The following is a 144,179-nucleotide window of genomic DNA, read 5'->3' as shown; positions in this document are numbered from 1 at the left end:
CAGAGCTCTCATGGTTTTCGGAGCTTTTTTAGCCATATTTTAGTGGTCTTCATTTCCCAGAAGTGATAGTATACTTGTTTGGATAGCCTCATTTTGTTCATCTGCACAGTTTCCCAAGGAATACCATCTTCCTTTTCGTTACAGTCTCCGAGATCCTTTCCACATTCTAGTATAGTTCTTCACTGCTCCGCAGTTTCCATTCGGGCTCTTTTGTATGACTCACTTCATTTTTGATAGAATTCTCCTTTCCAGGATACTTCTAGCTTGGATTTCTTCAAGATGCATTCCCTGACTACAGGAATTCTCATTTGACCACAGTATTTATTCTCACTTTTCGTAGTAAAAGTTTTAGTCAGCCCATATGCTACTTCCAGTTTTGAGATCTGGTCTATTGGAGCTATGTCTAGTCCTTTGTGTGTCGTGAAGTGGCAGTATGGACTGGTAGCCATTAAAACATCATGAAGGTGTGAGGTATGACCCAGGGTTCGATATGCTACTGATTAGCTTTTCAGTGTAGCAGCACAAAACAGCTAGAAGCAACGCCATCTGTTTTCAGCATACGAGGGAAGACTATGAAGCGGATTTCTCGTTCAATAACTGCATTTGAATGTAAGATTGTTTGTGAGAAGGTAGTTTTATGACTCGTGTAAGACGGAGAAATGTCTGCCAGCACTTGTCGGAATTCGGCATCCGTGGATTCGTCGTCTATCGAGACTTCAGCTCATCATCCTGCAGTACTGCTTCCGAATATGAAACCGACGGGCTAAGGAGAGCCATATTCATCGCCGCCCGGGATACTAACAGCATCACGAGACTAACATCCGAGAAGGTAGACATACTTGTTAGCGACTCACTGAACTCATATGACGCTACAAGACTGTTCTGAATCGAGAACTGCTTGCCAGTGAAACATTTTCTTAGTGAATGTATATTTATTAAAATTAGGATGTTTACCTTTTACAGCAGCTTGGATATTTGTTAAACATACATTAAATTCCCTCCCCCATGAACCATGGACCTTGACGTTGGTGGGGAGGCTTGCGTGCCTCAGCGATACAGATAGCCGTACCGTAGGTGCAACCACAACGGAGGGGTATCTGTTGAGAAGCCAGACAAATGTGCAGTTTCTGAAGAGGGGCAGCAGCCTTTTCAGTAGTTACAGGTGCAACAGTGTGGATGATTGACTCACATGGCCTTGTAACATTAACCAAAACGGCCATGCTATGTTGGTACTGCGAACGGCTGAAACCAAAGGGAAACTACAGCCGTAATTTTTCCCGAGGGCATGCAGCTTTACTGTATGGTTAATTGATGATTGCGTCCTCTTGGGTAAAATATCCCGGAGGTAGAATAGTCCCCCATTCGGTTCTTCGGGCGGTGACTACTCAAGAGGACGTCATTATCAGGAGAAAGGAAACTGGCGTTCTACGGACCGAAGCGTGGAATATCAGATCCCTTAATCGGGCAGGTAGGTTAGAAAATTTAAAAACGGAAATGAATAGGTTAAAGTTAGATATAGTGGGAATTAGTGAAGTTCGGTGGCATGATGATCAAGACTTTTGCTCAGGTGAATACAGAGTTATAAATGCTCAAATGTGTGTGAAACCTTATGGGACTTAACTACTAAGGGCATCAGTCCCTAAGCTTACACACTACTTAACCTAAATTATCCTAACGACAAACACACACACCCATGCCCGAGGGAGGACTCGAACCTACCCAACGACGAGTCGCCCAGTCCATGACTGCAGCGTCTTAGATCGCTCGGCTAATCCCGTGCGGAGGTTATAAATACAAAATCAAGTAGGGATAGTGCAGGAGTAGGTTTAATAATGAATAAAAATAGGAGTGCGGATAGGCTATTACAAACAGCCTAGTGAAAGCATTATTGTGGCCAAGATAGACACGAAGCCCACTCCTACTACAGTAGTACACAATTATATGCCAACTACTTGTAGCTTTGCAGATGACGAAGTAATTGATGAAATGTATGACGAGATAAAAGAAATTATTCAGGTAGTGAAGGGAGACGAAAATTTAATAGTCATGGGTGACTGGAATCGAGTGTAGGAAAAGGGAGAGAAGGAAACGTATTAGGTGAATATGGATTGGGGGTAAGGAATGAAAGAGGAAGCCGCCTGGTAGAATTTTGCACAGAGCATAACTTAATCATAGCTAACACTTGGTTCAAGAATCATGACAGAAGGTTGTATATATGGAAGAAGCATGCAGATACTAAAAGGTATCAGATAGATTATATAATGGTAAGACAGAGATTTAGGAACCAGGTTTTAAATTGTAGGACATTTCCAGGGGCATATGTGGACTCTGAACACAATCTATCGGTTATGAACTGTAGATTAAAACTGAAGAAACTGCAAAAACATGGGAATTTAAGAAAATGGGATCTGGATAAACTGACTAAACGAGACGTTGTACAGAGTTTCAGGGAGAGCATAAGGCAACAATTGACAAGTATTTGGGAAAAAAATTCAGTAGAAGAAGAATGGGCAGCTTTGAGAGATGAAATAGTGAAGGCAGCAAGGATCAAGTAGGTAAAAAGACGAGGGCCAGTAGAAATCCTTGGGTAACAGAAGAAATATTGAATTTAGTTGATGAAAGGAGAAAATGCAAAAAAGCAGTAGATGAAGCAGCCAAAAAGGAATACAAACGTATCAAAACTGAGATCGACGGGAAGTGCAAAATGGCTGAGCAGGGAGGGCTACAGGACATATGTAAGCATGTAAAGGCTTATCTCCTTAGGGGTAAATTAGATACTGCCTACAGGAAAATTAAAGAGACCTTTGGAGAAAGGAGAACCATTTGTATGAATATCAAGAGCTCAGACAGAAACCCAGTTCTAAGCAACGAAGGAAAAGCAGAAAGGTGGAAGGAGTATATAGAGGGACTATACAAGGGCGATGTATTTGAGGTCAGTTTTATGGAAATGGAAGAGGACGTAGATGAAGGTGAAGTGGGAGACATGATACTGCGTGAAGAGTTTGACAGAGCACTTAAATACCTAAGTCGAAACAAGGTCTCGGAAGTAGACAACATTCCATTAGAGGTACTGACAGGCTTGGGAGAGCCAGTCCTGAAAAAACTGTACCATGTGCTGAGCAAGATATATGAGACAGGCGAAATACTCTCAGACTTCAAGAAGAATACAATAATTCCAATCCCAAAGAAAGCAGGTGTTGACAGATGTGAAAATTACCGAACTATCAGCTTAATAAGTCACGGCTGCAAGATACTAACGCGAATTCTTTAGAGACGAATGGAATAACTGGTAGAAGCCGAACTCGGGGAACATCAGTTTGGGACACGTGAAGCAATACTGACCCTACGACTTGTCTTAGAAGATAGATTAAGGAAAGGCAAACCTAAGTTTGTAGCATATGTAGACTTAGAGAAAGCTTTTGACAATGTTGACTGGCTTTCAAATTCTGAAGGTGGCAGGGGTTAAATACAGGGAGCTGAAGGCTATTTACAATTTGTACAGGAACCAGATGGCAGTTATAAGAGTCGCGGGACATGAAAGGGAAGCAGTGGTCGGGAAGGGAGTGAGACAGGGTTGTAGCCTATCCCCTATGTTATTCAATCTGTATATTGAGCAAAATGAACCAATAACACCAGAGGACATGAAGCAACGCATTATTGATGCTTGTACAGCCATCAAAGAGGAAACAGTAGCACGAAGTAGGGCATCCTTCATCCGCAGAGTGACCCTATGTATGCAAGCCAATGGGCATCACTTTAAGCATGAGATGTGAACGCTATGTTTAGTATTGTAGTGCTGGTATCACAGTGGAAGTTTCTACAAAGGGCCATTTTACTCAGTGATGTTAAGAAACATTTGTTTGCAACAATTTGTCATTTAACGCGTTAGATAAACATAACATTGATAATTATGTGATAATAAAACTAATTGGTTAAACATGTTTATATTCATCTTCTATGTCCTACCTGAACTTCCCAAATCAAAACACTTTTACCTAAACAACGGTAAAACTTTTAGTCCACTTGCTCGTTTCACTAAAACCATCAACATGAATTTTACTATTACGAGTGAATGATTAAATGTCACTTGCGCTACATCTACAGTAAAGTAAAGTTTTAACTTTGAACGGCATTACCTTTTTAGTAACGTATTAACGATAAGAGAAGTTGACTTTGTGACTAACGTTGCGGTACACAGATATGTTACAGAACCGCATCACCCCTAGCCTATGGGATAATTACCTGTTGGAATGTACGACGTTAATGCAGGGTGGCAGCAGACCGTATCATTCGTTTCGGACCTCTTGATAAGTATGGAGGTGTGATTACACATGTCAATCACATCGCGATTACGGGCAGCATGGGGTTCACGCCTGAGCCTCAGGACGTGCGCTAGCAGCGCATGTCGGGTGTTTCAAGCGTCAATTTCGAGTTTCAATATCTCGGGATGTAATGGGAGTATTGCGATGCAATCAACGCCATTGTGTATGTGCTTTGTCATACTACGGATTGCTGAAGAAAAAATATAGGACGTCCATTTAAAAGAACGTAAGTTTGTGTTAAAAAACACATATGCTTTCGTTTTAGAATGTTTCCAAATATGTACATTCATGGGCCCCAGCCCTACATTGATACCGGTGAAAGTCGTTTTCCAATAGCTGTTATTGTTCCAGAGATATTTTGGGTGGATAAGATAGCTGGGACACCCTGTATAATTGTTAATGACATTTGATATATATAGTATGTCAAATTATTTCGGTCTTGCTTTTTTTAGAATATAGAACCAAAATTAATAAATTCTAAATTAGTTAAATGTGTTAACTATATACTCCCCACCATCACTCTTCCTTATTTTCTCAGTGGTTATTGTTAGCGTGTTCAAAAATATTCGTCTTCTTCCAGTGCGGCGCCAGTAAACTGAAAGGATGGCGACACCTGTTCCAGGACCTGTTGGATAACCACAAAGATTATAGAATTTATTGACATATGAGATCACTTGCATGATAACAGTACAAGAAAAATGGGAAAAATAAAGTCACTGTATTATGACGAAGCTGAAAACAAACTACAGTTGTAAGATGGTTATACGATTCAATAATTGTTCTTTTATCCAGCCTCGGAATAAAATTGCACGATTTGCAGGAAGTTAAATCACCCACTCTCGTAAAACAGGACGCTAAAAGGAGTCTTTTATTCCAGACCTTTTGCTGAAGACATTCCACCAGTTGAAATATGATCTACCCGGTGCCTCCTACACGTGTCCTGTCCAGCACTACAGGTCTACAGAAATAGTGAACCAGCCTGCTCCCCAGCACGAGACGAATCTTCCGCACCATTAGTCGTGTGGCAGGAGGGAACGCCCACAGCACTAAACAATCCTCGGCAGCGTAGACAGCTCGGGAATTTCTAGACCGGTCTCCCGACGAACAGCGTCGCACGAAAACGGGGCTCTCCAAGCGGAAGTATTTTATGATGCTCCTGATATGATGTGGAGAGGAAGGTAATGTTATCGACAAGGAAGCGACGCATTGAGATACGAAGCAGTACGTTCTGGACCACCCTTATTCTTTCGTGTCCGGTACAACTGCAAACACATTTGCGATATTCTTCCGCCTCTCTTGATATTGTTGAGACGAAATATTACGTGCTCTAGTGAACAACATACGCCCATGTAACCTCCACTCATTCGATTGTTTGACGTCGCACAGGTAGTGCAAATGCTTACAGTGAGAAGAGGACCGTAGTCTTAAGAGAAACAGCTCATACGTTTCACTGGAATAATTTATTGTGTTTTCCCATTCTAGTAGTAAGTAACAACACAAGATTATGTTATTTTGTTTAGAACAAACTTAAAACCAATGCTTAGTTCTTCCTACTCTTACCGTTCTTAGCTATCATCATATTCATTAACTTCCACATTACAATTTTTATCTAGGGTACCATAAAGGAGATCCTTATAGAAGACATTGTTTTCTTCTAGGAACCGCATCAAATAAGAAAGCTCTCTGGTCTAGATGCCTAATTACCTGAACTGTTGTCGTAGAATTGATGTAGATCGAGAGTAGCATACGGTGAAGCAGGAGTTCTATTATTACCTAATACCAGTTCAATGTGCAAAAGTAGCTGCTTAGCAGACACTAGATCTGACTTCAACATCACTGCGAATCATCCGTACCTGTTGCATTCTGCGTCGAGGTTAAGGCGTTTTCAAACAGAATGGGTCAGTATCACGTTTTAAGTCTATTACATCAACACATTTCATTATTTTCAGCTTGACTGGATAAGGTTATGTACTGAATTCAACAATTTCCCTAACCCAAATTTCAGGAATTTCTCCAGTCTCTGTCTTCCGATTCTTATGCCCTGTCAGCCAAAACTGTCACCGTCTTGGTAAATTACAGAGTCCTCGCAGTGGAAACAAATATGTGTGATCACTTTGTGGGCCTGCAAAATATGCACTTGGTTGCACAAGAACTGAACCACAACTTTTGGAATTTATTTCGGCTTACCGACGTTCTTTATTTTTGTTCTGCTCAGGACCCATATCTCCTGGATTTTCTAATGGAATGTTGTTTATGTAGTTTAAAATAATGGACGTCACTTCATCTGGAAGACGCACCGTGGTTTAATAGTTGTGATGGCAAAACGATCTGTAAATAAAGGGAGCTTCATCTCAGAGAACTAAAAACCTAGGTAACAAACAAAAGCTGAACGAAGCGAAAATGGCCATAAGGACAGCAATGAGAGAAGTGCTCAATGACTTTGAAAGTAAAACTTTGTCACCCGATCAAAGTAAAAGCCAAGAAGTTTTGCTATTAAATAAAATCAGTAACAATTCGAAATCACCACTTCATTTACTCAGTGAACATACCCGCACCGAAATGGAAGATACGAGTAACAGAGAGAAGGCCGAAATACTGAATTTCGTCTTTCGAGAATGTTTCACCACGGAAGATCGTAACACATTCCCTCCTTACAGTCATAATACGAGCGTCGAAATGGTAGATATTGAGATAATGGATCACGGAATAAAAAAGAAACTTATATGGATCGGATGAGATACTTTAAGATTCGACAAAGATTGTGCGGCAAAACTTGCTCCCGTTGTAGCACTAGTTTATCTAGCTCGCACCCGTCGTTGCCCAGTTGTGTATTTATTCCAGTTTTCTACCAATAAAACGCCTCGGCCCCCCTCTCCCTTTTCACCTCCTCCACCCCCACTCTCTGTCCACCTCGTTCTCCACTCTCTCTGTCGCTCTCCTCGTACCCCTTCTCTCTGTCAACCTCCTGCTCCTTCAGCCTCGATCTGGATCCCTATGCTAACAGCTGAGTCAGATTTAAATTTCATATTACAATAACAGTACCAAAGAAGTACAACTTTCATTCTTATAGCTTGTGTGTACTTTAGTAAGCAAATGGCTACAACTATTCAAACTGTACTAAATCCAGGTATCGCAGGTCCCATTTGAACTAAATAGTATAAGCATGTGAATTCTCCTTAGGACACAATTAATAATCAGTACAAATGATAAAATTACTTGAAAATTATTTCTGTGTTAGTCATTTCCAATAATTAAGCTGAAATAGAATCCCTTGCCCAAGTTAGTAGTGCTCCATCACTTGTAATCGTTTACCTATAACTATCATTAGCTCCCTGCTGTAATATACAGATAGTGAGTGTTATTGGCAGCCACTAGTTGCCAAAACGTATTAACAATCTTATTGTGTAGCTCATGTGAAACGATTGGTGCTTCATTTGCTAAATTGCGCTACTGCCTCGTATCTTATCAGCAAAACAGAAATTCAACATCAAGTAAAGTCCATTTAATATCTTTATTGTTTTCTGTTTTCCGTCATTCCTTTGTTGCTTCAAAATTCGTGGAGGTATGTAGCGTCTATGCAACTAATTGAAGACAGTTCGTTAATTGCCATACGCGTTTCATTTCTTTTATTTTTGAAGCATCTTCAGTGCCCTGTACTACGAATTTCTTTTTATACACATAATAAATGTATCCCCCCCCCCCCATGAACCATGGACCTTGCCGTTGTTGGGGAGGCTTGCGTGCCTCAGCGATACAGATAGCCGTACCGTAGGTGCAACCACAACGGAGGGGTATCTGTTGAGAGGCCTGACAAACGTGTGGTTCCTGAAGAGGGGCAGCAGCCTTTTCAGTAGTTGCAAGGGCAACAGTCTGGATGATTGACTGATCTGGCCTTGTACCAATAACCAAAACGGCCTTGCTGTGCTGGTACTGCGAACGGCTGAAAGCAAGGGGAAACTGCAGCCGTAATTTTTCCCGAGGGCATGAAGCTTTACAGTATGATTAAATGATGATGGCGTCCTCTTGGGTAAAATATTCCGGAGGTAAAATAGTCCCCCATTCGGATCTCCGGGAGGGGACTACCCAAGAGAATGTCGTTATCAGGAGAAAGAAAACTGGTGTTCTACGGATCGGAGCGTGGAATGTCAGATCCCTTAATCGGGCAGGTAGGTTAGAAAATTTAAAAAGGGAAATGGATAGGTTAAAGGTAGATATAGTGGGAATTAGTGAAGTTCGGTGGCAGGAGGAACAAGACTTCTGGTCGGGTGACTACAGGGTTACAAACACAAATTCAAATAGGGGTAAAGCAGGAGTAGGTTTAATAATGAATAGCAAAATAGGTATGCGGGTAAGCTACTACAACAGCTACTGAACGCATTATTGTGGCCAAGATAGATACGAAGCCCACACCTACTACATTAGTACAAGTTTATATGCCAACTAGCTCTGCAGATGACGAAGAAATTGAAGAAATGTATGATGAAATAAAAGAAATTATTCAGATAGTGAAGGGAGACGAAAATGTAATAGTCATGGGTGACTGGAATCGAGTGTAGGAAAAGAGAGAGAAGGAAACGTAGTAGGTGAATATGGATTGGGGCTAAGAAATGAAAGAGGAAGCCGCCTGGTAGAATTTTGCACAGAGCACAACATAATCATAGCTAACAGTTGGTTTAAGAATCGTGAAAGAAGGTTGTATACATGGAAAAACCCTGGAGATAGTAAAAGGTATCAGATAGATTATATACTGGTAAGACAGAGATTTAGGAACCATGTTTTAAATTGTAAGATATTTCTAGGGGCAGATGTGGACTCTGACCACAATCTATTGGTTATGACCTGTAGATTAAAACTGAAGAAACTGCAAAAAGGTGGGAATTTAAGGAGATCTGACCTGGATAAACTGAAAGAACCAGAGATTGTACAGAGTTTCAGGGAGAACATAAGGGAACAATTGACAAGAACGGGGAAAAGAAATACAGTAGAAGAAGAATGGGTAGCTTTGAGGGATGAAGTAGTGAAGGCAGCAGAGGATCAAGTAGGTAAAAAGACGAGAGCTAGTAGAAATCCTTGGGTAACAGAAGAAATATTGAGTTTAATTGATGAAAGGAGAAAATATAAAAATGCGGTAAATGAAGCAGGCAAATAGGAATACAAACGTCTCAAAAATGAGATCGACAGGAAGTGCAAAATGGCTAAGCAGGGATGGCTAGAGGACAAATGTAAGGGTGTAGAGGCTTATCTCCCTAGGCGTAAGATAGATGCTGCCTACACGAAAATTAAAGAGACCTTTGGAGATAAGAGAACGACTTGTATGAATATCAGGAGCTCAGATGGAAACCCAGTTCTAAGCAAAGAAGGGAAAGCAGAAAGGTGGAAGGAGTATATAGAGGGTCTATACAAGGGCGATGTACTTGAGGACAATATTATGGAAATGGAAGAGGATGTAGATGAAGATGAAATGGGAGATACGATACTGCGTGAAGAGTTTGACAGAGCACTGAAAGACCTGAGTCGAAACAATGCCCCCGGAGTAGACAACATTCCATTGGAACTACTGACGCCCCTGGGAGAGCCAGTCCTGACAAAACTCTACCATCTGGCGAGCAAGATGTATGAAACAGGCGAAATACCCTCAGACTTCAAGAAGAATATAATAATTCCAATCCAAAAGAAAGCAGGTGTTGACAGATGTGAAAATTACCGAACTATCAGTTTAATAAGCCACAGCTGCAAAATACTAGCACGATTTCCTTACAGACGAATGGAAAAACTAGTAGAAGCCAACGTCGGGGAAGATCAGTTTGGATTCCTTAGAAACTCTGGAACACGTGAGGCAATAATGACCTTACGACTTATCTTAGAAGAAAGATTAAGGAAAGGCAAACCTACGTTTCTAGCATTTGTAGACTTAGAGAAAGCTTTTGACAATGTTGACTGGAATACTCACTTTCAAATTCTAAAGGTGGCAGGGGTAAAATACAGGGAGCGAATGGCTATTTACAATTTGTACAGAAACCAGATGGCAGTTATAAGAGTCGAGGGGTATGAAAGGGAAGCAGTGGTTGGGAAGGGGGTGAGACAAGGTTGTAGCCTCTCCCCGATGTTGTTCAATCTGTATATTGAGCAAGCAGTAAAGGAAACAAAAGAAAAATTCGGAGTAGGTATTAAAATCCATGGAGAAGAAATAAAAACTTTGAGGTTCGCCGATGACATTGTAATTCTGTCAGAGACAGCAAGGGACTAGGAAGAGCAGTTGAATGGAATGGACAGTGTCTTGAACGGAGGATATAAGATTAATATCAACAAAAGCAAAACGAGGATAATGGAATGTAGTCGAATTAAGTCGGGTGATGCTGAGGGAATTAGATTAGGAAATGAGCCACTTAAAGTAGTAAAGGAGTTTTGCTATTTGGGGAGCAAAATAACTGATTATGGTCGAGGTAGGGAGGATATAAAATGTAGACTGGCAATGGCAAGGAAAGCGTTTCTGAAGAAGAGAAATTTGTTAACATCGAGTATAGATTTAAGTGTCAGGAAGTTATTTCTGAAAGTATTTGTATGGTGCGTAGCCATGTATGGAAGTGAAACATGGACGATAAATAGTTTGGACAAGAAGAGAATAGAAGCTTTCAAAATGTGGTGCTACAGAAGAATGCTAAAGATTAGATGGGTAGATCACATAACTAATGAGGAAGTATTGAATAGGATTGGGGAGAAGAGAAGTTTGTGGCACAACTTGACCAGAAGAAGGGATCGGTTGGCAGGACATGTTCTGAGGCATCAAGGGATCACCAATTTAGTATTGGAGGGCAACGTGGAGGGAAAAATCTTAGAGGGAGACCAAGAGATGAATACACCAAGCAGATTCAGAAGGATGTAGGTTGCAGTAGGTACTGGGAGATGAAGAAACTTGCACAGGATAGAGTAGCATGGAGAGCTACATCAAACCAGTCTCAAGACGGAAGACCACAACAACACAACAATAAATGTATAATGTGGTAGTCACAATATGTTCCTAAATTATGTTTTGTCCTGTTTTTTCGTGTTTTTCAGGTTGGAATCAACTTTTGTAACAGAAATTTCGTGATATGAAATTATCGTTCGGTGTTACTTACGATTTCCAGCGCTGTTAGCTCATGCGTATGGTCCTAGAGATGTGTTCGTTAGCCTTCATGCTCCAGCTGGCCGATTTCCGACGTTCTTCCAACCACAATTGTTTCAGCACATCAAATACATCACTTGCACTATAAATTTTTTGTTCAACATGTGCGTGTTTATGGTGTGTTGTGTTGCCAACTGTCGCTCTGTGTTTATCTTCCGTCTTTTGTTTGGGTTGTGTGTATGGTTGATATTTTTCATTTGTTTTGTGTGTGTGTGTGTGTGTGTGTGTGTGTGTGTGTGTCTGTGTGTGAGAGAGAGAGAGAGGGAGAGAGACACAGAGAGAGAGAGGCGGGGATGAGGAAGACCCGTTAACCATTCATTATAGTTATAGTTCAGATATCTGTTTGTTATTGTTTTAGTGGCTATTCAGTCCGGAACCGCGCGACTGCTACGTCGCAGGTTCGAATCCTGCCTCGGGTATGGATGTGTGTGATGTCCTTAGATTAGTTAGGTTTAAGTAATTTTAAGTTCTAGGGGACTGATGACCTCAGGTGTTAAGTCCCATAGTGCTCAGAACCATTTGAACCAATTTTTTAGTGGCTAACATGATTAGAGTGGTATTACTACGTATGTGAAAGTTTTCCTGCAATGTCAGGTAGTTTTTATTGTGATTATTCACTCTAATAACTGTCATGTCTTGTTCCATGCTGGATGGTTCAAATCCATGTTTTATCAGGTGTTCGGCGAAGATAGAATGGTGATTTTCTCATATGTCCTTTACATCTAGTTTTGGTACTCCTATCTATCATCCCTGGACATACTGATTCACATTATTGGTACTCTAACTGGTATATTCCCGATCCATGGTATTTATCAGGTTTTTTCTTTCGTTTGTATATGTGACTGCAGTGTGTTTCTTGTTCCGTATGCAAGGTGTAATCCCCGCTTCCTTAACATATATTTGCTATCTTGTGCGTTGCTTTGTGATTGTATGTTAAAGTGTGCCGTTTTTTTTTATTAGTTATGTCATGAGTGTAAGTGTTTTGTGTTTCCTTGTGTGCTGTAATGTATGTGGAGTTCTTTATTGTTTGTGTTCTCTGCTTCTTTTTTAGTTGTGTTTTAATTTTTTGATTTACTTTTTGTTCTATATGAGTGTTGTAACCATTATTTGTGGTTGTATTTTCTGTAATTCTTTTTCATAGTTTTGTTTGTTGAGTCTGATATTATTTAGTTTGTGTTGCATATTAATTCTTTGTTTTGCAGGTGGTTGGATGAAGCATATATTATTGTGCTGAGGACGTTGCTCTCTGAAGATGACAAATGTGTGTTTATTGTCGTCTCTCGTTATTGTTATATCCTAGAAATGTATTTGCCTTTGTATTTCATTTTCCATGGTGAATTAAATATTCTTATCATATTGTTTACGTCTGTATGAAGGTCTGTTTTCTCCGTTGGTTTATCTACCATACAGATTATGTCGTCCATAAATGTGTACCAGTAAAAAATTTTGTAGCCTTTCTTAGTGGTGACTATATGAAAGAATGGGTTTTCTATGTGGCTGATGAATATTTTGCTAATGTCCCTGATATTGGGGATGATACTTGTAAATAAAATTCCTTTCTAAGTTGGAAATAATTATCGGATATGATTGCTTAGAGGGTTTTAGTTGTTTAATTGATATGATCAACAAGTTGTTTTCTGTATGTCAGTAACTGTCCTTGGAATTGTTTTATTATGTCAGCTGCGAGTATAGAGGTGTAAATGTTCATTTTGTCGAAAGAGATGAGCGATGAGGGATGTTTAAATCTTTTATTTGTGTTGAAAGTCCATTTGTGTTTTTCACTGTTGCACTGTCTTGCATTTGACGATGTTGCGTTATGATCTTGTTCACGCATATTGCAACATGGTATAATGGTGTGTTCATGAAATTAATAATATGGCTCAATGGAATAAGGAGTTCGTGGACCCTGTGTTTTCTTCTGAATGTTGGTACTTTTGGGTTCTTCTGCGTGATGTTTTTGTTTACCTGTGAGAATGTCTTCTGTCTTGGAGATTGTTCTTTTGTACGTCTCGAAACGTGCTGTTGGCTCACATTTCAGATCAAAAATTAGTGCCCTATGACACATGATACACAGACTAAATAAGATCACATTCAGGAAAGAAAACAATGAAAAAGAATTACAAACAATAGAAAGCATAGCCACAAGCAATGATTACAGCACCCATACAGTACAAAAAGTCAACCAAAAAACTAAAAGACAACTAAACAGGAATTAAAACATGAAGAGAACTTAAACACCAAATAACCCTATTCACACTACAATACACATGGAAACACAAAACTCTAGGACTGTAGGACTCTAAGACTCAAGACATGACTAACAGGAAAAATTGCATGCTTTAACGTACAAACAGTAAACAAAACGCAAGATAGCAAACATGCAGAGATAAACAATTGCTTACAGGACAAGAAACACAGTCTAGTCACATTTAAAAACAACAGACAAACCAGATGAATACCGAGGGTCAGGTATATAAGAGTTAGAGTACCAAGAATGTGAATCTGTATGCCTACAGATGACAGACAGGAACTTCAAAACTGGAGATAAAGAGGATATAAGAAATTTGAAATATTAAAATAGATATTCTACCTTCATCGAACATGTGACAAGAAGCAGGCATGAACAATCCAACATGTAACACACCGCGATAGCTATTAGATTAAAAAAAAAAAAAACTCTCGATATTGCAAGAAAAGTTCCACATACGAAGAGCCCTTGCAATGATAAAAGAAGGTACTTGATGACCAAATCAATATGAGGAAGACCTCTCTAATTATGTTAGCCAGAGACAGACATCTCAAACAGAGATCTCAAACATAGCAATAATAAATAAATAGTGGGTCTTCCTCTACCCCTCTTCTCTCTCTCTCTCTGTCTCTGTCTCTTTCTCTCACTCTCTCTCTCTCTCTCTCTCACACACACATACACACACACACACACACACACACACACACACACACACACACATACAAATATCCATAAAAATAAAAAGTCACGCTCTCATAATGAGCGGCACATTTACACAGAGGGAAATACGCAAACACACACGCACCAATACACACACACATGCACACACACACACACAAAACAAATGAAAAATATCAAACCGCAGACACAACACAAATAGAATATGAAAGGTGAACACACAGCGACAGATGGCAACACTACAAACCATAAACACACACATGTTGAACACAGACTGTAACTGATATATGTACCTTATTTGAGTGAAATGGTTCCACCTGTAAGCCCAGAGAATATCGCCCAGCAGTTTCATTTGTAGGCAGCTCACTATTTATGATGACGTATCTTCTGAACTATGTGCTGTACAGTTACATAATTTTGCAGATACATACACTGGTAATGTGTCTACTGTCTGCGTAATGTGTTCTGAATAAAATTAGCAATAAACTAACCAAAAATTAAAACGTCCTGTATGATGCTGCAGTTTCTAACGTATGTCAGTGTTTATGACGTTATATATTCTGAAATATATATGTCGTAGAATGACATATTTTTTCAGGTACATTCAACGTCGTATGGCAACACTCATCGCGTAATATGTTGCTAATTGAGTCAGCTGCCTCAGAGAAACAAATTTTAACATCGTGCATGATGCCGTAGTTTTTCACGCATCTAAATGTTTATGTCGCCATACTTCCTAAACTTAGTGTCGTACAATTATGTAGTTTTTCTGGTACATTTGGTGTTACATAGGAACACTGTCCGCAAATTGTGTCACGGATACAGTTACTAGTAAGAAAGTAAGAAATTAAAACGTCATTCTTCGTCATGCATTTTTACATCATGAACAGCCTGTCATCAATTTGTGGGGGTCATCGGCAAGAAGAAGTTCCTTAAAGGTTGGAAATTAAGTGTAAAACTTTTGTAAGTCTGTAAGTGCTCTCGTTGTCAAATACTAGATGACTAGATTATGGTATTCTCGCGTTGTAGACTACACTGATTTTACTCCCTCCAGCTCTTTGATGGATGGGTGGTTTTTACCCCTACAGCGATTCTTTGCAGAGAGTAAATGATATACGTCCTACGATTGGTAGAAATTGGTCCAGTGGCTTAGGAGGAGACGTGGAACATACATGTATACATACATATGTACACCGATTTTTAGAGTTTGTTTGGATATCGATGACACCGATTGTGGAAGATGTTTTATGCTCAAGAATTATGACGTTTTTGGAGAACAAAAACGTCGTCTATAAAAATCAACATTGTTTCCGCAAACAGTAAACGTCAGTTAATGAAGAGACGTGACGAATGCAGGTCACTGGAATATGTTGGCTCTTAAATATTCCATACTCGGTGTTAGTGGGTTCTAGCTGGGCAGAATGCCAGCCATATTATGTTTCTTCGGTAGGTACCACATCGTGTAACATGACAACTGGGCAGCGCGGATTCGTCGCGCAGTTTGAGGTGCCATGTCACGCCTCCCGCGGGAGGTTCGAGCCCTCCATGGGTGTGTGTTTTTCTTAGTCTATGTTTAAGTAGTGTGTAAGTCTAGGAACCTATGACATCAGCAGTTTGGTCCCTCAGGAATTCACACACAGTTTAAACAACTGTTCTATAAGGACAGAAATATGTCTTTCCAACAACGAAATGTCACAGACAGGTCAGATATATTTTAGAATTTCGACATGTATTAGGAAATACCTGTAATGCTGAAATCATGATTCTGTAGCGTTAATAACACTTTCATGGTCATTATTAATTTATTATTTTCCCTTTGCATATCACTATAATAGCAGGGCCTGCGTAACGCTGCCTCGGAGAGTGAATGATTCTTAAATGCAAATACGCACACCTTTCAAGTTTTCTTGTTGAAAGTCACTCTGTCAGTTCACTGGGATAGATAAATTGCAGCAGATCTGTTATCAGCCGCTGTTAGTTGGGTAGGACTGGTCCCAGGGCCGGCGAATAGGAGAAGACACCCGGTATCGGAGGGAAACATCAGCGAACATTTGTCTCTAACAGATTTGTCACCTCATCTGACGTAATTACTTGGAAACACCCTGCGTATTCTAGTGTTTGTTTTAACTTCAACCAACTAAACATGTCGATAAGGCATTGTACGAAAACAATGTTCTAGGTGAAATGTTGATATTAATAAAGCGGACATTTTTCAGTGTTATAACTGGCCACCTCCGAACCACCCCTCCTGCACAGGAGCGGTCTACGTTACATTTTAAAACGGCAATTCCCCATTTCATTTCAGATTCGGATATTATCCAAAAATATATAGGGGTTAATCAAAGCATTATTTTCTGTTAATGTAGATGGAATTGTAATCAGCAAATATCAACTGAGTCTGTTTTTGCAATTAAGAGCCGAAGCATTTGATTCTCCATTTAATTTACTATGCCAATGTGAACCTTTGTGTTCTAACGGTTGATACTGATGTTCAAACGTTACTTAGTGTTGCAAATGTGATTTTACAGTACAAACTGTTATATCCTAGCCAGTAATGCCACCCGAGCCCGCTGCCAAAAAGGTTGGCAGCATCAAAGTCCGGACGCCGTCCGCATAAGCAGCGCCAGCGAGACAGGAAATCGCCGCAAGTCTGCGCGCGCCACCGCTGGCTTCTGGTTTCTTAAGCGCTGGAGTCGCGAGCGCTAGGACAGTTCTGTATTCGCCGCTCAGTTGTATACTCGCCACCGAATTGTGTACTTGCTAGTCAGTTGTGTGTTCATCGCAGCAGGGTTGTTGTTTGCCGTCAGCCGACGCTGACCTAGCCGCTCCGACTCGAACTAGACAGATTTCTGTAGACACGGAGTTCACTACTGTGTTTCTGTATTTTCGTTAATAAAGATAAGTACCGACTTTTATTTAATCAGAGTGTTTGGGTTTTCATCTTTCTGTTCACTGTTCCAGCGGACCGGTCGGCCCGCTATTAAAAGTGTGGCGGTGTCTTCGTAAGCCGTTTCTACAGCGAATTGCTTGTCGCTACGAACGCCGCCACAAAACAAACTATTGTAGTTGGCAGGAGAACCAACACTGTGTTACTAGAGGAGGCCGAAAGGCACGCGTTTCAGCTCACACAGGCTGGCGTGAGGTCAGGAACAGGACAAAGAAATTACAATTTAGAAAAACGGACGTAGCTGGTGGAATACTTAACTTTAATCCATTAATGATGAACGTCGCTCTTGACGGTACATAATTCACAATATCTATAGTAACTGAATATGGGGCCTTGCTAGGTAGTAGCAAATGACATAGCTGAAGGCTATGCTAACTATCGTCTCGGCAAATGAGAGCGTAATTTGAATCTTCCTGGCAGATTAAAACTGTTTGCACGACCGAGACTCGAACTCGAGTTCGAGTTTCGGTCGGGCACACAGTTTTAATCTGCCAGGAAGTTTCATATCAGCGCACACTCCGCTGCAGAGTGAAAATCTCATTCTGGAGAGCGTAATTAGTCAGTGAACCATCGCTGGCAAAGTCGGTTGTACAACTGGGGCGAGTGCTAGACCTGCCGTGTAGCAGCGCTCGGTCTGCAATCACTGATAGTGGCGACACGTGGGTCCGACGTTTACAAACGGACCGCTGCCGATTTAAAGGCTACCACCTAGCAAGTGTGGTGTCTGGCGGTGACACCACATTCCTCCCCCGCAAATCGGCGTACGGTGGTGGCATAAGGCTTCCGCCCGTCGTCGGGAGGACACCATGTTGACGTATGCGAGGAGGTGGGGAGCCTAACAACAGGCGAGGCTGTGCCACCCGCACCCTGCCATTCGGACCGCGGGGAGCTGGGAAACGCCTGAAAACCTGCTCCAGGGTGCACGCCAACATGCGGTGTATGCGACCGTAGAGAGACAGGAGGGGCAGAAGGGTCGACCTCCATCGGGCCGGGGCACGCGACGGCCGAAGACGACATATGGTCTGGAGCGGGCAAGAGTTTCATGTCGGAGGACAACTGGTCTCGGGAAGTGATCGGGGGCGCGTGACCCAGGGAGGCGCCCGGCGGTTGCAGCGACGCGTCCACTGCGGGGGTCGCCGGCGGGAGAACAGGCGGCGGCGGCGGTGGGGGTGGCGCGTCGCCATGGGGCAAAATGGAAGGCAGCGTCGGTAACACCTGGGGCCGAGGCGAGCCAGTAGATGAGTCCCCAGGGCGCTGACCGGACGGCACGGCGAGCGGCAGATCCCGTGCGACGACAGAGGAGCAGCTGATTGAGATACCGAAGCACCTCACCAGAGGCCCCCAAAACCAGTTACATAGCGCGGCCGAGGCAGCGAAGAATGCGCCCTTCGAGCCAACGCCGTGAACCTCGGTAGTGACGTTAGTAGACAACGTCGCCTGGAGCAAAAGCAGGTGTCCGGCGCTGCACAGGAACCTGATGTGGCGGATGTAGCAAAGACATCAAGGTTCGATGAGGGCGACCTTGGAGCACCTCAGCCAGCGAGCGACCATCTCGGGGCTGAGAACGATACGAGGACAAAAAGAGCAATAACGCGTCCTACCGAGAATGCGACTCTTTCAACTTCAACATCTGTGACTTGAAAGTCCTGACCAAACGTTCAGCGGCACCGTTTGACTGTGGCGAAAACGGCGCGGACGTCAGATGTTGAATTCCATTGGCCTTGCAGAATGATTGAAATTCTGCGGACATGAATTGTGGGCCATTGTCGGAAACAATAGTGTGTGTAAGACCTTCAATGCAAAAGATAGCAGATAACGCTTGGATGGTGGTAGATGACGTCGTGGAAGACATCCAGACAACAAAAGGAATGAATCTACCACAACCAACCATCGAGCATTCCAGAATGGACCAGCAAAATCGATGTGTAAGCTGTTGTGGACTGGCAAGAAAGCCAATCCACTATGACAGGAAGCCGAAAGGCATGCATTTAAGCTCACGCAGGCTGGCTTGAGGTCTGGAACAGGACAACGAATTGAGACTAGCAAAAAAGGTACGTAGCTTCTGGAATAATTAACTTTAATCCATAATGGGTGAACATCGGTCTGACAGTACATGCATCACAAGATAAATAGCAAATGATAATGGCGCCTTGCTAGGTCGTAGCAAATGACGTAGCTGAGGGCTATGCTAACGATCGTCTCGGCAAATGAGAGCGTAATTTGTCAGTGAACCATCGCTAGCAAAGTCGGCTGTACAACTGGGGCGAGTGCTAGCAAGTCTCTCTAGACCTGCCGTGGGGCGGCGCTCGGTCTGCAATCACTGATAGTGGCGACACGCGGGTCCGACGTATACTAACGGACCGCGGCCGATTTAAAGGCTACCACCTAGCAAGTGTGGTGTCTGGCGGTGACACCACATTAGCGTTGCCAAGTGGAAGTGGCTTTTGGCCATGCAAAGAATTTCCGAGGTGGTGCTGATTGTTGTTCGGCACACATCATGTAAGAAGAGAACATATTCGTCATCGCGGCATCGATTCCGAACCAAGTACAGTGCTGACGAGCAAGTTGTTTCGTTCTCACTATACCCCAATGTCCTTGGTGGGGAAGCAGTAAGACAGAGGACTGTAACGAACGTGGGACCACGACCCTGGACTGTTCATTATCAGAACGCAACAGCAAAACACCACGTCGAACAAAAAGTCTCTCGCTGTGAGCAAAAAATCGGTGAACCAACAGATCCCCGATCCGTGACTTTGACAAGGGCTATTGCGTAGCAACGAAACGCAGAACGGTAGCAAGGACAGGGTCGGCAGCTGTTGCTGTAGCTACACGACGAAAATCAATCGGAAACCATTCGACCACGTCATCGGTTTCCGCATCAACGAACATGCAAGCAAGATCGGAGGAATCGAATGCTCTATCCTCAGCAACAGGCAAGCGGGACAACGCATCAGCGTTTCCGTGCTAAGCAGTGGACCGATACAAGATATCGTAGCGGTACTGCGAGAGGAAAATAGACCAGCGAATGAATTTCTGTGCTGTACGTGGAGGTACAGGCTTGGTCGGATGAAAAAGCTATGTCACAGGTTTGTGGTCTGTGATGATGGTAAAGTGACGGCCATACAAGAAATCATGAAACTTTGTAACACCAAATACGAGAGCCAATGCATCTTTCTCGATCTATGAATAATTTCTTTGTGCTGACGAGAGCAATTTGGACGCAAAGGCAATGGGGCGATCGTGCGAATCGTCTTTGTGCGCCAGCACAGCACAGATCCCGAAATCCGATGCATCCACCATCAACAAAAGGGGCTTCTGGGGATCGAATGGCGTAAGCAAGTATCGGAAAGCAAAGCCCATTTCAACTGGCGAAAGGCAAGTTCGCATTCCGTCGTCCAGACGAACGGAACACCTTTACGGCATAAACGATGAAGCGGAGCTGAAATGGAAGATGCTTGTGGCACATATCTCTTATAGTAATTTATTTTTCCGAGCACACTCTGTAGCTGCTTCAAATTCTGCAGCGAAGGCAAGTCTTGTATAGCACGAAGGTGCGTGGGACTGGGATGTATGCCTTGGGCATTGAATACGTGTCCCAGGTATGGCAAATCACGAGCAAAAAACACATATTTGTCCTTCCGCAAGCGAGGACCATTTTGTCGCAAGACCTGAAATAATGTTCTGAGATTGGCTAAATATTCTTCTTTCGTCTTTCCGGAGATCACAATATCGCCCAGATAGTTTGCTGTAGTAGGGACCGACGCACAAACAGTTTGTAGATATTTCTGAAACAATGCAGGGGCGGATGCACACCCGAATGGCAGTCGTTTGAATCGATATAAACCAAGATGCGTGTTAACCACCAAAACGCGCTGGGATTCTTCATCCAGCGGTATTTGCAAGTACGCATCTGCTAGGTCCAACATCGAAAAATATTTACCCGGCCACAGTTTGTCAAAAAGATCATCCGGGCGGGGTAAAGGAAAAGTTGCAATCACTAGTTGTATATTCACTGTTGCCTTCAAGCCCGCACAAAGTATCAATTTACCCGAAGGTTTTGGCAAAATTACTAAGGGTGATGCCCAGAGAGAAGCCTGCACATGTTCAATTACACTTTGTGATTCCAATTGGTGTAATGTTTTTGCGACCTCATCACGCAATGCGTGGGGAACATTGCGCGCTCTGAAAAATTTCGGTTGCGCATTTACTTTCAGTTTCAAAAGTGCTTTATAGTTCTTAGCACAAACGAGGCCCAGTGCAAAAATGTCTGCAAATTCTTCACATAGACGAGAAACACTGTCTGAAGGCACAGTCTGGTTCACTGATAGGACCTGATTTACTATAGACAACTGAAACAACTGAAATAAATCGAAACCTACAAGTTCACTGTAGAAGAAGAACGAAGGACGTAAAATGACACAAGTTTTGATTGTCCATTGTATGTTGCAAGGAGGCTGCACTGTCCTAACACAGGGATCTCTTGACCTGAATAGCTAGTTAACTTAACATTTGCGGCATGCAACGGAGGTGTGCCCAGCAGTTTGTACGTGTCGTGATTGATCAGTGAAACTGCCGCTCCGGTATTGAGCTGGAATGGTATCACGTTGCCAGTAATGTCCAAGTCTACAAAAAGTTTATTGTCCTGCTGACGACAAGAGGGACTGTCTCTTGCAGCGTGACTGATACTGGTACAAAATCACTTGCGAGTTGACGGGAGTTCCGGCGATGTCGACGCACACTATTTGTTGGACGAACACAGTCACTGTTAGAGAGAGTGGCACTGAGTGGAGTGGAATGAACTACATGAATTTCCATGGGCAAAGTTTCACGAGCCTGAGCATCCTTGGTTCGAATCCAGCGCGAAGAAAAGGGCCTGGTATGGTTGTGAGTTTCCGATCTGAGCTTTTTCTGGCAAACACTCTGAACATGTCCTTTTTTACTACAGAAAAAGCAAATAGCTTGGCGTGACGGGCAATTCTCACGCGAATGTCTAGTAGTGCACTGCGGGCATGATTTTAGCACTACATTTGCTCGCCGGCGTGGCACACGTGGCTGAGAGCCTGGCGGCAGCGGCGCGGCCGGGCGCGACGACTGTTTACTGTTCCGTGCAGCTCGCCCGGTGGGCCAGTTAACCTGACACACGGGTGGCGAAGTTTCAAATGATTCCTGAGCAAAGTGAAGTGTGTCCTGCTGATCCAATATGTCCATCACATGTTGAAGGGAGGGATTGACTAGTTTCAAAATCTGTTCCCTTATACGAACATCAGAAACGTTCTGTGCAATTGCATCACATACCATAGTATCTGAATAAGGGAGTCCACATTGACACTCAAAAGCGCAATCCCTAGTAAGGCCTTGCAAGGTTGCAACCCACTCCCGATTAGTCTGACCTGCCGTACGTTTTGTACGAAAGAAAAAAATGGTTCAAATGGCTCTGAGCACTATGGGACTTAACAGCTATGGTCATCAGTCCCCTAGAACTTAGAACTACTTAAACCTAACTAACCTATGGACAACACACAACACCCAGCCATCACGAGGCAGAGAAAATCCCTGACCCCGCCGGGAATCGAACCCGGGAACCCGGGCGTGGGAAGCGAGAACGCTACCGCACGACCACGAGGTGCGGGCGTACGAAAGAAGGTATACCTTTTCGCAACTACATTGACTGATTCTTTGAGATATGCATCTAATGCAGTCAAAATTTCTTCGCAGGACAGAGTTGCTACGTCGCGTCGGGGAAATAATTTGACTATCACACGGTACGTTTGTATGCCGACCGATGATAAGAGATAATGCTGCCGCTTGTTACCTTGAATTCTGTAGGCGGTGAGATGGAATCCAAATTGGCGTGGCCACTACGTCCAGCTTTCCAGTGCAGCATTAAAAGGTCGAAAAGTTGGTTCAACTGCGTCTTGTGGCTACGTTAGCGGTGGAGCGGCTGCTGCCGCATCGTTATGCATCGCTCGTTGACCCTGGTCGAGCTGTCCAAGAGCATCCAGTAAGGCCTGCGTCTGCTGATTCTGTAAGCGATAAAATTCGGACAGTACATCTGGAGATTGTGGCGAAGCCATTACACAAGTAAATCAGGGCAGTATCGTTAAGAACGCGGTTTTGCCTGGTCGTCAATGTTGTGGTTGGCAGGAGAGCCAACACCGTGTTACTAGAGGAGGGCGAAAGGCACGCGTTTTAGCTCACGCAGGCTGACGTGAGGTCTGGAACAGGACAAGGAAAGTAGAATTTTGAAAAAACGGACGTAGCTGGTGGAATACATAACTTTAGTCCCTTAATGGTGAACGTCGCTCTTGATGGTACATAATTCACAGTATCAATAGTAACTGGTAATGGCGCCTTGCTAGGTCGTAGCAAATGACGTAGCTGAAGGCTATGCTAACTATCGTCTCGGCAAATGAGAGCGTATTTTGACAGTGAACCATCGCTAGCAAAGGCGGTTGTACAACTGGGGCGAGTGCTAGGAAGTCTCTCTCTAGACCTGCCGTGTGACGGCGCTCGGTCTGCAATCGCTGATAGTGGCGACACGCGGGTCCGACGTATGCTAACGGACGGCGGCCGATTTAAAGGCTACCACCTAGCAAGTGTGGTGTCTGGCGGTGACACCACACAAACAATACAGGTAGAGTGCATGCTCTCGCGGAAATATCCATTAATAAAATCCATGCTGCCAGCACCGAAAATGACCACAGCTGAACGCGACGATCCTGTCACCGTCGTCCTGCTTCCAGCTGACAAGGGCGACGGCGCCGTCCTGGTGGAACGAGCCGACTAAGGCGCGAAAATCAGATGGATGCTGGAGGAAGATACAAACCAAAGACTGTCCTGGGACACAACATCATGAACGGTGGTCGATGGAAAAGAGTTTTGTTAAAAACCTCCACCCTCAGACACCTACGCCAATCACTTTCTACAGCCTGCCAAAGGTGCACAATAAGGATGTACCTTTAACACCTATAGCGACCAACATCGGACCACCGACCTGTAGACTTGCGAAGTATTTGGCCAGTCCCCTTTCGACACACATTGAACATTGTGCGCACCACATAAAGAATACGGCGGACGTCTCTGTCGAATTAGGCGTCTACGACTTGGTGAAGGGGATATTATGGTTAGTTTTGATGTGGTTTCCATGTTCACGTGTACGCCCATCACAGACTGCACCGGCTTGCAGTCCCGACAATTTGAAGACACTATCGTGGATTTATTTAAACGTATCCTAACGTCATCGTATTATTTACGTGGTGGAAAATATTTCAACCAGATGTACAGCGTCGAGATGTGGAGCTCCAGTTGTAGCCAACCTTCTACGGAGCATTCTGAGATCATCGCCTTAGATACGGCTGCTTCAAGCCTAGTTGTTTTTATCACTACATCTACGATGCCTTCGTCACACAACCAGGTCAAGAAAAGCTGGAATATTTCCTGGAACACATCAGCAATATGTACGACCACATGAAGTTCACGAATGAAGTAGAGGAGGACGGTTCGTTGCCGCTCCTGGCCGTCCATTTCCGCCGTAGACCCAAGGGGTGTCTCCGTCACAACGTTTACCGGAAGCCCACCCACACGGATCGCTATTTGCACGCCAAAAGCTACCACCACCCAGTACAGAGACGTCGGTTCTGAGGAGGTTGGAACAGAGAGCTGAAACCTGCCCAGACGCCTTAAAATATGCCGAAGAAACTGAGCCGCTTACGCAAAGTTTCCAAAGAAAACGGTTACAGTAACAGACAAATTTCGCACGCTGTTTCATTGAAGCCGCGAAAACAAAAGGCCTCCGAGGAAGACTGCGTTGATAGCGTTTTGATGTTCATTAACAGGCTAGGTTTCGTCGGCTCCTGAGGGAACATAAAATCGACAAAGTCTTCAGGCCCCCCAGAAAAGATCCGGCAGCTAATGAAGCCCGTGAAAGACGATGTAGGGCTCAGAACAGCTGGAACATGCAAAATACCGTGTGGGTGTTTACAGTTTTATATGGGTCAGACTGTCGGCAGTGTTGAATAGCGCCACACAGAACAAGACAGGTGTTTCCGCCTACGCTATCCAGAAAAATCAGCTGCAGCAGAGCATGCATTGCGAAACGGACACCGAATTGCTTTCGATGGTACTTTTATTATCAAATGGACCACCGCTTCTGTGATAGCGTAGTAAATGAAGCAATAGAGATCAAAATATCGGACAACACCCTCAATAAAGACAGTGAATTGCAGCTGAGTACGGCTTGAGATCCTGTGATTGGGCAGATGAATCGAGCACGGTGACCACGCCACCAAAACATGGCCGTCAATGATGCTACACTGGGCACCAGTGACGTCACTGGCGGCAGCGTGGTTACATACGCACGGCAGCGGCATTCACACGACGGTCAGTCGCTTGACACTGGCAGAGGAGATGTCTGCCGAAAGCTCGTGGTCAGTTAACGGCTTGACGCGACTGGATACCAGAGAATACTTTATTAAATAGGCCTACATTTTGACATTTCTGGCAAATAAGGTGCTTGTATGGCAACCTAGTCTTCTGCTTCCTACGGCGTTCATTGAGGTGGGTCCTAAACAATCGGAATGATTGATTTCGGTCGTCGTCCTCGGTCCACATTACCAGGGTGCCTGATTTCGGTGTGTGCTTCCATCTAACCGCCGTTGCTCTCGCTCTGGCCGCTATGCGACTGCCAGTGTAATATGAGCCGCAACCATTATAATAAGAATAGTGACTACATCCACGTCAGATCTGTCGGTTCGTAATTGCGAAAACAGACGCATTTGATATTTGTTTGTTGCAGCGCCGTCTACCACTAATGGAAAACAACTGTTTGAGTAAGTTTGCATACTTTTTCCCATTTTGAATCACACAATTGAATCGTCCACGTAGGAAGCGTAGATAGGAAGTGCCCATCTGTAGCGCAGACAGACTAATATTTTCATCGAGAAATTTTTTTTTGTATAATGCGTCGTTTTCGAGATACCTGGTTGTATCAAGTTAAAAGAAATACTCTATATTCCGCTGTTATTATTATTATTATTATTATTAGGTGGAATTGGACCTTACCGTCTCACCCAAGCTATTATGTTTGAGTCTTCTAAGTTTCCAAGCAGCTTTCTTCTCAGTGGAGTATTTTTTTTTCTTCGGCCCATTTGGTCGCTGGTGTGGTGTTGGTTTCATGCCCGGCGGCACTTCCCATTTTCAAACTTTTTGTTTGTATAGGTTTCTGTTGAAAAAGTGTGATGGACTTATATCAGACTTTTGTGAATCCTTTTCCATTTGCTGCTTCGAGGGTGTGGTTTTCGTTCTTCTAGATACGTCCCAATTTAAGAGTCAGTCTTGTTGTTGCGAGTCTGTAAATAACCGCACAAAATTTCACTCTACTTCTTATGGTGCCGCCGCAAGATTTGATGGTCCTTCGTTTCTTTTTCGGGATTGTAGTCTGTATCCATCTTCTGCCCTTTTGGAGTCGAGTATCATTCGTAGAAATTTTGCGTTCTACATTTGTAATGCCTTCCTGATAACGCTGCCTGCTGAGTGCAAGCTTTTCACTAGCGTTCAACACATCAGGCTTGACAACTGAGCTATATTATCTGATTCTTGCATATACGGATATAGACTTGTTGTAGGTATTCTAAATTTTTTAGTAACCCCACCGACGAGTCTATAAGAATTTTCTGTCCCATTTTCTCTCCCCTTGTCGGTTCAGGTATTTCGCCTAAATACTCGAAGTATGAAACTCCCATGATTTGTCAATGTCTTGTGATCAGTTTTTGACTAGAATGTTTTAAACAGATGAACTTGGTATTTTGGAAGGATTTTTGCAGACCAACTCTTTCGGCGCACTCCTGTTTTCGTCTCGTCATCTGCTCGTAGCTAATTGCCAGATCACCTACGAAAGATAGCCAATAAATTTCGATGTCATTTTTATGACTTCCGCGTTGTAAGGGCTTTCCATAGCTCTATTTTAACTCCTTTTTCCCATTCTCTGTTGACTTTGTTCAATCCAAATTAACAGAAATACACGCTCTAAGACGAAAAAAAGGCGCACCACGGGAGAGATTACCTGAGTGCGATGGAAACCGGTAGATGTTGTGTACAACGTACAGACAAACAAATGCTTACAATTTCAGAAAAAAATGGATGGTTCATTCAATAGAAAGCCCTTCGTAAATTGAACAAATCAATTACTGTTAGGTCCAAATCCAGTCCCTATGTCAGCAGTTATTCCGTTTTACATTGATTTATATAGTTGCCGGACATTCTCCTGCGTTTTGCCGTGACAAATTCTGTCCAACTGCCACATTAGGGCGTCGAAATAGCAAGCCCATTACCTTCCACACGTTCGCAGTTGGGGAGAGAGCCCGCGACCTTGCTGGCCAAAGTAAGAATTGACAATCATGAAGACAAGCAGTAGAAACCCTCGTCGTGTGCGGTCTGGCATTATCTTGCTGACATATAAGCCCAATACGGCCTGCAATGAAGGGCAACAAAAAGGGGCGGAGAATATCATCGACGTACCCCGTGCTGCAAGGGCGCCTCGGATGACAAACAATGGTGCCCTGCAATGAAATCAAATGTCTCCTGGTCCATCACTCCTGGTTGTCGGGCCGTTTGGAGTGTGACAGTCAGTTTGGTATCTGTCCTTAGTCAGGGACGTCTACAGACATGTCTTCGCTAGTCATCACGGGTCACTTCGAAACGGGACTCACCACAGAAGACAACTCTATACCACTAAATGAGACCTCAGCCGATTTGTTTGGCTGTACATGTACATCACCTCTACCGATTTCCTTGCCATTCGTAGCGCGTGGTTCATTTTTTATATTTCATTTATTTATTTATCCGTTTATTTTTGAATGCGTAGGGCTTGGGAATTTGGGCGTAGGAGTTAGTCTGCAGTGAAGCTGATCTACGGAAGGACTTAGAGTATTTTACGCCTGCCAGCGAAATGCTATGTACGTGCGTTCATAATTTTACACAGACTTTCTAACTCTCTTTCTGGATAGTTGCACCGACTGGAGACTTGAACTGGTATCGGATTAGTAAAATGATTGACAGCTAGTTGATTACAAGAGACATCATAGCACCAACCAATCAAAGAATGACGTTCGTGAAGCCTGTTGTTTTGTTGCTGTTGTCACATCGCTCTGTGGACAACTATGGCTCCTAACGTTACCATTGTGATTCGTTTTAATCGTAATTTGTTTCTTTGTGCACATTCATTTATAAGACACAAAATAATGTTCGCAGCTAAAAGAGAAAGTGCTCAGAAAAGTTCTAAGGCCATTATGAACCCACATCGCGAAATCAGTAGTACAGCATAACGGGAAACATACGAAGGATTTCAGTACTAAAGTGCATGGCTATTGTTGCAGCTGTGTTGGGCATGAAGTTAGAAACGAACTGACAATATCGACCCTTTCCCTGTCTGTCAGTCACTTAATAATCTGATTAGGGTTGCTAGACGTACAATTTTAGCTGGAACAATACAGATTTTTTCAGTTTTGTTCTGGCTACGATGCCAACTTTTGACTGTACATCAAATGTTCCGCTTTTGAACATAAGTCATAATGACTTACATATTTTTTTTAAATTTTCCACTTCCAAATTTTACTATGCAGATTATGGTTTGGACACTTTATCGCAAGCATCGTGTGTTTTGCAGTTTAGAGCTGATTTCTTGGTGTAAGTAATGTGTTCAAATGCCACTATAATTAAATTACATACACAAACCAGCACGCACCGGAACAGAAGACTGCAAGCGCATCGTTCAGTTGGGGGAAAACGATTTCCAGAATAGTGCCACTTCACGGAAAGGCATGTAGAGCAAGGTGTATTTTGAGTTGGAAAAGCTGGAGAGGCGTTTTAAGTTTCTCTGGCGAGGTAACCGCTGTTAGGGATCATTTTAACCGCAAGCTCAGGGGATTAACATCGATACAAATCGCACTGATAAAAAGACTCTACAAGGTTGATTCTGTTGAAGAAGACGGTGTACATAGCAGATCCATGCTGACTTCAACATCTATAATTTTAAAAGAAATTATTAGAAGGTGCTGTAAATAGTGCTTCCTATCGTTTCAGAAAACTGCCTCTGAGATTGCGTTCGCGTTTTGCACAGTTAAAGATTATCACAGCTATGCCAACACCAACTGCAATGTGTAACCATCTTCCCAGTTACTTCCGTACTCGACAACTGCAAATAAAATCACTTGTAATAAAACAAAATGTCTGTCTGGAACAAGATAGCGTCATTTATTTAACTCTAATGTGAAACGATAACGAATTTTTATGTAAGATTTGACGCTTCCGACATAAGTAGTAAAATGTGTTATCTTCTTTGTATAAGGAAGCTTGACATGCGGGCAGGCAGGCGCGTCCCACAGAATTGTAGATTTCTGTGAGGACTCTTGTGAATCTGCATCTGAAATCTCTGAACGGATCTTAAAAAGGATCGCAAAACACGAGTTGAATTTGTCTCAGGCTTCGTGTTTTACTGCTGACTATAGACATGCAAAATCTGGGAATAAAAACTCTGTTTATGTTCATTTAGGAAAGGAAATTCTTGGTATAGTGAAATCTAGCTGCTGTGCCCATATAGTCTATAATTTCAATAAATTCAGCCAAAAGTGTACCTGAGTTGCAATATTTCTTACAATTTGTTCATACAGATTGTGATACTTTGTTGAGATACGTACCTACAAGGTGGTCGAGCCTAAAGTCTGCAATAAAAACACTGCTGAAAAATCTTCCTGCAGTTATTTCAACTTTTTTTAATGTAGATGATTGTCCCTGTTTCACAAATAGAACCTGATAGGTGTGTCTGCTTCAGAAAAACAAATTATTTTAGTGGAATTATAGCTTCACTTTTCACTACATTTAACTGACATTTCTTCGAATGGTGTACTCAACTAGGAAAAAAATGACCTGAAAAGTTCTGAAGTGTACCACGTGATGGAGAAAATTAAATACTGGACATAGAATATAGGATAAGTGATATGTTTTTTGGTCATAAACTGTAACAGTTACTAGATAATTAGAGGACATTATCCAAATTGAAAAGCAAAAAATGTGCACAACTGGAAGAAGTGAGTCTGAAATCTTTAAATAAATAGTTTAATTTTGACAATAGCAACTTTCTGTCCTTAATAGATAGAATATCACTTGAAAAAATCCTGAGTTTCAAAATGTTTTGAAATTAGCCAAATCACTTTGTATTGTTAATTTCCTTGGTGTAGGTAATCTGTGTTCGGAGGTCACTATGGCTTCTGATTTGTTTTGACGGAAGGGAAGTGAACGTCTGAAAACAAAGTTAGCTACTATAACAACACCACAGAGCTGAGTCTACATTATACAACTCAATGGCGCATCAAAACTGTAATGTTAGTTAAATATGTTTTGATTTCACGAAGAGAGTTATCTCCATTATGAACATTAAATGGAAGGATAAGCGAATCGGATGTTCAGTTGATCTAACAACAATGAATTGTACACTTACTTCAGTTACGATGAAATTCGCAGTGATTTTCATAAGACTGTACTGCCTAATAAAAAAAAAAAGGTCGAGAACTGCACACTGAACTGAGAAGCACTTCTCTTAATTCGGTTGAGTTTATTTTAAAGAAAATGTACAGGAAATATAATTTAAAAAAAAGACAGTATGGATATATGTGTTCCTATTTTTTTCTCATCTTAATCTGTGAAAACCAGGCCTGATCCAGGTGCAGAGTAATTCTGTGGTGTGAGCTCTTCCGGCACTACTAGTGTACTGAATTCTGATTTTAAACAGTTATATTTTATAAGATAAGTTTCTGTTCGTGCCGCATCCATATCTGATAATGAACAGTTACATTATGATTACACGTGTTGAAGTTTGACGCATTGGAAATTTTCATACGCATTCCGTTCTGTGCTGTAGAAACCGAGTGTCAGTACAAACGTATTTCTGACATCTCTGAGCTTTGGTGTTGTAAGGCAATGACCACCGGCGGCGGCAATCGGCAATACTTGTGCACGTTCAGTGTTCTGTCTGTGAAAAATGGACCTATGAGCTGATTATTTACTGCCCCATATCGCATGTTTACACTCCGTGGTCTCTGACGTTCCACCTGACGATCCCAACGGGGATTGCCAGCAGACCAGTAGTGCGTGGTTCACCTGGCCACGGCTGGCAAACGTGGCCTCATCACTAAACACGAGGTATCTGGAGTGTCCTGTCTTAATGCCCATCTACAGAAGTAAACACAATTCTCATAATCGTTTCCATGCACGTCTTAATGGAGACAGATATGAGAGGGATAGAACCTATATCGACGGAGAATGTATTGACAAAAATGGTTCAAATGGCTCTGAGCACTATGCGACTTAACTTCTGAGGTCATCAGTCGCCTAGAACTTAGAACTAATTAAACCTAACTAACCTAAGGACATCACACACATCCATACCCGAGGCAGGATTCGAACCTGCGACCGTAGCGGTCTCTCGGCTCCAGACTGCAGCGCCTAGAACCGCACGGCCACTGCGGCCGGCAATGTATTGACACTTGCCGACTCAAACCACTTCCTCGTTCTATTGCTCGGAGGGTAACGTGCGGACAATTGCAATAGCAACCAGAGCATTAATTTCATCTCCTATGTTGTCTCTTATTTCTTTCTGTTACGTTGTCTAGATGCTACAATGCCACTTTCACGTAACTTGTTGAAGATACTGATAAATAACTGCCGAAATGGTTGACGTCTATTGTGATATCTTGCCACACTTTCTATACACCGTTAGCATGTCGTCTTTTCCTACATTGGAAAATTCCATGGTGCACTCACGACCTACAGCTTGGACACTTGCACAGTAACTGACTAGCAAATAGCAGTGCACTCAAGGAAGACATTAGCACACTGTAAATAAACGTAACAACATCGTACCTAGCAATGGTTCAGGTTGAATGGCACAACCAAGTGTCGGTGTGGAACTTTTCTAAACACAATATCTGGTAAACCACTCGTACTAGAATCCTGTAACAAACAACACTAACATTGTAATTTACCCTGCTTTCAGCCTGTAGATGTCAAAAAGGGATCGTTCAATTTAAAAATGTATGTTCGCACCAAAAATACACTTTCTAAGTATTATTACAATATTTTGGCTGGTTAATAGTGGGAGGCCCTGATTACCAATCCATTCTGTGGAAAGCGCACACCAACAGCACTTTCCATTTCCACAATATTTGCTGTGCAACTTGGGGTAACTCAGCCAGTGTACATAAATGAGAAATACCTGTGTAAATAACTGTACGGGGTATCACTCAATTCTCCATACAGACGTTGAGGACTTTTAGTGGGGACCGAGACGGCTAAGTTTAGCACAGAAACATACCGTTTTCCCAGTACATGGAACATGCCAGAAAACACGTTGCTGTCTGACTCCTGCTCCTTGTCCTCTGGGTCCACTTGCAAGTAGGGCTCGTTCTGATGACCACGGGGATCAATACAGATACGCCACTTCCATACCATATTCTGGATCGCAACTTCCTTTGGTGGTTCAGCGAGGAGGAAGTTCTCAGTTCCCACAAGAGTGATGTCTGGGCTGATGTATACCTGCACGTGTTTCAGCAACGATACAGTCTGAACATTAGGGCGGGGTTCCTGGATGGACGTATGACTGGGCCACACCTTCTTCCTCCACATTTCACAGGTGCTGCATATGTACGGATCGTCGACGGATTACTACAATGGCACGTGGAAAATACTCTACTGCAAGTGTTTTGTGTAGTTCTAGATCATCTGGACCAACTAGTTGGACAACAGTGGATATGTCATGGTCACCCGATTGTTTGGCCTGAATAGTCTCCTGACTTGAACCCATTAGAAAACTACCTGTGCTTTCGCATGAAGTACTTGACATAGTAGACGCCTGTGGCATCCGAGGAAGGTCTAGTGACGTGGGTTACGGCTGTGGTGGGTGTTGGAGGAGGAGGCACTGGTGATCGTGTTTATTGGAACATGGTATAGCGGCACCGTGTCTGTGCTGGCGTCGGTGGTCGTCAGATCGAGCCCTGCTTGTAAATGGACCCAGACGACAAACACGAGAAGTCAGAGAGCAAAGAGTGTTATGGTATATTACGGGTAGTAAGAAAACGATATATTTGCAGACATGAGTGCCTATGATGAACGTAATCTTCTTGGTTCTCACAGAAGTACTCCACGTCTGTAAATAAAATTTAGTTACATCCTGTAGCTATAACAACAGTCTGCTATTAACGGTAGCTACTTGATAAATAGCCCTCCTACGCTTCACAACGCTGACGTTTTCAGATATTTACAGATCTGTAGGTATGTTGCGCGTGTGCAGAATTTGAAATTTAGTACAAAGAGCTGCCGCTTGTGGCACCATGGCTCTAACCCAGCTAGGAACCGGGTCGGACACAGGTAGGTTGACAGATACAGGTATGTCAGACGACGCTGCTCCAACTCTGTGCCTGACTACAGCACCCACAACAGTAGGCAAGTGATGTCTTCTGAGTCTCTCGGCAGCTCGTGACCAGTTGCTTACAGCGGGCGAGAGGTCTGCAGGACGTCCTGACCAGGGCAACATCCGAGCACCATTCTCATCGAGGTAGGTCAGGACAGCGGTAGCTATATGCGATCATGTGTTATCCCATTTAAAGGCAACGTCACGGAGTCACTGAAGATAGAACTCACGGCAGAAGTGTGATGGCAGGTGTTCATATTATCGGCTATATCAACCACAGGTGATCGTGTTGTGTACCGAATGGTATTCTACTCCTCAGGTACAGCTCTGGGCCGTTATGTCGATGAAGAATGCAGTCACTCAACTTCGATGCCCCCTTGAGCCTCCACACGTACTTACGTCTATCGAGACAGTACACGCTGCACGAGGACTATCCTGAAGAGGTGACGAGTCGCCACTACTGTGTCACGTGTTGTCACTGGGCGTACCAGTGTCGGTGCACTACTGTCTGCTACTGCATAAAGGCAAGCTGCAGCAGTTGTTGCTTTGCTGAAGTCCAGAAGTCGTCGAACTTTAGTAATGGATACCGTTGCAGCTGAGAAGCCCAATTCTTCACCCAAGATGCGTGGCGTAGCCTTGCGATCCTACATGAACAGGCGAAAGTCCAGCATGAGGTGCTGTACGGTGTTGAGTACGGCCACCCTGAACGCGTAGATTTCATAGCTCGTAGAATACCAACCAACTTATGTTCAGAATGTATATGGCATTACCCATAAGTTGCGCTAAAATGCTATTGATTTGCATTGCCAACCATGGAATACACTTTATGCCAATTTGTCGTTTCATTCATGTCATCATGTAGCAAATTGTATGTTTATTAGAGTAGATTATCCGTACGATTTCTTCTCATTTTATGGGATCCAGGCTTAGACGACTTTGGTCAATTCAAGATCCACTGTGCTGAAAAGTGCAGCAATGCATAGATATCCCCAACGTCATAAAAATCTGAGAGTTGCAGGTTTTGGAATATTGCCTGAGTAGACTATGCCTTCGACATCTCCATAATTTGTAGCTATAGTAAACTCATAGACTCCTAATTCTAAACGATTTTTTATGCTTTGTAGTTGAGGCATTCGCAAGATAGTTCATGTGCATATTCAAGTAGATGCCAGTTCAGGGTTTCTCAGCAGTTAAATGAGGCTTTTTCATGGGTCATACTAATCTACATTCATTCGTGCTGATCGTCTTCATACACGTTCTTTAGCCCTCATTGATCCAGTCCTCTTTGGCGCTGGTCCCACGCGCTTGAGAAATATTCCAGTTTGTATGAGACGACTGTTATGCAAGTAATCTCAATTGTAGACTTTACTGCATTTTTCCGGTATCCTACCAACGAACCCAATTCTGTCATCCGCTGGAAGTACGACTGAGTTTATCCAGTCAACCCATTTCACGTCGCCACAAATTGTAACATACAGACAATGCATGCTTCGATTAATTCAAAATGGTACTCCTTTTTGTTAAGTGCACAATTTCACATTTCTGAACATCTAAAGCAAGTTGCCAACCTTTCCACGACTTTGAAATTTTTATCAAGATCCAATTGGAGGGCTGTGTAGCTTTTTTTCTCAGACAATATTTCGATATAAATAGCTGCACCTTCTCCAAACATTCTGAGGTTGCTGTTGAAATTGTCCAGCCAATTGCTGGCTAGGACGTTTTATTACCATCAATCTCTGCTTGGTATTTAATTTCTGTCCTCGTACTGTGAGAAGGGAGTTGGCTAGACATTGACAGCTAGGAAGAGAAATTGTAGGGTTTCAATAAGTAATACTTCGTGTATCGCAGTTTCCTAGTTTAGATGCATCTTACGTACACTCTGGATAGGACAAGGATCTTGCAGGTGATTTTAGCCTTACCTCTTCCAGCCACCGCTGTGACAGGTCGAAGTGAAGGGAGAGTGCTTACGTCAAATTGAATTGCTCCCTACTACAAGAAAGGAACCAGATAAACTCCTCAATGAACAGAAAGCCTCTAGGGGTAGCCGCGCGGTCTGGAGCGCCTTATCACGGTTCGCGCGGCTCGCCCGTCGGAAGTTCGAGTCCTCTCTCTGGCATGGGTGTGTGTTGTCCATAACGTAAGTTAAGTTAGGGACCGATGACCTCAACAGTTTGGTCCCATAGGAACTTACCACAAATTTCCAAAAAATGAACAAAATGACGTTGCAACAAATGCATATCTTAGTATTTGCGACAATTAATTTAGCTGAATTAGTCGCTGCTTCTTGCATGGACCTCCTCGTAATGTATGATGGGATGCGTCTGCACTCTGCTAACCAGCTCAAGAGTGCCCTCACCCGGAGGCAAGAGGGGCCCGCCCCACCCCCCTAGCTCTCTGAAGAAGGAAAATAATATAGCGTAGCCAAGTGTTTTTCTTTAAAAAAATCTGATCTACAGGTCGGAGTTAAGCTGGTTTTTAACAGCACTGGAAATGGCACTTTATTATGTCTACTTACAAGTCGCCTTTTATCTTCCAAAATATTAAAAATACTTCTTATGCCCCTGTCTGGCACCCCCGTACAAACTATCGCATGTGTGCTCCTCACCTACCTAACGTACGGGTAAACAACTCGCAACCCGAAGAAGAGAGACAGTCAGCTGTAACAAGGAACTGCCCTGGTCGTCCATTCTGCGTACTCTCTCCCGAGCTTACGTGCAGTACTGCAAACATAAAGCAGCATCAGGTGCAGCGCCACAGGACATCGAAAACTATACCACGAGGATTCCTGCTCTGTCTCTTTTACTGTAAATGCTTCACATATTTCTAAATAAATATTAAAAATTTAATGATCTGTGTTTACTTTTACATTTTATGAATAACTGATTGAAATAATATTGTAATAGTTGCAATATTTTATGGTTTTTATGATTCAGAGTTGGAAGCGTGCTTCTAGCCCAAAAAGTGGTGATTGAAAAATACACTTGGCTCTCCGTAAACAATTCTCTGGTTTCTTATTTTATCTTTAGTTGACAACGAATGAATAATTGTTTATTAAACGCCGCCCTTAGGTCTGCACCATATGCATACTCATAGCACTTTACTAAGCTTACAAGCAAACATAGTGAAAGTCTTTCGACTTCGTTCATATCTTAATTTAAGATTTTCTGTTCTTTATTCTAGTATCTGAAGATAACCTTTGAAAGCAGAAACAGGTTATGATTGCATCATAAAAAGTGATTGTCAGAAATAAACAGATAATGCCTGACCCTACTTTCTCGTATCGCATTGGTGAGGCCCGAGAGACAGTGACGAAGCCGTTTCCGGTCTAGTAATGGGATCGTCACGGGCATTCCGACCGGGTGGCGCGGAGATAGGCGAAGTTGAGAAAATATGTCTTCTCAGTAGACGGTCTAGCACCGCTCGAGATAAAGCGGGGAAGGAGAAAAGTTTCTTTGTGGGTTCCCACGCAAGCCAAACAACAAAGAGTTCGTCGCGTAAACACGTACCATCTCGCTTGCACTGTACCTTGTTCTGCCTCCAGTCTTACGCGGCACTTTTCCGCTCCAGTTCGCAGGCAGGGGAGGTCAGTTATTCGGCTTCTCTCCGTCCCATTACCTATCTTCCAAAAAATTAACGTAAACGGGGAATGAATTGCAAACATTTCTCGTGCAGTTGGGAAAGAATTGATCTTGGTACAACATTGAACAGAAAGAAGACATACGCATTTTCTTATGCAGAGAGCAGGAGTTGAACTCAAGGAGGATGTGAGAAGTTTCTTCGTCGCCCCAGTTCTGGTGTTGGTCGCGGGGGGATGCAACGTTGATGTATTCTAGTATTCGATTCAGAAGAAGGCACACACAGACCTGCGATATGGCATCGATACTTTAGAAGGCTTCGCGAAGTGAAATGACAGGCTCAGTTAGGTAATACTCATTGTGAGACAACAATTTCGAGACGTGCGTTTCCTTCAGTTTAATTCTAGCTTATTTCAGTTAGATCGTGAATGAACCATAACTTAGTTGATTACGCTCATATGCTTACTTTGAAGGAACTGGTCACGTAATGACGGCAAGACTCACCGGAGGAGAAACACCCCTCTGAAGATGTCCAGCGCAGCTCTGGACGAAACGTTAGGAGCTGAAGAGTTTCATGGACCACGACCTTACATCCCGGAAGGTTTACCAGAAGATAAGTCATGCGGGCGTGAAAGCCTTCATACTATGACCCACTTAATAGCCAGTATGTTCACCTTTCGCACGGATAACAGCGGCGACGCGTCGTTGCCAGGAAGCAATGACGCCTTGGTAGCCAGCTGGAGGGAGTTGGCTCCACATCTGCGCGCACACACACACACACACACAACTCAACAAATTCCCCTAAATTTCGAGGTGGAGAGTGTAACGTCACAGGTTTTTCTAGTTGGTAGTCGATAGATTAGTATTGATGGGCCCTAGCTAAAACTCGGCGATAGTCAGTAGAGCGATGATACTGTTATTAGGTAAAGACGACGTTACAAAAAACAGTGCTGAACAGAACTCTCGACGTGTGCGTGATATTTACTTCACCAGTTGTGACCAATATTACGCTACTCGTCGCAATTAACTCGTTTATATTCGATGGTTTAAAAGTTGCTATTAAAATATTAATAATAAATTCAATTCAGTTCTACCGACACCAAATTCCCCATAGTTTGGTTGTAATTTTAAATCTCTAATAAGTCGTAATATTGCGATTGCTCCCTAACGTCAAAGAGTTTCTATACATGCGCCGAACGCTTCAGTCAAATATTATCGCAGCACGCAAAAGATCACAGTTATGTCTCTGAACAATTTTGTAATTTGGAATCACAAATGCGTAAATTGGCACGAAAGGGTGGTTTCTTTCACACTAACAGTCACTTCCTAACAGGGCCGTGAGGAAGAAGCTTTCCCAGGTGGTGAGGGAGGGGTGGGGGGGGGTGGGGGGGAAGGAATTTATAAATTATATGCTTTAAAACTATTGCCGAGTTCCAGAGTCCATTTGCAATTACGAATGAAGTTAATTGTCTATCACTGTTCAATGCCTAACTAGATTTGAGATCGAGTTATCCAATTGAAAACTTCACTTCGGTCTAATATAAGGTAGTCCTCTATCTGTATTTTAAACGATGTTATGATTGAAGTCAATATTCGTTTCACTGCGTTATGGTAGATCGCAATTATCAATCCTCGAAAAACAATCTAACCGCACCTACACATACGAGTATTCAAACAAGTCTGACCAGCTTCGGCTAACTCTCATAACATAGTGACAATGGATCAAATTTTCCTTAGCCATTAGTCACGATTCTCAAAGAGTACTCACACGAAGTATTATTTGAGATCGTTCGTTCTACTTTGTAAATTTTAATTATAATGATTTTGCGATTTACTATGATTTTGAGTTTGAGTTTAGTGAGATTCTATCTTCCTATGTAAGTTGACAAATTATTAAGTATAAGGTTCTTGATTCAATTACTATTATTATCCAAATAATAGTGTTAAATGGAACATTGGATACTTATTCACTTTTCATGGAACTGGGAAGTTTTGGGGAAATTTTTGTGGTATTGGTTGCTATGTTTTCTTTTTTCATTTTCCATCCGAGGAAGTGGCATTACAAGACCGATGAGCTGTGACGCGAGATTCAGTCACATCCCACATGTGTCCCATCTGGTTCAGATCTGATGATATGGGGGGGGGGGGGGGGCGGTACATCAACTGGAACTCGCTACTGTGTTCCTCGAACCACTCCATAACACTTCTGGCCTACTGACATGACGCATTAACCGGTTGAAAAATGCCACGTCCGTCGGAAAACATGATCGTTATGAACGGGTGTTCGTGGTCTGCAACCAGTGTACGATACTCATGGTGCCTTGCACGAGCTCCACTGGACCCATTGATGCCGACGCGAATGTTCCCCAGAGCACAACGGAGCAGCTGACAGCTTGTCTCCGTCCCGCAGTACAGGTGTAGGGAGGCCGTTCCCGAGGATTCGCGCTCTCCCAGCGGCATCATGAAGAAGGTGTCGGGATCCATCAGACCACTGCGCCAACGTCCAGTGCCATTTGAGTCGTCGTTGCCGGTGTCGTAATGTTTACATTGGAACATGCATGATCGTCGGCTGCGGAGGCTCATTGTTAAGAGTGTTCGGTGCACTGTGTGTTCAGAAACACTTTTACTCAGCCCAGCATTAATGCCTGATGTTAGTTCCGCCACGGTTCACCTCCTGTTCTGTTTTATCAATCTGCCCAGCCTGCGACATTCGGCGTCTGTAATGAGTAGTCGCCCCCCCCCCCCAACCCTACGACGTCTGGACGTGGTTTCACCATGGTTTCGCCAAGTGTTGAAGACCCTCAATACAGTACTCCTCGAACACCCGATAAGTGGTGCTGTTCCCGAAATGCTCTGCCGAGCCTACGGGCCATGAAAACCTGTCCTCGGTCTGACTCAGATAGATCGCCCGTCTTCCCTATTCTACACACGAACAGCTTCCTCACTGGTACTACATGCACCGTACTAGTGTCTGACTAGCAGTCATTCCTCGCCAGGTGGAGGTGTTGTCACCTGGACGGATTCACATCGATAGTAGGTCGGTGGTCACAGTGCTGTGGCTGAGCAGTGGGCGTTTCTTGGAAAAAGCTGGCGAGGCTTGCGGCTGATTATCCGAACACGAACAACCTTACACTGTTGTAGAAACTTCTGTACCCTGTACTGTAGCGAGCAATATATGCACGTTAGCCATCCTCAGTGTGGAGAAAATCTTCGACGCAGGCGGGAATCGAACCCGGGCCCTTAGGATTAACCTTCCGTCGCGCTGACCACCCAGCTACCGGGGGCGGACATCTTATTGGTGAAATGAGGAGTGCAGCGCCACAATAGACACGAGGAAGAAAAACAAGCTTCGTGCGATGTTTTTTTTGCAAAGCCTCGTTGCAGTTTTGTAAAGGCCTTGTCGCTACTGCTGCGGAGGTTGAGTTGCCACTGCTGTTACAGTAGACCGAGTTTGTGAGATCGTGAAACGGCTTCCGATGCAGTACACCGCAAAGACAATTTCTCTCTGACATTGTTACACAGCTATGCCCCAGACTTAGGTAACAAGATAGGAGAGCGGAAGTTCTACAACGCTTCAACAAGTTAGTAACAAAGTCACAGAAAGATTTACTTATCGTTGTGAGTAAGTGAATAATGAAATCTGAAACACTGCATGTAATATAGAACAAAAAAGTCCACCTATGGCTAAGTGCAAAATTTCAAAGTACATAGCAAGTGAAATTTACAATGACTGTCTGTTCACTTCTAAGAGTTCACTAGACGACGTTCCCTGTCTAAGTCAGCCCTGAACGATGATCTATAACCAAGAGGGCGAGAGCTGTTCTTCTCTCTTCCGAGCAGGCTGTCGTCCAATCAGTGGCGGATTGTAAGCGGCCGGCAATTGGCCAAGACGAAGTCGATATCTTCATCTTCAGCGCCGCCCGTGGCGCTGGTGGAACTCGCGCAAGTGGTGAGTCTCTATGGCGCTGGCAGCAGCTCGCATCTTTGGGCCTGTGGTGCTTTTGCTCCAGCTGTGTCTTGTTTGGACGACGCTACAGTTTGTACTTTAAATATAGCTTCTATTATACAGGCTAAGCATGAACTCTTTCCGTGATTACAAAAATTTACTTGTAAGGAACTATTCCAGATACAGCTATGCGGTTTGTCGCAAATGGTAGCTTAACGCACAGGGCTAAGTGGTTGTTGCTAATGTTAGCTAAACACAAGAAGTTTTTTTGAATTCAATCCACAAATGTTGTCTCTGTTATTTCATTTATGATAATTTAGGAGTTTTGCTCACGAATGACGACTATGAAGGAAAAAGGGCAGTGTGTTTTGTGGTTTCACGAAACATGGTCGCCTATTACAGTTCAGCGACAGTTTTAGTGCTTACGTTCGACATCTGCCAGATGTGAAGAGTGTCCAAGTACGGTACGAGAAATTTATTGATACGGTGTTGTTGGTGACCAGGTAAGTAACGGCAAACCTGGAGTGAGTGGCGGCACTGTTGATAGCATGTGTGCATCGTATCAACGCGGTCAAAGCAGTGACTACCCTAATAAACTTTACATGATTGCGTGATCCAAAAGAACAGGCATCGCGCATCTATATAAATGATTCGCCTCGAAGGGCCATGAACCCACCACCTTCAGTGCGGAGTCGGGTGTGGCTTACATTAATAGCTCAATTCCACATGATCTAACGGTGCATAGACATTTCATCAGCGAAATAGTGCTGAAACAGACGGAATTTTTATAATCTTTTAATTGCTCACTATGGCGTCAAAATATTGCCATACACGTCGATGGTACTTGAAAAAATGTAATCGTGTCGTGGTGGTGTCCCGGGTATCACAACCGAAACTATGACGACGGCGCTGGCTAGGAGAAATGCTTTCGCGGACCGCATCGGGTTTGCCGACCATGGTGTAGTCGGTACACCGTTTCCCAGTGGCGACAATGCGTGTATGCAGGGTGACGTTTAATGGGGAGAGGTTACGCCTTACTGTAAGCTCTAAAAATGCTTCCGCTACGCTGGGGACGTCATATCAATCAGACGGGAGTTTCCACCCGTCGTATTTCATCGGTTGTCTCATCTGAAGAGCATGGGTATTAACTATATGTGCTCACAACATATCTTGGAAAAAACATTTACAATAGAACGACAGTAATTTATACAACAATTAATTAGTTCAAGACGATACAGTCGAAACAATTAACACCTCACATTCGTCCGGAAACTGGGGTTCCTAATAGTTGCTTAATATTACGAGTTGTTTCAAACTAATACAGACCTGATACTTTTTGCGGATAACGCAGTTAACCGTGCTAAACTACTGTCTGACAAACCACTGCATAAATATTCAGTCAGATATTGGTAAGATTACAGAGTGTTGCATGGACGGCAACTTGCGTTAAATGTTTAGATATGTAAAATTGTGCATTTGGCAAAACGGGAAAACTTAGTATCCTACGACAATAATATCAGTGAGTAACAGCTGGATTCGGTCATGTGATGCACATTCCTGTCTATGTCAGAGTGTATTGTTACGCCGTGGAACGATCACACATGCTCAGCCCCATGTAGAGCGGGTGGTTTAGTTGAGAGTGGAGCCCCTTCACTCCCACACCGGTATGATGGCCAGCACGAAAGGTCTATTGCCACCTCTCCATAAACGTTAGTGTTCATTAAGTGAGGTCACCGCAGGATGTTGGTACTGCGATGTTCGCGTACGTCTGGTTAAAATTCACCATTAATACCCGCTCTTCTGGAGATAGATTGTGTTGAAAATTGAACGAAGGGTGGTGATTTGAGGGGCAGAGGAAAAACAAATGTGACGATCCAAGAGCCAAGCGAAAAAACATTTGCGATAGTTGGTCTGATAGTAAGAACAGTAGTGGATTTCTTGCTGCCTGCGACAAGTCATGCAAGGGTAAGTTTTGTTAATAGAGAATATCATACAACGATACCGTCTCGGAGCCAAGAGCAGGTGACAGACTTCGGTTCACTGGTAGGAGACTGGAAAAATGCAATCGGGCTACGCAGTAGAGTTCTTATAAAACACTTTCACGACACATCATTGGAAAATTACTCAATTGCGTGAGGGACATACCAAATAGGACCAACAAAAGCTGCTGAACATATCAAAATGAGGTCAGAACGAATATTCATAGGTTTGTTCGACCCATAGATGAGCGTCACGGAGTCGCTCAAAGACTGAACTGTCCGAAGCTTGAAGATGATATCCACTCCTGGAGCATCGACAATGGCTTTCGTGTTTCCACTGACAAAACCGTTTTCAGGAATTTCTGGGGGCGCAATTGGTTTCTCCCACCATCTTTACATCTTGTGCATGTTGCTCTTCCGTTCGCTGAAAGTACGAAATTCCTGGGGCTCATGCTCGTGGGGAATTCTCTTGGTCCTTCCACGTGTCTTACCTGTTAGCCCTGTGCACACGGTCCCTCAGTGTGCTACGTGTCCTCAGAGGTATTTCTTGGGGTGCAGGTCGAACCACCCTCCTCCGTTTGTACCGGTTCTGTGTTAGTTCGAAATTAGTATATCGGTGCATTGTTCATGCATCTACAAGTCCGTCCATCTTACCCTGTCTCAATAATTTAGGAATGTGCTACAACCAGCTACGTGCAGCCCCCATAGGGATTGCAAATACATATACAGCACGAGCTTAGGCGTTTAACCAATCACTCTTTTTGCGCTGCATTCCGAATGGAGCAGGAAGAAGCCCTCATAAATGGTGCGATGGTAGGTACACTTTGTCATGCACTTCATAGTGATATGCAGAACGTAGATGTAGATGACCGGAAAAATGATGCTCTTCAGTGCCAGTACTAGACAGTGGAACATGGCAAAAAGTTGAATGTCTATGTTAAAATCATGTCGTCAGACCACCAAACTTTGAGATATGATTTGATCGGGAACTTCGTTAAAAAATCATACACTAAAGATTTATACACTCCTGGAAATGGAAAAAAGAACACATTGACACCGGTGTGTCAGACCCACCATACTTGCTCCGGACACTGCGAGAGGGCTGTACAAGCAATGGTCACACGCACGGCACAGCGGACACACCAGGAACAGCGGTGTTGGCCGTCGAATGGCGCTAGCTGCGCAGCATTTGTGCACCGCCGCCGTCAGTGTCAGCCAGTTTGCCGTGGCATACGGAGCTCCATCGCAGTCTTTAACACTGGTAGCATGCCGCGACAGCATGGACGTGAACCGTATGTGCAGTTGACGGACTTTGAGCGAGGGCGTATAGTGGGCATGCGGGAGGCCGGGTGGACGTACCGCCGAATTGCTCAACACGTGGGGCGTGAGGTCTCCACAGTACATCGATGTTGTCGCCAGTGGTCGGCGGAAGGTGCACGTGCCCGTCGACCTGGGACCGGACCGCAGCGACGCACGGATGCACGCCAAGACCGTAGGATCCTACGCAGTGCCGTAGGGGACCGCACCGCCACTTCCCAGCAAATTAGGGACACTGTTGCTCCTGGGGTATCGGCGAGGACCATTCGCAACCGTCTCCATGAAGCTGGGCTACGGTCCCGCACACCGTTAGGCCGTCTTCCGCTCACGCCCCAACATCGTGCAGCCCGCCTCCAGTGGTGTCACGACAGGCGTGAATGGAGGGACGAATGGAGACGTGTCGCCTTCAGCGATGAGAGTCGCTTCTCCCTTGGTGCCAATGATGGTCGTATGCGTGTTTGGCGCCGTGCAGGTGAGCGCCACAATCAGGACTGCATACGACCGAGCCACACAGGGCCAACACCCGGCATCATGGTGTGGAGAGCGATCTCCTACACTGGCCGTACACCACTGGTGATCGTCGAGGGGACACTGAATAGTGCACGGTACATCCAAACCGTCATCGAACCCATCGTTCTACCATTCCTAGACCGGCAAGGGAACTTGCTGTTCCAACAGGACAATGCACGTCCGCATGTATCCCGTGCCACCCAACGTGCTCTAGAAGGTGTACGTCAACTACCCTGGCCAGCAAGATCTCCGGATCTGTCCCCCATTGAGCATGTTTGGGACTGGATGAAGCGTCGTCTCACGCGGTCTGCACGTCCAGCACGAACGCTGGTCCAACTGAGGCGCCAGGTGGAAATGGAATGGCAAGCCGTTCCACAGGACTACATCCAACATCTCTACGATCGTCTCCATGGGAGAATAGCACCTGCATTGCTGCGAAAGGTGGATATACACTGTACTAGTGCCGACATTGTGCATGCTCTGTTGCCTGTGTCTATGTGCCTGTGGTTCTGTCAGTGTGATCATGTGATGTATCTGACCCCAGGAATGTGTCAATAAAGTTTCCCCTTCCTGGGACAATGAATTCACGGTGTTCTTATTTCAATTTCCAGGAGTGTATGTACCTCGAAAATTCCTGGCAGATTAAAACTGTGTGCTACCCAAGCTCAGTTGGTAGAGCACTTGCTCGCGAAAGGCAAAGGTCCCGAATTCGAATCTCGGTCCGGCACACAGTTTTAATCTGCCAGGAAGTTTCATATCAGCGCACACTCCGCTGCAGAGTGAAAATCTCATTTCTATGTACTTTTGTTACCCAAACCGACGAAGCTGCGTTAAGCAAGCTCCATGAAAAGTGAAATATTTGGGACATAACATCTAATCGATCCCAAACATGAACGTATGGTGTTCAGTACCACCAAATCACGATCTCATTTCTGTTTGCGGCTACCATCCATCAGATTATTGTGAAGTATTACTTGTGAGATAGATAGCTTATTTTTGGTATTCGATGAAAGTGATGTGTACTTCCTTTTCATTCGATACGTCATACTTCATATCTGAACACTGGATATTCTTCAAAAATGAGTCTTCAGTAATCTGTATATTAGGCTATAAATATTCAAAGTGAAAGCAGCGTGATATGTGATTGTCAGTAGCACTATGGTTGCCAGTGAAGCACTCAGTGAGATTTAAGTGTGGGATCCAAGTGTTGGTAACGCTGATGAGGGGTCTGGGAATAGCTAGCATGGCAAAGAGGTACTAATGCAGAGGAAGTTAAATTTTGCAAATAAGATTTCGTAAAGACTGATTTCCACGAACCTATTACGACGTCGTACGAAGCGGAGAGGTGATATTCTGACAAGTGGCGGAAAGAAGGGTCCTCATCAGCTTGCTTACGGACTTGAGCGAAATAAAATAGCTCTCGCACACTAAATACAAAACAACCTCTACGGTTAACAACCTAGGTTGTAGCTCGGAACTTGCTCCATACAAGGTTCACTACCATTGAAAGTCCAACACAGAGAGAAATCACTTATGTAAAAATCCACCACTTGGCATTTGTCAAGAAAGACTGCACCCGGGCACAGTGGACAGTTACTTGGAAGGTAACTTAGATTAGTCACAGCATCTGAAAATTCCAAAGACTGACAGATAAACCAAATTTAGACTAAGTGAGGACTGATAAACTACATAACAACGAACAACATGGATTAGACGATGTTGTTGTTGTGGTCTTCAGTCCAGAGACTGGTTTGATGCCGCTTTCCATTCTGCTCTATCATGTCCAAGCTTCTCCATCTCCGAGTAATTACTACAACCTACATCCTTCTTAATGGGCTCAACATATTCATCTCTTGGTCTCCCTTTACGATTTTTACTCTCCATGCTTCCCTCCAGTATTAAATTGGTAATCCCTCAATGCCTCAGAAAGTTTCCTATCAAATGATCCCTTCTTCTAATCAAGTTATGCCACAAATTCCTCTCCTCTGTTCAGTACCCCCTCATTAGTTACGTGATCTACCCATCTAACCTTCAGCATTCTTCCGAAGCACCACATTTCGAAAGTTTCTATTCTCTTCTTGTCTACAATATTTATCGTCCATATCTCGCTTTCATATATGGCTACACTCCATACAAATATTTACAGAAAGGACTTCCTGACACTTAAATCTATACTCGATGTTAACGAATTTCTCTTCTTAAGAAACGCTTTCCTAGCCAGAGTCAGTCTACTTCGACCATTATCAGTTATTTTGTTCCCCAAATAGCAACACTCATCTACTACTTTAAGTGTCTCACTTCCTAATCTAATTCCCTCAGAATCACCTGATTTAATTCGACTACATTCCATTATCCTCGTTTTACTCTTGTTGATATTCGTCTTATATCCCCCTTTCAAGACTCTGTCCATTCCGTTCAACAGCTCCTCCAAGTCCTCTGCTGCTTCTCACAGATTTACAGTGTCATCGGCAAATCTCAACCTTTTTATTTCTTCTCCATGAATTTCTACTCCAAATTTTTCTTTTGTTTACTTTACTGCTTGTTCAATATACAGACTGAATAACATCGGGGACAGACTACAGCCCTGTCTCTCTGTCTTCTCACCCACTGCTTCCCTTTCATGCCCTTCGACTCCTACAACTGTCATCTGGTTTCTTTCCAAATTGTAAATATCCGTCCGCACCCTGTATTTGACCCCTGCCACCTTCAGAATTTGAAAAGAGAGTATTCCAGTCAAAGTGTCAAAACCTTTCTCTAAGTCTACAAAAGCTAGAAATGTAGGTTTGCCTTTCCTTAAGTCTTATGGTCAGTATTTCATCGCGTGTTCCAACATTTCTTCTGAATCAAAACTGATCTTTCTCGTGTTCGGCTTCTAGCAGTTTTTGGTTAGGTATTTTTTGCATCTGTCAACACCTACTTTCTTAGGTATTGGAGTTATTATATTTTTCTTGAAGTCTGAGGGGATTTCACCTGTCTGATACATCTTGCTCACCAGATGGCAGAGTTTTGTCATGGCTGGCTCTCCAGAGGCTATCAGTAGTTCTGATGTACATTGTCTAATCCTGGGGCCTTGTTTCGACATAAATCTTTCAGTGCTCTGTCACATTCTTCACGCAGTATCATATCATACATTTCATCTTCATCTACCTCCTCTTTAATTTGCGTAACATTGCCCTCAAGTACATCGTCCTTGTACAGACTCTCTATGTACTCCTTCCATCTTTCTCCTTTCCCTTCTTTGCTTGGGACTAGTTTTCCATCTGAGCTCTTGATATTGATATCGGTGATTCTCTTTTCTCCAAAGGTCTCTTTAATTTTCCTGTGGGCAGTATCTATCTTAACCCTAGTCATATATGCCTCTACATCCTTGCATTTGTCCTCGAGCCACCCCTGCTTAACCATTTTGCACTTCCTGTCGACCTCATTTTTGAGACGTTTGTATCCGTTACCCCTTATTTCATATACTGCATTTTTATATTTTCTCCTTTCAACAATCAATTTCAAAACCTCTTCTGTTACCCATTGGTCTCTACTAGCCCTCGCCTTTTTAGTGACTTGGTCATCTGCTGTCTTCACTAATTCATCTCTCAAAGCTACTCATTCATCTCCTACTATATTTCTTTCCCCGGTTCTTGTCAATCGTTCTCTTATGCTCTCTCTGAAGCTCTCTCAAATCTCTGGTTCTTTCAGTTCATCCAGATCCCACCTCCTTATATTCCCACTTTTTACTATTTCTTCAGCTTTAATCTACAACTGACAACCAATAAATTGCGCTCAGCGTCCACATCTGCCCTAGAAATATTTCACAATTCAAAACCTGGTTCCTAAATATCAATCTTATCATTATTAAATCTATCTGTAACCTTCCAGTGCCTCTTCCACATACAACCACGGAAAATCAAAGTTTTGATAGATGAAATGGATCACAAAGTGATTCTAATATTTCGACTTCAAGAAATGAGAAAAACTGTTCAGGAATCAATAGAGTCTTAAGGCTACAGGACTCGTAAGGGAATACCAGGGAAATAGTAATGAAGCAACGTGCGTAATTCGGAACAGTACTTGCGGCTGGTCTCAAAATAATTGAATCCAAATAAAATTTAATTCTTCATTTCACAGGGTATCAAAAAAAACAATAAGAAAGAACACAGAGAAGATGTGGGTGTGTTTTGGGAGACTTTAGATCAGATGACAACAAAAACAAATAAAAATCACAACAAAATTTTAACAGGATATTTTATCGCCGAGTTAGGAAGGAAGAAGAGATATAGAGGCGTAATAGGGAAATGGCAAACTCAAAGAAAAGTTAACAGGAATGGAGTGAGATGTTAATTTCTGCAGAAAGTATGACATAATTTCAACATCAGAATACTTCAAGAGAAGACCAAATAACTCAAAGTTTGGGAACATTCAGACTGAGAAAAGGAGATTGGCAACTGGATCATGTTCATATGGATAAAAATTACCACAGGGAGTCTACACTGTGGAAGTTCTGAGAGAGACAGATACTGGACCAGATAATTACATGATAAAAATATAAATTTAATTCACCCCATTGACAAAAAATTCCTCCCCAAAAAGATGGGACTAAAGCCATCCTAAACTGATCAGTAACAAGCAATATAAAGAACAAACAAGGGATATGAAAATAACAATGTCCCAGAGGAAGTAGTTCCCCAGTTGAATAAAAAAACTGAGCGATAGCCCCAGTAAATGCTTGGAAAAGCAAAAATGGTGGAATAATTAGCGTGATAAAACAATGGTAGATAGATACGAAGCCTGGTTGAGGTACTAGAATATAAAAAAGGGAATCAGCTTAGAACACACAGAACAACCAAAGATAACCGAAAAAAGAAGGTTTAGACGCCAGTATCAAAAGGGTATACTTCTCATGATTGAAATAAATAGCAAGAAAACAAACTGAAAGCACTACAACAAAATACTTAACAGACAACAACAAAGACATGAACCTCAGAAATTAAAAGATAAAAATAGCCAGGTGGTCCATAGTGGAAGAAAAAATACAGAAATTTTATTAGAAACATTTTAAATATTTATAAATTGCGAATATCCTCCAGAACTATTACAGATAAACATAGATGCCCCTGTTAAAACACCAGGAAAAAGTATAAGTCCACCGGCAGTCCATAAAGTCTACAAAGTTTTGAAAAAGCTCAAAAACTACAAATCAAATGGAGAAGACGAAACATTTATGGAACTTTCCAAATATGCAGCAGAACCAGTGGAGATATCATTACACCGATGCATACTGAAAATCTGGAACAGAAAAGAACTACCAGAACATTGGACTACAGCCGTAATCCATCCTTACCCACAAAGGAAGCAAATAAAATCCAGACAACTATAAATGAATTCCCTTTTTATATTACATATAAAATCATGTCAAGAGTTCTGTATAATTGTTGTAAAGATCAGTTTAAACAGGAACTATGAGAATGCCAAGGAAGATATATAGTCCCTGGAGAAGCTGCCAATAACAGAAAATCACATTGGAAATGAATTACTACAAAAGCAGACAAAAATAAAAATTTATAACTTTTCTGGACTTCAGAAAAGCTTATGATTTTGTCCACACATCTTGAATGACGAAGTCACTAAGCAGTTTGGGTCTCCCTCCAAAAACTAATAAATATAATGAACCTAATTCTAACAAATCCCAAATCTAAACTAATGTTCAAAGGAGAAATATCTGAGCCATTTACTATTAAAACACGATTAAGACAGAGAGACGGTTTATCGCCATTACTTTTTAACTGTGGCATCGAGTCCATGATGAGGTAATGGTAAAAGGAAAATACTAAAAACATATATACCGGAACCCAGACAGATCAAATGCTTGGGATTCGCAGATCATTTAGCGTTAGTAGCTAATAATATTCAAGAAGCCAGAAATCAAATACCGAGGAACAAAATATAGCACAAAAATAGGATTCCATAGTTCATTCGAAAAGACTGAGACAGTGGTAGTAGCTCCACTACTAACCAACCACATAACAGTAAATAAAAGGCAAGTAGAAACGCTGAAACAGTTTAAATACCTAGAAGAAACTGTAACATACAACTTGGACAAAAAATCTAAGAACGAACAAAACGATAATGAAACATTTTTCAAAGTCTCTCAGAAAACGGAAACGAAAAAATTGTAAATGTAGCGAGAAGAATATCCAGAACATGCGAAAATAAGAAATACCAAAAAGATGTGCAAAGAATTAGAACCCATTACCGATACTATACGGAAAAAATGATCACTTTTTTTGGTCTCATTATGAGGTCACCAGAAAGCAGATTGTTAATAAAAATTATAGAGAAACTTTGGAATATCGATCAACAAATAACCTGGGTGAAAGAAATTAGGGACGATATGAAAGAGCCAGAATTAATGCTAGGCAATTTACAAGGCACGATAGAAAATTTAGACATGGGAAAACACAGAAATAAAATTTTAACAAAAAACAGACAAACGACAAACAAGAAAAAAGATATTTACTGATAAGGAACGACGAAGATGATCAAAATGAATGCGAAGGTGCTGTGCAATCCGGAAAGAAAACTTACTGAAGAAAATAACGAGGAAATGATTGCTCCAATTAGGCTGTGAAAGTAGAAGAAGAAAAAGAAAGATTGATTTGAAAAGTGTGAATATTATCAAGTAATGTTGTGACTGCATTGATGGACACGTATAATTTATGATGAACTTTTGAAAGGCGGTTTTTCGTGATTTTTCTTTATTGGTTCGGGTTAGATACTTTGATTGTCGATAGTAGATCAACCAAAATTATTGGTTCACGAAGTTTGCGCTTAGAGTTATAGTTGCACCACTCTTTACAATTTCATGGCAGAGTTAAAGGAGTGAGTTTCATTATTCATAATGTATTGTTCGAATGAGATTCTCTTTCAGTCATTTAGTAAGTCGGATCTCTATCATTCTGTCCTCACGACAATTTTGTTTTATGATTTTGTGGTGGCGCATTGCACTTCGTGTGTAAAACTAAAGCATAATATGCTTAGCACAGATGCACAGCCTTGCATTACACTTGAGCGAGAATTTCTTTCCTCTAGCTGGTTTACTGCTGCGCTGTGTTTTTATTTTCACCACCTTCGGAAGGTACCGAGTTTTTACTGCCACAGGGAAGCCATGAAAATTTGTTACGGCCACTTAAAAATTACGGTCAGGACATTACGATCATTCATAGTTATGCGTTGCATTGCAAAATTGTCTTCAGGTTCAGTTTCGGTAAAGTTCAGTGCAGTTCTAATTTCTTACGTAGACATTCTCCTTATTACAGAGGAAAGCGAAATTCGCACGTGTGTCTTTTATAGTATGGAATTTTATTTAGTCAGTTTGCATACGTAAATTTAGGGGACACTTTAATAGAAGAGTCATAGGCAGATATTCTTTCATTAATCGTTTTGTAATCTTACGTAGTATTTTTATTCTGTTAGATTCGTGTATGGCAACTGCATGTCACACGTTGTGACGTCACGCATTGTAGTACTGTTCAGTACATTGCACACTACAGATTCCTACGGAACAGCTTATTTAGTACACAGTTTTGCGTTTACTAATTATTTTTGATAAAAGTTAACTGCAACACAGTTGTACCATTTCAGACATTTGGCAACTCTTTTATCAGTCAGTACTGGTATATCACACCACGTACTTTGAACAGTGTCACAATACCGACACACACGAAAGTTTAAAAATAGGAAATCAATCTAGTTAACAACAACAACACTACATAACAGCAAATAATAATAGAAGTTATGAAGTATACATGTGTCATAGTGAACTGTAGGAATTTTAGTATATCTTCGACTTGTGATAATTCCATTGACGCAGCTTTAATATTCAATAGAATATTTACATTAGTAATAACCATTGTGGTTAGGCTAATGAATGTCCGTTAGACAGAAAGGTTGCCTCACGTCCCAGCAAGTACGAGGTTCGCAGACACGGGGCACAAAGCAGGGTTGAGGGAATGATGCGGAAGAAAGTCGGCCATGTCGTATTGCAGAAGCCATGTACTTGCCTTTAGCGATTTACGGAAACATGTGAAACGTAAATCCGGACAGAAGTAGGGGTATTTCAACTGTCGTCCTCCACGATGGGAGGACGGCGTCTGACCACTGGACCACCTCGACCGGTGTCCCATTGGACCAAAATGGTGCAATGTGTAGTTGGTTATGTTAAGCATTGGCACAGTGATTCGATAAGTAAAAAATACATGTTGAATCACCTAAAACTTGCACTACAAATGTTGCGGAAATGGAAAGTGCTATTGGTTCAAATGACTATGAGCGCTATGGTACTTAACATCTGAGGTCATCAGTCGCCTAGAACTTAGAACAACTTAAACCTAAGTAACTTAAGGACATCACACACATCCATGCCCGAGGCACGATTCGAGCCTGCGACCGTAGCAGTCGTACGGTTCCGGACTGAGAAACTGCTATTGATGTGCGGTTTTCACAGAATGGATTGGTAGTCAGGAGCCCGTACTGTTAGCAAATAAACTGATCGTAATAATACGAAATGTATTTTATGTGCAAACGGAACGATGCCTATTCACACTGACAGACTAAAAGTAGGGCGAATATTGGTAGCGTTAGTTCCAAGGTTCTAGTGTTAGTGCCGGCCTGTGTGGCTGTGCGGTTCTAGGCGCTTCAGTTTGGAACCGCGTGACCCCTACGGTCGCAGGTTCGAATCCTGCCTCGGGCATGGATGTGTGTGATGCCCTTAGGTTAGTTAGGTTTAAGTAGTTCTAACTTATAGGGGACTGATGACCACTGATGTTAAGTCTCATAGTGCTCAGAGCCATTTGAACCATTTTTCTAGTGTTAGTCATTTACAAGATATCGTACTTTGAAAAACTTCTACACAGACATTTGTTTATAGTGTTGAACCTGCGTAGTTGCTAGGTACGGTGTTGTTACGTTTGCTGACAGTGTGCTTGTGTGTTCCTTGAGTGCACTGCGACTCGGTAGTCAGTTAGTGCGTGGTAGTCCAAGCAGTAGGCCGTGAGATGGATTTCACCAGTGCAGAAAAAGCCGACACGCTCATCACGTAGGGAGGTGGGAAGACTGCAGTTCGTTCTTGTAGGTGTATACGGTAAGATATCCCAATAGAAGTCAGCACTCTCGCCAGCTGTTTACCTACCTCTTCAACCACTTACGTGAAAGTGGCAGCGCAAAGCCTAGACAACGTAAGAGAGGTAAAAAAGCGTTAACAGAAGAGAGGGAAAATAACGTTCTTGCTGGTGTTGCAGATGGTCCGCATGTTAGCTACCGCACAACCGGAAGAGGAAGTGGCATGCGTCACGCAAGTTGCCAACGCATTGTCCATCATCACAGGTTCCATCTCTACCACATTTCTCCGTCAAGAGCCGCGTGGAAACGATTATGAGGATCGTGTGAACTTCTGTACATGGGCATTAAGTCAGAATACTAGAAACGTATCATGTATGTTATTTAGTGATGAAGCCTCTTTTACCAATCATGGCCTGGTAAGCCGCCGAAACACGCACTATTGGTTTGTTGACAATTCGCATTGGCTTCGTCAGCTGAAATGTGGGGGAAGGGGGTCGAGGGGGATTAATGAACCACGAGCTCAGAGGCCAATTTTTCTTAGATGGAACACTGAACGTGCACGAGTATCGCAGCCCCCTAGCAGACCATCTTCCAGGGATGCAAGTTCCTCTGCGGACTAGGAGGGACCTATTGTATCAACGTGACGGCTGTTCAGCCCATGGTGCAGGATGTACTACAGCGTGTCTTCACGAACTGGTTCCAGATGGTTGGATTGGGCCCACAGGGCCTTTACCTTGCCGGCCCATTCCCCTGATGTCACGCCTGTAGACTTTTTCAGAGGACAAAGCCAAGCCACTTTGTACGACGACATACCTACTAGACTTGATCATATGCAAAAACATATTATTCCAGGCTGCTCGGACATCTCGCCTGAAATACTAGCACATGTGCAGCACTCGTTCCGTACCAGACTGGAAGCGTGTACTGCCGCTGCCGGTGGTCATTTTGAACACGACCTGCGATTGTCAGTTGTCTCTTTATTGATCATAATTCACATACCTGGTTAGTTCACTGGTGTTGTTCTCTAGTGTGTGCTACGGCGGGTGTTGTACAAGTGTCGGCGTGGGAACGCTTCGCAGTACGGTATCTAATGAACGACCAGCACTAAAATCCTGCATCAGGCGCCACTGACATTCTGGTTCAGCCTACTTTTTGTCTGTGAATGTCTATAGGCGTTGTTCCATTTAGATAAGTTTATGTTTTCCAAGTATTACTACAATCTGTTGACTGGTTGGGAATTTGAGCACCCAACTACCGGCTCATTTTGTGCAGACCGAACATCAGTAGCGCTTTCTACTTCCGCAATATTTGCGATGCAAGTTTTGGGTGATTCACGCTGTATAAAGCCACGTTACACAGTAGTAGCTCAGGAAGTTTTATAGAACAGCCACCATTAATTTAACAATGACTATTGCGTTGTCACCCTGTGTAGTGTGGAAAGTATGTGTGTACGAAAGTCAGAAGGAGTGAATGCATGTTTGTAATTATTTTTCAGCTTCTAATAAGTCGTTGCCTAGTTGCCTAGTCGTTTAACGATGATGATGATGATGATGCTGATGATGATGATAATGATAATTTACTTCCTATCAGGTTTTCAGCTTAATTACTTCAATATCTAGATTGGACTTCGCAAAATTCAGCGTTTCGCAGTTGTGCTAATTTTTAAATTTCCGCTATCACGAGATCACATTTAAAATCGCATTAAGTAATTGCAAGAAACCGTTTCAAACTGTAATACTACAACGTCATTCAAGCAGGCTAGTTCCTGCTAGCTATGTTGTCTGAATGAGGTACGTATATATAAATACAGTACCTCGTATGATATGCTAGGACGAATTACACTGCCGAGATCGACTCCGAGTACTGTTGACGGATCGCTCACAATCGTTTGCCCAGTATTTACAGACAGGTGTTTCATATACGGCGGAAACGCTGAGTGCTGCCAGATTTTGAGACAGTTTATAACCGAAGACTTTTGCCCAGTGATGCCAAGCGTAAGAAAAATACTTTAATAAATTGCTGTTTTATTGGAGCGAAATGCATAGTCTGTCTCTACCATTGCTGCATTCGGTATCCGTTAATAACAGCATTCTGTAATTAAAACTGTGCACTGACACGTTCTTAGATAAATCCCGACGTACTGTACACCTTTTCTCCATAATAAAATGGAATCATATTATTAATAAGAGGGCTACAGCGCACTTGATGCTTCGCTCGCAGTAGTAATGCTGCAGCTAAACGACCAAACAGAAAGGAAATCGTAAAGCATCCACACTACACTTTTCAAAGCCCAGACTACAGAATGAACTAATTGCATTGATATAATGGCAACGGATAATAAATTATCACCATACCAAACACAAAGGAACGCCGGTTCATCAAAAGCTGAATGTGAATTAAAAAGACGCACACACTCTTTCCCCTGTTTGAAATCACTGGAAGAGTCTGTTCTCCGTAAGTACTTCAACGCAAAAAACGAATTACCAAACGATTTTCTTGTTCCCAGAATGAGATTTCCACTCTGCAGTGGAGTGTGCGCTGATATGAAACTTCCTGGCAGATTAAAATTGTGTGCCGGACCGAGACTCGAACTCAGGACCTTTGCCTTTGCCTTTCACGGAAAAGTGCTCTACCATCCTTTTTTTTCTCATTTTCTTCGTTTTAGTTCGTTGTATCTGCTCGGGGCGGACGTCGTTGACCGGTTAACTCAGTTTTTTTATTACAGAGGGCAGCTAACCCTCTGACCGAACACACTGAGCTACCATGCCAGCTGTCCATCCGAGCTACCCAAGTACGACTCACGCCCCCTCCTCACAGCTTTACTTCTGGCAGTATCTCGTCTCCTACCTTCCAAACCTTACAGAAGCTCTTCTAGTTACCGGTAGCCTCTGCCATTATGCTGTTGAGCCTCTAGTTGTGTGCTACGGTACTGTGACGTGGAGACTTCAATGTGCACCAGAACCGCAGGCTTGAATCTTCTAAGGAACAAGAAATATAGTTACATCTGTCTACTATCTAAACGCAAACGCCTTGTCGATGTAACCTTTCTCTTCTGCCATTGGCTCTTCGTTTCAGGTCCATGTAATTGTCACATTCTACGATCTCCTCGGTGTCATCCAAATACTTCCTCCTGTTCTACCCTTTTCCTTTCTTTCCCTTCAGGAATATTAATAACTAGTTCAGCGTTCACTGCTTCACTCACACTTACTATATTGCCTGCACAATTGCTTTTTCTCGTTAATCGAGTGCTCTTCACAAATTGTTACATGTTCTAAACTTTTCACACTAATCATAGTCATCTAACAACCCTACCACATCAAAGGTCAATAATTAATTATGATTGTAGTGCTGCTTACGCTGCTAAATATTGCATTTTCGGGCAACAACAAAGTTATATTATGTGGCAAGTGTCATTAGAGCACAGTTAATAAAGTCATTTCTTGAAATAATGGACAAATTAGGCACTCATCATTTCGTGATTCCCACGCTGGTCTCGTTGTGAACTCATGGCTCAATTGTCGAAAATTTAGGTAGTGTGATTACAAGCTCGGATACAAAGAGGCCTAGGTGTAATTCTGCAATATTCAAAAGTTTTATACATGTGTTTCAGATACCATTCTTGAAGATGAAACTTTTGCAAGTTAGGAAAATGGTGATGTAAAAAAGTAATCAGCACTCCGAATTTAAGTTACACTTCTTTTATTTATTACTTTTGTTGCAATCTCACGTAACTCGTTCCAAAACACCACTTCACAATATAAAACGTTCTTTAAAATGTCTTCCTCACTGTTTAAGTTCACATTTCATAAACTGACTACAATCTGCGTCTTTTTAACATGACGTCCAAAGCTTGACTCTCTAATAAGCGCTTACGCGCCCAAAAATCAGAGTTACAAGTACGTCAAAGATCATAGTGACAAAAGAAAGAATACACATAAGAATGATATCATTGCAATATATACATATCGACGGATCGAAGTACCTCTACATTAATGAAATTAAATCTGAATGTTGTCACAGAAATATGTTAACTATTTTACAGGAACACTGTAGAATATTGTTGGTAGCGAGAGGTTGAGGTGAGGTGCCGTAATGGTTACGTAATGCAAGTACCATTACAGTCTTTTCCGAACGCACTTCTGACCAAAAAATAATTCTGAAAACTAGAGTAGGATGTCTTTGTGAATCATCTCTATTGAGCTTTGTTGTTATATTTTCATAGAAACCTTCATTCCGTAACAAAAATTTCTGTAGAACTCAAATATTAAAGCTGTTTTAATGTAACGAACTATTCAATAAAATTTTACACCCTCTGTTTCATCCCCTTTGTTGTTTAATTTCCAAAAAACACTGAAACAATTATTTTTGCCAACTAAGGAGCCACATACTAATTTTCATAGATTTAGCCTAAAATTCCTTTGATAATGGAGTATTTTAATACTACTTTTCATTCCTTATTTCACCCGCTTAGAGGCTGAATTTCCAGAAACACTGAAACACATATCTTTTTATCTAACTAGGAAGTCAAATCAACTGTCATAGATGTCGCTTTATTAATGCTTTATTAGTACTTTAATAACAATTTGTTTAAAGAAAAGCATTCGCCCAGATCAACTACTTTCCAATTCTTCCAGAGTCTAACTTTCCTTCCATAGAGCAGTGTGCCCCTTCTGTAATCTGTAATGATATGTTTGTTGGTTGCAAAATTTTTCTTATATATAAATTTCTGTTTTGTTAATGCAATCCTACTCTTCACTTCCATTAAGTATTTATTATCCTTTGTGATTATACCGGCGAGAAAACAAAATTTTTTTCACGTGATCAATCCTTTGTTATGAATTTTTATACTTGTTTTAATATCTCCCATATTTTTCCGACTACCGTAGGTTTTGTTTCCTGTTTGTTCACTTCAAATTTCCGTGGTTTAAGAGAGTCTGATAAGACTAGAAAGATTCTATTCATTTCTTTTTGGGGGTCTACAACTAAGCGATGTAATCAGAAAATCGAATGCGGTGTATCCTTTTACCATTGACTTTTCTTACCTTTTATTTTAATTTGTTGGCAGTCATCTCAACAGCTGAATATCAGTTATGATGCTGCTAACGTATGGACAGCACAACACCCACACCCCTAGCGGAGGAAATTTCCGAACCGGAGGGAAGTCGAATGCGGACCCCTTTGGTTAGCAACCCGCCGCGCTAACCGCCCAGTTACACAGGCAGACCTTTCATTACCTTCGTCTTCTCCTTCACGATCTGAATAACTTCCTCAATGAACATATTAAATAGGAAAGAAGGTGGGGGCCGTCCTTGCACAACCAGTTCCTCATCCTGCCCTCTTACTCAATCTTGTTGATGTTTACATTTGTGCTTCGGTTTTGATGGAGTTAATTAATCATTGTGTTATCCTTCCATAAAAGTCCTACTTTTCTCATAGTTCTAAAGAGTAGCTTCCAGTTCACATCTGTCATAGCTTTTACTAAGTCAATGAAGGTAAGTTAAGTTCTGCTATTCATGTCCATCATTCTACGAAGGAACAAAAGAATTATTGACAATAAGTAAAACTCTCTGTAGCTGCGCTGTGACGTATTTTTCGTTACCGCAATTTGAGTCTTTATGTCTTGTGTAAATGTAAACCCTTGTAATTCAAGATTATCTAAAGACTTCTACATAATTTAAATACAACATGTGCGACTTTTATATGAAGAACGTGTTGTATTACGTATCCTGAAATGTTACGTCACGATAAATTGATATATTACCGTAAAACCGGTGGAAGAGATTGATGGTGTTCCAAATCCGAAGGGAGATACAACATGCAGAAGCGAGATTGTACATCTCGGATAGACTGAACACGGAATGTAAGAAAAGGTGGATCTGAGCGACACAAGAGCTAACAGAGAAAAAATTGGACACAAATGCGTTCAGATTGTGTGATGATAAGTGACAAATGTTTTTTCACGTTTTGTTAACGATTTCTAAACATAATGATTTGGAAATTTGTGGTAAGGGCTATGGGACCAAACTACTGAAGTCATCGGTCCCTTGCCTTACACCCTGCTTAATCTAACTTAAACTAACTTACGCTAAGGACAACACACACATCCCCTGGGAGGACGCGGGGGGGGGGGGGGGGGGGAGGAACTGCACGAACCATGCAAGGGGTCCTACACCGCGTGGCTACCCCGCGTGGCTAGCACAGTGTATGAGCTATAAATGAAGGACGAAGTCCTTTTGTAGCGGTACATTTTAATGGATAACGGTGATGAATGATTCATTACTGAGAAATAGTCCATAGTAAATCTGATTTGGGTGTTTTCTTTCTGTTTAATTAATGTTCGTGAGCTTCCACTTCTATATAAGACGTTGTGATCAATGGTGATGGAAAATTCTGCTCATTGGGAAATACCAGTCTAGCCCTAATGTTACTACTATACTGTGTCCATTTTTTTTTGTCAGAAAATCTGTTTGATTCAAGTTAGTTGGTCTCCTAAAAATGTGATTCCGGCTGAGACGACCCAAGCCCCACGGCTGCACCCGTCTCTCTGACAAATGTGTGTACTCTGACTAAAGTGAATGCATGCTTTCCGGTGGAGCATCGGTAGTCACACGACTCCTGGAAGGCCGGCAAGTCATTGTACAGAGCTGCACGACCCCAGGGCTTTGCCGAACAATCCATTCGCAACAGCTGCACGTGATTGGACTACACTGTCATCGTAGTTCGCTTCGTTCTCTCGCAGTTTCGACGCTGACATGCATGAATGACAGCTCCTCGAACCTGTGTCGGATCATCAAAGGTATTCGTTCTTTTTATTTTAAGCGTAAGTCTTCTGACTGGTTTGATGCGGCCCACCATTAATTCCTGTCTTGTGCCAAACTATTTGATTCAGCGCAGCATTTGCGCCCTATTTTCTCAATTATTTATTTATTTAATATATTGCAATCTCTGTTTTCCCCAACAGTTTTTACCCCGTATAGCTCCCTTTACCATCATGAAAATTATTCTCTGATGTCTCAACAAATGTCGTTCCGTCCTGTCCTTCTTGTCACTGTTTTCCATGTATTACTTTCTTCGTCGATTTTGTAGAGAACCTCCTCATTGCTTATCACATCAGACAACTAAATTTCAACATCCTTCCACGGTACCACAACTCAAACGGTTAGACTCTTCTTCTTCGATTTTCTCAAACTCCGTGATGGCCTACCTTACACTGTTATGCTCCAACAGTATATTCTCAGAAATTTCTTCCTCAAATTAAACCTATTTGATTTAATAGGCTTACTTTGGCCAATGATGCCCTCACTGCATGTGCTACTGTGTTTCTCATGACCTCCCTGCTTCGCACATCATGGATTATTTTGCTTCCAAGGTAGTAAAATTCTTTTACGTCTTCTGTTCGTGGTCACCAGTTTTGACGTTAAGTATATCGCCAATCTAATTTCCCCGGTTTCTCATTACTTTCGTTTTTCTTTGCTTTACTATCAGTCCATATTTTGTTCAACAAATCCAGAGTCTCTTCCTCACTTTCATTGAGAATAGCGAATATACTTTCAGGCCAAATTTTAATTCCAATCTTGGCAATTTATTTCTTTCTCGATGTAGTGACTGAACAGTACCGATGAAAGGCTGCATTCCTGTCTCACATCCTTTTAGTCCTAGAATTTCGTTCTTGGTCTTCCATTCTTATTGTTCCGTCTTGGTTCTTGTACAACTAGCGAACCAGACAGTTGAAGAATATGCGTTTAAATCTGATATACGTCCCAGTATCTTTCATCCACCTCTCTGTTCACCTCGTCCCCCCCCCCCCCCCCCTGCTCGTTGGCCAACTCCTCCTCCCGCCCCTTTTCATTGTCGATCAGCTCATCCCCCGCTCTCAGTCCATCTCCTCCCTCTCGCTCTCTGTCAACCACCCTACCTCTCTCTCTCTTTATCAATTCTCACCTTGGGCCACGTTTATTGTTGTTGCAAACGAAGCCCTGCTTTAGAATTGAAGCTAGTTGAAATTTCGGTTGGGATCATTGTTACACGAGTGTTACAGAGCATTAACTGGAAGGGCTGGGGGTGAGAAGGTAGTCGTAATATAACATTTCTAAGCATACTTTTGCTGTAATGACCATCCACACTTTTAAAAACAACGCAAAATAATTGATTTAGAACAATACGCCAAAATCAACTTTACAATGAAGCTTTACTGCCAAGAAAAACTTTACAACCAGAAGTGAGTATGACAGCTGCATTCATCCTGTCAAAATTGCTGCAGTTTTTCATTCGTCTATCCATGCTCAACAAACAACTATCAGAAGATGTCTCTGGACGGGACACGAAAATAACCATCTAAATACAGCACATATGAACAGCATGACAAGTTTCCAGACTCCACCTCCCGCCGAGCTCTCTGAGCCACATGGAACACGCCCGGTATTGACGACCGTTCCGGTCACCACAGCTCACTATAGCTCAAAAGGTTAATGATCGGTACTATCCTCGGTGTCACCGATCCCAACCAATGGCGTCTTCTGTCCCGAACACGTCGTGTAGCAGCTGACGCAGTCTGGGGCTGCGCTCCTCCGTCGCGCTCCCTGGTTGCAGCCTTTCTTCCTGTAGCTCTGTCTCCGGTTGCCCCTCGTGAAAGACGGCAGAGGGCGACACCTGAGTGTCGCTGGCCGCGCCACACGTTAGTACCGGCTCGGGACGGTTGCTCGCGCCATTCAGAGGCGTCGGACGTGTGGCGATGATACCATCGGCTCATCCTCCCCCGCCAATACCAAGTCCACTGGAGTTGGGCACTGCTGAAACTCGCACCATGCATTAGCCTCACCGGCCTGGTTGGTAACATATTCCTAGAGTAGTCTGGGTGGGCCAAGTGCATGAGCACCAAATGACCCCACACGAAATTAGTGACATGGAAAACAAGGTTTATAGAGAATCTCTGCGGGTATCTTTGACTGAGGGACAATGATATCAGTTCAAACGTCCCCTTAGAAAAATTATACATGACTGCTTAAACTGGCACACAATATTTTTAGCGCAACGTAATCTGACACTCAAAAATCCCTACAAAAGAATGTCCCTGACTAACATTAACCTGTACCTTTCACAAATCACTTACCTCACAAAAATCTTCGTTACTCGAACTACTGCAATACAGCGAGCGCCACTACTGCCAGCTAAATAAAAGATTCAAACTACGGAAGCCACTAACTACTGATAGGCATAGTTAGCAAATGAAAGATTTTAATAGAGAACAAACAATGTATTTACCTTAATAGTGTTGAAAAATCATAATATACACAGCAGTTCATGACATCCAGTCTTACAAATTTCAAAACTCCGCCATTTCTCTCCCCACATCCACCACTGCTGGCGGCTCACCTCCAACTGCGCAGCGCTACGCGCTGTTCACAGCCAGCTGCCCAACACAACAATGCAAACTAGCCACAAACTGCACACAGCACAGCCAGTGATTTTCATACAGAGCGCTACGTGGCGTTACCAATAAGAAAACCTAAACAGCCTACTTACACAGTGTTTAAATTTACTTTGCGCAGAAAAGAATAGATGGCTCAGCCAACTACAACACACAGTATTGCGTATCCTCACTAACGTTATGTTTTAAGAGACTGAAGACCCTAAGGTATCGACATATTCGAGATTCATGATTTCCAGTACAGAAACGTAACGGAATTATTTTATTGCACCCGCCTTAGCATACGGCTTAACCTGCGATATGTGGACACAGTAACTTCCTTTATTTTGTGGGTTTCTCACCAGCAAGGTGACTGGCCTGACGAAGCGCAAGATTTGTACATGACAGACCAACAGGTGCAATAGCTTCCCCATAATTTTATCCGCCGCCCGACTTACTGCACCAAAATTCTTTACCCGAACCTGGTCGCTCGCTTTCAGTGTGATCGGCCGTCTACCAGCATTACAACGCCTTTCCATTTGCTCGTGACTCTTACGCAAATTCTTCCTCGCACGGTTCCAAGTGGGACGGATTTGTGCACCGTCCACCTTTTGTGGTAAAAAATCACTAAGTGACCAAAAATTCTCCAGGGGCGAATTAGTCTTAAAGGCAAACATTAACCTCGCGGGGGTGGCCTTATGGCCCTCATGGGTAGCGGTATTGAAGGCATACCCTAACCATGACAAGGAACTATCCCACCGAACCTGATCATTATGGTGTAATGTTATCAGAGCTGTCCTCAAGTTCTGGTTCACCCATTCTGCCATAGACGGCTTTGGATAACATGGTGTGGTGGTAGTATGGGCTACTCCCGCTTCTAAACAAAAGTTACGGAAAGCAGTGGATTTAAAGGACGTTGTATTGTCAGAAACCAACGCACTAAAGGGTCCAAACACCCCAAACACAACCTGTAAACACTGTATGGAGGCCTGTGAGGTTACACTGCAAGTAGGCATCAGGCAGCAAAAACCTGTGAACACATTCACGCAAACGAAGATATAACTGTTTCCATCTTTCTAAAGCGGAAGGCTTCCTACATAAACAACATACAACCTCTCCATGGGCTCCCTCACCTCTTCCGAAGCAATGATCCCCTGCTTGGCGTTCCCCACTGGCTTGCTAAACCCACACGTTTTACACTCTGTCACCATTTGCTTAATCTACTGCTCCATGCCTTTCCAAGTAAAATGCTCCTTCATTATCATACGAGTCTTAAAAATTCCCTAGTGTCCATGTACTGGTGTTTCATGATAGCATTTGAAGACCATAGGCTTGAGGCAGCACTAACTTTGGGTCTCCCCTCTCACGCGTCACACAACACAAAACGTTCCCCTTTAGGCAATGGAGCCTAACAACCTCCCGGCGCTTAATTCTCTGTTTAAGCTTGTGCAGTGCGGGGTCTTCTTCCTGCTGCAGGGCGACATCTTTGACAGAAATGGCATCCCGCTCAAAATGGCATAACTTTGCTCATTGAACTCTCGCGACAGAACCACATCACCAAGAACCACACAGCTGCAGTTATCCGGGCCGCTGGCCTCTCCGAAACCCCCCTCTTCGTCTTTCTGCTCCTTGAACTCCGGCTCGAATATTCGACTTAAGCTGTCAGTCACAACATTCTCCCTGCCCCTAATTCGGTTAACCCTGAGCTTGAACGCTGAAATTCGTATCGCCTACCTCCCTTTTTTGGCTGATCTCCTCGGCCTTGACACTAATCGCTTGATTGTCCAAGAGAAATGGTTGGTGTTCCAGGTATAATTTAAATTTTTCTAGCTCGAGCGAGACTGCTATGGCCTGAAGTTCGTGTACGGAATACTTTGCATCTAACGGAGAAAGATAACGTGAAGCGTAAGTGATTGGGCGCCTTCCCGACGCTGCTTCGTGCAACAGTACTGCAGCAACTCCCGACATGGAGGCATCAGTCTGAACTATAAGGTCCTAGTTGAAATTGGCCGTCACTAAAACGGGGGCGGTGGCCAACTGTTTCTTTAAAGCCTCGAATGATGCCTGCTGCGAAGGTCCCCACTCAAATTTACTACTCTCCTTCGAAGCTCGTTCAAGGGGGCAGCTAACTGGGCAAAAGTAGCAATGAGTTTTCGAAAGAAATTAATCATTCCTATAAAACGAGCCATGGCCTTCACATTTTTAGGGGTTGCGAACGAATAAATGGCCTCAGTACGACTTTGGTCAATTCACACTCCGTTCTGGGGCACAATATGCCCCAGAAAGGATATTTCAGGCTGCGCGAACTTAACATAGTTTGACAGTACATCCGGCTTCTCGCAACCTTTGGAGTACGTCGCGAACATGCAAAAAATGCTCTTCAAAATGCTAACTAAAAATGACCTAATCATCAAAATAACGATACACACTCAAACTTAATATACGAAAAAACTCTGTCGAAGATACCGGACAACACAGCTGCACCTGTCGATAACCCAAACGGAACACTATTGTACTCGTCAAGTGACCAGTCGGTCGCAAAGGCTGTCACCGGTTTAGATTCTTTCGCTAGAGGTACTTAATAATAAGCCTGATTCAAGTCAAAGGTAGTAAAAATCTTCGTCTTGTGGAACCAGGAAAAACACGAATGCAAATCAGGGAGAGGTATAGACTGTAGCACAATTTTTATATCAAGCGCCCTATAATCCACCACCGGACGCACTCCGCCCTGTGGTTTGGACACCACAAACAGAGGTGAAGATTACTTAGATTTAGATGGTCTAATCACTCTGACATGCAAAATTTCCCGAATAGTTTCCTTTAATGCTTTCATACAAGTCGGGGATAACTTATATGGTGGGCATCTTATAGGAACGTTGTCCGTTAACTCGATTTTGTCCTCAGCATCTTTAATCTCACCTAACCGATCGGTTAGCACATCACTGAACTCTGTACACAACTCGACAATCTACTGTCTCTGCTCCGGCCGCAAATGCTCCAGGTCATATACCGAAACGGTTTCCACAGCGTTCATTACGTATCTGGGACCGTTAATCCGGCGATGTACACGATGTTTACAGAACTTGTAAGACTTTTCCCTGGCAACCTCGAAATAAAACTTCCTCCGACCCCATACGGGCTCCAGGCCTACTTTCCCGATAAAATCGGCACCCAGTATAGCTGGTATCGTGATTACCCGCCACTTGGACAGGAAATTTCCACGTAAACTCACCGATTAGAGTCTTAACCTTAATTGTCCGCAAAATTTGGATTTTCTCTGAGTTGGCTAGTAGGCAATTGCCGATTTTGCCTGGAAAGTCCACCAACTGGCAGTGTCCGCATGTACGGACACCCATCTTTCATCCACTAAAGATGCGGAACCACCGGTGTCTAAGAGAGCACACACAGGTTCCTCGTTTAGTGCTGCGCAAACAAAAGGAACTCCGTCGCTGGGAACCGCTTCAGTTCTCCTACAGAATCCCCACCACGCGATTCTCTCTTACAATAACGTCATTAATTCTTGTCCTTCCCCTTTTCAGGGCAATTCTCGGCAATATTCCCCCTGTTACTGCATTTTAAACACCTTACTGTAGGATAGTTCCTAACAACATGCCCATTGCTTTTACACTCAAAAGACTTTACTCCCATGGAACCCACCGGTCGTATGAGGCTACAATTATCCAGCTCTTGCTGTTGAGGACCTTTCCTCTTACCCCGTTCTTGGTCGGCGTAGACGAGAGCTTCTACCCTATTGGCCAACTCATCTAATTGCGTAAAGCTCTGTGGTCGTTCACAGAACAGAACCCTGCAATGGTCGCTAAGACGCATCCTCTGGAGAATGTTCTCAACTACTTCAGCTTCACTACAATTGAGACATAAGCTTCTGGGACTATCCTTTACCCTTTAACATACGTCTCTAATGGCTCGTTATCATGCTGCACTTCAAGATATCCCCCACCAATAGCTTTATGTCGCAATCGAGAGGACAGATAATTATGGCAGATTAACACCTGAAATGCACTAAATAACAGCCCGCGACGCCCAGCGTCCATTAACAGTTGTTCCAGACGTCCACTCACTCTTGGACTCGATAACTGATAAAGATGACAAGCAGTCAAGTCAAAAATTTGTCCTCTATCCCGTAACCTTGAAGAAAAATGCAAAACGCTAAGTACCTGATTGATTGAAGCTAATGATAACGTACTTGCCTCTTGCAGTAATTTTTCTGAAGGGTTGGCCAACTTAGCGAAAATATCAGTACCTTTTATAAGAATAATAGAAGGAGCCTCGCTCGGAACTTGTCCTAAGGTAGGCTGAGGTAATTCCCCGCCCACTGTGTCTCCACGTACTAGTATCCCCTGGGTACGGTACGTCCTAATAATACTTTTAACTGCTCAGACAATTCTTCACACTGGGTATTGGACGAGTTCACAGTACACATATCTTGCGCCCTATCAATATAGTGTATAATCCGAGCTCTCACTCCATTAATCTGTGACCGCGACGGCTAACTGAATTCAAAGAAGGAAACTATTGACTGTAACTCGCCTAGCGCACAGTTAATGATGGATACGGCGTCACTCACCTCGCTTTCCTCGAGCTGCGGCGGTACAACCGGACAGTCAGAAACTTCCCGCAACCGCCGAACTAACTTGGCCACACTACCCGATGTATCGGCACCCCGTACACTTACTTCTTACACTAGTTCCTCCTTCCGCAACCCCTACACCCCAATCAACTCTCTGGCTGTCACGCTGAAACAATGCAACACCAAAGTACCCTCGGCCTTACAAAATATAACACAGTTCAATCTTACAGAATTGTCATTAAAAAAATATATATACTTCGTACCACCCCAACGGCCTCACACCACAACCACGCTCTGCTACCATTGTGTTACAGGCGGCAGGCCGGCCGGAGTGGCCGTGCGGTTCTAGGCGCTACAGTCTGGAGCCGAGCGACCGCTACGGTCGCAGGTTCGAATCCTGCCTCGGGCCGGGATGTGTGTGATGTCCTTAGGTTAGTTAGGTTTAATTAGTTCTGAGTTCTAGGCGACTGATGACCTCAGAAGTTAAGTCGCATAGTGCTCAGAGCCATTTGAACCGTTTGAACAGGCAGCAGTAGCCCACCGAGACACACGCAGCAACAGGGAAGTAACAGCTTTTGTGACATTTACGAGTTCCTAAACGGGAGCGAATTGTATTGTGTGCTTTAATAGTTTAGTTTCTTGAGTTTCTGCGTGTAAATTTAATATTTAATAGCCGCTGTTGTCTTGTTTTCGTTTGCGTCGGAAAGTAAACCGATATTGTGACATATTACAAGTTCCTAATCAGGGGCCAATTATTTAGTTTCACCTGTGTGCTTCGATAGTTTGGTTTTAGAATATCTGCGTATTACTAGACACGGTTTGTGCGTTTCCGTCAGGTATAGAGTTGAGTTGCGCTGCACGTGCCGATAGTCCGTTTATCTGCATAGTTTAGTTTTCCGCGGTCTTCAGTATCGACAGGGACTGCGATTATTGTGTGCGGATGCGAGTCGAGTTGGTGATACTTCGCTCTCAGCTTCAGGCTGTCATGGCTTCGGTTACACAGCATGAAGATGCAGTGGATGGGCGCCACTGTTGTGGGCCGGCCGTGGGGATCCTCCGATCTGTCCTCACCGGTGGCCAACCCAGTTACTGCTCGCACTGAGGCTGACCCCTCACCTGTGGTCGAGTGGGAGGTCGCCCTGGGGCGAAGCAAGCGGTGAAAGACTTCCCAGGGGGTCGCACGTAAGGCCTCCCCGGATTGTCTGACAAACAAGTTCCAGGAGCTGTCTGTGGCTGACACTGTCGCTGAGCCATATGCTGTCACCTGTCCTTTTTTAGAGGAAACCACTCAGCCTGCAAGATCCGGGCAATCGCATAGGGTGGGGTTATTGGTAGTTGGGAGCTCCAGCGTTAAGCGCGTTATGGGGCCCCTTAGGGACTTGGCTGACAAGGAGGGTAAGAAAACCAATCTGCACTCCGTGTGCATACTGGGTGGAGTCATTCCAGATGTGGAAAGGTGCCTTTCGGATGCCATGAAGAGCACAGGGTGCAGCTAACTGCAGGTGGTTGCTCACGTCGGTACCAATGATGTGTGTCGCCTGGGATCAGACGAGATTCTCTCTGGTTTCGAGCGGCTAGTAGAAGTGGTAAAGGTTGCCAGTCTTTGATGCAAGATGAAAGCAGAGCTGAACATTTGCAGCATAGTTGACAGGACCGATTGCGGACATCTGGCACAGAGCCGAGTGGAGGGTCTGAATCACAGGCTCAGACAGTTTTCCGACCGTGTAGACTGCAGATTCCTCGACTTGCGCCAAAGAGTGATTGAGTTTCGGGTTACGCTGAATAGGTCAGGTGTCCACTATACGCAGGAGACAGCTACATGAGTAGCAGGGACTGTGTGGCGTGGACTGGGCGGTTTTTTAGGTTAGAGGGTCTCGTGAAAACACAAGATGGGCTTCAGTCACAAAGGGTGCAGGCTGAACACAGGAAGAACGTAGATACAGGAAACATTGGTATAACAGTTGTAAACTGTCGTAGCTGTGTTGGGAAAGTACCAGAGCTCCAAGAGCTAATAGAAAGCACTGATGCTCAAATCGATATAGGCACTGAAAGCTGGCTAAAGCCGGATAAAGTTCAGAAGAAATTTTTGAGAGGAACCTAACGGTGTTCCGAAAAAATAAGCTAGACACGGTTGGCGGTGGCGTGTTTGTTGCTGTTAGAAGTAGTTTAAATTGTCGCGAATTTGAAGTATGTAGTTCCTGTGAGCTAGTATGAGCAGGGGTCATTGTTGGCAACCGGAATAAAATAATAATTGGATCCTTTTACCGACCTCCGAATTCAGAGAATACAGTTGCTGAAATGTTCAAAGAAAACTTGAGTTTGATTCCAAACACGTACCCGACTCATACGATAATAGTTGGTGGTGACTTTAATTTACCCGGGATAAGTTGCCGAAAATACATGTTTAATTCCGGAGGTATGCATAAAATATCATCCGAAATTGTGCTAAGCACATTCTCTCAAAATTATTTCCAGCAGTTAGTGCATGAGCCCACGTGAATAGTAAACGGTTGTGAAAACACACTTGACCTCTTAGCAACAAATAATCCTGAGTAAAAACCAGCAACAAAACCGATATAGGGATTAGTGAACACAGGGTTGTCGTCGCAAGACTGAATATTGTAATCCCCAAATCATCAAAAAATAAGCGAAAAATATACCTTTTCGAAAAAGCAGATAAAAATTCACTTGGCGCCTACCTGAGAGACAATCTCCACTCATTCCAAATTAATAATATAAGTGTAGGCCAGATGTGCCTTAAATTCAAAGAAATAGTATCGGCAGCAATTGAGAGATTTACACCAAATAAATTAACAAACGACGGAGCTGATCCTCCTTGGTACACAAAACAGGTTAGAACACTGTTGCAGAAACAACGAAACAAATATGCCAAATTTAAACAGATGCAAAATCCCCAAGATTGGCGATCCTTTACAGAAGCTCGAAACTTAGCACGGAGATCAATGCGAGACGCCTATAATAGTTTCCACAACGAAACTTTGTCTCGAAACGTGGTAGAAAATCCGAAGATATTCTGGTCGTATGTGAAGTATGTTAGCGGCAAGAAACAATCAGTCCCTTCTCTGCGCGATAACAATGGAGATACTATCAAAGACAGTGTTGCCAAAGCAGATTTACTAAACACAGCCTTCCGAAATGCCTTCACAAAAGAAGACGAAGTAAATATTCCAGAATTCGAATCGAGAAAAGCTGCCAACATGAGTAACGTAGAAGTAAATATCCTCGGAGTAGTGAAGCAACTTAAATCACTTAATAAAAGTAAGTCTTCTGGTCCAGACTGTATACCACTTAGCTTCCTTTCGGAGTATGCTGATGCATTAGCCTCGTTCTTAACAACCATATACAACCGTTCGCTCGACGAAAGATCCGTACCCAAAGACTACAAAGTTACACAGGTCACACCAATATTCAAGAAAGGTAGTAGGAGTGATCCACTAAATTACAGGCCCATATCATTAAAGTCTATATATTACAGGACTTTGGAACTTCATTGTGACCGAACATCATGCATTATCTCTAAAAAAAAACTGTCTATTGACGAACAGTCAACACGGATTTAGAAAACATCGTTCTTGTGAAACACAGTGCTGAGTGCTAATGACAAGGGATTTCAAATTGATTCCGTATTTCTGGATGTACACAAGGCTTTTGGCACTGTACCATTTAAGCAGCTTGTAATTAAATTGCGTCCTTATGGAATATCGTCTCAGTTATGTGACTGGATTCGTGATTTTCTCTGAAAGAGGTCACAATTCGTAGTAACAGACGGAAAGTCATCGAGTAAAACAAAAGTGATTTTTGCCTTTCCCCAAGGTAGTGTTATAGGTCCTTTGCTGTTCCTTATCTATATTAACGATTTGGGGGACAATCTGAGCTGCAGTCTACGGCTGTGATCAAAACAAATTGCAAAACGATTTACAAAAGTTATCCGTATGGTGCGAAATTTGGCAACTGATTCTAAATAACGAAAAGCGTTAAGTGATCTACATGTGTGCCAAAGGGACGCCGTTGAACTTCGGTTACATGATAAATCAGTCAAATTTAAAAGCCGCAAATGCAACTAAATACCTATGATTTAAAATTACGAAAACTTGAATCGGAAAGAAAACACAGAAAATGTTGTTGGGGAGGCGAACCAAAAATTTCGTTTCATTGGAAGAACACTTGTAAGATGGACAAACCTACGAAAGAGACTGCCAACACTACGCTTGTCCGTCCTCTTTTAGAATACTGCTGCGTGGTGTGGGATCTTACGAGATAGGAAGATGACGAAGTACGTCGAAAAAGTTCGAAGAAAGGCAGCACGTTTTGTATTATCGCGAAATATGGGAGAGAGTGTCACAGAAACGATACAGGATTTGGGCTGGATATCATTATAAGAAAGGCGTTTTTCGTGACGACGGAATCTTCTCATGAAATTCCAATCACCAACTTTCTCCTCCGAATGCGATAATATTTTGTTGACACCAACCTACATAGGAAGGAACGATCACCACGATAAGGGAAATCAGATCTAGTACCGAAAGGTGTAAATGTTCGTTCTTTCCGCGTGCTATACGTTATTGGAATAATAGAGAATTGTGGAAGTGGTTCAATGAACCCTCTGCAGGTAAATGAATATGATTTGCAGAGTATCCATGTAGATGTAGATGTACTAAGCATTAAGTGGAAGGGCTGGGGGTGAGGAGGTAGGCGTAATACAGCTGTTTTAAGCTAAATTTTACTGTAAAGACCATTCAAACTTTTAAAAACAACAAAAAATTATTGATTTAGAACGATATTATGAAACTTACTTCCCCTGCATTACTCCTCTCCATTGCTGCACTTGCATGACTACGCACTGCAACCACAATCCAAACCAAACAAGTTCCAATGTGTGCACTATACTTACTTTTCATAAATCACTTGACTGCTGCGCCCCATACTTCTGAACTGGAAGAAATTGTAAGACTTCATGCTGTTAATGCTTTGTGTCTCACCACAGCCACTAATAGTAATATCAGTAACAATAAAAAAATAATAACAATAATTTTAATAATAATTATACCATGTACAGAACTAAAGTAACATTTCTTTACTCTGTGTGATCAAAAGTATCACAACACCCCAAAAAGATACGTTTTTCATATTAGGTGCATTGTGCTGCCACCTACTGCCAGGTATTGCATATCAGCGACCTCAGTAGTCATTAGACCGTGAGAGAGCAGAATGGGGCACTCCGCAGAACTCACGGACTTCGAACGTGGTGAGGTGATTGGGTGTAACTTGTGTCATACGTCTGTACGCGAGATTTCCACACTCCTAAACATCCCTACGTCCACTGTTTTCGATGTGATAGTGAAGTGGAACGTGAAGGGACAAGTGCAGCACAAAAGCGTACCGGCCAACCTCGTCTGTTCACTGACAGAGACCGCCGACAGTTGAAGAGGGTCGTAATGAGTAATAGGCAGACATCTATCCAGACCATACAGGATCCACTGCAAATACTATGACAGTTAGGCGGGAGGTGAGAAAACTTGGACTTCATGGTCGAGTGGCTGCTCATTAGCCACACATCACGCTAGTAAATGCCAAACGACGCCCCTCTTGGTGTAAGGAGCGTAAACATTGGACGATTGGACAGTTGAGAAAGGTTGTGTGGAGTGACGAATCACGGTACACAATGCAGCGATCCGATGGCACGGTGTAGGTATGTCGAATGAACGGTGAACGTCATCTGCCAGCGTTTGTAGTGCCATCAGTAAAATTCGGGGGCGGTGGTGTTCTGGTGTGGTCTTGTTTTGTCATGGAGGGGGCTTGAGCACCTTGTTGTTTTGCGTGGCACAGCACAGCACAGGACTACATGGATGATTTTAGAACCCTCTTGCTTCCCAATGCTGAAGAGCAATTAGGAGATGGCGATTGCATCTTTCAACACAGTCGAGCTCCATAATGCACGATTTGTGGCAGAGTGATTGTACGGCAATAATATCCCTGTAATGGAGTGGCCTGCACTGAGTCCAGACCTATAGAACATCTTTGGCATATTTAGGAACGCCGACTTCGTGCCAGGCCTTACCGACCGACATCGATACATCTCGTCAGTGCAGCACTCGGTGAAGAATGTGCTGCCATTCTCCAAGAAACCTTCCAGCACCTGATTGGACGTATGCCTGCGAGAGTGGAAGCTCTCATCAAAGCAAAGGGTGGGCCCACACCACACCGAATTCCTGGAGGGCGCCAAGAAACTGTAAGTGATTTTCAACCAGATATCCGGATACTTTTGATCACATAGTGTAGTTACTGTTATGTCGTGCTGATAATTAATTCATTCATCTGTTTCGAAGCGAATAATGAAGCAATATCTGGACTTTTGCAAGTACTATCAACAACTTGAAGAAGATATTTTATTGAGATATTCTGTGTTCGCTACGTATACGTCTCATTTTCATCATCAGCAATGTATGGGACAAAGCCCAACACGCGTGTACGGTGGGTGGACTGGATGAGGAAACCTAACCTACACCGCATTAATGATACTAATCGAGATAAATTAAAGGAGTCACGCAACCAACCACTTTAAAACAGGCATCTTCAAAACTGAGAAGAAGTAATTATTGATAACTTACACAGTGTGTTTCAGAAATGACGGTCAATAATCATGGAAAGTACAGGCAAAAGTAGCTAAAAACGGCCAATAAACATGGGTCTACAAATCAACTGTTGTCGAGATAAAACACAAAAAGTTTCAAATGGCTCTGAGCACTATGGGACTTAACTTCTGAGGTCATGAGTACCCTAGAACAGAACTACTTAAGGCGAACTAACCTAAGGACTTCACACACACATCCATGCCCGAGGCAGGATTGGAACCTCCGACCGTAGCGGTCGCGGATCCCAGACTGTAGCCCCTAGATGCAACACATTTTCTCTTGCGGTTCATCACTGTCTAGGTACACATGGCAGCTCTGAACGTTAAAGAAGGTTTCGAAATGTTGTCCATCACTCTGAATGTAACATTCAACTAGTCTCTGAAGTGAGTTGTGAATCCTCCCAGGCAGTCCTGGAAAATTCTGTAAATGCTGGAAGGCTGTTTGAATGCGCAAGCGTAATTCGTCAAGTGAGTAGAGATCGGCAACTTAGACCAGGAAATCCATAGGATTTAAATCCGGAGACATGGAGGACATGGCACAGGTCCTCCTTTACCTGTCCAATGTTGACTATATGTTCCAGTTTGAAGTCGGCGCACTCGTAAATGAAAATATGCTGGAGCACCGTCATATATGAACCACATGTTCAGGCGTTGGTTCAGTGGAACATGAATATGTACATCTGGATGTACAGTCTGCAGAAATCGCATTACTGTTGTCCATTTAGTCTCTGTTTTAGGAGGAGTGGTCCAATTATGCGGTTTCCGAATTGTCTTGCCCAGACGTAAACCGAATATCGCTGCTGTTGTCGTGATACGAGTTTTGCATTAATATTGGCATCGGTCCAAATTTGACAATTATGGTAGTTAACAATACCGTCACGGGTAAATCCAGCCTCAGCCGTGAACAGAATACTGCTTACAAACAGGGGATTCAGGGCACACTGTTCCACCCATTGGCAGAAATGCTCTGCATTGTTCAGGGCTTGCACTCTCTGGACGTGATATGGATAGAGTTCTTGCCGAGGTAAAATCCACCACACACTGCTGTGACTCAGGGCACGCTCTAGGGCAGCAATCCCCCTTGTTGAAGTACTCTGCCGTTCGTGTACAATGCGGAACACCATTTCCTCAACATCGGGTGTTATCGATCTCGGTCGACCTTCTCGTACATGGTGTGCGAGACTATCTGTTTCTCCAAGGCTCTGATGTAACCTGCTAAATGTTGGCCTGTCGGGTTGCCTGCGGAGACGATAAACTTCTTCATACAATCGTGCGGCCTCAAGGTCAGTTCCATTCGCTTTGCCGTACGTGAAGTGCGTGCCAGTGTACTCTTCATTGGTGTAACCTCCGTCCATGATACCGTCACGTTCGTAACTGATTGTGAGCCCGCCACGGCATAGTGCACGGAGGGTAAATGGAAGTAGCCGCGCATGCGTAAAGAAACAGATAGTTGATCTCAAATATCGCGGTTTACAGGGCAGTTAACCGTTGGTTCCCAACTCGAATTAATGCATTACCTCGGCCAAGGTTCATTTCCGGTCCCATGGTTGTTGGAGCTTTTTAGCTATTTTTGGCCTGTTCTTTCCATGTGTGAATTATTGATCATCACCTCTGACGTAGCATGAAAAATCAATATTAAAATCGTACAAAATTGTAGTAATAGTAATGATCTTTCAAAAATAATTTAGTTTCGTGACTGAAACAGAATCGAATCTTTTAGTTTTCACCCTGAGAAAATTTTATGTTACTCCTCATGGGGTATCTGGCCCAGGCTGGGAACCGCCGCTCTATTGCCCGACAGGCACCTGCTGCTGCTTGTTCCTGCAGAACGGGCGACACAGCGCAGTGAGCTGGTGAGCCTGACAAACAGCTGCGACTGGTTGACACTTGGACCCTATCACTCGTCTCGCTAAAACATAACTCTATGCGTTATTTCAACCCAATTATAACAAAGTAATGGCTGAAATATTCTCTTAAATTACGGCCTGCTGTATTTCCAAAGGCACTGCTAGCCACGTTTCATCTTGCAGTTTTTCTGAGTCCAAAACGGCAAAGAAAAGTCATGTCTCTTTTTCTTCAAGGACAGCATCTGGAAGCACATCATGAAGACAGTACCCAGCCGTTAATCAACGGCCTGTCACCTCTGGATTAACAGTAGTTTTTGTGTAAAATATTCGAAAAACTTGAATTCGGAGCGAAAAGAAGCTTTCAGTGGCTTGCTTGACAGAGTCTAAAATTAAGAATATAATTCTTTTAGTCATTTTTTTTTTTTTTGCTTAAGCATAGTTTCTTGAAGACGGTTTCATCATTAGAGTTTCAGCTGCATCTCGTACAACTAGAACGGGCTAAAATAGATCTTCGTCTTAACGACTTACAGGAGAAAGAAACGGATAATTTTTAAGTAGACTACCACCTAAATTATATCACAGTCAACCTCTTTCCGATATGAACCAATATCCACTGTCAAAAGTTTGTAGTAGCATCTACAAAATCAAGTAACATCATGGACAATAATTACTTTTTCTTGCAAAATTGAGAGGTACTTATCCACGACAAAATGTTGTAAATTATGTAGGTCTGTCATAGGCGAAATACAAATGACAAAAATGTGTAACCCTCTTCAGCTACAAAGAAACCGAAGAAAATACTAATGGGCTCATAAAATAAAACTCTACAAACACCAGGAATATTCTCAAAATAATTTTCAATCCGAGCTAAGAGACAAAAAGTAGAAACACTGACTGAAAAGCCTAAAAACTACCAAAATTTAGCTATAAATCGTGGGATCTACTCGGAAATGATACAGGAAGACACACTTATGTGAGTTCCGTATTCCTAGATTTTACTGCAGTGACTTAACGAGTTACCGAAAATCATATTAGAGACACGAGAGACGCCTCTTCTAGCAGCAAATAATACGTCCCCGTTGAGACGAATTGTTTTACAGCCAACAACAACCTCCGCATATCATTATTGAACTTCGTTCTCCTTCCTCAACGGAAGAAACATTTACAATTAAGGCATAGCTTCATATATCACTAAGTTTCGTTATTAAACTCAGTTTGCTACCAGACTGCTGGACGTAAGTCTCTTGCTCTGGCGGGCAACACTGTATCTGTTATTTGCCGCAGTTCCGAGCCGGATTAGCTCAGGATTTCTGGACCCAATTAATCGAAATTGGCACGGCCATTTCTCTCCATGTCCCTGCCTCTCTCTGTTTCTCTCACTCCCTTTCTGTGTGTACGTCTCTCTCTCTCTCTCTCTCTCTCTCTCTCTCTGTCTCCGTTTATTTCTTTCTTTCTCTCTTTCTGTTCTTCTTCCTCTCGTTCAAACAATGATGACTCCACTTCAGCGTGGCGCAGGACAACACGAGCCGTAGCTTCACACGAGATCACAGAGAATAGCTCTATGTTTCAATCAAATAATGGAAAACATCGGGAACCAGGAATCGTAACATCCTTAAAAAAATTAGGTACCGAAAATCATAAAAGCATTAGTGACTATGGGAGGCATTATGAGACTATAGAACGAAATGTATATACGAAGAGGACGATAGAATGCTTCGCTTACTTGGTAGGCGTATGCTATGGAAGTATATTAAATGCATCGATTTGTAGTGTACATTTTCTGGGTGCTATACAACTACGTTTTATGTGTAGTAATTTTCATGTGAATGAAACAGAGATAGAATGTCAGAACAATAAGTCACAAATGGAAAACAAGTAACGTTTGACCCGCAGGATGAATAATTCACTCTAAAAATTTGTATTTGTTAGTTTGAAAGATTAAAACTGTACACAGGACCAGACATTGACCCTTAACCTTTGCCTTTCGTGGACAAAATTGTACTCTTAACTGTTGAGGTTTCCATACACTATTCACAACAAACCTTCGCAGTTGCAGTACATAGATCCAGCCATAATTGAAGGTGTGCCAGTGAGTTGTGAGTTGCGATTTGATAGTTCTGTATATGACAAATGGCTCTGAGCACTAGGGGACTGAACTGCTGAGGTCATCAGTCCCCTAGAACTTAGAACTACTTAAACCAAACTAACCTGAGGACGTCACACACATCCTTCCCGAGGCAGGATTCGAACCCGCGACCGTAGCGGTCTCGCGGGTCCAGACTGTAGCGCCTAGAACCGCTCGGCCACCACGGCCGGCCAACTGTATATGACAGCATACCCAGGGGTCTCGTTTTACGGTCCGGTGCGGAGCATATTTGTCAGAGAATAACTTTAACACACTGTATAGCTGTATGCCTTTGTCCCGCAACGGACTATAAGAGTTTGATAATACCGTCGCTTTCTCTATAGGATTGGCGGAGGTTCGAGTCCTCCCTAGGGCATGGGTGTGTGTGTTTGTCCTTAGGATAGTTTAGGTTAAGTAGTGTGTAAGCTTACGGACTGATGACCTTAGCAGTTAAGTCCCATAAGATTTCACACACATTTTTTCTCGTAAGGAATTTGCATGTCAGACTAATATTGGCTTGTGTATCTGGAAGAGAGCAGAAGAAAACGAGTTTGTATCTGTGGAAATCCAAATATGAAGCCGAAATGGAAACTTCAGATAATCTGAGATAGGCATTTATTAACCACCTTATTTATTAAGTGCAACGTGCACAATACCTCCACACAACAGTCTCTGTGTCTGACCTCGAAGGATTAGATTCAGTAGATGGCGCCGAATGTGAATTTGAGAAAAACAAACGCCTCAGTCCCTATACTTTACTACTTCACTATTCTATGTAAGTATCACTTTGGATGTCACACATTTCACAATACTACCATTCAAACGCAAACGTTGATCTTTACGAGTTTGGAGGGTAGCTTTTAGGTCCACTGCTCTACTGGTATCAGTCGTTTATGTTTGGTGTTACGTAAAATATTTCTGAATAAGGAACACAATTAAACACGCATTTCCTTAAGATCCCTGTGGCGCGAACTGTACATCTGTATTTTTAATTGGCATTTCATACTGAATTCAATGTAGAAAAATTCTTCCTTGGCGAGCATGTACGTCAAACAAAGAATGTTGCCAACGTATTTCATGTCTCTACGGCCAATGGTTTAGGCTGTGCGCTGATTCTGAGATTAATGCCTGTCGTGTCGTTCCAAACGACGTTGATACCTATTTCAGCTTCTTAAAGGCTGAATTTTATACATTTCTTTCTCATTGGGCACATAGTATGAGTAATAGACTGAAGAGCCAAAGAAACTGGTACACCTGCCTAACATCGTGTACGATTCCCGCGAGCACGTAGAAGTGCCACAACACGACGTGGCGTAGACTCGAAGTCTGAAGTAGTGCTGGAGGGGACTGACACCATGAATCATGCAGGTCTGTCAATATATCAGAAAGAGTACGAGGTGAAAATCTCTTCTGAACAGCACATTGCAAGGCATCCCAGACATGCTCAATAATGTTCATGTCTGCGGAGTTTGGTGGCCAGCTGAAGTGTTTAAACTCAGAAGAGTGTTCCTGGAGCCACTCTGTAGCAATTATGGACTTGTGGCGTGTCTCATTGTCCTGATGGAATTACCCGAGTCCGTCGAAATGCACAGTAGACATTAATGGATGCAGGTGACCAGACAGGATGCTAACGTACGTGTCACCGGTCACAGCCGTATCGGCGGTCCTATGTCACTCCAACTGCACACGTCCCACAACCTTACAGTGCCTCCACCAGCTTGAACAATCCCCTGCTGACACGTGGGGTCCATGTATTCATGAGATTGGCTCCATACCCTGACACATACATCCGCTCGATACAATTTGAAAAGAGAGTCGTCCGAACAGGCAACATGTTTCCAGCCATCACAAGTCCAGTGTCGGTGGTGACGGGCAAAGGCTACGCTTTATACTTTCTGATGAGTACTTATCAAGGGTACATGAGTAGCTCTTTGGCTCCGAAAGCCCATACCAATGATGTTTCGTTCAATGGTTTGCATTGAACTATGCAGCAATTTGCGGAAGGGATGCACTTTTGTCTCGTTGTACGATTCTCTGCAGTCTTCGTTGGTCCCGTTCTTTCAGGATCTTTCTCCGGCCGCAGCGATGACGGAGATTTGATGTTTTATCCGATTCCGGATATTCACGGTACACTCGTGAAATGGTCATACAGCAAAATGCCCACCTAATAGCTACCTAATAGATACTGTGTCCCAACGCTCGTGCGCCAACTATAACACCAGGTTTAAATTCGATTTAATCTTGATAACCTGCCACGGTAGCAGCAGTAGCGATCTAACAACTGCGCCAGACGCTTATCGTCTTGTAGGCGTTGCCGACGGCAGCGCCGTATTCTGCCTGTTTGAGTATCTCTGTATTTGAGTATGCATGCCTATAACAGTTTCTTCGGCGCTTCATTGTAAATAATCACTCTAGTTTCATGTTCCTCTGACAGTCGATTCGACAAAATCTCTGCGATACTTCTCTCACTGTTTTAGTAGTTGATTTTGGAAAATCCTGTTTCAAGAAACAGCTATAACACAGAGCATTTTTCCTCTAAATTTAATGCCCTTAAGATGGGTTAGGTTGTGCGCTGTTATGTCAGTGTATACAGAATGACCTTTCGATGTTCACGGAAATTTAAGCGACTTCTAGACGATGCTAAAAGGAATAGGAAATGTGTGCACCATTCTTCACGCAGGTCAGCATCTATAAGCTACCGCAACTCTTTTTAAGTTCACAAACTAATGAAACTAATTCAGTTGTTATATGGTTGCATTCGCCAGAAGTCAAGGAACTATTTCATCTAAACGAGACAAATTGGTCGCAAAGTGTACCCAAAATTTTAGTAGTGAACCAAGCGAAAGAGGTTCTTAGCTTGGGAATACTTCACCTGCACTTGTCATTACGTGGTGATGTAGACTGGTTGTAGCATTTCACACACTTGTGGACCTGTATACATCAGGCAAACGTCGTGAATGTTGTTCTGAGTCACTTTGTGTCTTTTATGGTTTTGTCCCTCACACAGAAATTGTCTCATCGTCACAATTTCATTGGTATCACTCATCTTGGCTGCACTTAAGTGCTCGTCTATTGTCACTGTGTATTCAGACAACATTTAGGGTTGCCGAGATAGTTTTTTATTTGTCACGATAAATATTCTTGCAGAATGTATACCACTCATAATCACAATCACACTGAAAAATAATCATTCACATCTGAAGTTAGACATAATTTAAACCCGAATTACTTATTTCACCCTTCCGTGCTCTATATTAATTTCTGCATTCACGTTCACTCCCAGGTTTCCGTTACCACTTCATGTACTGAAGACTCTACTCAAACACTAACCCATCAGAGCCCAAAAAAGGCAATGCTTCCTTATAAGGAAGCCTATAAGAGTTGGGAAAAGTATTTCTCAGTCTTTTCACGAGTTCCTCCATGCACCCATCACAATGTAAGAAGTTGCACGCTGTTGAATTTATCCTACGTTGCAGAACATTACATGATCCACATATAGCATTATTTCGTTGGTCTCCAAATAAACCAACATCGTGTTTCAGATCTGACAGGTCTCGGTGCTGGGTCAATTGACCAAAAACATTATAACACTTTACTTTGAATGGGCTTGGCCAGACAGCATTACTTGGTTAATGAAGTGGAATGAACATGGCATGCATTTTCTTCTGTAAGTGCTTTGGGACTGCCTATTCTGGCACAAACAGTTTCAAAATGTCGTGATTAAAACAAAAACCAGAACAGATTGGAATAAATTTATGTATGGAGCCGGCTGTTTTATTATGTTTGCTAGCACTGAGTAATCTGATGGTAAACTAGTGGTCTTAATCTGTATTACTCGCTGAAAATAGGCAAAATGTGACAGTAACTCCCTTAATTACTGATTCGTATTATTATTTTAACACGTCCACTAATGATTGTTTCATAACCCATAAGTGCAATGACCATCTTGTGGTTAACTGAAGTATGAGGATTTTCTGCTTGGACACAAGTAAAGCAATATAATTAACGAACGCAATGGAAACAGACTGAACGTTTTGGCCTCATTTAGGTAAACACAACTTTTAGCCTTACCCCATATATTTTTCGGTCTATTGCCTGGGGTATCTGAAAATGATATGCGTGGCTTGAAGTAAAAGACTGAATTCAAATATTTGGATTTATTAACAGTCAATTTTATATGACAGGAATTTTAATTGTGTAACACGCAATGTTCTCAAATGCTATTGTGAATTACGAAATGGAGACTTGACTATAACTTAGCACACGAAGCGATCATCATCATTTTGGGGGGGGGGGGGGGGGGTTGCCTCTGCGGAACAAGGGAAAAGATTTCACAACCTAGTGCGTGATCCAGCAAGATGAACTTACAGTTTGGTTAACCGATTTGCACAGGACAGGAGCAGGGGTTGAGAAAAATGGATTTTTGTTAGAGCCATTGAGGCAAGGGAACGAATACAATCATCAGACTAAAACGCGACATTGGTGACAAAAATTTTAGCAATTCGGGAAGATTGTGGCACAAATAGCTGCTACTACGTACGAGGTCTGATTGTGACCTAACCAGCGGTATGCCAGCAAGCAGTTCCATTACGTCTCTTCGGCATTGTCTCTTAGTACAGCTGCACAGCTTTTCACACCCGCCCGACAGTATCTACAGCTCGTCCAGACTTAAAGATCTCAAAGTTTCTACCTCGGGCTACCAGCAAACAGTGGAGACACTTGACGACGAATTCAGTTGGAAAGATCGTTCCACCTGCGCGCACCAAGTCACACAGGCCAGCGGCTCAGCACTATGTTCCTAAACTGAGAGAGAGTGAAAGATTCGTCTTAGATCAAAGCCGAACAACCAAAACGGTTTTGAGGCGAGACAGGGAGTGTTTATAAAATAGAGGGTGCTGACCTTAAAAGGAAAGATAGGATTAAATGAAATACACACTACACAAATCACTTCTTGTAAGCACTGGTCCAAGTTGAATATGATAAATATGGCATCTAATATGATATGATAACCATAAGTAGTTGATAGGATATACTCAAACGAAAGATGTGCTCTATTAAATCCATGTCTTTAAAATTTACTAAACTTCAGCCAGGTCAAAGCACTGTAAGTGAGTGGTAACCATCTGAGAGTTCTAGACCAGAAAATTAAAAGCTAATTTAAAATTTTTCCTGTTATAAAAATCTTAATTATTAAATTTACTGTTTTTTAAACTAAAAAACTTCCCAATGCTAACATAATAACAATGTGTTTCAAATTGAGAGATACCATCACTAAAAATTAATTAATTAAAATATAATAAATTAAGAAATACACAAACACCACACACACACACACACACACACACACACACACACACACACACACACACACACACACACACACGCACACACACATATTTAAGGAATTAAAAATTAACAAATTACATATCTAAAAACAATATGACCTTCGAATTCTATCACAGGAACAGAATAATTTTTATTTGTTTTTACCTTAATATAAAGAATTTAAATCAAGAAGATTTTCTTGTTTATCTTCATCATGCAAAAAGAGTTTAGTATGACAATCTGGAACAATACTTTTGTATTTATCATTCAGAATTAATGCAAGTGATTGAAGAAATATTGATGGTAAAAATTCACCTTTTGGGATATTTTGATCTAGTTTAAACAAAATGTTGGTTCAAACTATGTCACAATTTTTATTTTCAAGAATTCTCTTCGACCACCATACAGGGTAACCTCTTTTTTTTTTGCACTCCCTTTATTTCATCTTTCCTTACTGGCTTTTTTGTGTTCAACCTCGCTGTTGGTCTGTGACATTGGTTGCTATGTCCATCCACCCATCCTCTTGTTGCCTGCATCTTAGAATCAACATCTTAACATACATTGAAGAGCTGCTGATGGCCAGTGTCCTTGTCATTTCCTTGATGGGCAGCAGTGGTGGATGGATACTGTATAGTTGGCTGGCCAGAACAATTGCTGTATCACTCTGCTTAGACATGCAGAACAAGGAAATATTGTTTACAAATAGTTCTATATAGTTGGTAATCAACTGGGAAAGCTTATTCAAGAATAAAAATTCCTTCATGTGGTGCAATATCTTAGCAATTTCATGAATGCTAATTGGAAACACAGCTCGCAATGTTGTATTTACAGTTTGGCACATACAATATGCATCAACCACGCACACTAGCATATGACAATCTACTATTTGACACATGAAAGGTGCATCAAATGTTTTGATTCTGGAAATAGTTGAAGTCTGATTCCATTTTTGGACAGGACCTATGCCCAAGAAAGTCCACTACCTGCAGTACATGGAAGTAAGTTGGTTTCCATATCTCATAGGGACAAGGGAGACATTATTATTCCTTATTTTCACAAGAGAACCACTTGCATGAGTATCAAGAACTCAGATCGAAACCCAGTTCTAAGCAAAGAAGGGAAAGCAGAAAGGTGGAAGAAGAATATAGAGGTTCTTGAGGACAATATTATAGAAACGGAAGAGAATGTAGATGAAGATGAAACAGGAGATATGATACTGTGTGAAGAGTTTTACAAAGCACTGAAATACCAATGTCGAAACAAGGCCTCAGGAGTGGACAACATTCCATTAGAACTACTGACAACCTTGGGAGAGCCAGGCCTAACAAAACTCTACCATCTAGTGAGCAAGATGTAAGAGACAGGTGAAATAGCCTCAGACTTCAAGAAGAATATAATAATTCCAATGCCAAAGAAAGTAAGGGTTGACTGATGTGAAAATTACCGAACTATCAGTTTAATAAGTCACGGGTGCAACATACTAAGGCGAATTCTTTACAGACAAATCGAAAAACTGGTAGAAGCCGACCTTAGGGAAGATCAGTTTGGATTCCATAGAAATGTTGCAACACATGAGGCGATGCTGATCCTACCACTTTTCTTAGAAAATAAATTAAGGAAAGGCAAATGTACGTTTCTAGCTTTTGCAGACTTAGAGAAAGCTTTTGACAATGTTGACTGGAATACTATCTTTTAAATTTTGAATGTGGCAGAGCTAAAATACAAGGAACGAAAGGCTATTTGCAATTTGTACAGAAACCAGATGCCAGTTGTAAGAGTCAAGGGGCATGAAAGAGAAGCAGTGGTTGGGAAGGGATGAGACACAGTTGTAGCCTCTCCCAGATGCTATTCAGTCTGTATATTGAGCAAGCAGTAAAGGAAACAAAAGAAAACTTTGGAGTAGCAATTAAAATCCGTGGAGAAGAAGTAAAAGCTTTGAGGTTCACCGATAACATTGTAATTCTGTCAGAGATAGCAAAGGACCTAGAAGTGCAGCTGAACAGAACGGACAGTGTCTGGAAAGGAGGATATAAAATGAATGGCAACAAAAGCAAAATGAGGATAATGGAATGTAATCGAATTAAATCGGGTGCTGCTGAGGAAATTAGATTAGGAAATTAGATGCGTCAACTAGTAAATGTGTTTTGCTGCTTGGGGAGCAAAATAACTCATGATGGTCGAAGTAGAGAAGATATAAAATGTAGACTGGCAATGGCAAGGAAATCGTTTCTGTAGAAGAGAAATTTGTTAACATCGAGTATAGATTTAAGTGTAATGAAGTCTTTTTTGAAAGTATTTCTATGGAGTGTAGCCATATATGGAAGCGAAACATGGATGATAAATATTGTAGACATGAAGAGAATAGAAACTTTCGATGTGTGGTGCTACAGAAGAATGCTGTAGATTAGATGGGCAGATCACGTAACTAATGAGGGGGTACTGAACAGAATTGGTGAGGAGAGGAATTTGTGGGATAACTTGACTAGAAGAAGGAATCAGTTGGTAGGGCATATTCTAAGGCATCAAGGGATCACCAGTTTGGTATTGGATACCAAGAGATGTATACACTAAACAGATTCAGAAGGATGTAGGTTGCAGTAGGTACTAGGAGATGAAGAAGCTTGCACAGGACAGAGTAGCATGGAGAGCTGAATCAAACCAGTCTCTGAATGGAAAACCTCAACAACAACCTAACATGATTGATACAATGTCTGTATTATTTGAGAATTTTAAATGTGAGTTGATCAAAACAAATGGTTCTAGTAAATGTTGTTGTTGAATGTTGTTAAAATTAAATTCTGAAAAAAAGTAGTTGGATTTTCACTTTCATCCATTAGACCTAACTATATTGTTATTCAATTTTTATAGTGAGTAGTGACCCAAAATAGTGCAATAATTGCAAAAACTGACAATTTTCAGTCTTTCTTCTTTTCTTTGGTATAAATTTATCGAATTAGGTTCATAATTAAGTCTAAACATTACTTTCCTATTTCAATGAATATTTATAACAGAATTCTTTGTTATCGAAGATTGCTATCTTCTACTTGAACAAAACAATAATTTTAAATAAAATTGTCATCAAATAAATGTAAAACAATAAAATTAGGTCTTAATTGTTCATTTTGTGTTGGTGGAGGCTAATTGATGAATTATGTATGCGTTAGAATACTTCATGTATTGGTGTTTTACTGCTATTTCAATTTCCATACATTTTACAATATTCCTCTTCCATATTAAATTTTACAGCATCCTAATGATGTTCATATCATAAAATATCAACAAACTGATTCTTGTAATACCTACGACAATTTTATTGTCATCATCTTCACTTTTGTCATTAAGAAATTCTATGTGTGAGTTCATGTGTAACTGATGTATAAATAAGAATGAAGTGAATTTAAAAAATGAGAACATAAAACATGAGATATTTAATAACTGGACAAAAAACATTATTGGTAAAATTTGTAGAATAGAGGTAAAAGAATCAACTAAATAGAGTGATAAATGTGATGACTTTCCTCAAAAAATGGAACAAAATATTTAAATTCTAGCAATAAGCATTGCAAACAGTGTGTCAACTCTTATTATAAGAAATGTGAACCAAAAAATTCTGAAAAAGTCGAATGTTTTTGTGGAAAATTTGTTTCTACTACGAATTTGAAAACTCGTCAAAAATTAGCTTACAGTAAAAAATTTGTAACTGATCAGAATTATTCTTTTATTTTTATACATTTCTTTTCTATATTTGCAAAACTTTATATATATTTTTAGAGTTTTAAAGGTTTAGTGCTTTAAAAGCTATATACATTCCAAAGTTTAAAAATTTTTATATTTTGACTTTTATAAATCACCTTTATTTTGTAATGTTCGTGTGGTGAAGTACTTATTCGGTTTTCTAATATTAAACGTTTATCAAAGCTGGAGCTTAAAACAATTTCATTGCATTCAGCAGAACATAATTTGTGTTAATAAGACCTTATTAAATTCATTTCTATATCGAATTTTTGTCTTTTAAATATTTGTATAGTAATTAATAGTAATTTCGCTTTTCAGTACAAAGTTTTAACCTGTTAAGATGTTTTTAAATATGCTATCTTCTATCTATAAGAACATATATCTGACATTCATCTAAAGTGCTCTAACTTAATTTTTTTTGTTATTTTCACCTTTCATTTTTCCTAAAACTTTTTATTAGGGGTAATCCATATGTATTGTATTGGATAATCACATACCAAATTCGCTCATCATAGATTTCATGTCATAAAAATCTTGAGGTTCCATAACACAGATAAATCAATCAGTATCAGTACAACATGAATCAATATTTTCTCCATGGTTTTGCTTTCATAACATTTAATGAAAAGTGTGCATTTTTATTTTAGAGATATCTAACGCATTTGTTCTGATGTAAAGAGTTTTGTCTAACTTCTTTTTTGTTTATTTCATACTCACTACTACTAAATTTTCTTAAAATGTGGTATGTTCAAAATTTTAATTTGAAACATATTGCATTTAGTTTTTGGGATCTGATATTATTTTACATTTGGTCTATTTCTAATATTTTCTATCGTTTTACGAAGAACAGAGTTATTCATTAACTTATGAAAGTCCTTTTCAAAATTATATGTTGGCTTTCTTCTTACTACTGTGTTGAATTAATATATTTTTGTAACCAAATTCTACTCTATTCCATCTTCAAGCCACGAGTGACCTAACAGGACCATCTGACCACCGTGTCATCCTCGCTGGAGGATGCAGATAGGAGGGGTGTGGGGTCAGCACACCACTCTCCCAGTGGTAAGATGGTATTCTTGAATGAAGCCGCTACTATTCAGTCGAGTAGCTCCTCAATTGGCATCACGAGGCTGAGTGCACCCCAAAAAATTGCAACAGCGCATGGTGGCCTGGATGATCACCCATCCAAGTGCCTACCACACCTGACAGCGCTTAACTTTGGTGATCTCAAGGAACTGGTGTATTCACTGCAACAAGGCCTTTGCCCTTTGTAACCAAATTGAATGATTATATTTTGAACTTTCGGATTTTTTAATTTTAATCCTAGGTTTAGACATTGTTTTAGATTTCTATAGCAAAAACTTAATTTTTGTTGTTATTTAGTGTTGTTAATTTATTTCGTCCTTCTGGCACTAATGGTAAGTTTTCGTGTCAGACATGTAACTCATCTAAACATTCTAAATTGACTTCTAATGTATACCCATATTTACAATCAACTGGTGATTCAAGTATGTTTCTAGAAATACCTTGAAATGAACATTCGAAACCTCCAAATGGTAAGAACTTAATCATAAAGAAACTATATAAATTATCCATATCTAAACATAGTTAATAATGTGATTCTTTTCCTCAATCGAAATTACTCATATTTTTAATACTCTGAGAAAGAATTCATCGAATTCCTTTTTCAAGAACTAAAATCATATCATCATCATTTAATGTATATATCTCAATGTTCGTAATTATTAACATATCAGTACAATACCGAGAAATATCACATTTATAAGATTTAATACACTTATCTCTGAAATTTTCAAAAATATCTACTAATATTAGAACACCCTATTTATCATATGATCTTATATACTCCTCTAAATGTTTAACATTACATATTTTTCAAACTTACTCTGCACATCAATATTGTTTAGCTTTTACACATTTATTAAGTCTTTCTCATATGGTGTAGTGTCTCTTAAATTTTCTTCAAAATTCATATATTTGTATAGACAAATCGTTAAATCTAACTTTTTACCTTGCATGTATCTCTAAATTGTTCTTGTTTAAGATTAGAAGGTATTTTATCAGTATTTAACTCTCTAAATCTTGAAGTATTAAAAATGTTAAGGCTAATCCACTTTCAACTACTTTACTAATCGAAATATATTTTTATTTATTGATCCTAATAGTATTAATATCTTTACTATCCACTCCTAACTCTGTAATAAAGAAATAATCATCGTAATGCACTAAGTTATGAATATAAACTTAAAGAAATGAAGGATTTCTTTCATAATTATTATTATAATGTTCTTGGGTGGCACCTCAAAATTTTCCCATAGTAACACTATTACATCTCACGTTTCTCCTATAACAACATATTTTTCTTCACAAACAATACATGTTTCCGAATTGTTAATAATTATTAACCTTATTTTGTCAATATTACTGCAACATTTTGTACATATTCCTCTAGATCCATGTTTTAAAATGTCTATTAAATTTTATTGAGCTGTGATATGAAACATCCTGCATCCTATTTATAATATTGATTAGAATGTCTTATATTGTAACTAAAAGAAATTGGTAAATGGTTTTGATATTTATTAATACAAAATTTATCAGGATTCTTTCACAAATACTAATACTTTTTAAAAGAGATTAGAAATTAGCATAAATAATGAAAGACACCATGACCAAATTATTCTGAGTTTTCTCCTCTTTACTTTTTGGTTCTTTAGAAACAAAAGGATACATTTTTCCAATTCATTTTGATATTTGATTACTAATTAATCTAGAGAAGATTTTATCCTACAATAATGCGAATTATTTTGATTTTGAATCAAGAAAAGGTAAACATGTTTTCTTCCTTTTTTTTAATGGTGAAGCGGATATATTTGAAATTTTCCCTCACATGCATAAACATTTATAGAAACATTTGATTCCTATTCAAACTTTTTAAAGTGTCTTGATACTACAGGAACATAATTTTCCTTTTTACAAATTTCATCTTTTTCTAGAAAGGTGTGTTTACAATTACAAACCATATCCACAGTCATACCTCAGATAGAAAGCAGCTTTTGCTGAATGTAATGAATACCCTTAAATACTTTTGGTAAACTGATATCTAAGGAGCCAAACATTGGATTTTCTCTGTTAACACATAAATCCAAATTATTTCTGGAATATATTTCTTTACCTTGTATTCTTTGCATTTCTTCAATTTCAGGTAATGATTTTTTTGTTGATCTTTCGTTATAGCCTTCTGTAACTGTTTATGTTAATGATACTTAGTTTCTTCATGAAAGCAGCTGTGCCTAGCGTTCAAAAACAGTCTTGGATCAGTGTCTACAGCATCAGGGTATATAAGGTTTCGTTTCTGATAGAAATCTGGCAAAATGAATGCCCACACAATGGTGGACTTGTCAGTTAGTTTGCATTTAAAACATAAAGCTCACAAAATGATCATTTATGACAAAACTACCTCTTACATTCAGTACTTTACAAACAAAAGTATACAGAGTGATATCATGCTTCCCTGACTTCATGCAAACTGTGAAGTGCTTTAATAGTCAGAACTCAAGTCAGAATAATCAGTAACATTAAAGTGACAATGCTCCTTACACACAACAATCTGTTTCCTGCAATAATAGCACAGGCAGATGCATATACAGATATTGCCTCATTCGATATGTTCCAATCTGTAGCAACTGAATTCCGAAATCAAGTCTCCACACCATCAAGGCCAAGACAATACATCCTATTCCACCCATGCTTGACAAAGAAGTGTACTAGTCTAGCCCAGTCAATGAAGATGAAAGAAGATCCAATAGAAGAAAATTCTTTTAGTCACAAGTTTTTATCCAGTGGTAGCGGGGAGTGTCATGAACAACACACGAAAAATTTCCACCGATGGGTTGTCAATGTGGGCATGGCAGACCCTGTGCATGTCATTTTTTAAAGTATTTCTTGAATAACTTGAAAACCGTTGCCCAATACAAAATTGAGCTATATGAGTTTCCTAGAAAAGACGTCCAGTTCCTTTTTTCCTGGGACTAATAGATTCCGAGTTGCAGGGGATTGAAAAGTCGCAGACTAATAAAAACAGTGGTGAGTAATATCAAATCAATGTACATTTTCAAATGAAGTTGTTTAAGAGCAAATATTAAATGTGTGTACAACATGAAACTGCAGTAGAGCGGAATTAAGGAATAAATTGTGTTGTGAGATTATAGGGGCTGGGGAGGAATGTAGAAGCGTGGGGGAAGATTCATCACAAAATTGTGACCATACACTTTCTTCCTTCATAGGTAAGCAAACTGAAGAGCGAGCAGATCATTCCCTGCACTATTTAACTCACAAAATCACAAGAAGCAACTACATGGTGTTTCACAAAGTTATACCAATCCTCCATAGAGTGCATCAAGGATCACTGGTGATGCAGTGAAAATATATACACAGGGACTGTTTATTTTCGACAGAATGCATTATCACTCCATAGAATACAGATATTATGCTAATACAAGAACTGCATACAGTCAGAATCTTTGTAAACCGCTGCAAACTGCTCTACAGTGCTAGAAAGGAAATTGATTTTTGGTCACATAGCCATTCAGTATGACAGCTGTAGCGTTCTTTCCCTTCACCACCTGGGACGATCGGTTTTCACTTTAAAGGCAGGCTATACGTTCCCATCATTTTGTGTCTATTTCTCTTGAGCGAGTAGACAAAATAACTTCACTGAGCTCGTGTAACTACAGGCTGAAGCAAAAACATGTCAACAATAACTGGGTGTTTAATCACGTGAAATTACATGGTAGGAATTCGGTTACAGGGCTTCAATTTAGTATCCATGCCACTCACTGCACTTAAAGAATTTGTCGGTTGCTAACTATGAAACCCAGTGGGCCATGCTGGCAGGGATGAAAGAGATGTGTTCAGTGATTCGAAGCTTCATGTCATCTAAGTTTGCTAGATTTGCTCGCATAGACATTTTCCTTGACCCTGCCCAACAGCCAAAATTCCCATAGCGTCAGGTCAGGCGAATGCACTGGCCATGGGAGGGGACTACGTCTACCAATCCAACGTATACTGAACAAGTCCTTCAGGTAATCTAGAAACATCTGACTGTAATGTATAGGGGCGCAGTCTTGCAGAAAGTACCCTTTCTGACGAATGGCAAGTGGCGCGTTCTCCTCCATGAACGAGCTGAGCATGGCAATGTAATTCCCACTCCTGAAGCCCTGTTCTTCAAGAAAGAAGGATCCAGTTACTCCAAATCAGCTCGCTGCGCACCAGCCGTTCACCTTGGGGGAATCCAGCATGTGCTCTCGCCCAGATGACACAGTAGTCCTCGTTCACACGACTGCTGATGTGGAATGTTGCTCTATCAGAAAACATGAACAAAATATGAGGCTGACGTTCTGAAGATAATTTGTGCAGCACTCACACATGCTGTGGAGCTGCTGCACAATGTGGAGGTGGTATGGCTTTATTACTAAACATGTTGGAAAATTCTAACCACTGACCCTTGAGAAATGTCAGTCTCTAGAGAAAGTCTGCACTAGGTCTTCGTTGGACTGGCTACCATCGCTCCCTAGGCGATGATGATATTCTTCTCACTTCGGACATATGTCTTTCTACCGTTGTTTCCCTTGCAATCATCTTGAAAGGACACTGTCTTTAACAACTTCTCGTAGATCCAACCAGTTGTCAGGCAGGGTGGTGCATCCACTTAAGTCCATGCGCTGAATTGTTCTTGAACAATGGTTAGGCACTGAAAGTCCATCAAGGTAGATATATATTCCTTCGTTCATCAACAGAATATCTGGACGCCATGGTTTAATGTGTGAACAAACAAAAAAGGGAACACCCATTTTTGCCTCACCCTGTGTAGTGAAGTTAATTTCGGTTTATTAAACGAGTACATATTTGCAATATTAAGTGAAAAAGCACATCAAAAGCAGATGGCAACTGCCTACGAACCCAAAAAGCCTGGCCCAAACGCACACTCTGTCAAAATGCATTAAATACCACTAACTGTAAGACTTTTCACGTCATGATGGGTACACCCTGCTTTATCTGACGTTACATGCTCTCAGATACGCGCGCCCCAGTTACTCTGTCGCGTTTCCTGCAGCCGCCACCGCGGCGCGAAGATGCTGCTACGAACAATTACACCACTGCCAATGAGATGGAAGCATACCCTTCCCAATGCTCCAGCGACAGGTGTACTAAAGTTCGAACATTCATGCTCTAGGCCCATTTTGTGTGTTTGTCAGTTGAATAACGTTTACAGATTTTCATTGAAGGAAGGGCTCCCTATCTTGTGACCGTTCGCCTTCTTCGGTATTTCTTCGTTTGTTGTCGTCAAGTGTTGACGTACTGGCTGAAAAAAAATAGGGGGTGGGCGTGCAGAACTGTCTACTATGAAAGATGTAGCCGACAGGCGCACATTAGCATTTAACGGTTGTTTCTTTCACTTTTTACAAATCCCAATATACACATTTAATACGGCCAGTGCACTATTGTTTAACTTTCGATAAGCGTCATAAATAGTTTTCAGGTGAAAATCCACATACTGCTACAATGGTATCCTGTTGAACATCTATGAACAGTAAAACCTAACCACAAAGTTCACAGTTCTTGAAAAATGGAAAGGTACATATGGAGCAGACACTGTCATTGTTTTAACACATGGCTTAATTGTGTAAAACTTATTTCATAGTTAAGTTGAAGCATTAATATTGTTCAACCCCACACTGATTTCCTGTTTGAAACTCGGCCTTGGCCTGACTGTCTCGTGACCAAATTTCGGGCCCTTCTATATCATCACAATAACAGGTACTAAAACTACTCTTTGTTCAAAGTTAAATTTACAGAAATTACAATTATAACTCAACTCATTAAATTAACTGAATAAATCGAAAAATTCGTTCCTTTTTCAGTTTCCTCTATTACAAGAGTTAGGCAAATTACTTTTTTAAACCATGAAATTAACAAACGTAAGTATGCACACAATACTTTCGACAAAACTGTTAATTACTTTAGAATTAATTAAGAACCAGGTTTGCCAACATGTTTTCACATAGAGCGAAATAGATCCTTAAACAATAATATTAGTTGTTCCTCCAAATATTTATAATTAGTACAGAATTGATGTTAGTTTATATATCAACAACAGAATTTAAGTTGTGAAACAATTAATGATTTCACCCTATAACAAAAGTTACTCACTGGGCATAGTAAAAATAAACTAGAAAATCCATTACATACATGAAAGTAATCACAAAATTAGATTGGGTGTTATATTTTTTTAAGTCTAAGGGCCAACCAATCTCTTTAATGAAAATGCAAATTACACTCACATATCTTAATGGTAATTAGTTAAAAATGAAAAAAACGAATCATAGAAGGCAGATGGTAAAACAAGAGTGGAAGTAAAAATATCCCAGCTTGCTTCATCATAATCTCCTGAATAGACATTGACCTTAAAAGTGACAGATTTATAAAACTTTTGTATCTGAATACTTTGGTAGATTCAAACTACCGTTAGCAACTGACGCTGCAAAAGAAATGAAAAAGTTATTTAGTATATTTACTATTTCATATTAGATGTAGAATAAATTAATATCTGAATTAACAGTTCCTTAACGACATTTGTTCCTCGTTCCTACATCCATTAAAGAACCACACAGCTTGCAAAGGAAGACATAACACACCCTACCCTCAGCTTTCCCAACAGCTGAAGAGAGCCACAGGCTTACATTATCTCTCTGCCTGCAACAGAAATATGTGTCCTAGATGTTATGGAACTTCAATTATTTCAACATACTTCAAGCAATGCATTACAGTAGATTAATATTCTACACTTGTACACAATCATTCCCATTCAGTTAGACGTATTCACACTCATCTTGGATGATATAATGTGGGAGTGTGGTGTGTAGCTCCACTCAGTGCAGGTTATTACACAACGTCAGGAATTCCTGAATGGAAGAGATTTATGCTGTCTACCAGTAATAGATGTAACAGTGAGAGAAGTATAGCAAGGTAACTAATCATTCACTAATTCACCAGCTTTCCAACATACAGTCAGTGGTAGACAACAGCACGGTGCTACCTTTACCAATTCAGTCCCTATCCCTGTAAAGGTCATTCACGGCACCACACTTACAAATTGCACAGTTCTTTGCCACTGATCTCTGGAACGTATTTTATACAAAAGCTCATTTAACAACTGCAAACAAGTACACATTTAACAACTGAAAATCACTAAACAAACACGATCTCTGTGAAGCTATTCTGTCCACTCACATAAGAAGAGTGGGCACGAAATTCTTGGGAGATGTAGTGTGCCTGTAAACTGAAAAGCGAGCAGTGCTCGTGGTAGGGGATGTCGGCTTTGCCGGAATAACGCTACAGCTACCGTACAGGATGAATGAGAATCAATTTCCACTCTAGCATCATAGAAACAGTGTGAAGAAATTTCCGTAGAGACTGTTCTTATACGTTAGTTACGGACATATTATTAATAATTAAAGTTAATTGCATTGCCGCAATGCCCAGGTCAGCTGGATGTAATTTTTCCCGTTCTCTTTCTTTCCCATCCCGATACCTTTCCATTCCTTTCTCCTCAACTATTCAATAACATCTGTATCCCATGTAGTGTTAACGCACGTAGTGGAAAATAAAAAAATAAACCACCACCAGCGGGCATGTCTGAAGACTACTTTAGCAGTAACTAATCAGGACGCTACAACTTTGTGAAACACTCTGAAGCTGTGTCATGTCACGTTGCAGTGTGGATAGAGAAAGGAATCTCCTACTCAGATCCCAAATTTATGGAGGAGGGAGTTATATAACACAAACCGGAGAACTATCTTCCCTCGTGCTTCTACCTTCCGCTCCACCAACTGCAACGTGCTACATCCCCAGAACAGAATTTACCGTACTACGACATTAATTTTACGTAAAAAAAAACTATACACATGTGAGATGTCTGTTCTGTCGGGCGTCTTAGACAGAACAGACACCATATAACTGCCTTGATAACTTCAGTCTGTGCCTTTGTGGAATATAAATATAGCATTCGCTGAGAACAAATAGATGAATAGACAATGGACGCTAGTAGCACGTGACAATTTCAAAACCTGGGTATCCCGGAAAGCGTGTCCGGATGGTGGGATGGTCGTGAAAGTAATCGCTTGCGGTAAGTGGGAGTCCCTGCTTCGACTCCCAGTCAAGGAGTTGAGCTGAAGCTGTAGTCGGAAACCAGTTGCCTCGTTTGATCTTTGCAACTCATCTTTTTGACAGCTCCTTGGTTTCTAACGGAAACCTGCAATTATTGAAAATCAATTTGCTTTCTTGCATTTGTCTAACAATTAAAATACAGTCACAGATACTTTATAAACTTTAAATATATATGTCGTATTTTCAGTTGTACTTATGTACTTAATTGTTATATGAAATACTTGTCGTGTTATCGTTTTGGTTCGTCGTGCGTTATTTTTCTTTTTGTTGCGGAAACCTTCGAGAAACATTAAATATTTTACTAACAGAACACTTAATTCAGACACAAACAGCACACTGGCTTGTTGTAAGGTTTCCTCTGAGTAAAATATGCCGGCCGAGTTACCGCTGGTTGCTGTAAGGAGCACTGTAACCAGTGTGTCAGACACATTATGAAATTTTAACTCGTTGATGTCTCAGATCAATAACTACTTTGTAAAAATGAAGAGCCACTTAAAATATAATCAAAATGATATGTGAATAACGCACTTTAGAAATGAAAAGCTGAAAGATCATTCGACTCTCTCGTAAGTTATTATTATAATTGAATTACTTGTAATAATCAAATACCTAAAAAAAATTTCGTCCATAGTGCACAGATTTTTGAGCCTGCGAGAGTCCGTTTAAGATACTAACGAAGATAGAGGATTCCTGTAACATTCAGCTTTAATATTAACTAACCGCAACGTATTTCGAAATACACTCCGCAATCCTCATGTGGTAGCTGCTCAGAGGAAAATTAAAGCTGGCTTAAGCTATTTCAAGTTATTTGTTATGGCAATTTACAGAGGGTGTGACAAAGCCGCTACACCCTAAGTAAAGAAAGATTGGCGAACATGGTTTCGATTCACCTCAGACTGGCGCCACATGACATTTTTTCTTGTTGCTGCGATAGCTACTAGTGCTGCACCCAGGAGGATGCCATTAGAACTACTATCGTCAGCGTGAGAGAATGTCACAAACGGCTTTACCTCGCCAAAAACACAGCATTCGTCAAAATGTGGTTTCAAAGTTGTTTGCACGTATGTTTTATTTGTGACCAAGAAACATAAACTACAGGATTCTGTGTTCAAACATTTTCCTGCACAGTACTGTGATTTCATACAGGATGGTAATTATTGAATTATATTAAATAAAATCGTGTTAAGTTCTGAACGGTTTGCGTTAGAATGTTCAAACTGCACGGTTGGCCAGGGGTAATGATGGGAATTAGTATGCGCGTGCATGGTTTGGCTTAGCGACGAAGGCCGCTCTCATTTGGATGGGTTAGTCAATAAGCAAAAGTGGGACATTTCTGTGACTGAGAATCCGCATTTCGCAATAGAGAAGTCCCGTCACCTTCAACGGTTGACTGTGTGGTGTGCAATGTCCAGTCTCGAAATAATCCGTGCCATGTTCGTTAACGGCACAGTGACTACCGAAAGGTACGTCAAGGCTTTGGAAGATGATTTCATCATCGGTATCCGAAGTGATCCTGATTTCGATAAGATGTGGTTCATCCAAGAACGAGCTCAACTCTATCGAAGCAAGGGAGTGTTTTATGTCCTGGAGGAGCACTTTGAGGACCACATTCTGGTTCCGGGGTACCCAAAGGCCACTGGAATGGGCCTCGATTGGCCGCTATATTCTCCGGATCTGAACACATGAGAGTCCTTTTTGTGGTGATATATTAAAGGCAAGGTGCACAGCAATAACCCGAAAACCATTACTGACCTGAAAGCAGCCGTTTAGGAGGTCATCGATAGGATTGATGTTCCGATACTTCTCCGCGTCATCCAGAATCTCGCTATTCGTCTGCGCCACATTATCGGCGATGATGGCAGGCATATCGAACATGCCATAAAATAATATTTCTAGTGAAGTTTAGATTTGAATAAAGTGTGTCCATGCCGTACTTTGTAACTAACTTACGTGGTTTTTTTCATATAGTTCAGTAATTGTCACCGTGTGTCTCCTATGATGAGCCTAAGCCGGACATTATTTGACGGTAGATTATCCCTACAGGAACCACAATACCGCTGTGCAAAATGAGACCAAGTAGTACTCAGAGGGCAGCATCGAGCCCGCTGCAGCGCAGCTCACGGCCGACCTTCGCCGCCGGCAGTGGACCCTGCACGGGATCCGTACGCCGCCAGTGTTGTGTGTGTGGGTGGGAGACGCCGCGACAAATGACGGCAAATGCGCTAACTTACGGCGCAGCGGCGGGGTAGTCTCACGTCTGGCGTGAATGTCGGAGCCGACAGGTCGCCGCACCACACACTGCGGTTCGTTACTTCGTGTTGTACAGTCTACACGCATTATTTCGCAAAAACATGACTACATGAGTAAACTAAACTATATGTTTTGATATTTTCTTTGTACAAGACATGGACTCTATCCTCTGTAGAAAGTAGGATTCATAACAAGAGGACAGAACGAGCGGCTGGTGACTGGAAGGCAAGTTTCAACGTGGAATTTGACCAACATCCACTCTAGACCAATATTACAACTGGCCAAGATCAAGTAGGACTCGCACACTGAGATATCCATACAAACTTCATTATCCCTGCCAGCCGCGGTGGCCGAGCGGTTCTAGGCGCTTCAGACCGGAACCGCGCGACTGCTACGGTCGCAGGTTCGAATCCTGTGTGTGATATCCTTAGGTTAGTTAGGTTTAAGTAGTTCTAAGTTCTAGGAGACTGATGACCTCCGATGTTAAGTCCCATAGTGCTCAGAGCCATTTGAACCATTTTCATTATCTCTACAGAAGGCTCATACATTCCAGGAATGTAGGTTCTCGACGACTTTTGCCTGTCATCGAAATTCATACTGGCAAGATATCGGTCTCAGAGATTCCAGGATATTCGACAATGTTTCAGTTTCAAGTTTGAACTCTGTTAACAAATGACGGAACCATTGTTTTACCTGCTAACAGTTACAACTTGTGAATCGGAAGTACCCAATATATTTTAACGAGTGAGTTTGCGAGTGTCAACGTATGTGACATAAATGGCCGTATCTTTTGATTGCACCTACTTAGAACCTCAGTACCTTTTACACCACCTAAGGATTTTCGAACCCAGTTTGTGAAATAAATTTAAACTTGATACGTTTCTGAGGAAAAGGTGTCGTAACAGTCGGAGGGACAGACAGAAGTCGGACAGGAAACGACAAAAAATTTTGTCTTCTTGGGATATAATAACAAATTAACAATTTTGGAATTTTCTCTTCACTTGTACTCTAAAATCTTTGTTCTTGGCAAATTTCGTGATTCTATACCAACAAGAAATACCCTATAAGTTTAGATGACTGAGTTTGCCAATACCAAAGTATGTACATTGACTTGGAAGCTTACATTTATTACACTGCTAAAGGACTACAGACTTTAGTGTACGACACAGATTTCAACTTGATACGATTACCGTTCCTGAGAAAAAGGAGGCTTATCAGATGGACCGACAGACAGACGCACAGACAACAATCGACAAAAATTTTTGGTGTGATCTATTTACAAACTTACCATTGTCGGATTTTTCCTTTGATTGTAATGTGAAACTTTGGTTTTCGTCACATTTCGTGATTCTACATCAAGAGGATTTACCCTATAGGTTTTGATGAGTATCAAAATATGTGACGTAAACAGCCGTAACATTTTACTGCACCGACTTACTTTACCGCAAGGGGCCATAGACCTTAGTATGTGATATAAATTTTAAACTGAAGCATTTTCCCATTCCTAAGATGAAAGCGGGCTTAACAGACGAACGACAGACAGACGGTCTGATAAAAAAACGCCAAAAATCTCTTTATCGCGTGAGATAACAACAATGTCCCAGTATCTTTTGCTTTGACTGTAGTGTGAAGCTTTGCGTCTTACCAAATTTCATGATTCTAGGATAATGGCAAGTAGCCTGTAGGGTTTGATGAGTGAGTTGGCCATTATCAAAATACATGACAAAAATGAGGCTATCTTTCGACATAATTGCCTGAGAAGCTTCTCTCTTTTTTTAAATAGTCAAGCTACCGTGGACCTTAATATGTGACACACATGTTGACATGATACGTCCACCCGTTCTCGAGAAAAAGGAGTTCTGAATAGTCAGGCAGACAGGCAAACAGATGGAAGTACAACAGAGTTATACTGTGAATTCTGTTTTTACAGACTGATATACGGAATACTAAAAACGACGCTCCACGAAGGAGTTATCCGAAAGGGGCGGAAATCAGCAGATGTGATGCACGTTAAAAGACAAGTAGATGACTGCAACCTTAGGTAAAGTCGACAATTTATTCAAGAGTGAGAGTTTCTGAAAATGAGTAAGTCGATAACGCGCTGGTCCACCTCTCACGCTTACCAAAGCAGTTACACGGCTTGACACTGATCGTTAGAGTTGTTGCATGTCCTCCTGAAAGGTACCATGCTAAATTCTGTCCAACTGGCGCGTTAGATCGCCACAGCCACAGGCAGATTGGAGGGCCCTCTCCATAAAGCTCCAAACGTTCTCAATTTGGGATAGATCTGACGATCTTGCCATCTAGGGTAGGGTCTGGGAAGGACGAAAACAATCAACAGAAACTCTCGCGTGTGCAGACGGGCATTAGCTTGCTGAAACGTACTTCCAGGATGGCTTGCCATGAAGGGTAACAAAATGAGGCGTAGAATGTCGACGGCGTACCGATGTACTGTAAAGGTACCGCGGATGACCACCAAGATGCTCTTGGTATGAAAAGAAATGGTACCTCAGTTGTGGGGCCACATAGTGAGGCTGGTAACCCAACACTGTCCAGGACGTCTCCAGGCACGTCACCGAGACTCATTTCAAAGTCAGATTCATCAGTGAGCACAGTTCTATTGCAGTCATTATGATTCCAGGGCGACGACGTGTCTCAAGATACTGCAGAGAGCAATAGGATACCAACTTGTCTGATATCCGCCATCTGGACTGACAACAAGGAGTAAAGGTCTAGGCTGCCATTTCTTTACATGGCAGGACCCCTTTTGTTGTAATCCAAGGTACCCTTACATCACAGCGGCCCATCTGCGATATTCCACCCCACGTTTGATGCTTTTCATGTCAAGCATTCCTGGTCATATATTTCAGTATGATAATTCCAGTCCGCAGACGGCGAGAGTTTCTATGGCTTGTCTTCGTGCTTGCCTGACCCTACCTTGGCCAGCAAAGTCGCCGGATCTCTCCACAGCTGAGATCGTTATCAGCTTTATGGGCCGGACTCTGCAACCATTTCCGGATTTTCACCATCTAAAGCGCCAGATGGACAGAAGCTGGAACGATATCCCTCTGTAGGGCGTCTAGTAGCTGTATTAGTCAATATCAAGCCGAATAATTGCATGAGGACGACCGGTGGATCAACGCATTAATGCCTTTCTTCGTTTGTGAGCCTCTTTCTCCTGAATAATCCATCCACATTTTCTGAATTTTCTCACTTACACTAATCTGTCAGTCACAACCTTGTGATCACCTGCTTCGTAGCAGTTTGGTAACCTTTGCAATACTATACATCAGAGATCCTGAGTATCGTAGATTAGACAAGTTTTTGACAAATTTCTCCAACCACCAGACGTCTACGTGCATGTGGCGCAATTCTCATAAAATTCAGGACGTGGGTTTGGTTCAAATGGCTCTGAGCACTATGGGACTTAACTTTTCAGGTCATCAGTCCCCTAGAACTTAGAACTAATTAAACATAACTAACCTAAGGACATCACACACATCCATGCCCGAAGCAGGATTCGAACCTGCGACCGTAGCTGTCGCGCGGTTCCAGACTGTAGCGCCTAGAGCGGCTCGGCCACCCTGGCCGGCTGACGTGGGTTTGTTGATGTGGTACTGGACCCCAACAGTGTCCCAAATGTTTCTCTCAGGCTATAGTGGAGGCGAGTTTGTTAGTCAATACTTCACAGTGATTTCACTGGCACACTCCTCAAACGACTTTAGCACATTTTTGGGCCTGTGAGATGGACAGTTATCCTGCTGAGGGATACAATCGCTGTAGGGGGAGACACAATTCTTAAAGTGATGCAGCTGGTCCGCAACAATATTCATGTAGTCCACTGCTGTCAATATGGCACCAACGGAGCCTTTGGTAAACTTCACCCAGCTCTCTGCACAGTGCACGCAGCTACACGGGAGAGAACACGTGTAAATTTCCTGCCAGCACGCCACTAAGTGAGTGAGCACATCCATCGCTTGTCGTCTCTACTGGGATGGGGAGGGGAGGGGCTTTCCACATGTACGAATCACCAGAGCACGCTTGTTGAGAGGGGTGTCTCTATAAGCAACCGAATTCGGAGCTTCTGCCAAAGTCTCAGTGAATCTACACTCTTATCAACAACACTACAGAAGAGTGTATTGAGACGCTACTAACAAGGGAAACTCCCCGTAGCATCTCACCCCCCCCCCCCCCAAACCAGATTAAGTTTTAAAGTGGTAAGATGGCTCAGTGGAAAGCCAGTCAAAAACTGAACACAGATCGAACACGGAAACAGGAGGAAGGTGTACTGAACTGTGAATAAAAGCAAAATAGAAACATAAAATATACATGTGTTGATCCACTGGACCAGGCAGCCAGTGATCGAAGTCACTTCTTCAGAGCTGTGCAAATTTTTGTCGCGTTTACTTGAGGAATACCATGTCTCACAGGCTACCAAACACAATAGAGGGTTCCTGTATTGTTGTTTCAAGAGCAGTCTGATTTTTTTTCTGTAAGACATTGAAGCAATGTGTGATTACAGCTTTGTACACCCCTACACATTTTGTTATTCTACTATGAATTTGATTTCTGTGTCAGGTACTAAAGTAACTTTAACATGTTCTGATCTACTAGCTCTCACAAAAAGCTGTACATTACACGATCTAAGGTGAGCTGCTCCCATCACACATAGGATGGTGGAAAAAAAAGACAGAGGTGGTGTCTGATATTGACAAAAATGTGGAAGACATCGGAACATAACAGGAAGAGTTTGCAGCATTATGGAGCAGTTCCAAATTGCTGCACAGAGGTGATGATCTCTACATTTGATCTCATCTTCTACAGTGATGGGGTAACAATGTCCCAGTATTCCATTTTCGAAGAGACCAGGAGCACTGAATACTCATATTGATGGTACATATTGCTCCCTTGTAAATGATCATAGTTTCGGCGTCTTGACCTCTAAATCTTTGGATACGCATCTTTCATTTTTATGGTTTACAATGCATAACTGCATGTGTAACAGTCGGGTATTGTGCAGAAGCACAGAAAGTATACACCATCAGTTGTCAATCCCGCTAGTGCAGGACTGGAATTATTTTCATACACAGAGGTGAACAGTTTGCTCATATGTTTGTCTGTTTTACGTATTTTAGGTCAATTTTAGCAATTTTATCAGGTTTTTCGTAATTTCAATGCGTTTTACCCTACTACTCATGTTCCAGACACCATCCTTGACTACGTGTCACGTCAACAAAATGTCTCATCAAGTCGATCTCGTGATGTTATCAGCCAATGACATAGCAACATGGTTCCAAATTTCTGTATCAATGCTAAACCACCCCCTCTATTACTTTGTGAGCCCTACATACTTGTGGGGGCATATCATGAACCCTATTACACTACCTCTATCACGTGACACAAATACTGCATTTATTCATTTCTGTTTAGCTTACTGATATTGCTCAAGTCCTTCATATATATTCTGTAGCTACAATAGATAGTTCTTTCTTTCAACTGTTTTTGTGTATCACTTTCAATGTCAAACCTCTTGAAGTAGCCTTGTCAAGTACTAATTTTATTTTTCTGGATTCGTTTATTAATATAAACTGTTATTTAGGCATACTTTTCCAGTTTTATGTTAAAGTTTTTTCCTATTTGCTCCCTTTATATTTATGTATTCTTCAGCATTTAACTTTTTACATTGTAATACCACCACACTTCCAAACATCTCATTTAATGTGCGTTTGTGATTCAGTCAAGATATGTAACTTCTTTTTCCTTGTCGTTTTAAACAACGGTTAGTAAATGTCTGATGATGGCCTGTAATCCAAAACCAAATAAACACAATAAATAGTTAATACTGTAGAACAAAAACAAACTAGCGCTTTTTGTTTATTATAAATCCCTGTCAATTTTTTATGAACATATTCTTTAAATAATTGCCATAGTTAAGTTTGTGTTATATCAAATGCAAGTTTAATTTGTAGCAGTAATAAATAATTGTACTTGTCAAGTACAGTTTCATAGGATTAGTCGACATACAAACACCACTGGAAAACATTAAGTCGTACAGTATGACTGAAGAGTTCATAAAGACAGCTAGGCAGAAAAGTGTAACAAACAATGTGTAAGAGAATCTAGAGGTATCAATAAGAACAGAAGATCTTGAGGGAAATTCTCGGATTAGAAAAGGTTATAAGGCACAGACGCAGTCTTTTCTTCTCTACTAATGAAGCTGTACATCGAGGGACCAGTGAGGGAACTAAAAGAAATATTCAGCAGTGGGTGTAAAATTCCAGGTGAATGAATACAACGAAATGATTTGATGATTATATTGCTGTCATTAGTGATACTGAATAGGAATTAGCGAACTTGGTGACTGAGAGGGTAGAGAACACATGTGTTTAAAATGATTCAAGGAAAGACGAAATTAATTAATATTTGCAAAACTCCAATTAGTAAACAGTTTATCATGTAAAATTGATGTGCATCCATTAGACGAAGTGAAGGAATTCTGGTGCCATGGAAGCAAAATGAGACGCAATGGGCAAAATTATGGCAGGAGAAAAAAGGTTTTTTCCGCCAAAAGCAGTCCACTCGCACCTGAGTCTTATTTTTGAGAAGAAATTTCTGTGAAAGTAGCTTTCTTCGCGATGTTTTCGGTGGTTGAGTTGCTGCTGCAGTAATTGGCATAGTACACCCAAAACGCACTTGAGAATAGCAATCATTTCCGCACATACGTTGCGGAACATATAAATAGAAATAAAACCATGGCAGCAAAAATAACTTGATTTATATAAAATCCCATTTCGTAAGGACAGTTGTAAAAATGCAGACATCTCTTGATGTTATGAAATACAAATAAACTAAGCAGGTACTCTTTAAGTATTAACTGATATTAAAATGTGCACTTGTCAATCTATAGCGAAATGTATTTGTACGTACTCGATAACAAAACTGATTAATAGCCTAACAGCACTCCTTCTACCGCTCTGTGTTATACAAAATGTACTGAAAGTATCACAACGTATTCCTCTTACTGAGATATAGAGATAAATTTCCTGAAAAGTAGATGTCTGTAGTCCCGTCTAAAGCAATGCATTGTGATCCTTCAGTAAGTTTGTCTATGATGCTGAGTACTAAAATAGGTGCTGTTAAATTTCGGGCACAAGGTAGGTCACTCACATTTAAAGGTTGTCGATTCAATTGAATACTTAGGGGTTATAAGTACCAAAAACATAAATTTGAATCACGACACGGAAAGACTTGTGAGAAATAGGAACCGAGTTTAATTGGTAGAACATTCCCCCCACCGAAAGCAAAAATATTTCGTTGACCCCCACATACGCAGCGAGAAAAGAGAGAACGTGAGATCATAAAAGATTAATTGTCAAGGGAAGTTTTAGATGTTGCTGTTTTCCTTATGCTACTCGAGAACAGTAGAGTAATATTCTGAAAATCGTTCCGTGAAACCCGTGACGGTTATTTACGTCTGAACTGCACAACAGTAGACATACGGGGTGATTCCGCAATCATATAACAAACTTTCAGAGATGACGCAGAAGGGTAAATATATCAGTTTGTCTTAAGTGACCCGTTCAGGAACGGCCTAGACGAAAGTTACAAGCAGATATCGCTCTGATACCTCTAACATTGGACCTCCTCTACTGCAAGCTCTTTGCTTACAATATTTTAGGAGGAGCTAGCGTGGATCAAAACAAGAAAAAGGCTCCAAAGTAGATACTTTAGGAGCAATGAGCACTTATTCATTTTTGCTCCTGTGCTACTGTGAAACACATCTCTTCTATACTGAACAAGTGTTCATAGCTCTTAAGATATGCATTCTACAGCTAATGTTTGACAGCCATTTTTCCTTGTTTTGTTGGCATACTGCCACCTTTCAATGTTGCCTACCCTAAAATCTTAGCAACAACATTACCGGTACACACATTCTGCTGTTGGAGGTATCAGAAAGATTTTCTCTTATAGCTTTCGACTCGTTCGTTTATGGACCAGGGTCCCATAGCCCAGATTGATAGATTTATCCTTCTCCATCATCACTGAACGTCTGTGACATCCTCACGGAATTGTCGTGTAGGTGTAGATCAGAATTAGACATCCAGGTAGTATAGAGATCAGAAATGAGACTTTATAGGTGAGCTGTGATCTAACTGCAGAGACGAAATTTGGTTAATTAAATCATATGTGAGAGTTTTCATTATATTTATTATAAAAGTTAGACAATACGCCTGGTGACATAACGAAGAAGAGGCTTTCACTTACATATCCAGAAACGTAATCACTTTTTTTCATTGACCTGCCAAACCGCGGATCGTAATCTGATCATAATTCTCGGTATCATCTCTCACACTGAAAATGTTGCACGTATTCGGATTACTACTGATGTCTATCTGCCTGTACTGGTCAAATCAAAATTATTTAGAAAATTCACACTTTCCGTGTCTGCTTAATCCGGTATTAAAATTGATTACAGCTGGGCACAGCGTTAAATACGGTGCGTTACAGGCGACTAATGGGACTTTGCGAAGGCCATTACTGCAACGCCAGAGAGTGATAATTATTTAACAGTCGAATAATCGCTAAATGTAATCAGATTGGGCGCAGTAATCGACAGATTAATCAGGTTTCGCAGTGTGTGTGTGCGGAGGAACCGTTTCGTATGACATGTTACAGCACAGCGCCCATTGGCACCACGCACTAGTACGGATCTTCCACTGAGGCAGACAACGTTCCTTAAACTTAACACACAATGAGAGATCGTAACACTCAGAAGACAATTCCCGCAGCATTTATTTGTTTATCTAGGTATCGCGTGGTGTTTTAAGCACGATAATAAGTAAAGTACGAACAACGACATGTGAAATTTACAAACAGGTATTTAAATCCGTAATATAACCAATTGCATCGTTCTTTGTCATCAGGAAATCGTCAAAAATTCCACTGAATGCCCATTGGGACATTCTGTAACAATATGACCAACGGTTTGCAGGATTACTCCACAATCGCATTTTGGAGAATGGGTCATGATTGATCCCTACACAGTCTATGGATCGTCTGGGTAAATCACATTAAACCATATTCTCACAGGACTGACGTATACATGTGTCCAATCACGCACAGCGCCATTCATACATTTCAGTATTAATTTCCATATAAAGCGACACTGACAGAACACTGGGATCGCAGAAATGAGCAATAGTTTATAAACGACCATATTTTAACCTCTGAAACAAGCATAATCCCGTTAAAATAGTCTTTCAAAATTTGTTTCTGCTTCTTTGGTACAAAAAACAATTAACCAGCTTTGTAATTTTGCATTATATTGAATTAACAAGGGATAAAAACGGCTGTGGTAAAATTTTTGTAATTTTTATCTGAAACATGTATAGCTTCCTGATGAGAATAACATATAATTTTTAACCAGTTTCTTGGTGTGACCGTTTTCTGCAGAAAATACTCGTTTTGTAAGTTGAACGCCTTTATCTTGCTCCAATACAACTATACAGTTAACACGCATATTGCTCCTTTTATATTAAAGACATATTAAGTACATTTTACGAAAAATAACCAATTCTGTTATTACATACGTTGATAATATATTTGAACATCTTAATGCATTAATTTTAACATGAATAAAATTTTACTTACAATTATTTCTTGTCAGTCCTGACAACTTCTTCATTTATTCTCTCGCTGTCATGTGTTTATTTTCTAAAACGATATTTAATTCACAGTTGGAAAGAATGAGTTGACATGCTTTCTTGCTCTGCACCGACATATATGTGATCTAGAAACATTTTCGCTACTTGTGTAAAAGCACTATGTAATAATTTTAACTTCATACGAAGTAACTTACTACAACACATCCATTAAAATGTGAGTAATTTATTATCAAGATAGCACTTGTACCTTTCATTAGAAAAATGGTCCGATATTAAGATTAAGTTACAGTTATGCTTAAAAACGTTTATATGAATTTCAAGGTATTATTTGCTAAAGTGATTGTTATCTGTCTTTATGATCATAAATAAAATTATAGCTCTGAAAGAAAGTTGGGTGGTCGAGGGGGGAGAGGGGGTTGGGGGGGGGGGGGGGAGAAGTGCGTACCATTCTACGCAACTCATCCCGTTTTAACTGAACATCTATCACAACTTCATTTCCCGAAGTAAAAATTACATGTTTGTTATCCCTTATAGATAAATTAACACAATATCGATGCACTTCGAAGACTCTTCCTTTAGAAACAGACAGTCCACGCCGATCCTTTTTCATCACAACTTCTGTGTCGTGTTGTCTTTGTTTTTGGTGTCTTTTTTCCGCAGTTGCACATATGCAAGTTGTATAGATTAATTGTCGACTTTACTAACTGTAATAAAAATCTTATTAAGAGCAGGCGCGTTTCGCTTTGTTTAAGGCATCTTCAGTGGTCACTGTAAGAGCATGGTCTATTTTTCTCTTACAAACTTGTTTGTTATGCTCTGTGTCTCGTTTTCCTTCTTTGGAAACTGTGTACAGTTGAGTTTGTAATCCATTAGCTACAGTAGTACCACTTCCCGTTAAAGACGTCTGTACCTCGACTCAGCTATCCGATATTTCTTTGTATTGTCGCTGCTGCATCAGCTTGGCAGAGCCATTTTCTTTCTTAATGTTTACACCCACACGCACACGCACACACACACATTCACACACACACACACACACACACACACACATACGAGAGGGCGCGTGCGTGTGCGCCGGTGTGCGCGGGTGTGCTCGTGACCAGCTTTTACTTTATATATGCATGAAGATGGTATCTGCTTTTCGGACATGTCCGAAAGAACAGATACCATCTCCATATATATATAATTAAGGTTCACCGGCCATTTGACCATGTTCTTCTGTGCGGATGCACAAATAGGGAACGAACTTTTACGGGAATCGGCAGTAAAGCCGCGAGTAATGAGTATAATGGCCAGGGGCACTATGAATATATTGCGGGACAATAAGTTGCTAATGTGGGTCTCACGGGAGGCGTTCCAGAGATAAATCCCTGCAGTCGCGCGGTCTCTGTGACCTCGGTGGCTCAGATGGATAGACCGTTGGCCATGTAGGCGGGAGATCCCGACTTCGAGTCCCGATTGACTTATTTTCAGCTGTCCCTGTTGACTTGTATCAACGCCTGTATGCAGCTAGGGGTATTCATGTCACTGTACCTTTTACTTTGTCTGGGACAATAAAAGCCCACAAAGAAATTTCAAATTGTTGTGATCCAGATGTTCCGACCAATGTTTTCGGTAGTTTTTTTGTGGTCAACAAGCGAACGCCGTCATCTCCCAGATATTGCCAACTGGAATCCCACTGACCCAATCACTGCTAGATTGGATCAGATTGGAAAAAAATACCTTAAGTTCTAAAATCATTGACTCGATATTCGTGGACTGAGAATGAAAAGCTCATAACAAGGAGGAAATATTATTTTAGGAGATGTTCTAAAAATAAATTTAAGGTATTTTCAGTTCTCTGGATCCTACCAAGGTTTTTGGGAAGTTTCCATTCAGGTGAAGGATACAAGAGGTAAACTCTTAAATATTCTAAGCTGAGAACCACCGTAATTTCGTTAGAAACCCTTAAGATTTTATTTCTTTCTGTTTTTTTATTCGCTGGCTTTACAAATTCGCGACCAAATTGTCACGTTCCACCTTAAACTATGCCTCGGGCTAAGCTACAGTTCTGTCACCACAAAGTTAAACGAGTGGTGGAGTAACACAGTTTCCTTGTTGGTGCACATTTCATGGGTACGTCGAAGTGTGCTGGTTGGCGGTCTTCTTACAGACGATCCAACATCACTTCCTCCAATCGTACTTTGCCAAGAAAGTTTTGGTGAGCGACTAGTCCAACTGACTGTAGCTAGAGCGATGCAGTTCCTTCCTACTTTTTGTCCTAGGTGGTAAATTTCTTCCCGTTATGATTGCGATTATTCTTGCCAAACGTGAGCTCTCCAGCAGTAAAACCCGCTGCACCAAATATTAAAGACGGTCTCGTAATAATAGATCGCAATTAGAATGAAACAAATCTGTACCAATTAATTATCATTTGGAGGAGATAATTACAAACTAAGTACGTTCAGTTGTCTTTCTCTCTTCATTGCTACGTGTTGTTAAACGAGAGTTCGCTATGTGGTGCCTCAAACACGCTTCCTCGCCGTTTTCATCATTTACTGACACCAGATTACCTATTCACTACACAACTTCATACAGAAAAGCAATATCATAAAACAGACATCTTCAGACAATTAGCATTGTGACTTTAAAGTAGTACGTGAGTCACAGGCTGACTGAAATAGCACCTTTACAGGCCGAAAGTTAAACACAGAGTTCGCAAGGTCCATAAATTTTGTAAATTCACATCTACAGGGGGAATCTCTACGACACAGAAACTTCTACCAGTTATCCTACCAAAAGTACAATAATACGTGAAACATTACCCATCAGCCAGATGCAACGAACAACTCTAGGTAAATCTTCTGTGACCCTTCACTGTGAGAGCTTTCTGATTGAAGGAGATATCAATTAATTTAGGGTAGAATTATTTTATGTGGTCTCCCGTTGTATAAAAAATAAAAGGTCAGTACATTAAATTACTGGTCTATGGCGTATGAACACAGTCGCCGCTCTAAGGCGAGTAGTAGGAAAAGCAGCTCTGCCGTAGGAAGGAATGCATGAATACGCACATCACCCCACAGTGTGATACAGAGTTCGCAGCACTGGCGTAAACTACTTGAAAAAAGAAAGAGTAAGGAATGACTTAATGCTTTGCAGAGTTCATGCATATAATGAAGGGCTTAAACCGACAATTTTCTAATAGTGAAAACAAAAGGTAAAATATTGAAAAAGCTTCAACTTAAAATGTTAAACACGGCATTCCATTTTATGCAATATTAACACACGAGAATGCATAGCCAGATATTATCGCACCTAATATATTCCGAGCTGCAGCAACTGCTTTTCGCAACAAAGCCTCCACACAACCATATCCCAGAGAACACGTCTGACTGTACCAACACTCGACAAAGAAGTGCTGACTACGAGATAACAGTGTAAACATTGGTATCCAAAGAGTCACCTCTATACAGTCATATAGTAAATACGCTCTCTATGACAAGTATTACCGACAAAATTGCCATGTCTCATAATATAGGAAACTTACAGCTTGATGATACGTCATTATTACTGCATGTTAAAACACGTGTTGACTTGGCATAGCAAATGGAAAAGCTTTTATTATCTACAAAATATGCCAAATGCTCTTGATAGCGTGAAGAGTAACCAGGAATGACACATACTTAGGATTCCATGATAACAGTAGGCTCATTTTCCCTGGTTGGGGAACTGGGATAGATTAGGGGCACACAACTGGCCAAAGTGGACTCCTCTTAACCTTTATTTTGCATGTACACCTAAGACGTTCGGGTCAAAAAACACTCTGTTTTCCTTCCGTTTCCTGTAACTATACTTTTACACATTTGTGTATTGAATTAATAAGTAAAGTAATAGTTTAGATAATTTAATGTCTTACATTCAAACAGCATTATAGAGTAGTACAACAATACAATAACCGAATATTTATCATATGTGTGGTGATTTTTGCTAACAGTTTTTACATGTACATGTAAGATGTTTCTTCCAAGTGAATATTTTACGCTTAACACATTTCACTGAACTTCTGTCTTCAGTTTTTTCCACATAGATGACATCTGCCTCTCTTCTTACTCCTAGAATCATTTTCTTCCGGTGGGAAGGGTGCAGGTTGAAACGATGCTCTTCTCTCTACAGCTTCTCTTGAAACTGTTCCTCCTGGAAGATGTCCTCATCACTTCATATTCCCATCAATTAGTTGCTCCCCAAAGTTTCTAGGAAAAGCGTTCTTTGTTCTAGGTTGTTTGCTGCCCACTGAAGGTAAGTCGCCTTGTATAGCACATACGGGTTTTATGCAGATATGTCGATGATAATTGAGGACGTCTGTCATCTGTTTATCTTCCTCTTCACTGTATAGTTAACCACCAACTTGTCTAGCGAGTCCACAGCTCCTTTCGTAGCGTTGTAGTCTGAAATAATTTCAGGTTTGTGCTATCAATGACTTTTACATCATGATACAGAGTTCGTTGCACAATAAGTCAATAAGACATTTGTTTTTCGTCGGGATGTATGATACAAGCGTTGTAAGCGAAAGTAGATATCTAATTAGGAATCCACCGATCTGCAAGTTTTCGTGGAATGGAAGGCTTGTTTTTTCGCACAATTCCAATCACTATGATATTTCTCTTCATCAGCATTTTTCCTGGCTCCTAAGAGGTGTAAAAGTTCTCACCCGTAATGCTATGCCCTTGAAAGCTATAAGACAAGTAAGTTACCACCCTTAGACCTTTGTTCCTTTCACAGAAACTAACTGGTCGTTTCCCAGTCCGTGGTTGAATATTGCATACGTAACTTGCTTCATTGTCCGAAAGTACCCAGAACTTGATTCCATGCTTTGTCGGTTTACCAGGCATACGCTGGTGGATAGGGCATTGTCCCCTAAATGTCACAAGTTGTACGTGTACTGTAACAAACATATTGGGTTTGTATAATTTATGTAATATCTCTACCCATTTCTCCCAAACGTCTCATATAGGTGCAAACTTCTTTTATTCACGTCTTTGTAGTCATGTTTCTCCATCATGAAATCGAATAAATCTTGATATCTTTTTGAATTTTTCTAGTGACATCGTAGTTTTGGAAACTGGGCCCGCTTTTAACTCGTTCCAGAAATTTTCAGTACTCATTATATGACTTATGAACTCCCGTTAATAACAACAGATCTATGTCAGCATCTAGGTCAAGAACATATCTTTTTTCTACTTATTTCTATATAAGCGTATTCCTTCAGAATTAGAATAGGTGAATATAATGCTTTCAGTCGATGAGAAAAGGAAAGACTTGAAAGCTGAGCATTCATTTATGATGGAAGAAGTTGTATACCTTCTTGGTCCTGGAGTCAGGTGAACTACATTACATGCTGCATGAAGTCCCAGTTAGGGTAGGGTTCTGTCTTCCATTCATCTGGTGTATCCTTTGAAATTATAATTGTACTGTATATCATTTGCTGTTCTGGTGTACCGTCTATCCTTTCTAGTGAAGATAAAGAGCTGCATTACGAAACATGATCTTCGTCCTCCGAAACTACTGAATCTCGGTCAGATACGATCATTAGTATGTCTGCTGTTACATCATCCTCCAAAGAGGTGGCTATCTTAAGGAAAAAACTTACAAAATGTACCATTTGTAAAGGCCAAAACCTAGTGACTTCAGCAGAAGTGATTCACTTTACAAAATACTTTGGTTACATAAAAAACAACGATTCGCACTCCCCTTCCATGCTTCCCACGGGAACGGACATTCCATTGTTTAAACCAAAACCGATTTTACTTTTTAATAGCCACTTTAGTACCACCATACAAGTGTCATTGTTGGCAAATCGAATATTGTCAGAATTTGCTGCCATAATGGTAGTTAAAATACACAGGATCTAAAAATACCGGAACAGCTTGCTAAGTACTATTTCTCTGGATCCCAAACTAAAGCTTAATTTATTTTTGTTTTTTGCAGGGGCTATAGGGGTTAATTAAAGCAGTTTACTAAAACCAAATTTTTCAAAATTGTAGATCATCAGAAAGCCTTGTGGGTCAAAACAGACCCAAACACCTTATGAGAATTAAAATACTTTCATTAGCCATTGAGCCACACAAAATTATTATTACCCATCCTTCATTTATATTTCATTCCTTAAGTTCCTGTAGCGAGTAGCACCCTGACAACCAACATCTGCTGTAAAACTCCGCTGTGGGGAGAAGTAGTGCAGTGGGCACGCAAGATAACGGTGACCTTGAGTGTCAGGATACACGTCCAGTGTTACACTAGACCTTGCACAGGTTTTATGTTACACCTGAGGGTGAGTTATTATCAACATCACCCGCTTCCAACATTCACGCCTCCCCAGGGGCCCCCACCCCCTTCCCCACCTCCTTGTATCATAGACCAATAGGAATCAAGTTCCCTCCCTCTTTTCATCCCTTTGTAATTACAGGAAATGCATGGGATGCATCATTCTTGATCTGTACATCATAGTGAAAAGATCACCAAGAGGCTTCGAGATTCCCTCCCAATTCCCTTCCATTTACAACTAGAGGAAACTCATGAAAGGCCTCATTGTTGGCCAGTGTATCATAGTGGAAAGATCACTAAGAGGCATCAGGGACCAGCCACCAACCCCAGGCAGAATACCAAGTTATGTAAGTACAATTAAACACATTCTCTCATAATTATTTGATGTTTAACAATTACTAGGTAAGTTTTTGCAATTTCACTGATTTTCCAAGTACCTAATCTCCATCCTAAACTATGTTAAACGATAATACTGCACATTTCTTAACACATTACATCGATATATTGCATAAAGCAATTTCCACAATTCATTTATTTAAAAAATACGCTTTTGGCAAGGTATTTATGATTGAGAAATTAGGTCGATATCCAAAGACAAACAACTGCAGAAATGCATTATTTAACATCAAAGACATCCTTGTAGAGGCCCTAAGTGTCAAATACCACACCACATTATATAACCAAATTTATATCATCCCTGCATCACTTGCATGTGTTTGTGAGATGTAATTTGTCAGAATTTCCATGGACACACGATGGACCAACAGCAGTTTGGATTATCGCGACGAGCACTATTTAATATTCTCAGTTACCACTATGTTTCCATGACCAAAAGCTGTTGTGTCAGACTACAGAGCAGTGAAGCACCTGGTTGCACCCTCTCAAAACACACTGATGAATGATCAGGTCCCTCCAATACTCTTTATTGCTATCTTGCTTGGCTGAGGTGGGAGAGTGCTACAAAATAAAACACTTTTTTTGGTCATCAGTCTACTGATTGGTTTGATGCGGCCCGTCACGAATTCTTTTCCTGTGCTAACCTCTTCATCTCAGAGTAGCACTTGCAACCTACGTCCTCAATTATTTGCTTGACGTATTCCAATCTCTGTCTTCCTCTACAGTTTTTGCCCTCTACAGCTCCCTCTAGTACCATGGAAATCATTCCCTCATGTCTTAGCAGATGTATCATCCTGTCCCTTCTACTTATCAGTGTTTTCCACATATTCCTTTCCTCTCCGATTCTGCGTACAACCTCCTCATTCCCTACCTTACCAGTCCACCTAATTTTCAACATTCGCCTATAGCACCACATCTCAAATACTTCGATTCTCTTCTGTTCCGGTTTTCCCACAGTCCATGTTTCACTACCATACAATGCTATACTCCAGACGTACATCCTCAGAAATTTCTTCCTCAAATTAAGGCCGGTATTTGTTATTAGTAGACTTCTCTTGGCCAGAAATGCCTTTTTTGCCATAGCGAGTCTGCTTTTGATGTCCTCCTTGCTCCGTCCGTCATTGGTTATTTTACTCCCTAGGTAGCTGAATTCTTTAACTTCATTGACTTCGTGACCATCAATCCTGATGTTAAGTTTCTCACTGTTCTCATTTCTACTACTTCTCATTACCTTCGTCTTTCTCCGATTTACTCTCAAACCATACTGTGTACTCATTAGACTGTTCATTCCGTTCAGCAGATCATTTAATTCTTCACTTTCACTCACGATAGCAATGTCATCAGCGAATCGTATCATTGATATCCTTTCACCTTGTATTTTAATTCCACTCCTGAACCTTTCTTTTATTTCCATCATTGCTTCCTCGATGTACAGATTGAAGAGTAGTGGCGAAAGGCTACAGCCATGTCTTACACCCTTCTTCATAAGAGCACGTCGTTCATGATCGTCCACTCTTATTATTCCCTCTTGGTTGTTGTACATATTGTATATGACCCGTCACTTCCTATAGCTTACCCCTACTTTTTTCAGAATCTCGAACAGCTTGCACCATTGTATATTGTCGAACGCTTTTTCCAGGTCGACAAATCCTATGAAAGTGTCTTGATTTTTCTTTAGCCTTGCTTCCATTATTAGCCGTAACGTCAGAATTGCCTCTCTCGGCCCTTTACTTTTCCTAAAGCCAAACTGATCGTCACCTAGCGCATTCTCAATTTTCTTTTCCATTCTTCTGTATATTATTCTTGTAAGCAGTATCGATGCATGAGTCGTTAAGCTGATTGTGCGATAATTCTCGCACTTGTCAGCTCTTGCCGTCTTCGGAATTGTGTGGATGATGCTTTTCCGAAAGTCAGATGGTATATCGCCAGACTCATATATTCTACATACCAAGGTGAATAGTCGTTTTGTTGACACTTCCCCCAAGGATCTTAGAAATTCTGATGGAATGTTATCTATCCCTTCTGCCTTATTTGACCATAAGTCCTCAAAAGCTCTTTTAAATTCCGATTCTCATACTGGATCCCCTATCTCTTCTAAATCGACTCCTGTTTCTTCTTCTATCACATCAGACAAATCTTCACCCTCATAGAGGCTTTCAATGTATTCTTTCCACCTATCTGCTCTCTCCTCTGCATTTAACAGTGGAATTGCCGTTGCACTCTTAATGTTACCACCGTTGCTTTTAATGTCACCAAAGGTTGTTTTGACTTTCCTGTATGCTGAGTCTGTCCTTCAGACAATCATATCTTTTTCGATGTCTTCACATTTTTCCTGCAGCCATTTTGTCTTAGCTTCCCTGCACTTCCTATTTATTTCATTCCTCAGCGACTTGTATTTCTATATTCCTGCTTTTCCCGGAACATGTTTGTACTTCCTCCTTTCATCAATCAACTGAAGTATTTGTTCTGTTACCCATGGTTTCTTCGCAGCTACCTTCTTTGTACCTACGTTTTCCTTCCCAACTTCTGTGATGGCCGTTTTTATAGATGTCCATTCCTCTTCAACTGTACTGCCTACTGCGCTATTCCTTATTGCTGTATCTATAGCGTTAGAGAACATCAAACGTATCTCGTCATTCCTTAGTACTTCCGTATCCCACTTCTTTGCGTATTGATTCTTCCTGACTAATGTCTTGAACTTCAGCCTACTCTTCATCACTACTATATTGTGGTCTGAGTCTGTATCTGCTCCTGGATACACCTTACAATCCAGTATCTGATTTCGGATTCTCTGTCTGACAATGATGTAATTTAATTGAAACATTCCCGTATCTCCCGACCATTTCCAAGTATACCTCCTCCTCTTGTGATTCTTGAACAGGGTATTCGCTATTACTAGCTGAAACTTGTTACAGAACTCAATTAGTCTTTCTCCTCTTTCATTCCTTGTCCCAAGTCCATATTCTCATGTAACCTTTTCATCTACTCCTTCCCCTACAACTGCATTCGAGTCGCCCATGACTATTAGATTTTCGTCCCCTTTACATACTGCATTACCCTTTCAATATCCTCATGCTCTTTATCTGTTCACCTTCAGCTTGCGACGTCGGCATGTATACCTGAACTATCGTTGTCGGTGTTGGTCTGCTGTCGATTCTGATTAGAACAACCCGGTCACTGAACTGTTCACAGTAACACACCCTCTGCCCTACCTTCCTATTCATAACGAATCCTACACCTGTTATACCATTTTCTGCTGCTGTTGATATTACCCGATACTCATTTGACCAGAAATCCTTGTCTTCCTTCCACTTCACTTCACTGACCCCTACTATAGCTAGATTGAGCCTTTGCATTTCCCTTTTCAGATTTTCTAGTTTCTCTACCACGTTCAAGCTTCTGACATTCCACGCCCCGACTCGTAGAACGTTATCCATTCGTAGAGTATTGGCGGCCGAAGACTTCCGGCATAAGAAGTCAGCCTCATTCTGCCAACGGCCTTGTCAAAGAGGGCGGAGGAGCGGATAGAGGTTCAGGGCACTCTTTTGTCCTAGGGGTGGGAAATTGCCCCTAAAGGCGGAAGAATCAGCAATGATCAACGACATGAGGATGCAGAAGGCAATGGAAACCACTGCATTAAAGACACGTAACGTGTATCCACAGGACATGTGGCCTGTAATTGAAGAAGTGTCATGATGATCTGTCCATTGGCAAAAGATTCCGGAATAGTCCCCCCATTCGGATCTCCGGGGGGGGACTGCCAAGGGGGAGGTTACCATGAGAAAAAGATTGAATAATCTACGAAAATAAAACACACTCCTACGTAACTCCCGGCTGTGAGAATCCTCCCTTCCACATCTTTCTGAATGCAACAATAAGAATCAAACTCCCTCTCGCCCCTAGAGCTTTTATTACTAGAACAAATGGGTGGGTGGCATCTTTTGTGTTCTATGCACCACAGAGAAATGATCATCACACAATATCTGCAGCAGCAGAGATCGAGAGATCGGCTAAACACCCCCCCCCCCCACCCACCCACCCCGAATACCAGCCAGAAAATGAAGACTTCTGAGAAAAGTTAACCTACCACAACACAATGTTTTGTTTGTCCTGTCAAGAAAATTACTCTAGCTAACTATGTCAAGACGTTGTCTGTGCCCGCTATGAAGCATGATACCCAACCAGTATTTCAAAATGCATAAGAGAGGCTTGATTGGTTAATAAAGTACGCAACGCATTATTTACAAACAAATAGACACATACTAAGTACGAAGTCTACATTCTTCCTGCATAATCAGTTTGTGAGGTCACTGTGTGAGTATCCATAGCAGACTCATAAATAGCAACGAAAAATCCAAGCTGTAAAAGCCAGTTATACTCACAACCTGCATAAAAATGACGTAGTGTGGTACCACGCCTACATTAATAGTGTGTGTTGTCAATGTAATCTCATATCAGTTTGACCGCCGGAAGCTAGAGTTTGATAAGAAGGACGGGATGCCACCAGTCGAATAACGCTGCAGCAGAGTAAAACGCTTGCTGTATTTAATGACTCCGATATGTTATTTATTATATATCTCCATAATTCTCGAAGAACTACGGAAATGTTATCGTCTAGGAGGCTGGTGACGCTTAATTCTTCGATTCGCTTTACGTAATTATGTCATTTTGAGGATTTAAGGTTGCCAGAATCCATCGGTAGCCTGCACTTTGGAAACTATCTGGCAGCAGTAAGTATTTTGTGGGCAGAGGATATGTGAAAATTCTGTAACACAATCCTTAGGTATTGATGGCTAACTGAGTAGAAGGCTTTCTCTAAATCAGTTCTATAACGCTATGTCACATAGATTTGTTACTGGTAAATCCTATCAACAAGCGAGTATTATGGCGATGCTTCGTGAACTAAAACTGGAACAGTACGGTGACTAATGGAGTATGTATGTGTTGTAAATGTTTAGAAGTCGTAATTGGAGAAGACATCATGATAATGTGAGCTCTTCTGCCATTCCAGTAACGTGAAACTGTGTCGTCCAAAGCCTTCCCAATGAGCTGGACCGTCATGGAGGGCCACCACTCTGACGCAGCATGACGCCAAGTTGCAGTTCCGTGAAACGCGAACTGCTGCGACCAGTCCGCATAAACAGTCCAGGTTGCTGACATCTCTTCAAGGAAAGAGGGTTCCACCACACGCTCATGAAAATGACTGTACCACACATTTATCCTTGGGTTGTCGAGCACAATTTGCATACTAAACTAGGTATTCTCAGAGCTCCAGATCCTCACATTACGTCGATTTTTCTCCATGGACACACGGAAATAAACTTTTTTCACATAGGCTGAGTCATCGTTGAAGCGCCTCCGATTCAAAATTACAAATGCTTTGCGCTTTTGCCTGTCATCAGGTTGAAGCGCATGTAGCAGCTGACCCTTCTAGGCATGAAGTCTCTCGTGAAGTACCCTGTCTGCCGCAGTCAACGGTAGCGGAAACTGTCGAGGCACTTGACGGAGTGGTTTCGTTGGAGCCGGATAAATGCCTGTTGCACCGGCTCCACATCTGCAGCGTTCGTGCCCGGACGCTCAAAACACTTCCCAGTTCCTTGAATCTCGTGTACCACTGTCTGATGATCGGACGTGATGGTGGTGTGCTTCTACAATGTTTCCGAAAGTTCCGCTGGATCCGGCTGTCCGATCTGGTCCCTGTCAATCACTCCATGCTCTGTGCGGTGTGCTGTTGGGGAGGCGGTGGGGGGGCATTGTCGACAATAACTAACTTGCAAAAACAAATAAAAAGCAACGAAAATAACTTTAAGCGTCTGTCACAATTTTGCTACAAACCACAGATTTCTGATATATAGGTGACCAAAGTTGTAGAGATAATTTTATAATACCTGGTACTCTAAATTATCACCTCTTCAAATAATAATTATTCCTCCTTAAACACTCTTCATTTGTTTCTCACCATTGGACTATCATCCAAAAATACTTAATATAGTATCATGCACTGTATTTTCAGCACCACCATGCTCTTTAAGGGTAGCATGTGTATGCCAGAGAGGTGGTCAGGGATCTCGACAACGATTTGTTTGCACAGTACAGCCTTAGGGATATGTGTTCGGTAGTGCGGGAGAAGATGTGCCAAAGACGGTCCATCAGCTTCCCTCTCAAATCTGTACTTGGAAGAATACTGTCTGGAGAGTAGCTACTACGTCTAATTATGAAAAAATTGCCATAAGAAGTGTAACGGGAGAAGCGTTCAATAAATCTGAAAGTGCCGGTAATGTTTTGCCGACCGATCTGGCTAAAAACCTCTGTTCATTTTTGTCTTACAGAAAGACAGTAAGTGGATCGAAGTCATCCATTCAGTCGCTCAGCGATCATACTGACACCGAAATGCAAGATGACACACAGGAGACAAAAAAATACTGATTAGAGGAAACTGTTGCAGCGTAGATAAGTGTAACAGACCCTTTTTTCAATCATCGCACAAAGCCTGAAATGGCAGATACTAGGGTACTTATTTTCTATAGCAATCATCTCTTTATGCCATGTCTTCTGTACCATGAATTATTACTGAAGCTTTGTACATTGGTTTGCATGCATCTACTTTTACTTGTATTTCAACTTATATACCATATTTGCATTACTTTGTACCCGTTCACTGATATGATATTTTGTATACGTTACCACCCACCCTACGCATTTGTAACCACACATTTTGTACCATGCTTTTGTGATTGTTTCTTTTGGAGAATTGTTTGAATGCCTTCTGATATTGTTTCAGCAAAAACTCCTTGACAAAATTCTTGTTTAGTAAGGGGGAGGTGATGGAAGGGGCTGTCCTATTTGCCATCACAACCATCATGAAGTTTAGGCTGTAAATGTGTTGGTTGGTTGGTTGGTTGGTTTGGGGAAGGAGACCAGACAGCGTGGTCATCGGTCTCATCGGATTAGGGAAGGATGGGGAAGGAAGTCGGCCGTGCCCTTTCAGAGGAACCATCCCGGCATTTGCCTGGAGCGATTTAGGGAAATCACGGAAAACCTAAATCAGGATGGCCGGACGCGGAATTGAACCGTCGTCCTCCCGAATGCGAGTCCAGTGTCTAACCACTGCGCCACCCCGCTCGGTGTAAATGTGTAAAAGAACAGCAGTAGTAGAGTGTGTTGGACAGTCTGGAAATGCACTTGATTTAAAAATGGTGGAGGCTGGCCTGCTGTGTAGTGGAAACAGTATTATTTCAAAAAGGATTTTGTAATTATATGTTTTGAGAAAAAATACCGAGCAGATGACATTAATGGAAGAATGATAAACGCCAACTTTTAAGGTAATTCAGTTCCTTATATTTGTAACTGTGTAACTTCTCATTGTAAGATCAATGCGTGTGGCTGAAGTTTGGCTCTGAGGCTCTGAGCACTATGCGACTTAACTTCTGAGGTCATCAGTCGCCTAGAACTTAGAACTAATTAAACCTAACTAACCTAAGGACATCACACAACACCCAGTCATCACGAGGCAGAGAAAACCCCTGGCCCCGCCTGGAATCGAACCCGGGAACCCGGGCGCGGGAAGCAAGAACGCTACCGCACGACCACGAGCTGCGGACGGAGTCATTTTGTTTTTCAGTCCGATGGCGCATGTAAATTTTATTGAAAACGAATTATTTTCTCGCAGACTAATTCAGGCGCACGATTCCAAAATCCAAATTATTAATTTATGAAAATTTAGTCATTCCCTTATCTCTATAGCTCATATTATTTGGCATCTTTTCCAACCAGAAAACTGTTCCGAAACCCGCAATTTCCCCATGTAAATATAGCACACATTCAGGTGCCGTTTCCAGAGCACGCCTTAGCCTGAAATATTGTTGCCAAAATCCACCTTATCCAAACATGTGGTAGCGCAACTGGAATGTATCTCAAATGATACTGTATGAAGTAAACGTTAGTACGATGTTTATGAAGTCCCAAGTTCACTGTGTATTCTTTGAAACAGTTGGAAATGTTGTTCCCAATTATTTCTTACCAGTTTCTCACACGCACGTGTTTGTAAGACATACCAGTGATGTTTCGAGTTTCAGAAAAGTATCAGCGTAATCCCAAAAGTAAGGTCTCCAATTTTTATAAGTACATAGAGCTGTTTGTTTCTACAAAGGTTTACATCAGTTTACAGCTTGGAAATTTAGCTATTTTTCGACCTAATCACGTTTTCTGTAGATGCATTTTTGTAGACGCTGTGGCAGTTTTTGTATGCCCATGTCATACCAGCTCGCCGCCATGCTGTTCAGAAAGTTATGAACCTCTTCTGTCACCTCGTCGTCGGAGCTGAATCGCTTTTTGGCCAAACGTTCTTTTAACCTAAGGAACATGTGATAGTCACTGGGCGCCAAGTCAGGACTGTAGGGTAGGTGGGTGATTATGTTCCATTGAAACTGTTGCAGGAGAGCAACGGCTTGCCGAGCGATGTGTGGGAGAGCGTTGTCATGGAGAATGTGTGCGTCCTTGCTCATCAATCCTCTTCTCCAGTTCTGAATTGCCCGTTTCAGTTTTTTCAGAGTCTCACAGTACCTGTCAGCGTTAATTGTGGTCCCAGCGATGCAACTCCGACGACGAGGTGAAATAACAGGTTCATAACTTTCTGAACAGCATGGCGGAGAGCTGGTATGACATGGGCATACAAAAACTGCCACAGCGTCTACAAAACTGCATCGACACAAGTGGTGATTATGTCGAAAAGTAGCTAAATGTTGAAGCTGTATATTGATGTAAGCCATTGTAGAAATAAACAGGTCCATGTACTTATAAAAAATAGACCTTACTTTTGGGATTCCCCACGTTGTATATCTTGTTTTCTGCAGTAATGGAAAACGGAAGTGCGTTGTAGATCAGCCATACACATAGCATGAAGGAGAAAGAAATCCTTCCAGATGGGAAAAGAATACAGCTAAACGGAACAGGTAAACACGCTTAGTTATATTTTGCTTCAACATAACCTTTTGTCTGTCTCAGTCTTTCCCTATAAAAACTATTGAAGTTGGGTAGACTTATTTTGTAAACCATAGCATCGCCTTACTCTTAATCCTCCGTTTCAGGTATGTTTCTAAACGCCTCCCAACAACGCCCACTTGCAAAAACGCGAAAACTGTCTCCCAGTGCAATGATCTTAAAATTCAAGATGTGAGGTGATTTCATCAAGTGACTAGGTGAGACAAGAGGAATTTATTCTGAGATACACAACTCAAGAAGCGCGTAACAGCAGAGAGAGAGAGAGAGAGAGAGAGCTGTGAAGCCGAACACTTCCAAGAAATGCATGTGTGTCAAGTATTTCATAAGAGTGAAGGCAAGCAGTGGATCAACGTTAGAGCAAATTTGTAAGAAGACCTTATCAATATTGGGCATATGCAAGGACAGAGTGAAAGGAGTGTGTAAGAAATCATTCGCCACTGGTCTGTCAGCAGAATGGAATCGAGAAGGTGACAAGACCTCCCAAGTACCTCAAAATACGAGAAGAGGTTAAAGTCTTCATTGAAAACCTACAACCGACTCGCTACTGTAGATGCAAATCTACGAAATTTTACTTACTGTAAGTATTCGCAAATTATGACGAAGTTATAATTTAATAGCCATCCCGGATATGAAAGTGAAGTACGATTATTTCAGAACAGTTTTTGTGACTGATTATAATATTAGTTTCAAGACACCAGTTACTGATGTATGTTCCGAAAGTTAGTTCAACGCCCTGCAAATAAAGTCAGCCTACCTATCACCGAAAGAAAAGTTATCTGCAATGGCTCAATTTCGCAAGCATAAGCTTAAAGCGGCTGCTTTTCGAGTCCTGTTACAGAGAGAAGAGCGGTGATCAGATTTTCTTTCGACTGTCAGAATTATGTGGTCTTCCCCAAGGTACCAGACAAAGCGGTGCATTACTCCAGGCAGTTATGTTCATATAACCTTACACTCTGCAGAGGTGGGTCAAAATCTTCTCAGAATAAAGAAACGTTTGCGATCTATAAGTGGCTCTAACATGAACGCCCCAAAGGGTGCAATAAAATTATTTCCTCTTTACACTACCACCTGAACCATTCTATTCTAAGTGAGGTTACAACTGCTGAACTGTATGCAGACGGATGCCCTGGCCAAAATAAGTATTCTGCAATGGTTGGAATGCTGTGTCACTGGTTGCAGCTTGAATATCGCAGTAACATTCAGGAAGTATCTCTAACTTTTCCTGTTGTTGGACATTCTTTCCTGCCTGCAGACCGTGGTTTCGGAAGAACAGAAGAAATATCATTGTGTATCGTGCAGAATATATTGAACTGTTTGAGGAAGAAGGTACTGTTCTAAGGCTCGAAATGATTTCCCCGTACAAATGTATCTCAAGTAATTAAGCCTCCAAGTGGATGGCATTACCGACTTCACCACTGTGAAGAATTATCTTCAAGAAAGGCAAGCCTTTAGTTTTGGATAGAAGTGAGCCTCTTTATAGATGTGACATTGGGGTTTCCCGTTCTCTCTTGAGAAAACGTCAGAAAATTGACAATAGTGCCTTGAATACTCTACCGAAAGGTGTGTCACTAAAACCGGAGAAATTATAGAATGTCGATAAACTCCTACACAAACGGTTTGGCAAAGCGTGGCAAAGTAATGAGGACCTCATCTTGTATTCTAGCCTGATGAAACAGGAACACACAGAGAGTGAAGATTTCGCTGAACAGCTAGACGACGGGGAAAATGAATGTGGTGATGAAGAAAACACTGAATTCAGAATATAAACGATTTTCTATTAAATCAGCACTTAGATTATTTTCTGGATCACATTATTACACTGTAGGAGAGTAACTTGTATCGTCCAACATTTACTTATAATTTTTGGAAAATTTTGTTGCATTATGATTGATATTGAGTTTCATTAGTGGAATTTCATATTTTTAGATACAATGAAATGTTTTGTGCTCTCAAATAAGAAAGAATAAATGTACGTCGATAATAATTCCAATTAATGACGAAAATTATCATTAAGTTTTAACTACGTTTGCAAAACTTATCCATGATGACTAGTGTGGCGATTGCACACACTGACCTTGTATACCAGTAACACAACCAGTTTGTAGTTGCAACACTTCTTTATTGATAACACATACACATGAATTCATCAGCAGTAATAATCAATTAACAACATTTGCATATCAAGGCCCTATCTACAATTATTATTTACAATATTAACCGTCACACTTGTGACAAAGGCCCCTTTGCGTGCCGGCAACAACAGATAACCAAATATTTACAAGACGGCTATCGTCTTTCTCACTCAGTTTTACACTTACGGAAAAGGTAAAATTAGTTATCTGATCTGAAGGGTGCTACTAATTGTAGTGTTTACACTTAGCATTCTACTACACTCAACGTCCTCAAGATTCTAGACTTTATGCAAAAACTTCAATTGGATGAACATGTGATGGACGCGTGCAAACGTTAATCTATTACAATTTCACAAAAACACGATCGAAAGGGTGAACTTAAACTCACCTTTGGGCAGTAGGAAACCTTCAGCCTAAAACAAGCCTCTCGTTTTATAGCATAGAGAAATCGCGCCTTAACGGGGTCCGGACGGCCCTGAGTTCAAATCCTGAGATTTCCGTCACACTGTAAGCTCGCGGGGCGAGGTTTGCTCGCGTAGACTACTATACACTGTAGTATATACAAGTTACACAAATACGTATATATAGAAAAGCAATACCTGAATATAAACATATTACAAGTAAACCAATGAACAGAATTAAGGAGCTAAGTTTCCTTTGATTCAAAAAAAAAAAAAAATAAAAAAATAAAAAAAAATAAAGATCTAGATACTACGTGAAAAGACGTGCCAGTCCACACCCAATCACTTAAGGTAATCTGTCTTTGGTGAATGTCTGACACCACATAAATCAAACACGCAGTACCTAACGTGACAATCAACCTTCAGATAGGTATTTGCAATTCCAATAGGAAACTAATGTCACTTCAACGCACACAAGAAGTCATTAAGAAACAACAACTACCAGTAATTCGTAAAACCAGAAAATTCTAAGTCTGTAACTAAATTAAGAAATGACGTTTAAGTGAACCAGCTACCTTCAGCGTGCCACTAAGCACCAAATCAAAACTTACAATTGCGAGGCGCTATTTCTAGTCACTTTAGTAACATAATTTCATGGCCGTTGCAGAACATACGTCGCCTCGCCAACACCGCAGTGAACGTTTTGCTTGGCCACTACCACGAGCAACTGCAACAGTCAACAGTCCGTAAGTACACAGTAATATTCACTATATGTAGAAGGAGGAACCACCACGAAAGCTTGGCGATTAATTTTTTCTCCTTCATGTGAAATTCACACGCCATCCATCCACATAGCTCTCGAGGTTTTAGCAAATCCTGGTCGCCACTGGCCAGCCATGTTAATGCACTTTCCCGCAGCGGCCCATGCTTGTTCGTTGCTCCAACGCAACTGGTCCTCACGGCATACGGCCGTGCCACGTGACACGGTGTCGCCAACTCCCCACAACGACAACACTGAAAGCACGTCACGTCACAGACTGACTCGGCTCATGCGCGGACCCACGCTCTTCGACTTGCGCACGCGCGCCACCATAAATAGCCTGCCTCAAAGACGCAAGGAGAATAAGACACAGGAACAACGATCAAAGATTGAAGTAAGAATCGATATCGCCTGGCGCCAGAATCCCACCTGCTCAATGACACTTACAAAATCCTCCTTATCCAATGTTGAGTTCCAAAACATGCCTTATCCAATCTTAATTTTTAAATATCTTCCTTACATGTCGCGAATTATGTGCAGCACTCTCATATATCAATATATGATACAAATAAACATGATTAAATACATTTATTTTACTGAAGCCGAACAATAAAGGTTTTTCTTTCATTTCCAGACAAATTTGCAAAAATGGATAAGCCAGATTTTGGAACCGTGTGCTTCAACTGTATGATGTACCGGCTAGTCTGGATTTGGCATCGTGTAGCGTCAGCTCCGATATCTCCGTTCAAAAACAACTTTCGCATAGTTCTGTTGCCCTGCACTGAGAGTTACATATTTCGATATCAGTAATAACTTATACACATTTCTCATATACCAACTTCACACTTACAAACACATAAATATATTAGAAAAAAAAATGGTTCAAATGGCTCTGAGCACTATGCGACTTAACTTCTGAGGTCATCAGTCGCCTAGAACTTAGAACTAATTAAACCTAACTAACCTAAGAACATCACACACATCCATGCCCGAGGCAGGATTCGAACCTGCGACCGTAGCGGTCACGCGGTTCCAGACTGTAGTGCCCTTAACCGCACGGCCACACCGGCCGGCAAATATATTAGAAAGTTGAAACAATTCCGTGAAGTCGTTTAGTGAACCAAACAAGTACTTTCCGAGTGTCGGAATGAATTTGTGGCTGGACTCGGGACGACTTTTCTACTGATAGAAGTCAACACGTCTTTTTTAACGGAATAAAATAGACGGATGTAAGGGTAATTTCATGAGTGCTCCACGGATATGTGATAGGACCGGAACAATGAAGGACGGTTATAAAATTCAATATACAGTGGTGTGCAAAATTTTAGGACCAAAGCAACTTCCGCATGATGTGTCACTGTCAAGTAACATAGAGCTTTAGACTCGAACCTTGCATAGAAAGATCTGCTACTGTACAGTACAATTAAGAACGCAACGAGACGCAGAGAAATTACACTCTTACTCAAAAACAGTAATGACAGTGAAGTCACAGAGTATTATTATAGCTCCTGGACATTACAAAATGTGTGACAGGGTTCTCAAAAGTGTGTGTGATAACCACGGACAGCAATACACGCTCTGCAATGTGCCCCCATGCTAGACGCAAGGTTTTTTAAGAAGTTCTTGTGGTGGGGCGTTCCACTTCCACAACTGCGGAATTGAAAATTGCTGGATAGTCTTTGATACCTACAGACAATGAGCTGTTTTACACAGTCGTTCGTTTAACAGCTACAAATAAATAAATACTTAATAAACTGTCAATAACTCCACTATATAAACAGTGCCCAGTGAAGTTACTTTGTCCACTCACATGAGAGAAATGGACGGTAAATACTGGGGATGCAATGTTCGTCTGTCAACTGGAAAGAGGGCAACTCTCGTGATGAGGGATGTTGCCTTTTTCAGAAGAAAGCCACAACTGCCGCAACGGGTGACTAAGAATCAATTCCGGTCTAACATTCTAGAACAGTGCACAGAGATTTACGTAAATTCTACAAAGGTAAGTTTATTGGTTCCGTATTATTAATAAATTATATCATTATTCCGTGTAGCGGTGAAGCATTTCGTGGTACACAAACTGCCGGGCATGTCTGCACATTGCGTCGGCAATGATTCATAGGGCGAGCTGCGGAACGGTCGGTTTAAGAGTGTGGAACACCATGTAGCTGAATTTTGTGACGTAGTACCGTAGAGAAATGTTGCCGTACTGTCTGCACTCCTCTACGTTTTGCATACCTATGAAAGAGGGAATGCACGACGACAATCTAGTGACCTACCTTCCATCTCGCTTCCAACCCTCCACCGCCGTCTTTCGACCCTGTTACACCCCAGTACACAATTTACCCATTTATACGGTTCTAATACACTTAGATGGGGTTCAGACATTAAAAATTTGATATTTTAAGATTTTTCCTTCCCCTGTAAAGAGAAAACCATTAGTCCTGAAGAGAAAAATGAGCTGGACCATTTGTAAGCACGATGTGGTATTTATGTTGGTGACGCCATGTAGCGCTCTGTATTAAAATCGCTAATTGCGCTGTGTGCAGTCTGTGGCTGGTTGGAATTATTGTTGGATTATTCGTTAGTATAGAGTTGGGTAGTTGGATGTGAACAGCCGCAGCGTTGGGCAGTTAGAGGTGAGCCGCCAGCAGTGGTGGATGTGGGCAGAGAGATGCGAGACTTTTGAGATGTTAATATGAGAGGAAGATATGGACGTGTGTCGGTCAGAAAACGGAAATTTGTCAAAATAGATGTCAAGAACTTATTTATATTTATATCATGACTTTTAACACTATTAAGGTAAATACATTGTTTGTTCTCTATCAAAATTTCTCATTTGCTAACTATATGGCTATCAGTAGTTAGTGCCTTCAGTAGTTAGAATCTTTTATTTAGCTGGCAGTATTGACGCTCGCTGTATTGCAGTAGTTCGAGAAACGAAGGTTTTTGTGAGGTAAGTGATTCATGAAGGGTATAGGTATCTGTCAGTCAGGGCTATTCTTTTGTAGGTATTGTTAAAAGTCAGATTCCGTGACAGTTTTGAAATGATCAGCATAAGTAAAGAGTAAACTGTCTGAGTACGTTCAGTTTTACTCAGCTGTTTCTGTATCAGGTAACGTACAAGTTTACCAGTCTTTCTTTACATACATAGGGGAAGTTTCACATTTTAGTAGGAAATTTAGTGTCGTTTAATTTTCTGCTGCGAAATACCTTCGCTAGAAGCTGGGCTTTGCGAGAAAGCCAAGAAAAACATAAAAAAAATTACCTTTAAACCCACCGCTCCATCCACATGCTCACACACCACCTGTAAGGATTTTTAGTACGTTAATCATTACATTCACCCCTGCCACTACACAACAAGAAACTGCCACTACTCGACTTTTTCCCCTAATTTTCCTTCACTGACTGAACTACAATAATCAAAGCTGTGTAACAAGCCAACCAGTTTCAAAAACATTCCGAAATGCGACTAGTGTACTGAAATACACTCACCGGTAACATTTCCACACACCATCTCCAACCAGCTCTTAGCATCTTCCACCGGTAATCTCCACAACAACAAATCGGGAATAGAGTTCGAAGTTAGCAGCGAATAAGTTACGCAAAAGCAAACATACAAAATTCCACTCTTCAAAAAGTCCTCCCTTTTTTTACTAAAAGGCCACCGTCCAGTTAGCTACTGGCTCCACTCTTATGTAACCCTTCTGTGCCCATGCACGCCCACCTGAAGGCAACACTCGCCTAGGAAACTGGTAAGTGGTAACTCACAAGAACGCACTTTCGTTTCATGCAAACTTCCCATGCTGGAAAAATACTTGGGTGAACACTCAGGATCAAACAACTCCCAACTTCAGCAACACTCATCAACACCCAGAGGACACACGGCACGTCGTATACCAGCAAGGGCTGTCCATCGACTCCATGAAATTATTTAAAATTAACGAACCAAGGAATGCTACACGTCTTAACCTTCTCGTCCCGCTCTCTCTGTCCATCTGCTCCTCCATCCTATCTCCCTCCATCTTCTGCGCCTTCCTCTTTCTATCTGTCCCTTCCTTCCTCCTCTTTGCGTCCATTCTCTCTCCCCCTCCCCTTTTCGGTACATCTTCTGCCTTCGCTCTCTCACCTCAGCCTTTTTTATCGTTATTGCCAACAAAACCTCAATTGAAGACTGAGTCTCTCAAAATGAATGGGTATACTGGTTGGGGTCACTGGTATATGGGATATGAGAAATCTCTCCTTGCAAGACCCCCCACTTGTACTAAACCTCCAGAAATCACTCAGCTTTGATATTGAATCCTTATAATATAAGAGGCGTACACTAAGGCTGGGCGCGCTTTTCGATCCGAGTTTTGCGGCCATTAGAACAGCCCGTCCTTGGGTTACCTTAGTGATTCTTTGTAAAGGATTCATCTACATCTACATGGATACTCCGCAAGCCACCGTACGGTGCGTGGCGATGGGCATCCTCCACCATTGCTTATCATTTCCTTTCCTGTTGCACTCGCAAATACAGTGAAGGAAAAACGACTGTCTGCATGCCTCCGTACGAGACCTGGTTTCTCGTATCTTATCTTCATGATCCTCACGCGCAATATATGTTGGAGGCAGTAGAACCGCTAGGCAGTTAGCTGCAAATGCCCGTTTCTAAATTTTCTCAATAATGTTTCTCGAAAAGCACGTTACCTTCCCGCCAGGTATTCCCATTTGAGTTTCCATATCATCTCCGTAAAACATAAGCGTTGTTCAACCTACCGGCAAGAAATGTAGCAAACCCGCTTCTGAATTGTTTCGACCTCTTCCGCCAATCCGACCTAGTACGGGTTCCAAACAATGGAGCAGTACTCAAGAACAGTTTGCACCAGCGTCACACATGCCTTCTCCTTTGCAGGTGAACCCCTCTTTCGCGAAATTCTCCCAATAAATCAAAGTCGAGCATTCGCCTTCCCTACCACAGTTCCCACATGCTCGATCCACCTCATATAGCTCTGCAGCTTTATGCCCAGATATTTAACCGGCTTGAGTGTGTCACACAGGACACTAACAGCACTGTATCCGAATATTACAGGACTGATCATCCTATTCATCCTAATTGACTTACATTTTTCCACATTTAGGGCTAGCTGCTATTCATAACACGAACAGGAAACTTTGTCTAAGTCGTCATATACAGTCGTGCTCAAAAGTATCCGAACGACCTGAATTGCATTTCGCCTGATTCACATGCAACCCACATAACGCAGCTGTCAAGCAGGTCCTCTAATCGCTCCTTGATATAGCCGTTTGACTATTGAAAATGGCTCCAACAAGTCACCACTAGAAAACTCTGCTCTTTATCGCAATAACTCAAGATGTAAAGTAATACCACGATACTACAGGTATCAGGGAACACCTTATCACAGATAACACTGTCCTTAAGGCTTGTAAGTTCACATTTATTGCAATAAATGACATACCTGAAATGTTACCACTCTCATTATTTCATCAGACAGGTAATGCACGTAGTAAGTTCGTTGTATTCACAATTTCCTCTTCAAAGTAACATACCGTACTTGATATTTAACACAAAATGACATTAAAAATTTAATTTATTCACGAGCAGATAGTTGAGAATATGTATGAACTTAAAATGACACGACGAACCGTCTCGTTCTGCATATGGATTCAAACCCAGGTCATGCAGACTAAGATTTCGTGACTGACGGAAACTGACAGTCATTCCTGACTAGGCTTACAGAGGCTGATATACCTCGATTCTAGACAGTATCAGTTAGCAAATATCAACTTTAAATTACATAACGTAAACGTTTTTAGCGGACGCGAATTCCTACCCAGCATCTATTGTCCCTGTTAACGAACTACGAGAGATGTTACATATTGCTTCTTCACAAGTAACTTACTTGAAATGCCGTCAGGTAAAGCTTTGTGTTGGACAGGGATTCTAACCTAGAACCTAATCGGATTGTTATCGAAGCATAATCAACTGTGACATATCGGATTTTCTCGGCAGTAGCGACATGTTTTAACTGAAACGACGAGATGAAACATTAACTCTTTCCTTCCCAGTACTCCAACCCGGAACCTATCGCTATTATATTCTAGAGAAAACGAAAAATATGGATTTGTTACATCAGCAGCGACATGTGAGCATGTTTGATCTAGAAATAATATGACGAAGGGTCAGTGCTGACTGGGAATCGAAACCCACACATATCGTTGTTGACTACACACAAAGAGACGTCAGCTACAGAATTTTTCTCCACCAGCAGCCCGGAATAAAATCCTTGAACTTACAGTGATCTCTTAAATAGTTCTGTGTCTCACTGGGAGTCAAAAACGTCACATATCGTTAGTGTTGACAACGAATGAAAATGCATTGAAACTCAAAAATATTATCAAAATGTCCACGGGTGTGCTGCCGGTCTATAGTGTCCAACGGGCACAATATTTCGGCGATCATACATGTCGCCATCATCAGGTGAACTGACGGACTGAGCTCCTGTGAACGTGCCGGCACGGAGATCCGTACGCTATGGCTGCTCAGAGGGAACAGGGTTCGGTCGCGGCGGCAGCCGATTTAAATACCCTCCGCCCGCGGCGCGCTCCCTCCGCCGTCCGCGCTCCGCGCTACGGTCGCGCGGTGGAACAGATTGCGACGGCGTCTGAGATGACATCGGTGTGATGGCTCTGTCCGCCGTGGTCGTCACAATTAGAATTTTGCTCGATTTACTCTTGATTAACCCAATCGCTGGTTCCCAAGCCTTGCTAAGATTATAGCCACAGTCACGGTTTATGAGGTCGTCATTGGTGCGAATTTCGATGGAGTCTCTAACAACGCTGTCCCAGTATCTCGACGTCTGTACCAGAATCCTCGTGCGTTCATACTCCATGGCGTGATTTTCCGACAAGCAATGTTCAGCGACGGCCGACTTGCTCGGATACATAAGTCGAGTGTGCCTCTGGTGTTAACGGCATCGATCCTCGACGGTACTCATCGTCTGACCAATATGCGACTTGCCACATTGACACGGAATCTGGTACACGGCGGCCTTCCTCAAACCGAGGTCATCTTTGGCGCTCCCCACCAGTGCACGAGTTTTATTTGGAGGACAAAACACAGTTCCGACCCGGTGTTTCTTCAGAATGCGGGCGATTTTCCCCTAGAGTGCGCCTGTGTATGGAATAAATGCAGTGCCTACCTCCTCCCTCGTGACTTCATCCATCTTAACAGGTTGTGTAGCAGTGGTTGGGCGGAGAGCACGTTGAATCTGCCACTCTGAGTACCCATTTTTTCGAAATACAGTTCTCAGATGTTCCAATTCCTGGGGTAGATACTCTGCGTCAGAGAGAGTGCGCGCCCTATGAACTAGAGTTTTAAGTACCCCATGCCTCTGTGAAGGGTGGTGGCAGCTGTCTGCGTGCAAATACAGATCAGTGTGCGTTGTCTTCCGATACACCCCATGACCTAGGGTGCCGTCAGCCCTTCTCTTGACCAAGACGTCAAGGAAAGGTAATATACCCTCCGTTTCAGTCTCCATAGTGAATTTGATGTTGGGGTGTATGGAGTTTAGATGTGTAAGGAAGTCAAAGAGTTTATCCATACCATGTGGCCAGATGACGAACGTGTCGTCCATGTAACGGAAAAAGCAAGTAGGTTTCCATACGTATGACGACAGGGCTTCCTCCTCGAAGTTCTCCATGTACAAATTCGCTACCACCGGTGAGAGTGGGCTACCCATGGCGACTCCCTCCGTTTGTTCGTAGTATTCTCCATTAAAAAGAAAATACGTGGAAGTCAAGACATGCCTAAAAAGTTCAAAAGTTCTGTGGTCTTCTCGTCAAACTTCTGACTAATCAATTCTAGTGACTCTCGCAGGGGTACCCTCGTAAACAAGGAAACGACGTCAAAACTCACCAAGATATCTGACTCATCCAACCTGAAGCTATCAAGGCGTTTAACAAAATCCACGGAATTACGGATGTGGTGAGGGCATTTACCCACATAAGGACTTAATATTCCCGTCAGGTATTTGGCCAACAAATATGTAGGTGCCCTGATGTTGCTGACAATGGGGCGTAATGGTACCCCCTCTTTGTGAACCTTCGGGTGTCCATATAGTCTAGGCCGTACCGGACCTTGGGGTAACAATTTCTTAGCGTCACCCTCCGGTAAATCTGCGTCCTTGAGAAGCGCCCTCGTCTTGTTCTCCACCTTCTTTGTAGGGTCAACGCTGATCTTCCGGTAGGTACCGTCATTTAGCAGGCTCTGCATCTTATCAGTGTAGTCCTTATGGGAGACAACAACTGTAGCATTGCCTTTGTCAGCCGGTAAGACAACAATTTCAAAGCGCTCCCTCAGATCACGAATGGCCGCCCTCTCGTTACTCCTGATATTTGACTTCATCGGCTTGGATTTCGTCAACGCACGACAAGTTTCACGACGTATTTCCTCGGCTGATTCTGGCGGAAGTCGAGCTGCAACCTGTTCAACAGCACTAACAATTTCTGCGACCGGAGTGAACTTGGGGGTGGGAGCGAAGTTGAGACCTTTCTGCAAAACCGAGACCGCATCATCATTCAACACAATGCCACTCAAATTGATGACAGTCTTGCACGGAACCTGCAGAGATGGTTTGTCAAGGAGACGTGAGAACTTAGCTGTTTGACGTCCCGTAGCCTTCTTATGGGCGGAATCAGCTGACACCCACGTGACACCATCAATCCAATCCCAGGAACCAGAAGTGAACTTACTAGCCAGTTGCAAATATAGTTTGAGTAATTCCTGTGAGATAAACTCAAGGCTCCGGCTGGTGAATTGCACTCTCTCACGTACCAATGCGAGGCTGGCTCGTTTCTTGATTCTCTTAGCTGCTGCAGAATCGATGTGATGCATAACCTTAGCAAAATTTGGAACAACGTTCTCGGAACGACATCTCTTTAGAAAGGCAAGAATACTTAGCAAACGACATCTACGGTGGCGCAACTTTTCAAATTTCTTCATGCTGCGAAACATCTCCTCCCCATAAAGGTGTATGATGTGCTTCTTGAGTTTCTCCCGGCGTATTTATTAATCAAAATATCCACGGGTGTGCTGCCGGTCTATAGTGTCCAACGGGCACAATATTTCGGCGATCATACATGTCGCCATCATCAGGTGAACTGACGGACTGAGCTCCTGTGAACGTGCCGGCACGGTGCTCCGTACAAATGGCTGCTCAGAGGGAACTGGGTTCGGTCGCGGCGGCGGCCGATTTAAATACCCTCCGCCGGCGGCGCGCTCCTTCCGTCGTCCGCGCCCCGCGCCACGGTCGCGCGGTGGAACAGATTGCGACGGCGTCTGAGATGACGTCGGTGTGATGGCTCTGTCCGCCGTGGTCGTCACAACTATACGTTTGCTCGATTTACTCTTGATTAACCCAATCGCTGGTACCCAAGCCTTGCTAAGATTATATCGGAAGAAACCGCACACTGATCTGTATTTGCACGCAGACAGCTGCCACCACCCTTCACAGAGGAACGAGGTACTTAAAACTCTAGTACATAGGGCGCGCACTATCTCTGACGCAGAGAGTCTACCCCAGGAATTGGAACATCTGAGAACTGTATTTCGAAAAAATGGGTACTCAGATATTCAGATTCAACGTGCTCTCCGCCCAACCACTGCAACACAGCCTGTTGAGATGGATGATGTCACGAGGGAGGAGGTAGGCGCTGCATATTCCATACACAGGCGCACTCTAGGGGAAAATCGCCCGCATTCTGAAGAAACACCGGGCCAGAACTGTGTTTTGTCCTCCAAATAAAACTCGTGCACTGGTGGGGAGCGCCAAAGATGACCTCGATTTGAGGAAGACCGGTGTGTACCAGATTCCGTGTCAATGTGGCAAGTCGTATATTGGTCAGACGATGCGTACCGTCGAGGATCGATGCCGTGAACACCAGAGGCACACTCGACTGATGTATCCGAGCAAGTCGGCGGTCGTTGAACATTGCTTGTCGGAAAATCACGCCATGGAGTATGACCGCACGAGGATTCTGGTACAGATGTCGAGATACTGGGACAGCGTTGTTAGAGACTCCATCGAAATTCGCACCAATGACGACCTCATAAACCGTGACTGTGGCTATAATCTTAGCAAGGCTTGGGAACCAGCGATTGGGTGAATCAAGAGTAAATCGAGCAAAATTCTAATTGTGACGACCACGGCGGACAGAGCCATCACACCGACGTCATCTCAGACGCCGTCGCAATCTGTTCCACCGCGCGACCGTGGCGCGGGGCGCGGACGGCGGATGGAACGCGCCGCGGGCGGAGGGTATTTAAATCGGCCGCCGCCGCGACCGAACCCAGTTCCCTCTGAGCAGCCATAGCGTACGGATCCCCGTGCCGGCACGTTCACAGGAGCTCAGTCCATCAGTTCACCTGATGATGGCGACATGTATGATCGCCGAAATATTGTGCCCGTTGGACACTATAGACCGGCAGCACACCCGTGGATATTTTGATTAATAAATACGCCGGGAGAAACTCAAGAATCACATCAAAAATATTATCCACCAGCAGATAGGTTTTCTAATGCTGGAGCTTGATTATACATAATGAAACCTTTAGTTCCGGGCCAGCATTCGAACCCATTCAAGCGCAATATGTGGAGATGTTGAGGAGTCTGCAGTTTTGAACAAACAACAAATTGCAGTCGAGCTGTATTGTCACGAAGGGATCAAATTCCACATTAAGGGCGGTCTGAGATGCATTCCAAGCTCAGAACCTGTTTTATCGACATACAGAATCTCAAATAAAAGATGGAATAAGGCTCCTGTGACCCTACATAGCGTTTGTTTCCTCTGTAGAAATTAATAACTAGTATAAGGAAGTACCTGGCAGATTAAAACTGTGTGCCGGACCGAGACTCGAACTCGGTCCCGAGTTCGTAACTCGGTCCAGCACACAGTTTTAATCTGCCAGGAAGTTTCATATCAGCGCACATTCCGCTGCAGAGTGAAGATCTCATTCTGGAAGTATAAGAAAGGTTAATGGTGATAGAGTTCCCACTTCTCGCCACTCCTGACTTTATTGTGGTTCAACCTAACGTCTTCTTGGTAGAGAAGGAATATCATGTTTAATGTGAATTTCAGACCACAATGCCATTATACTTTCTTCACGTGGCGTAGCCATAAGAGATTAGAATCCGTCCCTCCCTATTAAAAATCATCTGCAGAAGGTGGAATCTAACCCAGCCCATCATCATAGAAACCTATCATCAATCCAACAGACCACCAAATCCTCTTCTGCTTCACTCATTTTTCTATCATAACAACGTTGCGGCACACTCGATGAGAATTCCGACACACAGGGTCCCTGTAGTGGTTTGCAGCATGTTCAGTACATTCATTTACTTGGTTGACCGAATCGCCATGAACTAGCTGCCTCGGCTACCGAGTGCATACATTCGACTCTATTTTGAAATCACCGAAATAAAATCACGTAACTGCCAACTACGCAGAACTGCCAACAGTGTAGGATGCAGAAATTTAAATAGGAAGTAATTCTTTCCATTTGAGCTACGCTATTGCGCTATCTCTTTGTTGAAAACGTCCTACAGTGCAAAAGAAAAGCTGTAACTGTATGTCTCTCAGAAGTCTAGATCCAACTGTATGCATTATCTCACAGCACTATGGAACGCGGAAGTTCTGGAAGAACCGTTGTCGACTTCTAAAGGTGCTGCAGCATTTCTACATTAGCTGTCGTCTGGTAGTGGCATTTTATTCTTCTTCAAACCTTCTTTGACAGCTTTAGCTCAGAACAAGTTTTTTACATGCATGTAATCAATAAACTGCAGACTAATGACCACAGCAGTTGAGTCCCATAGTGCTCAGAGCCATTTGAATAAACTGCATGTGCATTGTCAGACTGTTGTACATAACGTCAGAGATTTCGCGTATATCGTTGTGTTCTCTCATGTTTAGTATTGATTTAACAACACTAAAAGAAACCTTACGAAAATTGTGCACTGTATTATAAGAAATGAAGTAAAAATATCCACGATAACCGTACGATGAAAGACTGTTTTGATAGAACTGAGTATCTGTACACAAGCGTACGTCTATCGGCACGAATAGTAAAATACTACTCGCTTACATTTCGATTGGGTCTGTGTTTAATTGGTATGCTGTGTCATATTCAATAGGTATGCAAATGTGGCAATTCATAAATAAACTTATGTATTCCTAGAAACCCAAAATTTGCTTGTCAGCAGCGGAAAGAGGCGTTACCTGTTGTGCAGCATTATACGTTTTCCACAATAGCGTAAAACGCTATTTAAAGGACGAGATTTGTTTCGATTTCCACATGCTACGTCTTTCCTGGGCTGAAAACCGTAAATTTACAATCTTTTGTTACACCTTAAGCGTTAATAACTCAGATTATTCAATCGAAATGACAGGAAAAATCAAGTGAACTTTGAGGCTTAATTCCGTGCACACGAGGAAGTAATCGTCGATCACAGAGTTGCCAAACATACCTTGCCTTTTTGCCAAATCTCAGTTACATTACTAGCAGGAAGGAGACGAACCGATGTGTTCCTACAGCGGGCTGGGAAATGACCATAGCTGGCCTCTCAAAGACGCGGCTGCTACGACCTGGAATATATAATGCGTCTGATTCGCATTTCTGTAACTACGTTTAGGGACTGGAGCGTAGTTACTAATAATACTCAGAACTGACTGCAAACTAAGCATCATAAATCAGTAACTGTCACAGTTGTTTTTATATTTCTTATATAACTGTACTCAAAACTAAGAAACTTATTCACGGACGTTTTCGTGCCTCGCTGATAGTCGAGCACACCAAACAAATAAAAATAAAATCGATGGTGTGTGTGTGTGTGTGTGTGTGTGTGTGTGAGAGAGAGAGAGAGAGAGAGAGAGAGATAGAGAGAAATAAAGATAAAAAAGAATGAGAGAGAGGGTAGAAAATTATTGCAAAGAAATTGAATGCTGGGAGGAAAGAAATCATTCATAAAATTGATACGTTCCACATCATTACGAAAAGTCGTATTCATGATCTATGGAACAAGTATTAATCTAATCTAATCATATCATATTGCTGATAAGACGTGAAGAGTCATGAAAGTTACCGAAATTTTCGCCATTATCAGTAACCAAATCTAAACTTGAAAATACAAGACGACAGTTTCTGTAATAAACCGGGACTCCTTTCAAGACCCTTTCATCCCTGTTAACTATCCACGCAAGATGTCTGGTATACCTCAATTCAGAAGTAACAAAGTGTGTATGCATTTAAAGATGAAGTGCATGAGATGAAGTTCTGTGACGGAGATACGAACCTAACATGTAATCGGATTGTTACTAAGTAAAATCAAATGTTAAGCATCGGTTTTTCATACTAGCTGCTAGGTGTTTGAATCTAAAATGAGGATACAAAATTTTGTGCCTGAGTGACAATCGAACCGCTCTCCTATCGTTCTTCTTTAACGTCCACGAATATAACGGAAGTGTCAATTGCTTGCTCACCAACAGTAAGATGTGTGCGTGTTTGACCAGAAATTGTTGGCAACACATGAACAGACACTAAAAATACACGTTATTTTTCACTAGCAGGCCGGTGTGCACGTGATAGGGCTTGAAATGAAATTATGTATATTTTTGTACTGGATCAGGAATCGGACCCACATACTTACCTTTGGGGGAGACCTAGAGAAGATTGCAGTCTTGGAAAAAGGAAAGAAATGATTGAACTACACTGTTCCGAGGTATTCAGATCCTCGAAAGAGGAGATACGAATTCGAATCACAGTCCAGCACCAAATTTTTCAACGTCTCTAGTTCAATCAAGTACAAGTAAAATAAGAGCCCTGTTCCTTTAAATATAATGTAAGTAAGTTTACTGGCGACAGTATTTCTGTTTACAATGACCTGAGCCTATGCCATTTGATGTGTTGGCAAATGTGCCAACACCTTGTAGATAGAGTAGGCCGAAATGCACGCTATCTAACTCAGACGGGCGTGAATTCTGGAACAGGATAAGTAGTGAATGGTAGCAAGAAAAGTACGTAGCTGCTATACTTAACTTTCATATCTTCATTGGTTTACAACGTTCTTGTAGAGACATGCTTTATACGGTAAGTATCAAACTATGTAAGGCTAATGGCGCCTTGCTAGGTCGTAGCCATGGACTTAGCTGAAGGCTATTCTAACTGTCTCTCGGCAAATGAGAGAAAGGCTTCGTCAGTGTAGTCGCTAGCAAAGTCGTCGTACAACTGGGGCGAGTGCTATCCCGTATCTCGAGACCTGCCTTGTGGTGGCGCTCGGTCTCCGATCACACAGTGGCGACACGCGGGTCCGACATGTACTAAATGGACCGCAGCCGATTTAAGCTACCACCTAGCAAGTGTGGTGTCTGGCGGTGACACCACACCATTTCCCAAAGCAAACCGGCTCTGTCCAGTTGGGAATGAAGGAACGTGATGTTTAATGCGGATATTCTCTTGAGGTTACCAGAGGTAAAGTAAATCTGTTTGTGCCTCTTAAAAAAAAATGCCTGAACCGACACATTGCACCTGTGTTAGTTCGTTCCATCAGACCATTGTGGCCACATTTCCCAGCCCCAGGAGTGTGCTGTAACGGGTGATGTGCTTAGCTTACAAAATTAGTCACGGTGGAAAAGATACGAGTCTATTAAATGGTTAAGTGGAAGCAAACTTTTGATGTGGAGATTATGCTATTCTCACGTCAGCAGGACGTAAAGACTCTTCTAGGCATAATAGCCTCGATGTGAAGCCATTTTGAAATTTTCACTAATTCAGGAAATTTCTTAGTTCGAGAAAATCCACTGTGAAGTGTGAAGGTACCGGATAATTGTGTTATTGCCGTCATTATGACTATCATTTTCTTCCTACCGCTGCTGGAACACATGTGCTTGAAGATCATTTAATGCCTTTTGGTCATTATGGAAGTAGTTGCCCAAGAACAGGTGCTTTCCCTGTCTGCGGAATCCTTTTCATGTTAATATTAAACATCAGCAATTACTCGTAGATTACATTATAACTAAAGTAATTGATGAAGACGTTACTTGATAACTAAAACACGCTTCCATTCTTCATTTACTGGTGCCTAGAAACGCCTGTCGAATACTGGCAACCAAATGCCGAGGGATCTTACTGCCTTGCGATATACGCCGTTGTCAGTTCTCCCATACGATTTGGCCGACGTGACGTGTTTCAAGTTGTGTATGACAGAGATTGTTTTAGAAAATCAGTTGTTTTCCTTTACAATAAACAGAAAGATTTTCATTCTAAGCTATCCAAGTTCAAAATTTTCGCAATATTAGTTCAAATTTAATATTCGCTTCTGTACTGTAGGAAAAGTATTTCACAGTTGCAAAAACCCGAAATCCGACTCATTGTCCTTACACTTAGTCGCTGATAAAAATTCGAGCTCAGAGTGACACCAATTTAAGTAACCTGATGTAGCGAAGACTGTTTCCTGTTTCTCACCGGAAAATATGCAACTCCTGGTGCTCTCTCTTCCACTTCCTGTGTACAATATGCCTGACCTAAACGGGCCCTTTATCATTACAGGCCCTGGGCGGTGCAACATCATACTGACAACTGTAATGTGCTTATACTGACAACCTCACTGTCCGTTTTACCTGATTTTGTAATCATTTAAATAAAACAACATGACCTTCCAGTGGGAGACATTTCGACCCCCTTATCTTCTGTGACATTTGTCAGTAAGATTTTTGTGTTCCAACCAACGAAATGCAGTAGAGTACGGCCGTCAATCGACTCACAAACCACGATTTAGTTCCGTTAACACGAGGCGTATTTATAATATTGAAGCTAGACTGTGTATCCTTGTCTTCCTTGAGTGGGCATCGGAAGGCGTTTACACACACGTATACTAGGGTAACCCCAAAAGTAAGGTCTCCTAAGGGACACGCATGTGCCAACGCAGGCACAAACGAGAGATCCTTAATTTTAATGCTATTTAGAAACCATAGTAGTAGTTCCATGGTGGCAAAGTGATAAAGAGCAAGAGCACCTATACGAAGGTCTCAGGTTCAATCCCTCG

The sequence above is a fragment of the Schistocerca americana genome, chromosome 3, assembly GCF_021461395.2.
Source record: "Schistocerca americana isolate TAMUIC-IGC-003095 chromosome 3, iqSchAmer2.1, whole genome shotgun sequence".
In the NCBI taxonomy this organism is placed as follows: domain Eukaryota; kingdom Metazoa; phylum Arthropoda; class Insecta; order Orthoptera; family Acrididae; genus Schistocerca; species Schistocerca americana.
The sequence above is the reverse complement of the archived record's forward strand: the minus strand, read 5'-3'. Positions refer to the sequence as shown.